At 35.6% G+C, this 121,896-nt stretch overlaps 1 long non-coding RNA gene across 1 annotated transcript; it reads left to right on the top strand.

The window, feature by feature from the left end:
• The first annotated feature begins 5,694 nt into the window (after positions 1-5,694).
• On the top strand, positions 5,695-53,007 carry LOC141389716 (uncharacterized). Its single transcript, XR_012409148.1, has 2 exons — positions 5,695-6,568; positions 52,358-53,007. It is a non-coding gene; the product is annotated as an uncharacterized lncRNA (long non-coding RNA).
• Positions 53,008-121,896: the final 68,889 nt, after the last annotated feature.

Below are 121,896 nucleotides of genomic sequence, written 5' to 3'. Positions count from 1 at the left end.
AGTCTGGAAGAAATTTCACGATGTGCAAAGTATGGACCAAATCGGTTACTCACTTTAAGATTTATCGTGCGAACCAATTTTTTCCAACATCTTCGAACTTTTGTGGGGGAGGTACCGAAAGGGTGGACCGATATAACCCGTCTTCGAACTTAAACTAAGTTTGGACAAAACATTACGAAAGCCAAATTTTGGACCGAAGCGGTCGATTTGTTCGAGAGTTATTGTGCGCTCCAGCCAGGCAGACAGACGGACGGACATGGCTACATCAACTCCAAATTGTCTGAAACGGATTTCGTCCAAACATACTTGGGGTCTAAAATCATTATTTCGATTAAGCACATTTTGCCCGTATGAAAGTGTATAAATGCTGAGGGTATAAAAATCTAAAAAATATTTACATATTTCTGTTTCAAAAAAAAAAAAAAAAACCGAATTGGCTGAAATATGGTACTTAGTCTTAGTTGACTGTGTAAAACTTTCCCCCAGAAATTTGTCGGTATATAGACTTCATATAGCCCCCGATTTTCGGTATTTTGAAGGTTGTGGCTACAATAATCCACCGAAATAGCTGACATTTTTCCACGAAAATGATTGAAATTTGGTATATAATCTTCGTTTGAGGTGCAATACTTTCCATATGAAATTTGTCGGTATAGGTCCACACCTTCATATAGCCCCCATAGAACGGTGCCTCCCAATATTCGGTATTTTAAAGGTTGTTGCCACAATTCACCGAAATAACCGAAATTAGGTATTTAGTCTTCGTTAGGGTTACAAAACTTTCCATATAAAATATGTCGGTATAGGTCCACGCCCTCTTATAGCCCCCATAGAACGGTACCTTCTGATTTTCGGCAGTTTGATGGTTGTGGTGCCCCGTAATGGTTGAAATTTGTTATTTAGCCTTCGTTTGGGGTACAAAACATTCCGTATGAAATATGTCGGTATGGGTATTTAGTCTTTCCCCCAGAAATTTAATATAGCCCCCATAGAATGGAACTCCCGATTTTCCGTATATAGAAGGTTGCGGCCCGAAATTTGGAATTAAGTCGAAAGGAGTATAAAACTTGCCCCTCTAAATTTTTCGGTATAGGTACACGCCTTGATATATCCCCGTAGAACGGTATCTACCGGTGGTCGGTATTTTGAATGTTGTGGGCTCAATATTCCTCCGAAATGGCTGAAATTTGGTATTTTGTGTTCGTTGGGCGTATTAAACTTACTTTCAGAAATTTGTCGGTACAGGTCCACGCCTTAATATAATAATCTATCGAAATGGCTAAAATTTGGTATTTAGGGTTCTTTGGGGGTATACAATTTTCCCCCAGACATCTGTCGGTACAGAACGGTAACTCCCGATTTTCGGTATTTTGAAGGTTGTGGCGACAAAAATCCATTCAAATGGATGAAATTTTGTATTTAGTCTGCATTGGGTGTTTTCAACTTTCCCCTCTAAATTTGTAGGTATAGGTCCACGCCTTCATATAGCCCCCATAACACGGTACCTCTCGATTTTCGTAATTCTGAAATTGTTAATTAGTATAGGTGTACGTAGGGCATAACAAGTTCGGCCCGGCCGAACTTAACGCCCTTCTTACTTGTTTGTTCTACACATTATCATTTGCCTTAAGGAAACTTCAGAAACCGGAAACGAATACTTTCTACTTCAGCACAAATGACTGCATGTTTTTAATGAGTAAATTTTACTCACTCACTTCAGTGCAATCACTCCTTACCGCCTACAAAAGTGTCAAACAAAAAAAGACGCCTTAAAAATACGACTAGCAAAGAAAAGTTTTAAAACACAACAAGAGGAGTGTAATTGACAAAACCGTAACAAAAAAAAACTAATGGAACAACCGACAACAAGAGAGGCTACGAGGGTGACCAGTTAGCTGCAACACACAATAACACGACAACCAGTCTGATAAACAAGTCTTCCATGGGTACAGATTTCCCATTTGTTTATGTTGCTGGGAAAAGCAACAATTTGTATGGGGAACAGTTCTGCTGATTTATAAGAGAAAATAACGCAGAGAGATATTGAAACGATTTAAGAGATTTTTGTAGTCTCGCAAAAACACAGAGTTGCTGATTCAAATTTTAATTCATTAAACAAGTTTTTCATTCTTGAGATTCGACCAAAACAGTTTTAAGGTATATATGGTGATTTATATACATCAAGTAAGAAAGGGCTATAGTCCACACGGTGCTCTTGAAACAATTTTAAATGGAAGGTGCTTACACCTCGGAAGTTTTTACGGATTCTGAAACTACAATGTTCATAGATGAGAATAATCAAAAAACAAAAAAATCGCCGGAGCGCTTTTTAAATAAATCGCGATTTAAGTTGACATTTTTAGGGGTTGTTTAGGTTTTCAAGATTTTGCTTAGAAACCGCAAGTCCTATCAAAATAGAACTAAAGAAAATGTTGTAGCTATGAAAATTCTCTACAAGATTGACAATCACGGTATTCTCGTCGGTTTTACTGTTTTTGAGATATAGAAGTTCAAATTGGGACAATTCAAATTCAATTCAATTCTGTATCGCCTCCTTATAAAGCAATGTCATGACTGCAAATTCCCAACTTAGACTTATATGACTAAAAAAATGTTACAACTTTGGATAAGTTACTTAAGCCAGTCTTGTAGAGAATTTTCACAGCTTTAAGATTTTCTCAGGTCCCATATCGATAAGACTTACCGTATTCAAGCAAAATCGCGAAACCCTAACAAAAAAAAAACTCAAAATGTAAACTGAGCTTCTTTATCTCAAAAATGGTACAGGCTAGGAACAAACGATAAACGCCAATCCTCTAGAGATTTTTCTCAGCTACAACATTGCCTTTAGTTCCATTTCGATTGGACTTGCGGTTTCCAAGCAAAATCGTGAAAACCTAAAAAACTCCTAAAAATGTGAATTTTGACCGCAATTTATTTAAAAATCCTTACAGCGATTTTTTCCTGTTTTTGGAGTTTTCTCATCTATGAACACTGCTGTTTCAGAATTCACAAAATGTTTCCCTGTGTAAGCGGTTTTCATCAAAAGTTAGTAAAGGCGCACCCTTCATGACATTGTTTTATAAGGGGGCGATACAGTCAGTGCATTGTCCAAGTTTGAACTTCTATATCTAAAAAATGGTAAAAACTACGAAAATACTATAAATGTCGATCTTGTAAAGAATTTTCATATCTACAACATTTTCTGTAGTCCCATTTTGATAGGACTTGCGGTTTCTAAGCAAAATCGTGAAAACCTAAACAACACCTAAAAATGTCAACTTAAATCGCGATTTATTTAAAAAGCGCTCCGGCGATTTTTTTGTTTTTTGATTTTTCTCATATATGAACATTGTAGTTTCAGAATTCGCAAAAATGTCCAAGGTGTAAGCACCTTCGATTTAAAATTGTTTCAAGAGCACCGTGTCCAAATGACCGACAATATGATACCCTACCACACCATCCCTCGACATTACCTTTGCAGTCTTTTGACTGACACTTAGCGAATGAATTGAATTGAACTTGATGTAAGTATAACCAGGATGATAAAGTTTATATGCAATAAAAATTTTAAGCAATTCAACAACAAGTTTTAAACTTTACCTAAACCAATTTGTTGGAATGCTCCGAGAGCCTTAAACTTATCTTAATGTTCGTCTATATTCTCAGTAGCTCTTTTCATAGTAATTCGACTGGTCTCTTTTTAGAACTCCAGTAGGTTTCCTCATAAAAGATCAACATGAATTCTATAAAAGACAAGTAGGTCTTAAATGGAAGACATGTTGGCCTTCTTATTGATGCAGACCACAGGTCTTTTGTAGGACTCCAATAGCTCCTTTCATAGAAAACAAAAATGACTTTACAAAAAAGAGCAAGACCAGTAGGTCTAGGAGACTTGTAGAACTTCAATAAAATTAAATAATACTCCTTGGGTTTTCATAAAAATCACATAACTCTTATAAAAACGCATATATTAAAGAAATGTCCATTTATGTAAAAAAAAACTGTAATTTATGTGGGAAACGCGGCTGGAAATCACACACACATTTTTACCCATGTAATTTAAAAAAATTTAAAAAAGTGTAGAACAGACGAAACCGAATGGATACAAAGAGGACGCTCTCGTATATCATTCTGTGAAAAGCGAACTTTGTTCCAAGCTGTTCTTAAAAGTTCTAGTCCACTAAAATTGGAATTTCACTAAAATATAGTACCTGAGGAAAAATATAATAGCACACTTCGTGTAAACACTACGGTAATTTATTTAAACGGTTCTTGAAGAACAGAACAATGAACAAAATATCTGCTATTGTTTATTTCTTTCTCCAGAAATTTGCAAAAATTACGTATTTTTTTACAAATTGCAAAAAAATGGTCGCCTTTTGAAGCCCGCCACGTCCAATATTTTGACCTATTCTATTAGTTTCCTTAGTTTCAATATGTTTACTACCGAATCCCACAGAGAAATTAACAATCGGTAACGACTGTCCGTAGGTGGTCAAAGAAAAACAGTTTTTTCCTTTCTTGTTTATAAGCACGTTAACGGACGCAATTTTAATCGTCGGGTTTGTTGGGTAAGAGAGTAAGAAAGCTATAAGTTGTGTCCACGATAATCCAACGAAATGGCTGAAATTTGGTACTTAGTCTTCGTTTGCGATATAAACTTTCCATATGAAATTTGTTGGTATAGGTCCACGCCTTCATATAGCCCTAATAGAACGGTACCTCCCGACTTTCGGTATTTTGAAGGTTGTGGCCACAATAATCCATCGAAATGGCTGAAATTTGTCATTTAGTCTTCGTTGGGGGGCATAAAACTCTTCGATAGAAATTTGTCGGTACAGGTCAACGCCTTAATATAGCCCCCATACCCGATTTTCGGTATTTTGACTTCATATAACCCCTACTGCACGGTATTCCCGATTTTTCGGTATTGTGAAGAACGTGATGTCAATATCCCACCGAAACGTCTTAAATTTGTCTTATAAAATATTCCAAAAGTGAATTATCAGTATAGGTCTAGGTCTTCCTATATCCGCCATAGAAGTGTACCTCTTGATTTTCGGGATTTTGAAGGTCTTAGCCGCATTATCTTACCAAATATAGGAAATTTGATAGTCTTCTTTGAGTCTAAAAATCCGTCAGAAATTTGTCCGTATAGATCGACGTTTTGATATAGTCCCCATAGAACGGTACCTCCTGAATTTTGGTATTTTGAAGGTTAGTCACATTGTTTTACAGAAATTGCTGAAATGTGGTATTTGGTCTTCTTCATAAACAAACGGGCACCGATTGTTCCATTTTACTTCAATACAACTCGTGGTGCAGGGTATAACAAATTTGTCCCGGCCGAACTTAACGCCGTTCTTACTTGTTGATTTTTCTCATCTATATATGAACATTGTAGATTTGGAATCCTCAAAAACTTCCCACGTGTAAGCACTTTTCATTTAAAGCCTCTTTTATTTGTTATTTTCTTGCTATTTAAAATCAATTGTGTGTTGGCAACTCTGGTAATAACGCCCATTACTCGCTGCAATTGCCATCAATAAAAACAAGTTGCTACCACATTAAATATAAGCAAGCAACTGCTGAAGAACATCAAATTCACCGCACTGTTCACAGACGCAACGACACACAAAGTTCATCAACTCCAGCAGAGGAATAACGAGAAAGGGATATGGCCATGTTGTTAGTCTTAAAGCATACGTTGAAGGGACAAACCGGTGAATCGGTTGTGTTGTGAATATATATAACCGTTTTTTCCGTTACGTACGTAGCAAAATCATTGAACGCGTTTGGCAAAGAAATTTCTGTGTAATACACACACCAACACTCTGTAGGTAGTTGTTCAATAACCGTTTCATTACATTTAAGATACTCCTCCACAAAAGTAGAAACAAATGAAGAAAGTATTGCTTGGAATTTATGCGAAGTGAAGAAGAGGCGAATTGCACGAAACAGAGAAGCAAAATAAAATTCACCACAGCTGCAGGCATTCTACAAAACTATGCAGTGACAGATTCTAAACTTTCCGCCGTTTCAGTTGCACGGTATCTTGCACTAACAACGGGTGTTTTGTTCTGAGTGCGAAATTAATGAAATTGTTCCTCGCAGTTAAACAAACGAAAAAACGTTACGGGCACGCTAAATAACGATAAATGTTGAAAGAAGAATATTTTTGGTGATTTTAAAGAACAGATAATTGAAAAATTTTGCAAATGAAAATTTGTATTTGAGTGAATGTTTGTGCTTGAGCTGAATTAAAAAAAAAACATAACACAATCGTATTATAAATGAAACGTGAAGAAGAAAATAAGGAATAATAATAATAACAACAACTAAAAAGGCAAACTCCCAAATTACCATTATTACCATGACATAAATCTCTGCAGGCACATCGTAAATGCAAATGCGAAATCATCTCCAACAAAAAGTGGCAAATAAAGGAGTTTTACAAAACAAGCAAAGAGAAGAAGTGAAATGTTGTAATACCAACAACAATACTAGCAAAACAAGATGGAATTTAACATATAAATTTGAATTACATATTTTCAAGAATTTAAAGGTAATTTACGAATGTTTTGAATGTCCTGAAAGTTAAATCTATCTAATTTTAAAGCACTAAAACACCCAGAGAAGAACGGCGAAGAGAAATTATTTTGGTTTTGTTTTTGGAAGTTAAAAGCAGGAGAGTAGCTTTCATCATAACAGCTGTGTTTGTGTTTTGCTGTTTATTGTTTTATTCGTTCTTTTTTGTTTAAAGATGAAATGAGAAGAGTGGTGCTGCTGTTGTTAGAGAGCGCTACGATTTTGTAATGAAGTTAACAGCATCAACAGCATCAGGAGCAACAATCGGAATTTGTTATTTACTTCCAGTTTACATTTTTGACAAAGATAGCCATTTCGCGGAACAAACATACACATTAAGTTGTGAAATTGTGGAAATATGAAAACTGTATATTGGAAATATAATAGTTGTAAAAAAGTCCCTGCAAAAAGTGGAAAAATTTAACTAATAAGTCAAAGTTAACAAATAACTTAACTCAATTACTTAACTTATAAGCAAAACTAAAATTAAACAAATCCCTCGCAGAATGGGGCTTCGACCTCATACTAGACAATCATATAAATCTTTCTGTGTTAGAAACTGATACAAAATCTAAGGAATTTACTTGGCTAAACATAAAAATAACTTAAATCTAATCAAATTCTTTACTGTTTCGGACTTCGACCTCACAGTAGGCAAACTTAAAAAACTCCTTGTGTGAAAAATATACACGGTGCTCTTGAATCAAATTTAAATGGAAGGTGCTTACACCTGGGAAGCTTTTGCGGATTCTGAAACTACATTGTTCATAGATAAGAAAAATCAAAAAACTAAAAAAAAACGCCGGAGCACTTTTTAAATAAATCGCGATTCAAGTTGACATTTCTAGGGGTTGTTTAGCTTTTCACGATTTTGCTTAAAAACCGCAAGTCCTATCAAAACGAGACTGAGAAAAAATGTTGTAGCTATGAAAATTCTCTAGAAAATCGACCTTTACGGTATTTTCGTAGGTTTTACCATTTTTGAGATATTGAAGTTCCAATTGGGACAATGCACTGACTGTGTCGCCCCCTTATAAAACAATGTCATGAAGGGTGCGCCTTAACTAACTTTTCATGAAAACCGCTTACACAGGGGAAGTTTTTGTGAATTCTGAAACAGCAATGTTCATAGATGAGAAATATCCAAAAACAAGAAAAAATCGCTGTAGGGATTTTTAAATAAATCGCGGTCAAAATTCCCATTTTTAGGTGTTTTTTAGGTTTTCACGATTTTGCTTGGAAACCGCAAGTCCAATCGAAATAAAGCTAAAGAAAATGTTGTAGCTGTGAAAATTCTCTATAGGATTGGCGTTTATGGTTTGTTCTCAGGCTGTACCATTTTTGAGATAAAGAAGCTCAGTTTACATTTTTAGGTTTTGTTTGTTAGGGTTTCGCGATTTTGCTTGAATACGGCAAGTCTTATCGGCATGGGACCTGAGAAAATCTTATAGCTGTGAAAATTCTCTACAAGACTGCATTATGTAATTTTTCTTAGGTTGTACCATTTTTTTAAGGTATATAAGTTTAAGTTGGGAAATTGCAGTCATGATATTGTTTTATAAGGAGACGATACAGAATTGAATTTGAATTGTCCCAATTTGAACGTCTATACCTCAAAAATTGTAAAACCTACGAAAATATCATTAAGGTCAATCATGTAGAGAATTTTGATAGCTACAGCATTTTCTTTATTCCCATTTTGATAGGACTTGCGGTTTCCAAGCAAAATCGCAAAAACCTAAACAACCCCTAAAAATGTCAACTTGAATCGCGATTTATTCAAAAAGCGCTCCGGCGATTTTTTTAGTTTTTTGATTTTTCTCATCTATGAAGATTGTAGTTTCAGAATCCGCAAAAACTTCCCAGGTGTAAGCACCTTCCATTTAAATTTGATTCAAGAGCACCGTGTATAATTAAAATATAATAAAAACAAGTAAGAAAAGTCTATAGTCGGACGGAGCCGACCATGGGATACCCTATACCACTATCCCTGGACAATCGCTCTCCACGGAACTTCTTTTCAATGATTGTGAAAATTTAATTACCAAATATCAGAGATGTAATGTATAATACTTATGACCAAAACCAAAAAGTACGCTTCTACTTCATCATAAACTCAAACTTTGTTTATTATGTTCATTTCCATTTTGTCCCGAACTCAACTTCCTTAAAAAATTGCGGCCTAAAGCTTGTTTAAAATTTTTAATGGACGGACACACATCGCTAAATCGCTTTATCTCGTCGAGATATGAATTTTGGCATACCAAATAAGGTGTCTAGGACGAATATTTCGTGGTGTTACATAAACTTTTGGATAAAAATGTGATTCTCCACACAGAACTCATTATATATTAGGCAGTAGGCCCGTTATCTAGCAAACACTTTATTGCAATTTACATCAGCGGAAAGGTCAGTAGTTTTTTCCCATATGTAGGCTACTTTACGAAATATATATGTCCTCAAGGAATTAAAATATCGACCAAAAATAAAATTTTTATATTTTTCATACAAAAGTAATGGTCCATTTCACCCGCTAAAGAATATCAGATCATCATTCAAAATTGTAGGCATCTTTTTCGACCTATACTCTTACCCGGTGCAAAATTTCGTGACTATTGATGTATAATTGCGACTTCTAGCGAGTTTATTATTACACTACAAACAAATAACGGGATATATTAGGCTGTAACTCTGTTATCTGATCATGCACACCAACATAATTGGCATCAATAGGTCAAGCGTTCCACTTTCAAGTATATCTCACTTGTCCGGAATGTCACTTCCAGAAATTATGATATAAGCTGTATATTAAAATTTTTCACAATTTTCACACAAAAGTTTTGGTACATTTAACCCTCTAAATATTATCCGATCGCCATCTCAAATTGCAAGCTTCTCCTTTGTGATATACTCTTACCTTATTTAAAATTACGCGTTTATCGGACTATTATTGAGACCTACAGAGCCGCTACAAAATTGGATAAATATTGTGTTTTTGGTCCATTTCACCCGCTAAATATTTCACGATCATCACCAATAAGAATAGGGATCTATTCTGATCTGAACCCGACCTCCATACAAAATTTCGTGACGATCGGTCCATAATTGCGGCCTGGAGCGTGTTTACAATTTATAATGGACAGACGGACGGACGGACGGACGGACGGACGGACTGACGGACGGACACACATCTCAAAATCGCTTTATCTCGTCGAGATATGAAAAATGGTATACCACATTGGGGGTCTCCGACGAATATTTCGCGGTGTTACATGAATTTTTACCAAAACAAACTTATAATACCCTTTTCCACATTGTGGTATAGGGTATAACAAGTAAGAAAAGTCTATAGTCGGACGGAGCCGACCATGGGATACCCTATACCACTATCCCTGGACAATCGCTCTCCACGGAACTTCTTTTCAATGATTGTGACAATTTAATTATCAAATATCAGAGATGCAATGTATAATACTTATGACCAAAACCAAAAAGTTATCTAGCATGACAAAGACATTTTCGTAGCAGGAAAGGAAAATTTAGTTCACACAAACTAAAATGTAATGAAACCCACTTATGTAGTACTACTGCTTCGAAAGTTTCAGTCCATTTAACCCGCTAAGTATAATCTGATCTTTACGTTGGTTTGTACGCTTCTTCTTCATCATAAACTCAAACTTTGTTTAAAATTTTGCGGGTTATTATTTTGATCTACAGAGGCGCTACAAAATTGGTTAAAATTTAGTTTTTGGTCCATTTCATCCCCGGAACATTTCACGATCATCACCAAAAACTAATCATTTCTATTCTGTCCCGAACCCAACCTCCTTAAAAAATTCGTTACAATCGGTCCATAATTGCGGCCTTAAGCTTGTTTACAATTTTTAATGGACGGACACACATCGCTAAATCGCTTTATCTCGTCGAGATATGAATTTTGGCATAAGGGGTCTAGGACGAATATTTCGTGGTGTTACATAAACTTTTGGAGAGACAATATGTAGCATGGGATAAAAATGTGGTTCTCTACACAGAACCCATTATATATTAGGCAGTAGGCCCGTTATCTAGCAAACACTTTATTGCAATTTACATCAGAGGATAGGTCAGTAGTTTTTTTCCATATGTAGGCTACTACAAATAACGGAATATATTAGGCTGTAAGTATGTTATCTGATCATGCACACCAACGTAAGTGGCATCAATTGAAAGGCCAAGCGTTCCACTTTCAATTATATCTCACTTGTCCGGAATGTCACTTCCAGGAATTAAGATATAAGCTGTATATTAAAAATTTTCACAATTTTCACACACAGGTTTTGGTCCATTTAACCCTCTAAATATTATCCGATCGCCATCTCAAATTGCAAGCTTCTCCTTTGTGATATACTCTTAACTTATTTAAAATTACGCGCTTATCGGTCTATTATTGAGACCTACAGAGCCGCTAGAAAATTGGATAAATATTATGTTTTGGTCCTTTTCACCCGCTAAATATTTCACGATAATCCCCAATAAGAATAGCGATCTATTCTGATCTGAACCCGACCTCCATACAAAATTTCGTGACGATCGGTCCATAATTGCGGCCTGGAGCGTGTTTACAATTTATAATGAACAGACGGACGGACGGACGGACGGACACACATCTCAAAATCGCTTTATCTCGTCGAGATATGAAGATTGGTATACCACATTGGGGGTCTCCGACGAATATTTCGCGGTGTTACATGAATTTTTACCAAAACAAACTTATAATACCCTTTTCCACATTGTGGTATAGGGTATAACTATATGAAAACGAAAACTATATGACCGACTATTAAGCACAACAAATCTCATTTCAATTTTTTTGTGAAGGCAATAAGCCGAGGCGAACCAAGAACATGAAACAAATCTACAAGTCGCCTCAAAAGAAAATAAAATTGAACTTTTGCACTTGGAACTCCTTAATAAAACTAATTGGAAATTGGTATGCATTTGCAAAGAAACAAAAAAAGCTCTTCAATTCATTGGTTCCCTCACTCAACGGGCCAAGCATTCGGTTATTTAATTCAGGCATTTCATGACAACACAGAGCACTGTGTGCCCCTACGTGTCCCTTGTCACCAGCTTTATACTTGGGACGTAACACAGTCATCCATTGTTTGATGACAGTTCTTTTTTTCGTTTTAGGTCTATTTTATTTTTTTGTTCTCGTTGCCCTGACTTATAAAACAATAAAGCGAATAAAAAGATACAGAATACTTTTCTGTTTTATATTTTTAACGTTCAATGGAGAAAACTTTAGGTAGGGTGCGCTTAATGCTTAACGGTAATTGCGTGGAAGTAATTTCAAATTAGGTTTTCAGATTTTATTAAAAACGTGAGGTCTCGTATAGAATAGAGGACCTCAATTAAAGTTTTCTATAGAATTGAGAACCTCAATTGAGGTCTCCTATAGAATAGAAAACCTCAATTTAGGCCTTCTATAGAATAGAGGAGCTCAATTGAAATCTTCTATATAATAGAGAGCCCCAACGGAGGTCTCCTATAGAATTGAAATCCTCAATGGAGGTCTCCTCTAGAATAGTGGACCTCTTTACCCTTTACAATATAAGAACTGAATTGTGTTCTAATGAAAAGTAGAGAAGTTCAATTAAGGTTTCCTATAGAATAGAAAATCTCAATTGAGGTCTCCTATAGAATAGAGAAGCTCAATTGCGGTCTCCTATAGAATAGAAAAACTCAATTGAGGTCTCCTATAGAACAGAGAATCTGAACTGAAATCTACTATAGAAAAAAGAAGCTCAATTGAGGTATCCAACAGAATAGACGAGCTCAACTGATGTCTCCTATATAACAGAGGAGCACAGCTGAGGTATTCTGAGGTAGAATAGAGTACCTTATTTGAGATCTCCTATTAAATAGTACAGATCAGTTGAGATCTCCTGAAAAATAGTAGAGCTCTCTTATAGAAAAATGGAGCTCAGTTGCGGCCTCGTATAGAATAATAGAGCTCAGTTGAGGTCTCGAATATAATATTAGAGCTCATTTTTGGTATCCAATAGACCAGAAAAACTCAATTGACGTCTGCTATAGAATATAAGAACTGAAATAATGTGTCCTATAGAATAGAAGAGCCTAATTGAGGTCTAATAGTAGAGCTCAGTTGGGTTATCCTATAGAATAATAAATTCAGGTCTGCTATAGAATATAAGAAGTGAATCGAGGTGTCCTATAAAATAGAACAGCTCAATTGAACTCTCCTATGGAAACTTACTATTGTGTGAGAAAGGTATAAATCAGATAAAAAACGTAAAAATGTCTTTAAATTCCAAACCAACATCTCTGAGTAAATTAAATTTATTAAATTAATAAAAATTTACACTAATTTTGTTTATAAAATGCATGCCAATTAGTTTGCCCTCCCCTTACAAAATGTCATCTTTGAGTAATTTTGTGAGACAGATATTTAATTATTGTAACCATTCCATGGTTTCGCATTTTCGTTCATATTCACAATGCACTGTTCACAAAACAAGAGGAAGTTCAAATTACCCCTGTGCACACATTCAAGTACGGTTCGACTTGTGGGTGGGTGGGTTGATCGAGTAGCTACAAATGTTGAATTCATGACTTCCAATTGAACATAATGACAATCAGTTGTGTTTTTTTATTTTATATTGTTTTTTTTTTTTTTAATTTTATTGTTGTTGTGTTTTTAATGAATATTCATTGTACTCTTGCACTACTCAAAATTCTTGCTGATGCTGATTATTATTCTCTATTTTGTCCAGTGTTCGAAAAGAAACAGTACACTAAAATAACGTACCGCTCCAGGTACGGTATCACTAAAAAATATTTTACTGTACCGTACCGGTACACAACCACTAAAAAATATTTTAGCGTACCGTACCGGAGCACAACGAAAATCGTAGTGAACCGCAGTCGGTACACTAAAAAATCGTAGCGTACCGCAGTCGGTACACTAAAATATCGTAGTGTACCACTGGTCGGTTCACTAAAAAAATAACGTACCGGTAATGTACCGCACACGTTTTTTTATTTATGAGGAAATATGAATTGGTATATGCGTTCTAGGCAAACGAGGCAAGTATAATAAATAAAAGTCAATGTTATATAAATTAATTACATTTTAATCGTTTATAACTATTGAGAAAATTACTAGAAAATTTAATGTTGTTTACCAAGTTGGGCACCTAGACATTTATGATATGTAGAAAAGAGTGAAAACTCGTGAATTATAAAATCATTTAATGAATGAGTAAAAAATAATGTTAGTATTTTGGTGTCATTAGCATTTTTTTGCGAAAAAGATTATTTAGAAAAATGTAATATTTGCTATACAATCCACATTAACATTACCTGTACCAATAAAAAATACCCATGTATTTTGTTTGTAGTAAACAGTGTCCGCTAAAGGTGATCGCTCATCAATAAAGTTTTTTCAAAGCTATTTATATTTACACATTTAAAAGTATTTGTAGCCAAACCACAAATTTTAATATGATTTTTTCAATATGGTATGTATTTATCTTAACACCAGTATGAGGTTTCTAATTGACGTCATAAGGATGTTTATTTTCGACAAAAGTCCCCTGGTGCAAAATAATTATTATTGGTGGCACCAATAACAGAAAATCTATCTAATTTTTGGACCACTAGAAGAAACCCTCTGAATTTTGAGTTTTTGAGGCATTATGTTTATTTAATTCAAACATATCAACATTAAGGGCCTGTTTTACTATGTCGAAATAAAATGATTGCGAACGAAAAACAAGTAAACTTTGGTTTTCATGACATTATTGACATTGTGTTTGTTTAAAACAACTACAAAATTTAAAAATCATACACGAGATTTGTTGTTTTTCTTTCGTTTTCATTTTGGTTCGACATACTGAAACAGACTGTAAAACATCAACAAAATAAACATATTAAAAAATTTAAATATATAAACAGGGGACTCAATCTCAGCTCAACTGGTAATTGAAAATGCCATTTACTTTTTCCATTAATATATGCTCCAAGTTTTGTGCTGATAATCGATTACGCTGATCCGATAAAACATACTTCATGGCTGAAAACAACCTTTCCACGCTTACTTGGGTTGATGAAATTGCCAGCACAATATTAGCAATACCACTAATAATGTTTTTTTGAGAATCCCAATACTCCATAACATTTCCATTTAGAGGTAACCTAGGTTGTCGCTCATACATAAATACAGAATTCGGATTCTAAATTTGTAAGATTTGAGAAATTCGATGTATATGTGGTAGGATCTATAATTTGCAAATATTCAGAAAAAGATTTCGCTGTACTGGATGTGCTTCTTGACGGGATTTCATCTGGTATTGTACCGACTGTATTATATGCTGTTGATTCTAGAAAATAAAAAGGGATTAACATGTATATGTATTTTAGGGTACTAATTTAGCAAAATTACCTTCAATTGAGTTGATACGTTTATATAATGACTCTATGTACTTTTTCTCGTGGATCCAAAAACACAGCTGCATTGAAGAGTTCGTTATCCAAAAGTTTATCCGTTCTTGCCTTCAATGACTCTTTTAGTACCGTTTTCATTTCTGTATTCGGTAAAGCATCAATTTGGAACGTAATATCCATTATTATAACAAATAATTCGCTATAACACAGCTGCTCAGTTTGCAGTTTCATTGTAGCTGTGTAAATAGGTTTGAATAGTCCAACAAACTCATTTGCGAAAGACCAGTCATCAGAACTAACGTATAATTCAGCATTTTCCGTGCTTAATGAAGTTACCATCTCTCTCATTTCCAGCAGTCTTACAACCATATTGTATGTTGAATTCCATCTTGTTGCACAGTCGATTATAGGTTTTTTGTGGAGTCCATTTTTAAGAATACTCAGATACGTTTTACTTCGTTGTTTTTTGACGACGTATCTCAAGTTCTCCACAACGAACGTTAATAATTTGGTAGGGAGAGGTAAAGTCAATTGACTCTATATTATTAATTGTTTCTTGGCAATCGTCATCATTATCATCCTCGTCATCAAGAACTTCCTCGTCCACTAGCAATTGTAAATCTGAGTTCAGCATTTTTACCGTTTTTAACATATTTGATCCATTGTCAGTGGTAATGCTCAAAATGTTGCGGGCATCAACTCCATATTCCGATAGAACTTCCAATATAAGTGATTTTAAGTAATCAGCGGTATGTCTTGACTTCAGCTCTTTTACTGCCAAAGTTTTAATATTGAATTTTCCGCCTTTAATGTATTGAACATTGATCCCGAGCATGCTGAAATCCATTCTGGTTGCCACATCAATTTTAAGAGAGAATAATATTCCTTTTAAATCATTGGATATTTCCGTCTTAATATTCCTTGAAAAAACGATTATACGCTCCATTATATTATGTTCATTTACTGCTATTCCAAGTGTGCTTAGAACTGGTTCCATTAAAATTTTAAAGACACTATCTTCGGCCATGTGTAAAGGACGTCCATTTTTGGTGAATAGTTCCACTATTGTCAGTTCTATCTTTTTAGGATTTACACTTTTTTGTATGAACACGGTTTGGACACTATTTTCTGAAACTTTAACACGCTTTTGTTCGACGTATGATGCATATAGATCAGGGTGCGACCTCTTCAAGTGCCGTTCTAAATTTCCGGAATGTGCACATAAAATTTTATTTTCACAACTTTGAATATTACACACTATTTCGTTAGATTCGTTTGTATTAAACATATTATAAAGAACGTTATTTTTTTGTCTTGTCATTTTTTGGTAATTATTCACTCAACGTTTAAGGAAAACTGAAGAAAATTCATAAGGAACTGTTTCATATAAAGTAAAAAAATATTTTTTCAATAATATTATTACCTGTAAATGCGTAAAGCAGGGTTTCGCCAAATTCCAAAAATACACGTGTTAAAAAAGAAACAAGAACATTCATTGATATGGTACTTCTCTATGTTTTTATTACATTTATTTTGAAATCGTAAAACAGTCCTATTTGCAGAAAACCACAGAATTTGAATTTTATTTCTATGCCTGCACTTATCGCCAAAAAATTAACATTTCCTCACAAAGCACACCTGTGTGGTACACTACAGGTACGATATTTGTTAGTCATCCGAACACCGGAACGCTTCGATTTTTTAGTGATCCTACTGTGGTTGTTTTGTTGGTTCAGGTAACAGGTAACATGCATGTGGATTGGACAACAAACAAACCATTTTATGAATTGACTTTTGCCGAAAATAAACATCCTGATGACACCAACGTTATAACGTTATTCTTAACCATTCATAGAAATGGTTTTATGACACATTGTCACCCCTTTCTACTTGTAAAAACTGTATAATTATTTAACTAAAGAACAAATAATATTTTAAAAACAATGTTTTAATGTGTACATTGACTTGAATTTTAGTTACTATTCTTGCCCTTATTCTCAACAACATCATACATATAATTTTTCATTACAATTCAAAAACACACCTGCACGGTACATTACAGGTACGTTATGTCTTAGTGAACCGACCAGTGCACGATGGGGCCAATAGCAGGTTTTCGAGGCAAAAAGTCAATTTTTGAAGTGAACAATTTGAAAAAAATAATAACGGATTTCGATTGCCAACACTCTGAATCACTAAAAATAAAAAAATAAATCAATCTGGTAACATCACATAGCGACATACTGATCTGGCAATGGTGACATATTTTCTTATGCATCATTTTCCGACATTCATTATAAATAAGTAGTGAAAGCATTTTAGGCGCCAAAAAGAACATTTCAACATTTTTATATTTTTTAAACATGGAAAGCTCTTCAATGGGTATGTAAAAAAGATAGTGTCAACAAATACTAAAAATTTTATGTGTGGTAAATGTATTTTTGAGTTAAGATGTTATGTCTTTTTTGGAGTATTTTGCTTTGTTATCCTTATGTTCTCTGGAGTATAACTTTTGAGATCTAGGTAGATCTAGGATGTTATATATATGTGGTGAAAGGTATTAATGTGTACTATCATTTTGTGAAAAAATTAGCTGCGCCTAGCTGCGCCTTTTCATAAAAATTTGATTTCAGATGTCGTAATAAAATTAAAAAATATGGACATTTTTATGTTTTGGTTGGAGAATAATCGGAAACCCATTGATGTTATCAAATGGATTTCGGAAAAATTTAATAGACGTATATAATAAAATATAATTTCTAAGGTATCGCAGACAAACTTGGCTTTTGTGGCGGAATCTTAGCCGATTTTTACTAAATTTGGAACCTTTTTTATTAACTTATAACAGACCACAGACAAAACCATGAAATTTGAACATATGTATATAAGGGAGCTATTTCTATATCTGAACCGATTTCAATATAACTTGACAAACTTATTTGTAGCCCGAATTCCGTAACATTTTCCAAATTTTATTGTAATTTGATGGAATTAGCATGCTTGGTCAATCATTTGCCTGAAATCGGGCGAACATATATATGGGAGCTATATCCAATTCTGAACCGATTCCAATATGATTTGTCAAAAATGTTTCTAGACCAAAATCCGTCACACATTTCAAATTTCATCAAGATAGGACATACATAGCGGGATTGGTGCCCAAATACCTAAAATCGGGCGAGAATATATATATATATGGGAGCAATATCAAAATCTGAACCGATTTCAATATAACTTGGCAAACTTATTTGTAGTCCTAATACCGTGGTATTTTCCAAATCGCATAAAAATTGGGCAGAATTTGCGTGTTTGGTCCATAAATTGCTTGAAATCGGGCGAACATATATACGGGAGCTATATGTATATATGAACCGATATGAACCAAATTTGGCATATTAGTTTCTAAGCCCATTATAAATATCTGTACAAAATTTGGAAGGTCTAGCTTGCCCCAGTGATTTGTTGCCTCGAAAACCTGTCATTGGCCCCATCGTGCAGTGGTACACTACGATAATCGTACTGTACCGCAGTCGGTTCACTAAAAAATCGTAGCGTACCGCAGTCGGTACACTAAAAATCGTAGTGTACCGCTGTCGGTACAGTAAGATTTTCGTTGTGCTCCGGTACAGTATCACTAAAATATTTTTTAGTGTTTGTGTACCGGTACGGTACATTATCGTTGTGTACCTATCCACCTTGGTACGGTACAGAACGGTACGGTACGATATCATAGTGTTTATTTTCGAACACTGGTACAATCATATGAATGTTTATACATATTTATGTACATACAGCTGTGTTCAAAATAATAGGAGTGCTCATTCACACCAAGGGAATGGTCGAATAAACATGGTTAAACTTACCCATTTTGGTTTATTTTGAATTTGTTTAACATTGTTGACATCCCAACAGTTAATTCATCAGCAGAAATGTGGCAATCTGTTTTAAATTATTTGCTGTTTACACCAACATTATAAATCGCCTTCAAATTTGTTGTTCAAAAAAATAGGAGTGTGGAAGAAAAAGGACAATAAAAATATTTTTAGTTGAGTTTAAAATCAAAATTGTCTATATTTTAGTTGACAGTAGTGAATCCAATAGATTTTATGAGATTTGATGGCTGTTTGAAAACAATAGTTCTTTTGGAGTAGCCTAAAAACAGGTGATTGTCCTTGCAGCGATTTTTTCCATAAATTGAGCACTTATTGGGTAACTCAATGGATTTTGTAGACAGAATTTAAGTGATTAGAGTTTTTTGATGCTTTGGCTGTTATCTCGAACAATATATAATGATCGGTATCCCGGAAATTCGTGTATTTTGACCCTTGAGCCAAGTTAAAGCCGGTTTCCATTAACTCTTTACGTAAGGATCGGTTAAAAAAGCGTATCTATAAGGCATTAATTTCTCAATCAAGTGATGTTTTGAGGTCCTTAGCATCTTAACTGCACGCCGAATTCATTATATGGTTCATTTTTGAATAATTGGATGATTGGCACATATGAGACATTTTTCAAAACGCTTTGTTGATAAGGAAACTTTAAGGACAAACTTTTGAAGTTGGCCTAAGATTATTTTTATTATGTTTTGGATCGTACAATAAACAATTTTCTAATGAATCTAACCTAAATAAACTATTTTTGAGTGAAAAACGTAAGTTTATATTGAAAAATATATTACGGCGTATACCAACCATAGTGCAATCCCAGCCTGCCTATCACTAAATGGTTCAGAGTATATTTCAACCGTTCACGTTTTAAACATTTTTTGAATAGAAGCAAAATTGATTGCATACACAAGGTTAGCATCCTAAAGACTTCCAAATATTATTTGGTTGGTGAATAAATTCCTTATAGATACGCTTTTTTGGCCGATCCTTACCTTAAGGGCTAATGTAAACTGTCTTAAACTTTGCTCAAGGATCAAAATACACAAATTTATAGGATACCAATCATTATATACTGTTAGAGATAACATCCATAGCATCAAACAAATCTAATCGTTAAAGCTTTTGTCTACAAAATTCATTGAGTTGCCCAATAAGTGCTCAATTTATGGAACAAATTTCTGCAAGGACAATCGCCAGTTTTTTGGCTACCTCCAAAGGACTTTTGTTTTCAAACAGCATTAAAATCTTATAAATCTATTGGATTTACTACTGTTAACTAAAATATTGAAAATTTTGATCCTAAATTCAACTAAAACTATTTTTATCGTCATTTTTCTTCCACACTCCTATTTTTTTGAACAAAAACTTTAAACACGATTTATAATGTTGGTGTAAACAGTAAATAATTTAAAACAGAGTGCCACATTTCTGCTGATGAATTAACTGTTGGGATGTCAACAATGTTAAACAAATTCAAAATAAACCAAAATGGGTAATTTTAACCATATTTTTTGACAATTTTCTTTTTTTGTATGGGCGCTCCTATTATTTTGAACGCAACTGTATGTGTACACAAATATCTTCTTAATGAATTGTAATGTATGAATGTTTAACAATGTTGCAGCCAAGAGTATAGAACAAATCTCCGACATACAATATTAAAGACAACGACTACCAGTGTGCTGTTACATTTCAACTTGTGTGGCATTGGTGTGCCATATTTACAAAATACTAATTTAAAGAGGAGGTATTGTTGAGAATGGTTGGGTAGAGCCTTAAAACTTTAAATTTGTTTAATGTTATTAACTAGGATTTCTTCGCGTTTGTTTTATCGTAAACTCGAGATCTTCCATTCTATATTAGACTTCAATTGATCTCTTTTATTCAATTTGAAATCATTTAAGCTTCTCTATTCTAAAAGAAACCCCAATAGAACTGTCCTATTATAAAAGAGACCTCACTTGAGCTCCTCTATTCCATAGGATACCACCAATGATATCCTCTATTCTACAGTAAACCTCAATTGAGCTCCTCCATTCTACGTGACGTGACCTCTATTTTATAGAAGATCTCAATTGTACTCCTCTATTCTTTAGAAGACCCAATCTGAACTCCTATATTCTATATGAGGCCTCAATTGAGTTCCACTATTCTACAAGGGACCTTAATTGAGCTTCTCTATTCTTAAGGAGACCTCAATTGAGCTAATCTATTCTATAGTGTACCTCAATTAAGCTTCCTTATTCTATAGGAGATATCAATTGAGCTCATCCATTCCATAGTAGACCTCAATTGATCCCCACTATTCTACAAGAGACCGCAATTGAGTTTTTCTATTCTGTTGAGCTCATCATTTTTATAGAAGACCTCAATTGTGGTCCTTTATTCTATAGGAGACCCGTACTGAGCTAATCTATACTATAGTATATACCAATGAAGGTCATCTATCAGTTTAGGTCCTCTATTCTATAGATAACTTAGATTTCGTTTATTTTATAGGGGAAATCACCTGGACTCCTGTAATGAGGACTTCTATTCTAGACGTGATCTCAACTGACGAGTGCTATTCAATGGGAGACCTCAACTGAGGCCTGCTCTTCAATAGAAGCCTTCAACTGAACTCTGCTATTCTATAGGATCAACTGGGGAAGTAGTTTTCAAAAGTGGATTGTATATAACGGTTGCAGATTATAGTGGTAATTTAACCAATAAAAAGAGCAGTATTTCTTCATTACATAGAAGTAGGCAGACGTAAGTTAATATAATAATCGTTCCACAAACCCCCATAAGGGACAAGCAAGACTTCTCTCATATCAATGAGTGCAGCCCGATTCATATTGGCTCAATTATATGGGACCTACAGTTTATCGCCGAGTCCGAACGGCATGTCTAAGACACCACTTTTGTAGAGAAGTTTTACATGGCTGAAATACTCAGAAAATGTCGCCAACATTACTGAGAGGTATTTTGCCACCGTTGAAAAGTGTTTTGATGTTCACTGGCCGGGGAATCGAACCCACGACCTTATACCTGCAAGGCGGGTGTGCATACCATTGCACCACGGTGGCACCCATAAGTTACATGTACATAAATTTATAAATAAACGCACATATCAAATTGGCCACAACTCAGATCTCCTATAGAATAGATCGCAGTTGAGGTGTCCTATCGAATAGAAGACCTCAGTTGAGGTCTCCTATCGAATAGAATACCTCAGTTGAAGTCTCCTAGAGAATAGATGATTCCACTTGAGGTCTGCTAGAGAATAGAAGACCTCAGTTGTGGTCTCCTAGAGAGTAGAAGACCTCATTTCAGGTCTCCTATAGAATAGAACACCTCAGTTAAGGTTTCCTATGGAATAGAAGACCTCAGTTCAGATCTACTACGGAATAGAAGACCTCAGTTGAGGTCACCTATAAAATAGAAGACCTCAGTTGAGATCTCCTAAAGAATAGAAGACCTCCGTTGGGGTCTCCTATAAAATGGAAGACCTCAGTTGTGGTCTCCTATAAAATAGAAGAACTCACAGGAGGTATTTTATTGAATAGGATACCTCACTTGAGGTATCCTCACTTGATGTCTTCTTTAGAAAAGATGATCTCACTTTAGGTCTCCCATAGAATAGAAGACCTCACATGAGGTATCCTATACTATAGAAGTCTTTTCTTGAGGGCGCTATATAATAAATGTCGTCATCTTATATCTTCTATAGAACAGAGTACCTCTCTTGAAGTCTCCAATGTGGCCAATTTAAAGTTTTACCTCTTTCCTGAGGGTACTTTTGCAAACAGTTTTAAATTCAAAAGTGTCTCAAAACCTTTACCTAATTACTTCGTTTGACTCAATAGTGTGATACAATCAACACCAGCATGACAGTTTAATGGACAGACAGAGGGAGAAAAATACCTGCGAAGGCAATAACTAACGCGACCGACCAGCAGCTGCAACATCATCATCGCCATTATCCGTGTGCTCCTGCTGCCACCATTTTTGCAAATGACAATACAACTTGCGAAGCATTGAAGTAGAGAATAGGAAAACCGCAGCTAAACGGTTTTAGCCATGTTCTCTTCCCTGTTGATTTTAAGCTGACTCAGAGGAAATGACAGTTGACCAAAGGCCCGAGTGCAGGGAAAGAAGAGGGCAAGCAACAAGAATACAACTAGCAATCCTCTAAAGAACACCACAGCTATGTTACACCACAATTGCACCAAAAAATACTCATGGTAGAGCAACAAATTTTTTGTGGCAAGGATAGGCGCTTGGTTGTTAGACTCTCACAAATTTGATGTAGATTTGGAGTTTTAAAAATTAATTGCTTTTGCTTCCCAAAAAATAGTTAAGAAAATCTGCCAAACTTCAAGCTGTGTGAACTTGTATAGGTGACACTTCAAGGTAATCCAGTTTCTTATGTTTGTAAAGCTTAACTAAGACGGCAAATCATGCGACAGTTTTTGTAAAGAAGAAAAGGTTAAAACGGTTAAAGGATTTGACAGCAAACAACAAACATACATAACATCTTGCGTATGTATGTACATATGTTGTTATTCACGTCGCTAGATAGTGTGTTTGGTTAACTTACAAATGACTTAAGTGACTCGTAACCCAAGACAAGCAACCGACTGCCGGCAAAACCGAGTCATGGCAATATAAGCCGCCGTTAAGAAAACCTACGACATACAAATTGCTAAATTTGTCTACCAGCTGCCTGCCGACTTTGGCGCATTATTCACTTACGCATCCACCACTCTCAACGCCATAGCCTTCTTGTCCTTGTCCCAGCAAACTCACTTGAAAATGTGCACACACACACAGATACGCACACAACTCAGCTATTGCTGGTAGTTTGTCATGGGCCTACTTACGACATTCGATTCGATCGAGTATTTGCTCATGAATGAAAAAATCGAACTATGAAAACCTGTGTTCTTCAAAGAACATTTAAAAAGTAGATGGTAAAAGTGTGTTTATTTTTTACAAAAAAAAAAAAATTATTAATGAAAAAATGTAAATATTTGTTGAAATTGTTGAATAATACTTTAGGTAATAATTGAATGAATGAAAATGTACGAAATGATTTATTTTTGTAAAACTTTGTGACATTGTTGTAACAAATTGCTAATGCATCTACCTTAGTATATGTACGATTGGTGGTGCGAATAGGGTTTAATAGTTCGATTTTTTCATTCACGAGCAAATACTCGACCGAATCGAATGTCGTAATTAGGCCCCAGGTATTAGTGTCGCCTGTTGTAATGTCAACTTAGCCAGACACCAGTGTGTTATATGCCGTTCTATGATTGTCGGAACTTTACACGTGGTTTCTTCCTCGCCACCAGTGTCGTTCTCGCCCTCCACTTCTTCATCATCTTGCCTTATATTACATACATAGGTATACTGTCCTGTTAGCAAAGTTACCAACCAGGCATGGTTTCCTTGTTCTCTTTGGAACAACATAAATTCAAATAAAAAACCGCAAAGCAATTACTTCAAGTAAAAGTAAAAGAGGAACAACTTTAATACTGGGTTATAATATAAAGACAGAAAAAAACAGAACGCATAAAGCAGGACTTCAAGTAGTTGTTGGTGCTGTTGCTGCTCTTGTTCTATTATGTATTTTTAGCTAGTACCCAGCAAAAGGCGACTGACATAACAGCAGGTTAGGCAGACAGACAGATACTTAGTACTATACGTGTGGTTAAAGTTTTAACAAATATTAATGTAGATCTACTTCTACTACTTATTAGGTGGCCCAACGCCTAAGGCCATAATATGGCAGATACAGTGGTTCAAACTGGGTGTAGTTTAAAAAAGTATCAATGAGGTTAAAAGTAAGAGATATATGGCCTTGTTTGTCAGGCATTTAGTTAGTCGGGATGAATTTGGAAATTTAAGTCTTGCTCACTGGAGCAAGAAGATTTCTAAAATTCGGGAGATACCGTTCTATGGTCTATACATACTTCTGTTATTCTTAAGATTAACTCTTTCAAAAAGTCAAAAATTCGTGTTGTGGAATGAAACAAAGAACACCAACTCATATGCTCCATGTAGCTTAAAATAAAATTGAGTCTCAAAGGTAATGAATTATAAAGCTACATTTCTCTCAAGCGAATATTTTCTTACCAGTAGCAAAGGCTCAAAAGCGGAAGCTAACGAATTATGGAGCAACAGGATAAACAGGATGCTGTAGGAAAAAACACGACCTTGCAACAACAAAAAGCGACAAATGAGCAAATTACTTAAATGCTTAAACAGCAGTAAAACGTCGCCCAACAGATTTCTGCATAATCGTACATGCTAACACATAATCCTGTAGCAGCAGTAGTAGCATAACATGAACAATAGTCACGTTAACATATGAGATACCGAATGTAGGAACAGAATGATGACTTCAAAAAAATTAACCCTCTTGGCCTGTAGTCTTTGTTATTGTCAGGTGATTGTGTGGTCGTTTACTTTTATGTTTCTTTTTGTGAATATCTGTTTATGCTCTTTAAGAACAGAGCCCAAACTACACATTGTTAGTCGCTGCCGTGTTTTGCCTGGCGGGACATCCCACTGTGAGTGTTTATTATGTTTTTTATGGATAGTCTGTGGGCCACATAACAAATTTTTGTTAAACGTGGGCATAAACTGGGAATTGCCATGCTTAAAAAACGTTGGACTTTATAACAAAGGCCTATGGACTGGCCTTTATGTGACCAACAAAACAAAAGCATTTTACACCACCTATTTAATTCTCTTGAGATTTGTTTTGGTTTAATAATGTCCAGGCATTCATCTACTTGTCTCTTGGCCTGTCTAACAAACCAAGCATTTTGTCCTGATATTATTTTCTTTTCGTCCTGCTCTTGGTTCCTTTACACTTTGACATAAGCCACCCAAAGCTTTGTACGACATTTTGTCGTATTCATATGTCCATGTCATGTAGAAAACCTTTAGGTATTCCTCTGTCGCCCAGTCGCTTCTTTTGTCCATCCTCCTTCTGCCTTTAGGTTTGCATGTTATTTGTCTTTGCTATCCTGATGGTGTTTACCAATGTTCTTTTTTCGCAATGCCCTATTGGCTTTACTTTAAAGTCTTTTGACCTTAATGTGTTTTAGACCAAGTATTTTTGTTTTGTTACCACTACTATTTTTCTCTTCTGGGTGTTCTTGTTCAGCTTATGTGCGAAGAGAAGTGTGGAACACGAGAAACGCCGGCATAAACAAATTCATACATAAAAACACAACAATATTAACATATACTACATACATATTTGCCGCTTATGGACGTTTAAACTTCCCGACAAAAATATGAGTATGTATTAATGCTTAAAAGTGTTGCAGTATCTGAAGGAATGGACCGACATAGCCCATTTTGGAAGGGCATATAATTTTGTCACGATATAATTTACAGCTTTTTAGACTTTCCACGAGAAACTTAATATTGACGTAAACAGGGCCATACGGAGTACCTTCGATAGGAATATCTAAAGGATCCTCGAACAGGCTTAGAGATGGACAGTTGGTAAATACCCAATGGGTAAATACCCGGTAAATTGGGTAAATACCGGGTAAATACCCATTTTTGGGTATTTCAATATAGTAATCGCTAATACAACATCTTAGACCCTATTTCTGGGTTTAGGTTATGAAATCGATTCAAAATGGATAGTTTTACAATACCTTAAACAAGTGGGTAAATACTTGGGTAAATACCCGAGTATTTACCCAAGTGTTGGGTAAAAACTCATTAACTGCCGACCCACTTGACGTAGGCTGACAAAATTTGGCTCAAATCTTTCTTATGTCAAAATAACTTTTGGTACTGAACATGGGGTCTCTGGGTCCATGTTTTGATATAGCCCCCATATAACCGTACCTCCCGATTTAAGGTATTTTTTGTATATTTGCCTCATTGTACAATCATATTGGCTGAAATTTGGCATAGTGAGTTCTCAGTATGTAGAAAATATCCTTACAAAATTTTTTTAACATAGGTACACGTTTTCTAATAGCCCCCATATAAGGGTACCCCGATTTCGAGTATTTACCCAAATGTTGGGTAAAAACTCTTTAACTGCCGAACCATTTGACGTAGGCTGACAAAATTTGGCTCAAATCTTTCTTATGTCAAAAGAACTTCTGGTACTGAACATTTTACATCTAAACATTTTACAACCAAATTGGCTGTAATTTGGCACAGTGAGTCCTCAATGAGTATAAAATATCCTTGCAAACATTTGTCAACGTAGGTCCACGCCTTCTTATAGCCCCCATATATGAGTACCCCGATTTCGAGTATTTACCCAAAAGTGGGTAAAAACTCTTTAACTGTCGAACCACTTGACGTTGGCTGACAAAATTTGGCTCAAAACTTTCTTATATTAATAGTATTAATAGTATTACCTCCCGATTTCAGAAACCCATATTGGGGCTACAAGAAAACGTGGACCTACGTCGACAATTTTTTGCAAGGATATTTTATACATATTGGGAACTCACTGTACCAAATTAGAGTTAGTATGATTGTAAAATGTGGCTAATAGGTAAAAATACCTTAAATCGGGAGGTACGGCTATATATGGGCTATACCAAAACAATGACCCAGGGACTCCATTTTCAATACGTTTTATACTATTGGTATAAGAAAGTTTTGAGCCAAATTTTGTCAGCCAACGTCACGTGGTTCGGCAGATAAGGAGTTTTTACCCAATATTTGGGTAAATACTCGAAATCGGAGTACACATATATGGGGGCTACAGGAAAACGTGGACCTACGTTGACAAATGTATGCAAGGATATTTAATACTTATTGAGGACTCACTGTGCCAAATTACAGCCAATTTGGTTGTAAAATGTGGCTAATAGATGAAAAATACCTTAAATCAGGAGGTACGGCTATATGGGGGCTATATCAAAACATGGACCCAGAGACCCCATATTCAGTACCAGAAGTTCTTTTTTGATATAGAAAAGATTTATGTCAAGTTTTGTCAGCCTACGTCAAGTGGTTCGGTAGTTAAAGAGTTTTTACCCAACATTTGGGTAAATACTCTAAATCGGCGTACCCCTATATGGGGGCTATTAGAAAACGTAGACCTACGTTGACAAATGTTTGCAAGGATATTTAATACTTATTGAGGACTCACTGTGCCAAATTACAGCCAATTTGGTTGTAAAATGTGGATAATAGATGAAAAATACCTTAAATCGGGAGGTACGGCTATATGGGGGCTATATCAAAACATGGACCCAGACACCCCATGCTCAGTACCAGAAGTTCTTTTGACATATAAAAGATTTATGCCAAGTTTTGTCAGCCTACGTCAAGTGGTTCGGCAGTTAAAGAGTTTTTACCCAACATTTGGGTAAATACTCGAAATCGGGGTACCCTTATATGGGGGCTATTAGAAAACGTGGACCTATGTTGACAAATTTTTGCAAGGATATTTTCTACATATTGAGAACTCAATGTGCCAAATTTCAGCCACTATGATTGTACAATGAGGCAAATAGACAAAAAATACCTTAAATCGGGAGGTACGGTTATATGGAGGCTATATCAAAACATGGACCCAAAGACCCCATGTTCAGTACAAGAAGTTCTTTTGACATAAGAAAGATTTGAGCCAAATTTTGTCAGCCTACGTCAAATGGTTCGGCAGTTAAAGAGTTTTTACCCAACATTTGGGTAAATACTCGAAATCGGGGTACCCTTATATGGGGGCTATAAGAAAACGTGGACCTATGTTGACAAATTTTTGCAAGGATATTTTCTACATATTGAGAACTGACTGTGCCAAATTTCAGCCACTATGATTGTACAATGAGGCAAATAGACAAAAAATACCTTAAATCGGGAGGTACGGATATATGGGGGCTATATCAAAACATGGACCCAGAGACCCCATGTTCAGTACCAGAAGTTCTTTTGACATAAGAAAGATTTGAGCCAAATGTTGTCAGCCTACGTCAAGTGGTTCGGCAGTTAATGAGTTTTTACCCAACACTTGGGTAAATACTCGGGTATTTACCCAAGTATTTACCCACTTGTTTAAAGTATTGTAAAACTATCCATTTTGAATCGATTTCATAACCTAAACCCAGAAATAGGGCCTAAGATTTTGTATTAGCGATTCAATATAGTAAATACCCAAATAAATACCCACAAATGGGTATTTACCCGGTATTTACCCACCGTGTGGGTATTTACCGGATAAATACCCGGTAAAAACCCTCTCTAAACAGGCTTTAAATTGCTCTTTGTGAGGGGGGTACCCTACATAGTGGATCGATATGGCCCAGTTTCCAACTTGAAATAATACGGTGCGAATTCTCTAACTTTAAATGGTGTAAGCGGTACACCCGGGCAGTTTTTGCAATGTACATAGATGAGAAAAATCCAAAAACAAGAAAAATCGCAGGAGAGATTTTCAAATAAATAAGTTGCTTTGAATTACCATTACATAACATGGTTTTTCTTTTGTTTGGAAGTAAATTGTGATTATATGGTGCTTATCTGCTTGCACTACTTACTTCATCGATTTGATAATATGGTTAAATCCTTCAAAATACCGAAAATAGGGCGCTATCGTTCTATGGGACTATATCAAAATGTGAAACAACCTACCAAATTGCTTGTCCTTAAGATTGTAATTCAACAATAAATACTTGTATCAAATTGATCCATCTATGACAAGTGCTTATACTTTTGGCCACCGTTAATATGAACTCACAGCATAGTGTAGCATATGTGGTAACTTCTCCAATAAATCGTGCCTTCGGAGTTTTCTTTCACCAGAGAAGAATCCTTGTAGATAGCCTTGTGGATTCCTTACTGACATGCGGCTGAGATTTCTATGTCCACAGCGGAAAGCTGATGGCACATAATTGCTGCTTTGTGCGACAACATTTCTGGATTCATGGTACCAATATCAATTTTGTTCAGGAACTTGGTCACCTCACGAACCTAACAACAAAATCTAAATGGTACGTGTAATTCTCCCCATATCCTATCATTTTTCAACCAGTGTTTGGCACTTTGAGTGGCAGTGTGGGAACTTGTGTGTAGGTAGTTTCTTTAATGTTGTCTAATATTTGCAAAACGTGAATGTTGTTAGGCGAAGAGTGCTATTTCAATTGTGAAGCTTATTTATAGTTGCCTTATAACATAATTCTGATACAACCAATAATATGTTCATTATTATATTGAGGGTATAATGAAATTGGATAATATTTAGAGTTTACCTTCAATATAATAATGAACATATTATTGGTTGTATCAGAATTATGTTATAAGGCAACTATAAATAAGCTTCACAATTGAAATAGCACTTCTCCCCCGCTCTTTAAAATTTTAAGGACATTCTTCGGATTGTTTTGAAAAAATTTTGTAGCTTATTAGAACAATACAACCTTTTCGTTGGCAAGCCCATGCCTCCTGACATAATGACCCACAATGATCCACTGTCAGTGGGATTATTAGTTCCACAGGTTTAGGCGTTTGTGGGGTAGGTATCTTATTATTGTTTTTAGTAAAGTCGTAAGCTGAGATTATATAGTTGTCTGCAAATCCGAGTTATTATTTTTTTTACTTGTTTCGAAAATACATTTGCCCTGTCCTTTTCCATCGACTGTTCCCCGAAGAATTTCGTGCTGGTGTTTACCGCAAGGTTGTCCCGTATACAACAGCTTTACACATGTTTATCCGCATGTTTAATTTGAGTACAAGCAATGCTTTTCATATTAGCAAACAAATTAAACTATTTGTGATATTGTATTTTAGTTTCCGTTTTTATATCTTTAATAACACATTGCCCAAACGAAGTGGTGCGTCGGTGTTGAGGCAGACATGCAATGATGGTTTCATGCTCTGGCCTCACGACCTTACTTCTAGTGCCAGCACATTTTAGTTGTAGTAAAAACTAGCACTTTATTAAGTTATTTATTGTGTTAATAACAAAAAAGCAACTAAACAGCAACAAAAACTACACACAAATGGATTGTAACTCCTGAGGTCGAGTATGAATGAATTGAACGGGAGACGGAGACAGAATATGAGCTTTGTGTGTCCCCGGTGTTAAACATGCAAAACATTATAGTATGTACGTACCACCATGTCACATAACTCGAATAGTAACAGCAACAACAACACCGGACAGCAATTACTTTCATTATTGCTTAGTTACTGCTTTTGGAACTTATAATGTTGCATGGTGTGCCTGCCACACAACAACGAAGGAGAGAGAGTAGTTAAAAGTGGAAGTAGCATAATAAGAAATTTATTAAGCAGGACATATGATTATAGGTAAATGTGAATGTACCACGAATATACATACATATGCTGATTTGTGTGGGTATTTGTTTGGCATGTGTTTGGAACAACAATATCATTTCATTCATGCATAACACGAATTTAAGCAGTCAGGCAGGCAATTGCTCTATATAACACAGGAATTTCTTATATTAAACAGGAACACATTCTACCTAGCCATGTCCAAATAAACCTCTTCTCCTCTTGTATTCTGCCTCTAATCAAAATATTTATTCAAGTAATTATGTTTTCTTGTTATTTAGGAGGAAATACCCATTTAGTGTAAATGACAGCAGGCTGGCATGATATACACTCTCTATTGGTTAGTAGGTCAGCAGCTATGTTGCCTGCTGCTGATACTACTTCAATTCCAATTGATATACCACACATTATGTTATCGTTAGATATTGTCATTTTCATCTAGGAGCTTAGGGAAATTCCATCTAATGGATTTCTTTTCAACAATAAAAAAAATATTGTAGATTTTATGCCATTGAGTTTCGATGACATATTTCCCAAGAATTTGCCAGAAATTAGGACATTAGTTAATGAACATTATGGATTGGTTTAGTGTGTGCTGACATATTACCCCATAAAGTGTTTTAATTAAGGAATGTGTTGGAGGTGGGCTTTGGGATTTTTTTGGATAATTGCAAAAGGGGCAATATGTAATTTGTGTAATATGTATATACATTAGAGAGTCCCAAAAATTTTTTTTTATTTTGGAACTCCTACTCCCTATATGTTTTCCATTTCATCCAAAAGCCGTGTATACTACGTTTTATGGCGATCGGTTAACGTTACCGTGCCAAAGGTGCATTTTCACGAAAATTATCCAAAGGACGCAATTTGTTTCAGACAATTTTGGATCTATTTATATCTGTCCGTCACCCTGTATGGTTGGCATATGCGCATGACATCCCTCGAACAGATAAAACGATTTGGTCCTAACTTTGGCCTTCGGACATTTTTGTATAAGCCTAGATCAAGTCCTAACATAGACTATATCGGAAAACTCCTTCGTGTACCTCCCCCAAAAGTTGAAAATAGTATTATCATTAAATTGCGCGCACGAAAACTGTTGAACGAATCAATTGATTTGGTCCAAAATTTGTACGTCTTAATATTTCTCCTTCGAGTACCCCAAACTCAAAATTTTCAAGATACTGAACCTATTACTGAGGCCACTCACTTAAATTACTAAGAAGAAGGATAAAATATGGAAGGGCAAAATGTTCACATATAGTGGCCATCAGCTTATGCTTCAAAACTAATAAGTTTTGGCCATAAGTCATCTAATAATTACCAATAAAGAAGAACTGGAGTAGACGAAAAAGTGAGAGAGTGCCACACAACATGATATTGTTTTTCGATTTGTTGCACGATGGTTGAAATTTATAGTTACATGGGAGAAAACCTCGCTCGATTCTCCACATAAAAATACCAGTAAGCATCATCATAATTTTTTTATGTGAATCCCTTTGTTTTCCGTCTTTTTTACTAAAAAATCCCTTGTAGCAGCATTCCTAAAAGTATGAACCGAAAAGAAAGATTTTAATTAATTAATTGGATTAATCGAGCTAACATGGCCTAAGGAGTTTTGTATTGAAAAATGAATTCTAGCGAAATACCACACACTCAACCATTACGCTACGATCGTTTCGCCTGGTGGTTTAAGCTAGGCTCATCAGGCGTATTTGAATGCTAATGGCTAGAAGACAAAGGCTGATTTTGATAACTTCTATTTATACAAACATTTTTACAAATTTGTAATTATGAAGTATTTATTGAAGTCTTTTTCTTTATCAAGTCACCCTAGTGTCTTGTCTAGGAATCATTTTCTCAATACATACACATATACAATCGAAGGGGGGTTTCCTTCATGAATTGTAATGCCTTCAGTTTTTGAAGTTTTGGATATCATGTCGACTAGTTTTGTTGATATGATACATTGGCATCATGTCGACTAGTTTGTTGATATGATACATTGGCAGTGGCTTAGAACGCTGAGATCTCGACAACATTGTCTGTTTGTTGGAGAGGACCCAGGTTCAAACCTCAGCCAGGGCAGCCGGGCTCTGCTGTGAAGATTTTTATTTATTATTGTCTTTATTATTGTCTTTCAATTTTCAATACAAAACTCCTTAGGCCATGTTAGCTCGATTAATCCAATTAATTAATTAAAAACTTTCATTAATAATGGCCTTCGTCCTAAAAAGACAATAATAAATAAAAATCTTCACAGCAGAGCCCGGCTGCCCTGGCTGAGGTTTGAACCTGGGTCCTCTCCAACAAACAGACAATGTTGTCGAGATCTCAGCGTTCTAAGCCACTGCCAATGTATCATATCAACAAACTAGTCGACATGATGCCAATGTATCATATCAACAAAACTAGTCGACATGATATCCAAAACTTCAAAAACTGAAGGCATTACAATTCATGAAGGAAACCCCCCTTCGATTGTATATGTGTATGTATTGAGAAAATGATTCCTAGACAAGACACTAGGGTGACTTGATAAAGAAAAAGACTTCAATAAATACTTCATAATTACAAATTTGTAAAAATGTTTGTATAAATAGAAGTTATCAAAATCAGCCTTTGTCTTCTAGCCATTAGCATTCAAATACGCCTGATGAGCCTGGCTTAAACCACCAGGCGAAACGATCGTAGCGTAATGGTTGAGTGTGTGGTATTTCGCTAGAATTCATTTTTCAATACAAAACTCCTTAGGCCATGTTAGCTCGATTAATCCAATTAATTAATTAAAAACTTTCATTAATAATGGCCTTCGTCCTAAAAAGACAATAATAAATAAAAATCTTCACAGCAGAGCCCGGCTGCCCTGGCTGAGGTTTGAACCTGGGTCCTCTCCAACAAACAGACAATGTTGTCGAGATCTCAGCGTTCTAAGCCACTGCCAATGTATCATATCAACAAACTAGTCGACATGATGCCAATGTATCATATCAACAAAACTAGTCGACATGATATCCAAAACTTCAAAAACTGAAGGCATTACAATTCATGAAGGAAACCCCCCTTCGATTGTATATGTGTATGTATTGAGAAAATGATTCCTAGACAAGACACTAGGGTGACTTGATAAAGAAAAAGACTTCAATAAATACTTCATAATTACAAATTTGTAAAAATGTTTGTATAAATAGAAGTTATCAAAATCAGCCTTTGTCTTCTAGCCATTAGCATTCAAATACGCCTGATGAGCCTGGCTTAAACCACCAGGCGAAACGATCGTAGCGTAATGGTTGAGTGTGTGGTATTTCGCTAGAATTCATTTTTCAATACAAAACTCCTTAGGCCATGTTAGCTCGATTAATCCAATTAATTAATTAAAAACTTTCATTAATAATGGCCTTCGTCCTAAAAAGACAATAATAAACGAAAAGAAAGATGTTTTCCACATCACTCCGTCATTATTATCTGCATTTTGTTATCTATCTGTTTCTCAACTTTGGCGTACTTTCGTACTCACACGATGAATGTTATATGGTTATATACGATTTTGCATGATGCCCTTTATCTTATCCTTGTGGCGACCCCGTTTTTTAGGTTGTCTTTTTTGTTTATTTCTTGTCTTGGTGCGATTTCCCTTATCTTTGCTTGAGTTTAGTCGTATTTACAATTTGCAAAATGTGAAATGCAAATCATGTGTATTTTAGTATATGGTGTTGTTGTAGTTGTTTTTGCCTTTGCACATGTCTGTCATGTCCTTGCCTTGCTTTATCGCATGACTTCGTTATGTTGTACACGCATACATACATACAGTGCTGCTCAAAACATTTGCAACTCAGATGTCTATATCACATTTAAAACATTTCTAGGGACATTTTGTGTTTTTAAATATATTTGTTTTTATACCCTACACCACTATGTGGGGAGAGTCTAAAGACGACCTGCAGATGAAAAAGATATGAAAAGAATTTTCTTTCTGTAGAAGACGTGAAGAAGGTATTCTGTCTACTGAAGACCTGAAGAAGGTAATCTGTCTATACACGACCTGAAGAAGGTCTCCTGCGTATAAAATGTCGGAAAAAAGGCGTTCTGACCTTAGTAAACCCCGAAATAGGTTTTCTGCCCATGGATGATTTGAAAAACGTATTCTGTCTATGGAAGACTTGTAGAAGTTCTTTTTTCTTTTGAAGACCTAAAGTATCTTTTCTATATAGAAGACCCGAAGAAAGGTTTCTGTCTATAAAAGACCTGAAGAGGCTCTTCCGTCTATTATAAGAAATGAAGAAGGTCATGTTTGTATAGACGACCTGAAATAGGTCTTCTGTTATTAGAAGATCTGGAATAGGTCTCCTGTGTACAGAAGATTGGAAAAAGGTATCCCCAACTTAGGAGAGGGTTTCTGCTAATAGATAATTTGTAGAAGACCTGAAGAAGGTCTTCTGTATTTAGAGTACCAAGAGGTGGTCTTCGGTCTATAGAAGACTTGAAGAAGGACTTATGTGTATATAAGATCTGTCCTTGGACGACCTGAAAAGGGTCTTCATCCAGAATGGAATTAAAAAAGGCCTTCTGTCTATAGAATACCTGAATAAGTCCTTCTTTCTGTAGAAGACATAAAGAAAATTTTTTATCTCTAGAGGACCCAAAGAATGTTTTTTGTCTATGTAAGAGCTCAAGAAGGTCACCTGTCTACAAGAGACTTGAAGAAGATCTGAAACAAATGCGTTCTGTCTGTACAAGACCTGGAAAAGGTCCTATAGAATACCTGAAAAAGGTGTTCTATCTACAGAAAACCTGAAGAAGGTTTTTGTACATACAATACTGAAGGAGGTCTATATATAACCTGAAGAAGGCATGGAATTACTGGTATTTTATAGACAATACAATTCGTACCAATTACTGTTTGGGGATCTTCGATGACTATGACCACTCTTCGCTTACCTGTTTCTTATCTTTGGATTCTGCTCCTCTTGCATGTTTCTTTAGGGAAATAAAAGACACTCACAAAGCCCACACCTAGCTACATACATATATGAATATATCTCTAAAAAATCCTATTCGTTCCTTTTGTGCATAACCTTCAATCTGCCTTCTTTTTGAAATCTAACACTTAGAATTGGAGATTTCAGAAAGAAACTTTCCGTTATATCGAGAAGTTTCAAACACAATATTGAACTGAATATTCCTTCCAATTGATTTTGCAAGGTACAAAAGTAATACGTAAAGAAACAAACAAGCGGTCGGTATATATAATTTAAGGGGCGTTGTATGTGTGTGGTCTTCATTATCATTATCTCCGGTAGTCTTCCCCATTTTTCTATTTCTGTTATTTTTTTAAATGTTGTTGGGTTAAACTTGATGCTGCAATCCTTTCGCTCTGCTTTCTATATATATGTAGGTAGATTGTGTTCTTGAGGTATATTTATAATGCAACATCCACTTATAAACATATCGAATAACATACAAACATATCTACAACCAAAGAGTTGCTGCAGGTTAGGTTTCACAACACCAAAGCGAGATTCCAAGCTAAACTCTTTTACACTTGTTGGCTTAAATTTCTCTAAAAGGAAATTGTGTGGTGTGTTGTGTTATGGACCAAAGCTATGCCATTGATGTGGCTGGCTGGTCGATTCGAATGGAATCTTTTTATATGTAAAACGAGCAAAGAGAAGAAGACTAAGATATAAAGCTTTTGTCTTGAAAATATATTGAAAAAGGATTATTGGTAGTTATTTATTTGCTAAATGTATTCTTTCCGCACAACTGAGCACATACTCGTACATTCATATCTACTTACAGCCAGAATGTAAATATCTTGGGTAACCAATATCTAGATAACCACATGGTAAAATTTCCTTTACATTTGTTCCACTTAGCATTTTCTTTTTAGATGCAAATACCATGGAATGTTTTACTCCGCTCACCTCTATGTATATTTAATGTTGGTTTATTTTGAGTTTGAAACCATTTTGTGGGGTGCGAAAATTCAATACGTATGATTACTTATTTATTTATATTTACTTGATTGCCTTCGCCGTCACCACCAGACGTCATTCACACAGAGAATCAACAAAACTGTGTTGTGTTGACTATCAGGGCAAAGTTTTTTTTTTATTTTTCTTTATTTTGACAAAGTTCATTGTTACATATATTTATTGCCTCAGCGCCATAAAAGGCATTGTAGAGGCTATTGACAACTTCACGTAACTGTACAAAATTCAAATAATTATTCATTCTATTTTTCATTTTGCTCTTCATAATTGTAATTGTTTATAATATATGAAATTATAATTATTTATGATACATAATAGTACATACATAAATTAGTTATCATACTTGTTTTTTAAATACATTTTACATTGTTGTTTAAATAATGAAATCCGGTCTATATTTTTAATGGAAGGGGGTAGTTCGTTGTATTTTATGCCACCAACATAATCTATTCGTTGCTTTGTTTTTTCGAATCTACATCTTGGTACCCATAGATCAGTTCGATTTCTTGTAGCAAAATTGTTTTGATTCTGTCTGAAATCAATTGTACAATACCCAATTCACAGAAGAGTTTGATATTCATATAAGTTTTTAATTGGCTGAACATTTTGAGCAATACTCCGATATAATACATTCGTGGGGAAATTTTGCGATAAATTATGAATTATTTTCAATGCTCTGTTTTGCATTGTTTGAAGAGATTTGAAAGCTGAACTATTGGAATTGAATCCGTAAACAATAGTCATATAGTTTATATGAGAATGTATAAGCGAGTTGAAAATGAGGTATTTCGTTTTCTCATCCAATTTTCTTTTCAATTTGTATAACAATCCAATCGCAGGAGCTATTTTCTTTTTTAATTCATTGATATGTAAATCCCACAATAAATTATTTTGCAGAGTTACTCCTAAATATTTTACTGATTCACTTTCTACAATAGAGTTACCATCAATAAAAACACTGAAATCAAAAGTTACTGGGCGACATCTAAACCTGACCATTTTAGTTTTCGACGGATTAAGTTTTAGACCATTCAATCTCGAATATTCAAATAAAAATGAAGCATCCCTTTCAATAACAGTTTTAAGAACCAAGTCATACTTGTATGGATAAAGAAGGCAAATATCATCTGCAAACATATATAGTTGACCGGCTAATCCTAGATTCTGCAAATCATTAATATAAATTGAAAACAACAACGGTCCCAAACCACTCCCTTGGGACACTCCATACTTTACAGAATCCAAAGTGCTTTTGCATTCATTGATCTGCACGAATTGTTTCCTGTTAGAAAAGTAGCTTTGAATGAGTGACAATTCTGGTCCACGAACGCCATAATGTTGCAATTTTTTTAACATAATTTCATGATCAACCAAATCAAATGCCTTAGTCATATCATAAAATACACCAGCAACACCACTATATCCGTCATCAAGACCTTTACATACACCCTTTAATACATTCAGGATTGCAACAGATGTACTGGACCCTTTTCTAAACCCAAACTGGTTACGATAACACATATTATTGGTTTCAAAATATTGTGAAAGTTTATCATAAATCACTTTTTCAAAAATTTTATCTATAGAAGATAGAACGGATATTGGTCTATATTTATCTTCTTTGGTAGCGTTTATTTGTTTTGGTATAGGTATAATTTTGTGTATTTTAAGCTGATCCGGGTAATCAGAGAAAATTAACATTTTGTTAAAAATTTCAACCAAGCATGGGGCGACAACATCGCAACATTTATTTAGAGTTAGCGGCAAGATATTATCACTACCAGCACATTTATTTACTTTTAAGTTTTTCGTAATATTTATTATTTCCGGTAAATCTATATTATCCATTTCAAAAACACTATTAGTGTGAGGCATTGTATTAAAAAAATTATAAGTTTCATTTGGCCCAATATTCAGCTGGCTTTTTAACTCATTGATAGAGGATACAAAATAATTATTAAGCAAATTGGCTATTTGTTCCTTACTTTCGACACGATTTTCCTCATTATCTGTGAGAATGACAGCATTTTCTTTAGTTCTTCCTAGGGTTTTATTAATAAAATTCCACGTCTTTTTTGTGTCATTTCCAATTTTTCTCAGACTTTCTTCATAATAGCTACATTGCTTATTGGCCAAGCTTATAACTTTACTAATTCTTTTCAGACTATCATTAATTTCAGGTTTATTTTTGAACTTGCGTCTAAATTTCAGTAATTTCTCCTTTTTCAGAATTAGTCCTTGAAGGTCATTATTTATCCATGGGGTCAACATAAATCTACAATCTTTTTTGTATGTTGCGGTCACTGTTGCCTGGTTAGTTGCATAGTTAATACATTCCACTACATGTTTTGTTAAACCTGTGGCAGTATATGGTATTGATTCAGATGGTAACGGTAAATAGCGACGCAATAATGACTTCAGTGTTGAAAAGTTACAAACGTCTTTTTTGTACTCTAAAATGTTTGTAGTTTTGCTCAGCAGTTCTACTTTACAAGACAATAAATTATGATCCGAAATAGAGTTTTCAACTGAATCAATGGAAATGCTATCAGAAATATTGCTAAAAATGTGATCAATGCAGGTTTTACTTTCTGGTCGTGTTATTAACTGATGGGCACTTCTACAATCATAATTAAGAAACAAAGTCAATAGATCTTGATTGTGTATGTTGTTAAATATATCAATATTTGAATCGCCACATACAATCAGAGGTCCTTGAGCATTATTGTTTAAAATAATATCCATCATATTCAAAAACAAAACTTCGGTACATTTCTGAGATCTGTAAAAAGTTATAAGATTAAGTGGTTTATTGTTGATTTTATGGTTTTTCAATTTTATGTTTATCATTTCTACATAACATTGACTCACGCATGTTTCTATCGAAAATTCAATTTGGCATTTTACATACAACGAAGTACCTCCGTAACCATCATTTCTACAACAGTGTACACTTTCATACCCCGGTATTGTATACAATTGGGTTATGTCATTTTGAAACCATGTTTCCTGCACACAAATTATATCAGGAAGTTTTAAAAACTTGGCCAAATAGGTTTTAAATTTGTTAAACTTATCAATTGACGAAATGCTTCTCACATTAATACTTAGTATGTGTAAATATTTTGAAATTGACTTATTATGATTATTAATAAACTTAGAAAATTGTTTATAATATTGATGTTTTATCATTTATTAGAAAAAATGGGGTTTTAAACAACCAAAAAACAAAGTATTGTGGAGTTAATTGGGAGACATGTAGCCATCTTCTTCTTCTTCACCTTCTTCAGTAACTTCATCAGCGTCTTCATCCTCACTCGGAAGTATAAGCTTCCTATCTTGAACCATCGACCTCCTTTCCCAGTGCTTATTTGTAGTTGCTTCAAGCAGAATTTGATCAACTTCTTCCATACTTTTAATAGTGCGATGTCGAGAAATATCAGATTTCTTGCATAGAACAGTTCCATTTCTAACATAAACGTATTTGTAACCAATGGTTTTTAACGTTTTAGCATGAGCAAATAAAATCATAGTTTCTTTGCTTAAGAAGTCATTGACGTATACTTTTTTGGTGTTTTCATTATCTTTCAGATTCTTTTTAATGCTCATGAGTTTTTGCTTCTCAGTTTTAGAAGTGAATTTCACAACTATTGGCTTTGAATTAGTGTTGTCTTTTCCAACAAAATAAACATCTTCAACATTGTTTTCATCAATCTTCACTCCTGCACTTTCAGATAATTTAACTACCGCATCAATCGCATTTACATTATCTTCCACTTTCAATCCATAAATGATACAATCATTGCGTACTCGTTCATCATTTAAGAATTTAACAGACGATTTTAGCGATTTAATCTCTGTTTTCAACTTTTTGTTTTCTTTTTGCACTTCTGCTATTTTCTTTTTATTTGTTTCTACATCCTTCATGACAACATCAAATTTCTCAGACATAAACTCTATTGACTGAGTCAGCTGATCCAACTTCTCCAATTTGTCTAATTTCTTTAATTATCTTTTTATTGTAAACAGCTCTCTCTTTAAATCATCATTTCCAGCATCGCACTGTTGACAGTTAAACAATTCGTCTTCATTATCAACCAACAATTCAAATTCTCTTTTGCTCAATCCAGAACATTGAAAGTGGTAGATTTTGGCACATTTGTCACATTGTATGTAATTATCCGTTTCTTCCTTGAACTCTTTCTTACAATGATCACACCGATTTTTCTTTTTAATTGCAAGACTGCGACGTTTGGTTGATTTAGGCATTTTACCAATTTACTTTGAACACAATATCTTTAAGTGAGATAATTATTATGTTTATTGAGTAATTTGAGCGTTTTTAACTGCTGTTTTTAATAAAATATCGAAGAGCGTTTGACGACAGACAAAAATACGTGTTGTTTCAACCAGTGTTGTCAACAAACAATCAAACAACAAACAAGTTCATCGCCATTACTTTGTATTTATATTCTATTTTCACAATATAGTGGAAATAGTAAGGAAATTGAGAATAAATGCTGTAAATCACATTGAGAGTTTTGACTCCCTTAAGGAAGTGCAAATATCTTTGAAATACGAAAACGCATCAAATGAATGTAAGCAATCAGAGAAAATGCGAGTATGGCTTTAACGCAAAAACATTTCTTCTTTTTTAACATCTTAATAATAAATGAATTTATCCTCGTGTGATCATCATTTTGATTAGAGTGATCAATAAAATACACTTTAAAGTTTCTAAAAAAGAGAAGGGGGGAACTAAAAATCAAGAAGATGTGTAAAACAGCTAGAAGACTTTTACAAGGTATTCTCAAGAACGCCTTTTATAGGGAGATAACCTTAATAGATCATTTACACAGAGAAGACCTTTAAATCTTCTATGAATTAACGATTTGCTACAGGCAGGTCTTCTATAGACATGGTACCTTTAACAATACTTATATAGATAGAAGACCTATATCTGGTCTTCTAGAGATAGACGACCTTTATATCTCTTCTATAGACATATCGGCCTTTTTGTAGAAAATTTACTTCTGTTGAAACTGAGGTATGGGGTATTGTATCTCGCGAATTGTTGTAAAATACCATAACTTTTGAACGCATTTAGGTAAAATAAACTGTTTTAGTACGATTCACCGATGGATTTCTTAAAATTATAATTTGAGCGGAAGCTGTGGTCATATTAATGTAAAAAAATAGAAAAAAATCGTTGAAGGAAACGAGTTGTTTTAAGTCAATTTTCAATTAGTGGCTTTACAATACAATGTAGAGTATAATGTTCAAAGAAGAAGTTAAAGAATACACTTCAGAGATGAATTTTCTAATGTATGATTTTTTAATATAACCACTGCATCAATCTCAAACGGATGCTGACATTTTGAAGACTGAAAAATTGGGTTTTTTGAATTTTTTCTCTAATCGGAACGCGCAACTGTACTCGTTTAAGAACTGATTATGAGATTGTAGTACTCGCGATTACGCATTTTTGATGTATAACTCGGGCGTGTAGCCTTCAAAGGTTCACAACAATCTCAGCTTAAAGTCGAAATTTTTGTGCGTATTTTTTTTTTTTTAAAACCAGTTTTTTGGATTCAAAACTTAAAAATGCCTTTCGATTTCAGTGGAAACCCGCGTGAATTTAGTTTTTTTACGTTCTGAATCTAACAAGCCTTTGCGCGTCTAAATCCATTCACTAGATCGGCGGATATGATACCCCTCAAATTTCGAAAATATGCAAAAAATATTTTTCAGTCCACAGTTCTTGATGGATCGCATTGAAATGACATAGGATGAAGTATTTTTTAATGGTGATCATTGAAATCGGATGCGCATAAAATGCAAATGTACTTCGTGGAAATTATGGGCATTTTACTGTTTTTTGCACCCTAAAATGCAACTGATGCTACATCGTGGTCGTCAAATGGAATTTCACAAAGTGTATATCAAATAAGAGGGATTGATTCGCTGTTTTGGAAAATCGGATGCGCATCTTGTGATTTCCACTATTACGCGGTTTCTATGCGTTTCAAATGTTGTAATATTCAATATAACATTATTTTAATGTTATGCCACAATTGGAATTCCTTGTGATTTAATATAATGTTCTAAAAATATTCGCCAATAGGAAAACTATAAGTGAAAAAGTTGTTGCAACGGAATATCTTCATTATTGCGTGAAATTTGGACGAAAATGACGAAGAACTCAATCATTTTTTCTTCAACATTTCCTATAAAACCATAAAAAAATAAAATTAGAATAACATAATTTTTATTTTTTTTCGTCACATTTTCATTGTATTTTTGCAAATAACACGAATACTATAGCTCGAAACTTCACGACTTAGGTTTCATTTTATTCCTCACAATGTCTGGATGCTGCTATAATTTTTTTATATATTTTTTTTTTGTAAGTATAAGCGCTATTGTTTCAAAAATATGTTTGTAAATACGTGAAATTATTTAACAAATTTAATTTTTCGCGAATCCATTGACACTTTTTGAATTGTTTTTGCATGTTCTCAAAGGGTGCGGATTCAGTTAACGACAATTGGATATAACAGCTTACTATATTAAGCCGCGATTTTTTTAGAATTTTTTCTAATTAGCATAATTAAAACGGTCATATCTTTTGCGCGCAACAATCAAAGTTGGTAACGAAAACAGATTTGGAATGACGATTTTTTTCTTAATCTATGTACCAAAAATCATAGATGTAGTATGAAATTTTTTTTTTTGATTTTTTTGAAATGGAAAAGACAATTTTAGACATTTTTGCTGATATACCCTCGTTAGCATAAATGCTACTAGAATTGTCATAGTACGCCAGTGTTGGAACAAGCATGATTACTACATACTATGACCCGTAGCGACATTTAGGCGAGTATATAATTATCTCTATTGCCTAGCTTGAAGGTTTTCAATTTGATAATAAAACAGAAATATTAAATTTTATTGTTGAATACAAAGGGTTTACTTCACCCTCCAACCACCACTAAGTAATTGAATTGCTCCCCCTTGACCCCGTTTTTTTAAGAGATGGCGAATGCTTATTTCATACTTACTTTGACAAGGTCTGTAGACTGTATCTGTTACCATTCTAATGATATTCCCAAAAATTTTAAATTTAAATTAAACTTTTAAGAGGTACCTCTACTTCTGATGCTCATATCCACATCAAAGCGGAATTTCAAAATTTATTATAGCCTATGTTTCTTTCAGACCATGCTTTAATATACTCCAAAAATTTCAGCAGTTGTTGTGTTATCAAGGCACAAACGTACAAACATTTTTCTGTTCTGTTTTTAAGTCCAGCCCCCTATTTTTTCGACTTGGTCCAAAAACCTTATAGTATATGAAATTCCCCATTATCGTTAACCCGTGCCACATGAGTGATCTTAGTTTTCATAGTAATTTATTTGTATGGGACCAAAGGTGGAAAAAATCTCTAAAGGCCGCATTTATGGTTCAATCGATGGAAAAATTTTCCAAAAAGCATATTTGCTTTAGGTATTTTGGACCCTGTATAGCTATATCAAAATACAATCCGATTTTCATTTTTTATCCCCAACATTGAGCTGGTAAAATTTTTTCGACGATTGTACTCGGAATTTTGACATTTTCGGTCCCATACAAATTACTATGGAAACAAAGATCGTTTGGGTGACACAGGTTAACGTTAACCAATCGCCATAAAATGTCCTATATAGGGTTTCTGAATCGAATGAAAAAAAGATAAGTGGTCCAAATTATTCGTTATGAGGTCGAGAAAATGATACATTGCTTCAAGTTTTGCTATTGCCGCTAGAGTTATTTTAAGATATAACAATTTTCTCAATGTTTACTCTTTTTCCCATTCCCGAAAGCAAATTAAAATTTAATTAAACATTTCTGATTTGATTTTCTGTAAAAATCTTAGAACTGATGTATGAACCCGATTGTGAACAGTTAATGTAACACAGAGTGTAGAAGGTCTACAGTAAAAAACAAATATTTCACATCTACTTTAAGAAACTGTGTTCTTTCTCTTGAGTGGTTTTCGTACGCTTTTCTAATTTGACTGAATATCTATGTCACTCTAAGTTTAGTCTTTTGCATGTAGTTTGATTTAATGTCTTCAATAAATAAACAATACCACTTGAATTTCAAGACTCCATAGGAGAAATGCTGTTATTTTCCCCTCCTCTAATGGGTGATATTTCCGCCTCTCTTCCACTCGTACTTCGTCTCATATTACCCATCCAACTGAAACAAAAAACTCAACAACAAATTAAAAACTACAACAATATAATAGTCTGAGATGAGAAAGAAGAAAGCTTGTGTTCCTGTGAAATGTTTGTGAGAGAGTGTGTGTGCAGGATAATTCTAAAGGATCCAGTTGGAAATTGTCTGCAATGTGTCTTAAAAGTTGTACCCAATCCACTGAAGACGGCTCGGCGACAGCCCTTTGGGATCATCGACGACATTTTCACAAAAATGTCGCGAAAATTGATCATGACAAGTTGAGCGACAATGTAAGCGAAGTTATCTTTAACGACGATATAGTGGACATTGGATTGTACCTTGTCGTTGGTGAATATATAGACCACTTTGTCTTAAACTTAGCCATTATTCAATATGTCGCGCACATGCTTCTTCAATGGCCTCTAAATGGATTCCAACCTGAAAAGATTAGTAATTTTCCATAACATTACTTACATTTGTCACTCTCCACTTCTGCAGAGTATTTCTTCCTCTCCGACTATAGTTTACCATTAAACAAACTGAAAAATCTACAAAAATTTTAAAATCTGTGATGCTATTACCGTAGGGGATGGAAGATACCAAGGAACGGTCCTGACCGGTTTTAACATGGCAAAGCCCAGGATTTATCTTGGTCCCTCTTTCATCCCAAGTGGACACTGACCTCCCCGTGGTGTCACCTGGGGAACTGCCTTTAACACCCGTTAAAGGTAGTGAGCTAACATGTGCCGCGCGTTCACCCATAAGAACGTTAAAAACTTGGGTTTGGGCGTCGGGTTAGTAACCCTCCCCTAGAAAAAACAGCCTACTATGAAAAAACGAAAGAAAAGAAAAACAAACCCCTCTAAAGTTGACGAACCCCGCAAACGTTTTAAGGACCATGATCTGCGAATCTGCACCTGGAATGTTCGCACTGTTTATAGAGAAGGTGCAGTCTTCGCATTGGCAGACGTACTTGAAAAGTACAAGACCGATATTACTGCCATACAGGAAATACGATGGATTGTGAAAGGCGTCACAACAACACCTAAAGGTGACGCACTGTATTATAGCTGCCATGACGTAAAGCATGAGTTTGGTTGTGGATTCGTAGTTAGTCGGAGACTAAAACATCTTGTATCCAGCTTCACTCCAGTGAATGAAAGACTTGCTGCAATTCGAATAAAAGCTAAATTCTTCAACATCAGCTTTATTTGCGCTCATGCTCCCACTGAAGAAAAGGACGAACAGACCAAAGATATATTTTACGAGCGCTTAGAAGAAACATATGACCGTTGCTCTGCCCATGACATTAAAATCATTCTAGGCGATTTTAATGCCAAAATTGGAAAGGAGAATATCTTTGGCCCAACAGTCGGGAAATTCAGTCTCCACAGTGAAACATCTGACAATGGTATGAGACTGATAGACTTTGCAGCTGCAAAAAACATGGTAGTTAGCAGTACCAGATTTAATCATCTCGATATTCATAAGGGCACCTGGCTGTCTCCAGATCAGAAAACAAGAAACCAAATTGATCATGTTGTGATAGATGGAAGACATTCATCGAGCGTGTTGGATGTACGATCGTTCCGAGGCGCAAACATTGATTCGGACCACTACCTTGTTGCAGCAAAGGTACGCACCCGCTTAAACGTAGCAAACAAAGTACGAACAGACACAACACGAAAGTTAGACATCGATAAGCTGCAATCACAACAGATAGCCACAGCATATTCCACTCAACTAGCCCAATTGCTTAATCAAAGCCCTCCTCATCCCGATAACATATCAGCGCAATGGCAAAGCATTGCCCACTCCATGCAAACAGCCGCAAAATCCATACTTGGATACCAGAGACCTCCACCAAGGAATCCATGGTATGATGAGGAGTGTCGTGCTGCCACCGAAGAGAAAAATGCGGCATATAAGGCTACTTTATAATCCGTAGCAACGCGTAGCGCACGAGAGAGATACAGGGAGAAAAGGAGAGAGGAGAAACGTCTTTTCCGCAGGAAAAAGAGAGAGATGGAAAAGCGGGAGTGTGAAAAAATCGAGATGTACAGGAGCCAGAATGAAGTCCGAAAATTCTACCAAAGAGTCAAGCATCAAACTGATGGCTTTGGTACAGGCAAATCCTCCTGTAGAGACCAGCAAGGTAATTTGGTAACTTATACAGATAGTGTACTCAGGATATGGAAAGAACATTTTTCAAATCTGTTGGTATCCAATAGCAGCGAAGACGACGAAGATACCACAGTCCCAATCCCAGAAGATGGTATTGAATGTATACCGCCCAGCCAAGATGAGGTAAAGACAGCAATAAATCGGCTGAAGAATAATAAGGCAGCAGGGGCCGATGGCTTACCAGCCGAGCTGTTCAAAACCGGAGGCGACACGCTGATAAGGTGTATTCATCAGCTAGTTAGCACCATCTGGCAGGAAGAACGAGTACCCGACGATTGGAACCTGAGTATCCTGTGCCCCGTCCACAAGAAGGGAGATAAGACTGTATGCTCTAACTATAGGGGCATAAGTCTACTCCCTATTGCCTACAAGATCGTGTCAGGGATATTGTGCGAACGACTAAAGCCAATGGTCAACGAGATTATTGGACCATACCAATGCGGCTTTAGACCTGGCAAGTCCACCATTGACCAGATATTTACCCTGCGGCAAATCCTGGAGAAGACCCAAGAGATGCAGATCGACACCTACCACCTTTTTGTCGATTATAAAGCAGCCTTCGACAGTCCGCTGCGCTCAAAGGTATTCCAAGCCATGTCTGAATTTGGTATTCCCGCAAAGCTCATCCGGCTTTGTAAAATGACTTTAACTGACACGAGGTCCTCAGTTAAAATAGGAAAGAACCTCTCCGAAGAGTTTGGTACCAAAAGAGGTTTCAGACAAGGAGACAGCCTTTCGTGTGACCTCTTCAACATCCTGCTAGAAAAGGTTATACGAGAGGCAAACGTCAAAAGAAGTGGCACAATCTACACCAATAGTCACATGTTACTTGCTTATGCTGATGATATAGACATCATGGGTCGATCAGTAAAAGAAGTAACTGATACCTTTATAAAGGTCGAAGGAGAATCTGCTAAAGTGGGTCTGGCGGTAAACGGTGAGAAGACCAAGTTGATGGTGTCGACGCGCAATGCGTCCATTGAGCTCGGACCGACTGTGGAAGTTGGTTCCTATAATATTGAGGTAGTAAAAGACTTCGTCTACCTCGGCACCTCCGTCAACACAACAAACGACATCAGTTGTGAAATAAAAAGAAGAATTGTATTGGCCAACAGATGCTACTTTGGATTAAGTAAGCAGTTTAAAAACAAAGCCACATCTCGTCAAACAAAAATAACGCTCTACAAAACACTGATACTACCCGTGCTGATGTATGGCTCCGAAGCCTGGGTACTTGCGCAAGCAGACATGGCAGTGCTTGGTGTGTTTGAGAGAAAAATTCTTCGAAAGATCTACGGACCAATCTGCGTTGACGGTGAATATCGACGTCGCATGAACCACGAGCTGTATCTGCTATACAACGACATCAATATTGTTAAAGGTATCGAGATGCAGCGATTGCGATGGCTAGGCCATATCATAAGAATGAGCGATGATGAACCCGCTAAAAAGGCGTATGAATACATGCCACATGGCGGTGCACGCAGAATTGGCAGGCCAAGGAATAGATGGCGCAAGCAAGTGGATGATGAGATGAAAAGGCGCGGTATTCCAGAGTGCAAAGCAACAAATAGAGAGGAATGGAGATCTCTTCTTAGTTCGGCCTATAGAACAAATGTTCTGTAATGGGCCAGCTAAGTAAGTAAGTAAGATGCTATTACCTATTTAATATATTTTTTGTTGAACTTACTGAAAAACATATTCTGCTCCATTTACTTATCCTTGAACAAATTGGACAAATATTTATAAAAAAAGACACAATTTTAATTACCGTATATACAATATTCGCCGAATTTACCTATTGTTTTTACTTACACCTTGTTTCTTAATTGTATAGATAGCATATTTCAAACACGTGACTGGCTTGTTCAAATCTTTAACTTATACTGATTTCAAAGTCATGAAAAGAAACTTGATATTTTTGCTGTATGCATGACATGAAATATTGTCATTCACAATATCACACATTGCACATGCAAGAGTGAAAAATTCGGTAACATTGTCTTGCATAAAGACGATTCTGAAATTTTGTCCTTAATGAAATGGTCATCAAAGATTTAATTTCCAACTGGGGATAATGCAGTTGTAGAAGTAGTTTGTTGTTAAAAAACAGCAAGAAACTCCACTAACTAACTTCTCTTAAACCCTCTCTGACTGTCTATCATCCATCCTAACAGCCACACACGTACTCATTCATTCATTTACTTTTTTACTACAAAACATGAGCGGCAAATTTGCTATAGTGTTGGTATATCAGTTGTCCTTTATACTTTTTGGTTTTATTATTTTGTTTAACTACCTATAAGGATAACTACACGTACAACAACTCAAATGAGACGTCGAGACTTGTTCAGCTTTAGGAGGTTTGACTAGACAATATGGTATTACTCCTTACCTTAACTCTTGTGGCCATTGAAATGAGCTACTACTACTACTGCTACAGCTGTTAGATGCTGCTGCTGTTGCCGTCAGAGCTGTTGCAACAGTCAGTCATTCACTATTAGGTTAACTGCCAGCCAGCATCACTAGACCGGCACTTAGAAAAGAACTGTTGCTGCAAAACAAGAGGCAACAATATTGCCTCGGTGTGTGCGTGAAATTTCTTTCTTTCAACTGTAACGTAAAAAGAAGGAAAACATAAAACTAAAGAAGATTCCCTAGTGTAAAGCATGATTTTGATTAAATGAAAATTTATTAAAATGTAGTTTGTTCAGTTTGTTCTTTTTCGTTTTTGCAAGGACAGTGAAAAATTCGTCTTTGGAGAAATTTAAAAAGAGTTTAAATAAAATAGACATCTTATTTGAACTGAAAGTTAGGACTTTACAACGAAAAAATCGAAGACGCTATAAAGACACCATTCAGGTCGCCTTAAAAATTTACTTGAGTTCGTCTGTAAAGATGTCCTTCAGGTCGCCTATCAAGACCCCCTTCATGTCATGTATAAAGACTTCCTTCAAACCGTATATAAAAACTCCCTGCAGGTCGTCTGTAAAGACCCCATTCAGGTCGTCAATAAAGACGACTTTCAAGTCTCATATCAAGACGCCCTTCAGGTCCTCTATAAAGACATTCTTAAGATCGCCTATAAAGACAGCCTTAAGATCGCCTATAAATACGTCCATAAGGTCATCTATAAAGACGTCCTTAAGGTCGTCTAGGAAGACATACTTAAGGTCGCATATATAGATGCTCTTCAGGTTGTCTATAAAGATGCCGTTCAGGTCGTGTATAATGCCGTTCAGATCGTGTAAAGCCTCTATAACTATTTTACCGGCGATCATAAAATCCAACATAAAATTTGAATTCCAAATGAAATAGCATTTTATAGTTACAGATACATCTACAAATAAGAAAAGTAGGTTCCCGGATAAAAGTTAGGCACTAAATTGAAATTTGGATTTTATAGACATTTTAAAGAGATTTTAATAACATTTTCAAAACCGCTTTTGAACATACGCGAGGGATACTGTGTCAAATCACAGTCGCAGGCTGACACACATACAATAATTTTCACATTTAAAATACCATTGTTCAATAGTTGTGGTTTTATCGAATATTATAATCTGATAACCACAATGGGTTTATAAGAGGATTTAAAAAGATTCTTTTAAGTATTTATTTCAAAAGTTTCTGGTTAGATCTTTATAATCAGTTTAATTTTTTAGCATGTGTGTTAGGCCGTTTTGGCGCTGCCCATTATGACTTTGTAAATTTATATTTATTTTTGTTTATATTCAATACAAAGAATGTCGTTTAAGACCAAATACACTGTGACAAAAAAGTCGACAAAATTTGTTTGCAGTGGTTCTGATGCATAAATTCTGTTTTGTGGGAACCTATGAATGATGAAAGTACTTTTGGTTTCTTTGGGTCACTTCGTTTTTATAACGGTAAATGAAGTGAAAATCGGGGTTTTTTGGTTTTTTAAATTTAAACGGAATTAACCTCTTCTTTTCGCAAACGATTCTTCTTTTTAAAAAAAGTGAGAATAATATCTTTCGAACAAGCCATAATTCTTTTAAACCGGTTAAAAAGTTGCTAACTTATAGTGGATTAAGTGTGAAAGAATTCACTAAAAACAGGAAAATGTCTTTCCTCGTCCTCCAGGCTGCGTAGAAGATACCAAGCCGTGTAATTACTTACTTTTGGCAAGAGGAAATTTAGTTAGCTTTCCAAAAACAATGAAATCGGTTGAAAAATAGAAGAGTTATGCATTTTTTGTGTTTTAAATATTGTATTTTCCTTTATCAAACATTGGTACCTAAGTGCGTATGATTGTGATTGTAATTTTTCTACTTAATAATTACGCACTAAGGTACCAATGTCTTATAAAGGAAAATATGAAAAAACCAAAAAGTTAAGACACAAAAAATATATAACTCTTCTATTTTTCAACCGATATGAAAATTAAATTTATTAATCTATTTTGAAGTATAAGTGTCATATCATATTTGGTAAAATTTACAATTCGATCGGAAATATATTCTCTGAGGTATGGACATCTGAAAAGAAAAAAATCATTGTGATTTGTACGTAGCATAGAAGCTTTAAACTCATGCTTCAAAACGGCTGGAATTATTTTTTTTTAAATGTTGGTTATTTGAAAAAGAATCAATACTCAATTATCAATATAAAAATTTGGGAATGTGAAAAAATTCAGGATATTTGTCCTTTGTTATTTAACCAAATTAATCACAATCATTCACTTTGTAAACAATGTTTTTGTTAAAAATTTTTTTCTTTCTCTTGCAGATTTAAGCGGAATGTTTGAACTGGTTTTAAATTAAAGAGGAAAGCAATAAGCAAGCAGAAGAAACCAGACATTTGAAGGAGGGAAAAAATCAACTAGAAGCAATACTGAAAGTGACAAAATTTCAAACATAAAAAACAAAGAATACATACTGCTGTTGTTGCAATTGTTTGTTTAAGAAGATAAAAGAAGTGGTAACACTTTGGCGAAACAGAAATAAACAAACTGTGATAAAAAGGAAAACACAAAACGAAAGCAAAAACTGGTTAAACCAGGACACAACCGATGATAAGTGTCAGACAGCCAACCAGCAGTCATCAGTATTGTAACAAGAATAGCAGAGCAAAAAAATAAAACAAAGGATTTGAAAAGAATCCAGATTCTACAGCATGTTGTGTAAAGCAATTCGATAGTTCTTAACAGCTCACACTGGTCGAAATCAGTGATCTTGCGGCGCAAAAGTCAACAAATCAGTGTATAAAATTGCGAAATGTTTTTCATTGTATCGATGGCAGATACTCTGCTGACTAAAATTTTGCTTTTTACTATATTGTTGTTGTAAATATTCTCTTAGTTATTCACTATCCAAAGTAAAATATCTGAATTCATATTTGTTTAATTCTTAAATAAATTCTTAATAAAACTAAACAAAGTTTGTTTTTAATTGATTGACGAAAGTGTAAATTAAATTAAAAAATTATGTGGGACCTGGAGGTACACAGTTCTATAGCAATAAGTTTTCAAAAATTATTATTTTTCTTGTGTTTTAGTGTAATTAATATGCTTTTGTTGAATGAAGCGTAACTACAATTGTTCTGTAACCTTCAGTCGAATTTTTTTAACAAATTAAGTTGGACATCCTAGATTCCGAATAAGCAAAATTTGGATGCAACTCGCCGCAGCTCTTGCTGATAAAAGCGGTACAGTTATAAGTAAGCTATATCGAAACAAAGACCTATATTCACAATTTTTGGTGGAGAAGATGTATAACCAACGAGAACCTCCAATGTCAAAATTCAGCTTATTTGGTCTGAAAATGTTGACAAAATCCTTAAAATACCGAATATTGGGAGGTATTAGTTGTTCATATTTAGTCCGTTTTTACCCACGGACCCAGACTGAGTTGTACAAAAATTCAGAAACATATCTCCATATGTTTGGAAGTTATTCATTTCGTGCTGCTAGATCGGTGATTTCGACCACTGTGCAACTGCAGCAGCATGCATAGCATGGTTTCCCTTATACCATGTTAGAAGTTTTTTGATGAGAAGTGGTGCTAAATGTTTAGCCAAGATTTATGGGAAAAAAATCAACAACAACCCACCAAACAAATTAATGGCCGGTTGATTCCTCAGAACGAAACGACGAAAAAACACTCATACATTCTTCCCTCTCACTACCTGGAAGATAACCCCAATCTAAATTACGGAGAGAGAGAAGCTGAGTAGAGAACATCTATTTCCACAAGAGTTTGTTTAGGTTTTCCTCTTTTTTCTTACATTCTCTTTTTCTTTCCCACTACCCCTTTTGAGTTGTTTTCATTACAAAAATACTCATACGCACACATGTACACAGCACACACACAACGCTGCTACTTAAAGGGCCATTGTCTAGCCAGTCCGTGTAATGACATCAAACCGTCCGGTCTATCGTTTGCATTCGGTTTACTTTTGCATGATTTTACAGCAGCAGCATAATTTTCGTCATCATCAGCAAAAAGAACATCTTTAAACAAAAGACAACGAAGTACGTAGACAACAACGTCACAGCGTTGTCCCAACAGGATAAAAACCAAATACATAGCAAGAAATCAAGAAAAAAAACAACAAAAATCAAGCAAAATAACAAAAGGCTCCTTACAAACAAACGCCGCACTAACAGGCCCTCAACTTCAAAAGGGACGAACTATTGTCAAGGATCAGACGGACATAAGACAAAATTAGAAAAGATTTGGGTGATGAGATGACAACACCCAATGCTGCAATAAATTCCATACGGACAGTAGTAACAACAGTGTCAACAGCCGGCAACAATAACAACAATCCCAACGACAATATGCTGGGTTTAACAACAAACGGCGAATCAAGTGCAGCCCAGCAGTATCATCAGCATAATCAAAAAAAGTGTTAAAACGACAACAACAATAAAAACATATCTGGATAATAATTGCAGCAAGAAAATGTCACAATCAAATCAAACTCATCAACAGTTGAAGGATAGCGACAGCATTCGGCATGAAGGATTTAATCAACAGCAGCAGCCCAGCATCATTTTATGGATGTGGTTCCATTAGATGCCATGACTTCACAGGATCTTTTGCATTGGTAATGCCTTTTCCCACGCGAGAAATATGCAAATATACACCACCAAATCTAAAGACACTCTGTTCACCACCACATGGGTGGCAGAGGTGAGAACAGAGTTGAATGTCATTGTCGATGGTAAAAGAATTCAGACCACCAGAGCTACCCCAAAATTCATATTCGACAGCATGTTCACATATCACAGCTATCTGCGTCAAGCTGAGATGTAGGAACAAGGTCGTCAAATCCCTAGCCGGCAGCACTTGGTTAGCAGATAAAGAAACCTTGTTGAAATGTGGTCATGCGACGCCAATTTGGTCCGCGAATATAAGTCCAACGCGATGGAAAAAATATTCAAACCTGTCAGAATGCCGCCCCTGCGAACTGCAACAGGGTCAGGATCATATCTTCAGTGGACCATCTACACGAGAAGAGAAAGATTCTTCCAGTACATCAACAGAATTGTATGCTTTCGTTGCAGTACTCACCATATGATGGTAAGGACACCACGACTACACGCAGGCATGTCACGGGCGATCTTCAGAAAGAGAGGTGCAACGTTACAAGAGAACCCCTAGATCAACAAGCCTATTAAGCAGGTTTAAATAGCATCCACATGGATGCAGCCGCTAGATGCATAAACAACTATCGTTTGAATGCGAACCTCGGGAACATCCGAGCGTCAGCTACCACGACAAACCAGAGTAGTTTTCGCTCAACTACGTTTGGAATGGTGCAGCCGTCTAAATTCCTATAGGGCAATGATCGATGACAACGTACAAAACATCTGTCCAGTATGCGGCACAGGCCCGCACGATACACTGCACATTTTCAACTGCCCTGCCAAACCTAATCAAATAACTCCAGTAGATCTGTGGTTACATGCAATCGAAACAAGAACATTCCTAGAAGTGGAGATAAACGCAGGGCCAGATTAAGCAGAAAATCTAAAATTTTGTACTTCTTGATGATAATTAAATTATATATGTATTTATTTAATGAATTACTTTGAATTAATAAAGAGTTTTGTTTATCATGAAAATAATTTGTCAATACAGCATTTATTCAAGCAAGACGTGAAAATATCATGCAAATGGGTTGGTAAAAATTACATACGTAAGGGTTCATTAGGATGCTATGCCATAGGTTTGGTAAAAATGACATACCAAAGGGTTGGTGAAAATTCTATTCTAGGGAATTGGTTAAGGTGCCATGCGAAAGACTTGATATAGATGTTATGTGAAACGGTTGTTAATGATACCATTCCAAAGAAGATGACATGCTTAGGATCTGAAAATGAATTGCACCTTTTGGGGGTCACGCTCTTGTAAAAAGAGTGAGTGCACCCATGCTTAAATATCATCTTTGGCATCGAACGTTTTTCTGGGAGCATTAACAACAGCATAAATCCTTCCTTCGTTTCATCCACAACCTTCTTCTCACGTACCAAACATAAAAGCCACAACAGAACCCAAAAAAACGACAACAACAACTACTTCTGCAACTGGCTTAAGAAGCCAAACTACCTGCAGCAGTTCTACAGCAACGATAGTAAACCACCATCTTAAAACGCTAATTGTCTCTGCATCTTTATAAACGTCCTTCAAGTCAACCAACCACAAGAACAGCGACAACAACAGCACCAGTGACACACTTATTCTTCTTTTTAATTTGCCTTAGCTCCCTGGATTTCTCACTTGACAGACCCTTGTGGAACACTCACTGCGCCGGTTGCTGCAAAGAGAGAAACGTCTTGGCGATGTGGAAATGCAATTACGCCTTCAACAACAGCAATTATAACAGGTCAATGCCGATTTACAGCGACAAGAAGATGAGCAGCAATATCAACAGCAGCGTTCAAAAAAGGCGGCCATGGCCAGGATAGTCAATAGCCAAGAAGATGTCGGATGATAAAGGTGATTACTTGGATGATGAATTTGAAGTTAGCGACAGTATTTTGGTTGATGCAACGGATTATGGTCTTCCAATATACTGCGGCGCGACATGGTTTACGTGAGCGGGGCTTAAATTCTATTTTTGATTTGGATAATGCCAAAGATGTAACACAGGACGTGCGTCTACTGACACGACAAGTGGGAGAATTGATTGTTTGCTACAAATTAGTAGGCGTCAGCATAGTAGGAGACAAACTGGCGGTGGCTCGGGAATGGGTTTTGGCTCCGCTACCTCATCACATGAACAACGTTTGCCTTCGTTCCAAGAATGGGGATGTCCACCAGGTAAGTTCAAAGAGAATTTTTATTAAAACACCAAAGGTAGGAGTTATTTGTAGAGCTGGAAAACTATCTATAGTTTGGCTATCGTTTGGTCGCTATCGTAAAGCATATTTTACATCGGATTCAAAAGTCCCGGTCCACATTAGAGTGATTTCAATGAAAAAAAATCATGAAAATATGCGTTCTTAGATTGGGTTTCATACTAACGTAATTTTATGAAATTGTTGTAGTGGGGGGGGACTCAATCTATGAACGCCTAATTTCATTAAATTATTTAGTTGAAATAACTCTAGTGTGGACCTGGACAAACGAATATTTTTTCAAATAATTCGCCACAAATAACCCAAAAGACATGTTTTGGTGAACGACGTTAATCTTGTTTTTCGACAGCAATCAAAATTATAGTCAGACTATCGATAGTTTCCAAGCTCAAGTTATTGGGTGTGGGGGATTGAAATATTACATTTCTTCGTAATTAGATTGAGATTAATCCACACCTGCCCAACTATCTTTCATCGCCCATAGCACTGACTGACCGTTAATTTTCACAATTCTGCGGCTTTGTTTTGATAAGAAGGCCTCCTTCTTGGTGTAAACCTTGAGGTTATCCACATTTCATTTCATGCAACATTTGCGCTGACATTTAACAAATGTATCAGCCGTGTGGTTAAGATTGAATGAGAAAACACAATAACAACAAAATTATGTGTAGAAAGAGTTTTTGTGCCGTTGAAACGTAAAGAAATACAATATATTTATCTTTAATTTGTTTATTATTGCTTCGTAGAAGATAGAGTGTTGGATTGGTGGAAAAGTGAAATGTTGTTGTTCTGTTGATTTGTTGTCACAATTCCTCCCTCTATCAACACTTTTTGTGCAGTTTGTCAAAAGGAAATGCAGTGTGCAAGCCGCCATTACCATGGAAATATTCTAAACTAGCGTGAGAAATGTCCCCCCCCCAAAATATTTTTCTTTAATGTGTGACAAGATGTGAAGTTTGACCCAGCGAACATTGCTTTCACCATAAAATATGAACTTTTAGGCAATTTGAAAGTTCGCACATTGAGAAAATATTACTCAAAATTCAAAATAACAAAATTGTAACCAAACTTTTTGAGTTTGAGGAAATAATGCTACGTCCCAGTCGATTGAAGTGAGCGATACTAAAGTAAAAAGTTGGGGTATTTGTCCTATTCGATTGAAAGTAAAGTAAAAAATTGGGGTATTGGAGTAAAATTTACTCAGTAAATCGTATTTTAGTACCCTACACCACTATGTGGGGTGGATATAATAAGATGATTTTGACGCAAAAGTTTGTAACACATCTAAACGTTGTAATCACGCTACATGTCGCAATTTTAATCTGATCGTCACGGGCGTTGACGGGGGTCCTAGAGTGGAGGAAGCCTATTGATTTTGGTCTAAACACTTATGTGGAATAAAAGTCAATGTTTAAATCTTTGCGAATATCTTCGCTTCGATTAGGGGTATTCCATAAGCAAAGCCTGTCAATGGAAGAACAAACGATCAACTTAACATTGATGAAAAGCAGGTGGGCTTAGCTGGTCTAAGAACTGATATATCACATTAGTCGGTAATTCGATCCATTTTTTATATTAATTGTAGTAAGAATTTCACTATATGATTTGGCACATCAACTAAAGTAAGGTACTATCAGGGCCCTAATCGTGGATTTTTTAAATAATATTTGGTGGATTTTTCAAAGAATATTTTTATAGTTACTATCAGCGTCATATTTGTGGAGTTTTAAGGAAAATTTTTAAAGAATTATTAGTGCCACAATCGTGGATTTTTTTTGTAAATTTTTTAAGTACATTTTCAAGAATTATCAGTGGCACAACCTTGAATTTTTTAAATAATATTTTTGGCGCATTATCAGTTCCACAATCGTGGATTTTTGAAAGAATATTTTTGAAGAATTTTCAGTGCCACAATAGTGGATTTTTCAAACAATATTTTCGAAGAATTATCAATGCCACAATCGTGGATTGTTTATAAAATATTTTGGAAGAGTTACCAGTGCCCCAATCGTTGATTTTTTTAATTAATATTTTTGAAGAATTTTCAGCGCCACAATCGCGGATTTTTAAAAGAATATTTTTGAAGATTTTTCAGTGCAACATTCGTCGATTTTTGAAAGAATATTTTTGAAGAATTATCTGTGCCGCAATCGTGTGTTTGTTAAAGAATATTTTTGAAGAATAATCAATGCCACAATTGTGGAGTTTTTAAAGAATATTTTTGAAGAATATTCAGTGCCTCAATCGTGTATTTGTTAAAGAATATTTTTGAAGAATATTCGGTGCCACATTCGATGATTTGTTAAGAATATTATTGAAGAATTATCAGTGCCACAATTGTGGATTTTTTAAAAATATTTTTGAAGAATAATCAGTGCCACAATCGCGAATTTTTACACCCACCACCATATTATGGAGGGTATAATTAAATTTGTCATTCCGTTTGTCACACATCGAAATATTCGTCGGAGACTCTATAAAGTATATATATTATTGATCGGCATAAAATTCGATGTCAATTTAACAATGTCTGTCCGTCCGCCTGTCTGTTGAAATCAAAATACAGCTCGCAATAGAAAGTCAATATTTGGTACAGAAGTTTTTATTACTTGCAGAATGGTTGGTACTGAAAGTGGGATATACCGGTCCACGTTTTGATATAGCCCCCATAGAACGGTACCTCCCGATTTTCGGTATTTTTAAGGTTTTAGCTTCATTATCCTACCAAAATGGCTCAAATTTGGTATTTAGTTATCGTTGGGTGTATAAAACTTTCCCCCTGAAATTTGTTAGTATAGGTTCACGCCTTCATATAGCCCCCATAGAACGGTACCTCCCGATATTCTGTATTTTGAAGGTTTTAGCTTCTGTATCCCACCAAAATGGTTAAAATTTGGTAATTTGTCTTCGTTGAGGATATAAAAAATCGTTCCACCTGAAATTTGTTGGTATAGGTCCACGCCTTCATAGAACGGTACCTCCCGATATTCGGTATTTTGAATGTTTTAGCTACATTATCCCACCAAAATGGTTGAAATTTGGTAATTAGGCGGAGCTAAGTACTTTCGTAGATGAAAGGAAACTAATTATTCCATTCTCTTTCAATTTAATTTTGGTGGAGGGTATAAAAAGTTCGGTCCGGCCGAACTTAAGTTTTCTTATTTGTTTAAAAAAAATATTTCTGAAGAATTATCAGTGCCACAATCGTGAATTTTTTTAATGAATATTTTTGAAGAATGCTCTGTTCCACAATCGTGAATTTTTTAAAGAATAATTTTCAAGAATTATTAGTGCCACAATCGTGGATTTTTAAGGAATATTTTTGAAGAATTATCAGTGCTACAACCGTGATTGTTTAAAAAATATTTCTGAAGAATTATCAGGACCACAATCAAGGATTTTTTAAAGAATGCTTTTGAAGAATTGTCAGTACCACAATCGTGGATTTTTTAAGAATATTTTTTGGATATTTTTAAGTAATTTTTGGAGAACTATCAGAGGTACTATAAGTACCACAGCCGTCGATTATTCGAAGACTATTTTTGATATACTCACAGTGCCATAATCGAATACTTGTTTAAGAATATTTTTGAGGAGATGCCAATCATATCTCAAATATAATATGAGTTTTAAGAATGGAATATATCAAAAATAAAAAGAGCTATTTTCTAACTCGAATTTTTCTATATTTTGCTATTACTCTTTTACCTCACAATATTCCGGACACTATCCTATGTAGCAGATATTTGCCCCTATAATATCTTATCACCTTTCTTGTGGACGGGTCCGAAGTTTTCCTTGTCCGGATATATACACAATAACGGATATATGTATACCACACATCAGTATTTCGCCTACAGTCTTCAACCGCTCGGCTTGTAAACTATCGACTCCTGGAACTTTATTATTATTCAGACGTTTTATTGCTGTCTGGCAGTATATACTCAATATGTACTATCCTCGATTTAGTTAGGATTGAATACCACCAATATGGAAGAATGTTCTTTCCATAACATTTCCTCTCCTGATTCGATTGTCCGTCTCTACAGGAGAATGTGCTTGTATCAAAGACATCAATTTGTTTGATGTTTCATTCTCTAATAGGATTTGCTCACTTTATTCTGTATTATTTACATCTTAATTTTGCGTTGCTACTGATTGCAGAGTATCCCTATATGCCGAATTCTTATCTTCGGAGCCACACTGCTATAAATGGGCGTGTTTCACAATCGTAACACTAAATATTAAAGTGTTTAGTTCTTAGTAGTCACTAAAGTACTAGTTGTTTAAATGCTTGGTTCATGTACTTTAGTGTGACGATCGTGACACTCGCCTTCCTAATCACTACACTCCTGGTCATTCCATTGCACGGAGTAGCTAATTTGATACTTCACACTTTAATATAATCTTCTGACTCCATTCGGGCTACTTTATATCTTGATTTTTTTCTGCTGAAAAGACGTTTCTTTTCTCTCCTTTTCACCCGATGCCTGTTACGTCAGTCCTGCTTGTACCATGAGTTTCTTGGTGGATACCTCTAGATTCCAAGCAAAGATTTGCCGGCTATTTGTGACAATTGCAACTTTTCGCTTGCAAACTTCTGAGTTGTGCCTGTTTGCTACATTTAATAGGGTTCAACGTACCTTTGCTGCAACAAGGTGGTGATCTGAGCCGATGCTTGGTGCTCGGATAATTGATAATTGATGAATGTCTCCCATATATCACTTAGTGTGCATTTTTGTTTAAAATAGACTACATAATAATAAATAAAAGATATTTCTCCAGTGTTACAAAATGTTCGACCTACCCAGGTGCAGATGTGCCGTCGGACCACAACTTACTCGTAGCAAATATACGAATTAAACTTGCATCGAATCGGACAAAACTGCCTCAAAATAAACTGAATATAGAAAAACTTAAAGACTCGGCAATTAAAAACGAGCTACAAAACAATATTAATAGACAATTGCAACAGTTGAATGAAGAAAATGTGCACACACTGTGGAACAAGGTGAAAGATGTTATAAACACGACTGCAAAGAACATTCTGGGAAAGAGAACACCATCAAGAACAGAAGAATGGATTACCGATGAGATTCGAGAACTATGGAATGAACGAAGCAAGTACAAAAATAAAAATTATGAAAAATACTGGGAGATAAACAGGGAAATACGATCCGCGACCCGATCAGCCAAAAATGCTCTATTGAATGGCAAATGCCAGGAAATTGAATTCTTACAAAGTATACATGATGATTTCAACCTCCACAAGAAACTAAAGGAATCCGTCGGTGTATACAGAAAGAAAATATCTAACCCAGTTTTAATTAACGAAAACAATGAAGCTGTCTTTGACTTGGATGGAAAGAAGCAGATATGGGAGAAATACATTACCAATCTTTTTACTGATAACGAACGATCACCTTATGGAGAGGTTTTGCAAATTTCAAGAAGGGGAACACCTATAACACGGAACGAAGTTGAATGCGCTATAAAATCCTTGAAAGATAAAAAGGCTACAGGACCGGACGAAATCCCATCAGAATTGCTAAAGCTTATTGATTCTAATAACGTAAAACTATTAATCAACCTTTTTAACCACATATATAACACTGGAAACTATCCAGAAGAATGGCTCAAATCCACCTTCATCGCAATTCCCAAGATAAATAATGCAAAGAAATGCAGTGACTTCAGACTCATTAGCTTAATGAGTCATGCTTTGAAGATATTTCTAAAAATAATTCATAGCAGAATATATACTACATGTGAAGCACACATGGGAAATACCCAATTTGGGTTTAAAGAAGGAATGGGCACAAGAGAAGCATTATACTGCATTCAAGTTGTAACACAGAAATGTAGAGATGCCCAGAAGGATGTGTTCATGTGTTTTATTGACTATGAAAAGGCATTCGACACCGTCAAACATGACAAATTAATAGAAATCTTGAATACTATTGGAATATCAGAAAACGAACTCCAGTGCATTAAAAGTCTTTATTGGAATCAGTCGGCACGAATTGACGTAAGTGGAGAACCAACAAAAGAAATTGCCATATCAAGGGGTGTTAGACAGGGATGCCTTTTATCTCCCCTGTTATTCAACGTGTATTCAGAGAAAATATTCCAAGAAACACTCGAAGGAGAAAACATCGGAATCAGAATTCATGGGAAACTAATCAGCAATATAAGGTATGCGGACGATGCTACGATACTGGCAGGGAGCATATCCGGTCTACAAAAACTAGTAGAGAAACTGGCACGTGTAAGTGAGAAATATGGTCTTAAAATCAACATGAAGAAGACGAAGTACATGATCATTAGCAGAAAAAATCCCCATACTGAGGTGAACTTAAAAGTACAAGGTACACAAATAGAAAGAGTGAGAACCTTTAAATATCTTGGGATGTTAATAAACGACAAATGGGATCCCTCGAAAGAAATAAAAAGTCGAATAGAGATGGCGCGAGATGCTTTCTGTAAATATAGTAAAACCCTGAAAAGTCATGACATAAATATAACAACAAAAATACGTTTTATAAAATGTTATGTTTGGTCGGTGCTGTTATATGGAACAGAAGTTTGGACGCTCAAATCCTCTGATGAAAGAAAATTGGAATCCTTTGAAATATGGATTTACCGGCGAGTACTGAAAATACCATGGACTGCGAAAATTTCTAATGACGAAGTACGAAGAAGGATGAATATAAGCCGGCAATTAATAACAACTATAAAAAGGCGCAAAATAGCGTATCTGGGACATGTATTAAGGAACAACAAATACATAATTTTACAAGCAATTCTGAAGGGAAAAATTGAAGGAAGGCCAGCTAGAGGAAGGAAAGAAACATCCTGGCTCAAAAATATCATGGACTGGACAGGTTATACCAACGAAACCGATCTGCTGAATGATGCAAAACACAGAGAGCTGACAACCACTATACAATAAGATAATAATTAAAATGCGATAAATATTAAAAAAAAAATGAATTGTACGATCACTTATATCCGGATAGCGGATGAGTAAATAAAGAAGAAGTGCATTTTTTTTCTTTTTTACCATAAGCCTAATAACCCATTATAAAGTAATGTAAATAAACTTCCTTGTGTTTTTCCAGTAGAAAGAAAAATAATTGAATATTATTACTTAAAATATGTACTTTTATAATACTCATTAGTAACTAATGAGTTATGATGACACAGAGTGAGTGTGCGCGACTACAAAAAATAAGAGTTCCAAGTTCAACTCTCACTGTCGCCAAACATTTTTTAGCAAAAATGCTGTACAAGGATGTTGTTTATAGTTGGGAACTAATACAAAACCTCAGTTCACTGTAGTTCAAAAGTTCATATTTCCTTATTGTCCACCCTTCACCATCATCTCCAACACCTTGTGTCCTTAATTGCATTTCATAACTGCTAACGCTTTTTGATAAAAATTCCTTAAAATTGTTTTGAAACTAGAAAACTGTGAAATATAAAATCAGACAGATGTAAACCATAACACGGCGAACTCCCCAATATTTGTTGGTTAATATCATAACACCATTTCCCCTTGCTAAGCAACTCAAAACACAACTTGTTCGTTATTGTCTCGCGTAAGTCATAATAATTCAATCACCTTTCCACTTAAATGGAACGTGTTCAACATTGCTTCTAACATCACCGAGATCTTTAACACAACTAATAACAACAAATCTGTGACCCCTTGAGGGCATCACCTCAACAGCCATTCAAACCCTTAGAATAAGTCGGCACAGACTAGCGCCGCACGGTGGTCGAAAGCACTGATCTAGCGGCACGAAATTCATAACTTGCAAACGAATTGAGATACGTCACTGAAATTTTGCACAAACTCAGCTTGTACCTGTGGGTAATAATGGGCCAAATATGAACAATATCGGCTAATGTTTTGGTATAGCCCCCATATAACGGTACCTTCCGATTTTCGGTATTTTGAGAATTTAAGCCACAATTTCGTAGCAAATTAGCTGTAATTTGGTACTTAGCGTTCCTAGTGGTCACAAAATATTTCCACAAAAAATTATGGACATAGGCGCACGTTTTTATATAGCTCCCATGTAACCGTAACTCCCAATTTAAGGTATTTTGAATATCATGACCACATTTTTAAACCAACGTGGCTGTAATTTTGCGGGTGCCACCGTGGTGCAAAGGTATGCACGCCCGCCTTGCACGCAGAAGGTCGGGGGTTCGATTCCCCGGCCAGGCAACATCAAACATTTTTCAACGGTGGCAAAATACCCCTCAGTAATGTTGGCGACATTTTCTGAGTATTTCAGCCTTGAAAAACTTCTCCATAAGTGGTGTCTTAAGACACGCCGTTCGGACTCGGCGATAAACAGTAGGTCCCATATCATTGAGCTAAATATGAATCGGGGTGCACTCATTGATATGAGAGAAGTGTCCCTTGTCCCGTATGGGATGTTGTGGAATAATGTTTTTTTTATGTTGGCTGTAATTTTGCATTCCGTGTTCTCACTGCGTATAAAATCTTCTTGAAAACATTTTCAATACGGATTTATGTTTCGATGTATCCCCTTTTATGGTCCCCCGATTCGTTGAATTTTTACTTGTTGTCCCATATTTAATAACATATTTAGCTGTAATATGGTATTATAGTGTCTCCGGGGGTAGAACTCTTCCTTGCAAACATTTCTCAAGATAGGTCCATATTTTGATTTAGCTCCCATACAAATGCACAGCTAAATTTGTATGAATTTCATGCAAAATCCCTTATTTTAAAAGTGCAGTCATCAAAAGATTTGCAAATATTTGCAGCCCGAATGTGGTTATTCAGTATCCAGAGAGCCGAATTTCATTCCCCAAAAAATAATCGAACCTAAGTTCGGCTTAGTTTACAAGATGCACTCTATGGAACAAGCACGTACAACCCATAAAAACACTAAAAATTAATTTTTTTGAAAATTTATTGCTAAATAACTAAGTACCTCCAGACCCCAAACTAATTTTTATAATTTAAATCACACCCTTTGCTATTAATTAAAAATATATCTGGTCCGTTTTCATTACGAATTTATTTAGCATTTAAAGAAATATGAAGTTAATTTTTTGCAACAATTTTTTAGAATCTGATGCTACAAAAACTCTTGTATTTGATAGTGAATAACTGAGTGAATATTTACAACAACAAAAATGAAAAACCAAAATCATTGTCTGCAAAGTGTCTGTAATCGATACAATGGAAAATATTTCGCAATTTTATAGTTCGATTTTTTGACTTTCGCGCCGCTAGATCAGTGGTTTCGACCAGTGTGCGCCGTAAAGCTATAGCATTGATGACAAATTTATTTTGTCCGTTTGTTAGAATTTTCACATTTTCTCTTTTCGTTGGTCAACCATAGAAAGGTTGATCACCAACAACATTCTGAAACCAACAAATAATGCAAAATAAAGGACCATAAAGAAAGCTAGGCAGACAGGCAAAGAATGCAAAAAACGAAAAAATAAGAAATTCAAACAGAAAACTGCCAAAGTTTTTCCTCTTCTGTTTACGGCATACAAAGCACAACATAATGTGTCGTTCGTTGTCGCCTGAAATGAAATGAATTTTATTTATAGCTTCACACATCTGGCAATCACAGCCATTGATTTCGTTTTCGTTATTTGCGAATATGCTGAGGAGGAGGTGGTAGAGAAGTTGTTTGAGACGACCATGGCTAACATGTAGACGGACCCTGATGAAATACAACATTAGACAATGGCTGGTGCTGTTAAATCACTGTTGTTCGGTTATGAAATGACAGACTGGTTGGAATTCGTGTTGGAGAATTTTATGATTCAGAGTTATTTTGGGTGAAAAGTAAATTCTTCTCTGGAGAAATTTCCACAGATGGTGTTTCAGATGGTGTTGGATTGTCACACATGAAAATGATGACAAAGGCAATAAGTTATTTCTTTTTCTGCAGTCTACATTCAAAGGGCAATCAAAAGAAAATAAAACGAGAAAAAAAGAAATCTGAACTATAACCATTGTTGAACATGAACTTGAGGAAATGAGGAAGGAGAGCCGTATTATGGCAGACAAATTGTCTGGGCCAATTTGTCTGGATTCTGAACATAAAGGCATTAATAACATGCTTAACCGCAACACACTTGAGACGTGGAATTGTATTTAAAAAAAAAAAATCAATGTGGTTTATATGAAAATCCCATGATTTTTTTAGAACGTTCAGAAGAAAGTTTCATAAAAAAGTAACGCTACAAACTCTATTGAAGTAAATAGGAACAATTAGTTGCCTTTCGTTTATGAAAGTCCTAAGCCCTTCCTCTTATCTGATAATACTCCCTTTACAAGAGCTCACATGGAGCGTTATCAACGTTCTTCCCAAAACATGAACCAATATTTATAATTTTCCGAATTGAATTCTATCCTCTGGCAATACACAATAATAAATTACAGCAACCTCGGTTCGAAAATTTGACAAAAACCATACATAAAATTGGGTAATACCGGCTAGAAATGGATATACAGTTGCGAAAACAATAATAGCACCACCATGAACAATTTGGTTGTCATTATGAAAACCAATGAAGATTGTTGTTGTTTCCAAAAATGTTGTTGTTACGTTCTTAGCCCAAGGTGCCCCCTTTTATAAAAAAATTAAAAGTAACCAAAAAATGTCAAAAAAGAGACGAAATAAATAATAGCACCACTTACATTTTCTATATAAAACGTGTAACTAATGTTGCAAGAAAGAAGGTGATATAATAATACAAACTGATGTCTTCTTTGCTGTCAAAACATATTTTTAAACAAAAATAAATAACAGTTATTTTGCTTCCATAAAAAATATATGTGTACAACATCTTTATTTAAGCTTCGCGAAGAATATTTTACCATTTTCTTCTACTTTTTGTGGATACTTCGCACAAACAAATTTGACAGCACATGAAGACTATGGCCTGAATTCGCCTTCTGGATCACATTTTTCAATTCGCCTAGGTGTAACTTTAGGGTATTTTTTTTAGCATTTAAAGATTTGTTTGACTTTCTGAACATTAATTTCCAATTTTTGGATATTCCAACTTTAATAGGTCAAAATAGGTCGTGAAAGGGTATACAGTGCAGAGAATCCCAAAATAATAAAGAACGCCTGTGTTGATGCCAACACTTTACAGATAAGTTGTCAGATTTGTGTAAAGCTCTAAGAAAATGATTCATCACGCAATTAACTGTAAAGCAAATGCATAAGATATTGTTGTATACTGCCAAAATTTCAGACATTTCAGTGGGATATTGACACCACAACCAACAACCTTCTATGAGAACTACATCAAAACATGGTACGATATAGCCCATTTTCAGTACCAAAAATCCTAGGAGTGAAAAACGTCTGTACCAAATAATAAAACTCTATCTCAAAATTGCGAGCTGTATCTTGATTTCAACAGATAGACAGATAAACATGGTTATATCGATTAAGAATGTTATGTTTATAGGGTCTCCGGCACCTATTTCGATGAGTTACAAAGGGAATAAAAAATTTAATTATACCCTCCATATTACGGTGCAGAGTATGAAAATTCCCACAAACATCAACTAAATTACAAGGGAAGACTTCTCATGGTCTTCTCTATAAAAAAATCTCAGGATCCTTTTTTCCAAAAATAGACCTTAGGGCCTTCTATATAAGAATACATCAGGGTCTTATCTAAAAGAAGACCTCATGGTCTTTTCTATAAAAAGACAAGGTATTCTCAATTAAAAAATCACAAGTTATTATCTAAAAGAACACCTCATTTTCTTCCCCATAAAGATACACCAGGTTCATCTCCATAAAAAACGACAGGCTTTCTCCATATGAATACATTATTCGCTTCTTTATAAAAAGAGCTAATGGGTTTCTCTATAAAAAGACTTCTATAGAAGGAAACCTGTTGATCTTCTCAAAAAATCAGACCTCATGGTATTCTCTAGTAGAAGACCTCAGGGGGGCTATTATGTAACTTTTTAACAACTTTACTCAGAATTCCTATACTGAAATTCCTTCTCTGAAAGAAGACTTCATGATCTCTATTAGCAGGAAACCTCATGCCCTTCTCTAAAAAACTACATTATCTTCTCCAGAAGCAGACCTCATGGTCTTCTTCAGAAGAAACCCGTAAAGTCTTCTCTATAAGAAGACCTAATGGTCTTTCTATAAAAGATCACATGGCCTTCTCTATGAGAAGACCATAGGGGTTTATCTATAAGACATCGGGGTTTTTTCTATGCGGAGACAGAAGACCTTTTCTTTTCAAAAATAAGAGTTTTGACCTTGTCTATAAAAAGTCCTCATGGTCTTTTCTCTTTAAGAAAACCTCAAGGTTTTTTAAAAGAAGATCTCAGGGTCACCTCTATAAAAAGTCGTCATGGTCTCATCTTTAAGAAGACGTCATTGTCATCTCTATAAAAGGACCTTGTGGTGTTCCCTATAAGAAAGAAGACAACATGGTGTTATTTGTTGGAAGACCTCATTGACTTCTCTGTAGGATGACTTTATGTTCTTCTCTGTAAGAACAAAAATACAAAATGAAATGTGAATGATGACACTTTTTAAAATCTTTAAGAAGTACTTATGCACTAGTTTTACTTTATTAATATTTGGAATAATATTGTAGTTAGTAAATAAATAAGTTTGTAACGCAATTAGCAAACAAATGTTATGCAAATAATTTAATAAAAATTTATGCAAATGCAACACACACAATTTGTATATAAGAAGATTTCGTCTTATAAAACCCAGTAAGTTCAAAATAATTGGCCTGTTCCCGTTCTTTATAAAGTGGTAAAAGTCATAAAAGTCGTAAACGATTTTCATATACATATTGTGTACGGGAACGCAAAATGTGTAAAAGTGGTAAAAATTGTAAAAACTTTTTAGTTCTGGAACAGAGCTAATGTGTTCATAAAAATACCCAAATATGTGTGTGCGTTAAAAAAAACATCAAAACAACAACTTTATCTAGTTGAAGTTAGTTTTAATCCAAAAAGTAATCAAACTTTTGTGGTAAAATATGAAATACCAAGAAAACAAGAAACACACATTTGTAACTACTTATATGGAAAAAATTCCCAAAAACAACTTCTTACATACATTTGTTTATATTACTGTTGTGGCATTTCTATGGCGATTCCGGGAGAGAAGAAAAAAGAGGTTGGTCATTAGTACTAAATAGTTATGGAGAAAAACTTTTCATCACTGTTGATTTGTCCCTGGTTCTGGGGTGTTTTGTTTCATCATTTCTTAGTAGTCATTTTCATTAGGTTGTGATAGCATTCAATATTTATACAGGATGTTGAAGAACTCTGTCTTCTTTGTAAACATTTGCCACAACTGTCTCTCATGTCGTACAAGTTATAATAAAAATCTGTAACAGTTTTTCCAATTAATAAAATCTCTAAAGAGTCATAAACTATGTTGGTAGGCCTTCTCAACCATAGTGGAAGGAGAATAAGGAGCAGCAAACTAGGGGAAAAGGGGAAACATGCCCTTTTGTTTGCTGTAAATTTTAAGCACTACCCTTTTAAACTACTATGTGCTGCTACTAAGTTGCGGTCTCCACCCGTTGACAAAAACAATTAGTTTAAGACCTTAATATTATTGTTTATATTTGATTCCTTTATTGTCTGCAATATTTAACTAAGTACCTAGAATATTTAGGGGTTGTTATGGTGTGCTGTTATCAGTGGTATTAGTAGACATGTTTAAACAGCGACCCTTTTCGCCTTGCACGCGACACGTTTTTTGGCTGTAAATAATCGCCAAAAGTTCTATAGCAAATAACCTGATGGTTTGCCTTGACCAATTGTCAAGGGTGCAAGCGGCAAGTGATATGTATTCAGTTTTATAGTGGGCATTTGTCTTGCGATGGATGGGTGTGGGAGGAAGAGGGGTAGTGAAAAAACCAAACATTGTACATTTTATCTTTGACAAATACCGAATTACAAAAACCAATTGACATTTTGGAGGTAAGGTGGACAAAGAAAACTGGCACATTTTATAAGCTAAACTACTGATCAATCGATAGCCGAGAATTAGGGAATAAAGGAGGACAAATAAACTATTAAATGTATATGTAACTGTTCAACATATGTGCCCAATAAGGATTTTTAATAAAAATAAAGAAAGGATTTATTTTTCTAAATAAACAAGACAATTAGGGTTTCTAATAAAAAGAACGGTCAGATCTCTTTAGAGAGAGGATCAAGGAGTCTCCTTTTGGAGAATATCATGATATCTTCTTATAAAGAAGACTATGAGAAATCCATGACGTAGAGAATACCATGAGGACTTCTTACAGAGAAAAAAAACCATTAAATCTTTTTAAAGGAAAATCATTAGCATTTCTTATAGAGAAGGGGTCTTCTAGATAAGATCATAGGGACTTTTCTAAAGAAGACAATAAGGTATTATAAGACCAAGGGCTCTTCTTTTAAAGTACACTAAGAGGTCTTTTCATTAGAGAATACCACGAGGTCTTCTTATATCGTATCGAGCCACCTCAGATTTATGTCGAAAAGCCATTGACTTTATTGTCTGCAATCAGATGCCCTTAATCTTTACTTAAACCACCTAAGGCAAGTATCAAATCATAGCAAATCTACCGAACAAAATTTTATGGAAGTGGTTCTATGAGATGTCATGATTTCACTGGATCTTTTGCATTGGTTCAAATGAAGTCATGAAAGATCCGATATTTTCATCAGCATTTGAACCCATTCAAAGGAAGCAGTGCAAAATCCGATCTTTTCATCAGACTTTGAACCCATTGAAAGGAAGTAGTGAAAGATCCGATCTTTTTATCAGCATTCCCATTGATCCGATAGAGATGAATTTTATGTTTTTATTTATACACATGTATATTTTCTTTTATTTATCTAAATACATTTAAAGCTGTATAATCATTGAGCCAAAAATAGAGTCGGACTGCACTCTTTGGTATTACAAAAGTTTCCTTGCCTGCTCTGGAGAACACTGCTCTACAGAACGTTAAAAGCAAGTGTCGATCCCAGGAATGCCAGCAAAGGCTAATCGTACAGACCGATTTCGCTTTTGTCGCCCGTAGCAAAGATACTTGTCGCCCGTAGCAAAATCCTCCCCAGCATCAAAAATAACTGTCCAGTTGCCGATCAATAGCATGGGATCCGTAAGCATCACAACAACTGCGCTGCAGGCCATCTCCACACATATTAGTCGAGGACTCAATCAGAGCAAGCTGTGCGGTAGAAAAGTGATAGTGAGGCTTGATTTATCAAAACCCTTTGATACTGTCAAGCACTCCACGTTACTTGAAGTCATCGAGCAGACTACGCTCCGGCAAAGTTTGAAATAAATTATATGTCTGGACGCGATTCGCAAGTAGAATTTAGGATCGAGAAGTCCAAGATACGCATAGTGAAACAGGGAGATGTCCAAGGTGGGGCGATATTGCCGGAACTGTCTTACCTATACCTCTCCTGAATTCCAAAAGCTGCAGACGGCATTGAGATCATATGCGGATGATTGTAAGATCTTGGCGTCGGGTGCCTTCCCTGATGAAATTTTGAAATGCTGAACTCTTTTGTCTGATCGAACCACCTTTTCCACGCGAGTAATACACAAATATCAGATAATAAATCTACGGCCATTCTGTTCACCGCGGCAGAGTTGAGAACAATCGAGTTGAATGTCTTGGTCGATGGTAGCAGAATTCAGACCATAGACTCAGGCAGGCCAGGGGGTCTTCATGATCTGGAAAGAGACGTCCAACGTTACAAGAGATAACCCCTAGATCAACAAGCCTATCAAGCAGGATTTAGTAGCATTCACATGAATGGATTCGCAGATACAATAAACAACTATCGTGTGAATGCGGTCCTCGGGGAACATCAACATTCTGTAGCAGCTGAAAAGCGTCAGATGTCAGGAAAAAGGAGAGTAGTTTTGGCTCAATATTCTCGGGATGGTGCAGCCGTCTAAATTCCTATAGGGCAAGGATTGATGACACCGTGCAAAACATCTGCCCAGCATGCGGCACAGACCCGCACGACACTCTGACCCTTTCAACTGCCCTACGAAACCTACTAACAAACTTAAGTATGTAGCTTTGTGGTTACAAACCACCGAAATAGCCACATTCTAACCACTGGTAGACCCAGAATTACAACAACAACAAACTGCAATTATGGATGTAAACTGTTTGATGATAATTAAATTAGAGTTATTTCATAAAATCCTTTGAATTAATAAAAATCATGAAAATCATAGTTCAATACAGCATTTTCCATTTTCCGAACAAGACGCGAACATTGAAGTTAACATGTCAAAACATTCGTGGAAATGACATGTAAAAGCATTGGTGAAAATGACATGTCACAGCGTTGGTCAACATGACGTGCTTTGGATCCAGAAATGAATAGCATCTTTCGGGGTCCACGCTCACATAAAATTCATCGATGAAGATGCTAAAAAAATTACATACCAGACCACTTGCACACATGATTGAATAGAATCTTTGGCATCGAACATTTTGCTGGGTAAACTGTGCTAAACCACTTAAAAATTCACTTGACTTGCATCAGACCAGTTTACATATATTTGTTTCAAACCAGCTTAGACTTACCTCAAACCACATTTGACTGCAGTCAAACCACCTGAGACATGTCTCATATCAACAGAGACTCACTTTTATTCCATCTTTGATTTGTGTTGAACTTGACCTACGTTAAACCACCATAGACTTGCCCAAAAGTAATTGCGAGTTGTATTAAAACACCATTGGATATAGTCAAAACATTGTTGATTTGTCTCAAACATCTCTCGACTGGAGTCAAACTTACTTACAGTGACTGAAATTATCTTGGAGTAGTGTGATAGAGTAGTTATGATATTCATTAAATTACCTTAGATATGAGCCAAAAATTCTAAGGTCGGTACCAAACCACCTTTGATATGGCTCAAACCGCTTCTGACTAATAAACCTGAAGTTAGTATCTAAATTATTCCAATACATATCTGTGTTTTTTCAAATCTACTTGGAAGTTTTACGCCCTTGTCCTAAAGTTTATGTATAGCCACATTTCGTCTTCAGATATGCATCAAACCACCTTCAACTTTTGTCGGACCACTTTAGTCTTGTTTCCAACCTTAGACATTTATTTGTAACATTATAAAAACCACCTTAAATTTGTGTCAAACCACTTTAGACACGAGTTTAATTGTTTGTGATATACTACTATATAAACTAATTTTTACTTATGAAGAACCCAGATTGATTGGGTAATCACCTTAGACTTGAATAAAACTGCATTTGACCCTTGATTAACTTGTGTACAACCAGCTTTGACTTGTGTCAAACCAGTCAAACTTATAATTATGGACCTCTAGCTTCTATATAAGATCATATGGGTTACGTCAATGCACCACAAAGTTATTGCTAACCAAACAACAATCTTTGCCTAATGTCAAACCACTTTAGATATGTATCAAACTTCTTTCGGCTTATATCAAACCATTTTAGTCTTGTATCAAACATTGGACTTTATATACACATTCTGAAAACAACATAAACCATAATTGACTTGTGTCAAACCCCATTAGTCATGAGTCGAACAGTTTTCAACATATGTTAAACTGTCGTTGATTTAACCACTCTTTTCTTCTATAGAACCCTATTTGATTGTTGCAGACGACCAGGTTTATGTCAAACTTGTGTCAAACAGTAATATTCACAATTGAAGACGGTAATCATACTGTAGACTCAATTCATGGAAGTTTCGAAAAAATTTATGCCTAAATAAAAATGAAAAATTAAAATATGACCTCAAACTTACTCAATTATATCAGCTGGAACTGCATTTCCATTGAATCGAAACATTTCTGACTTCTTTCAAACTATTTTAGAATACGTCACATTACTTTTGTAATTTATCATACCATTTTAACGTTACTGAAATAACTTTAAAATTTGTCACGACACATCTGGCAAATTAGAAGATGCCTCTAACTGTTATTAAAAGAATTTAGGCTTGAGCCCAACCCCTTTGACTTGTGCCGATCCACATCACACCTGTGGTATACCATCTTATATATGTATTGAAATATTTTTTAATCTACTCCAGAGTATAGCAGAGTACCTTACGGTTGTATCAAACCACAATTGTGTGAAGCTTTTTCAAATCGTTGGAAACTACAGTGGAATTGAGACAAACCACTTTTAACTTGTATCAAACCATATTTCAACCTGTTTAGGTAAGAAAGGGTATATACACTTTGATACGACCAAAAATGTGCCTCATCGAAATAACGGTTTTTTGACCCCAAGTATGTTTGAACGAAATTCGTTTCAGACAATTTGGAGTCGATTTAGCCATGTCCGTCCGTCTGTCTAGCTGCCTGGGGTGTACGTTAACTCTCGAACGGATCAACCGATTCGAACCAAATTTTGGATGTCATAATATTTTGTCCATACTTATTTTAAGTTTGAAGATAGGCCATATCGGTCCACTCCTTCGGGTACCTCCCTCACAAAAGTTAAACATTTTTCTGTAAAATGGTATGAACGATAACTCTCGAAGGGAGCAATTGATTTGGTCCCAACTTTGCAGACCGTAGTATTCCTTTCAGATATATGTCGTGCTCGAATATGGACTGAATCGGCCCACTCCTTCGGGTACCTCCCACACAAAATTCGGATAAAGTGAATTTTAAATGCCTCTCTCGAATAGTTTTGAAAGTTTGTTCAGTAGGTTGTCCTTGCGGCTCGCTTTACGACGGAACAATTTTTTTCTTGCGCAAGTCCATACTTCCTGAGATATTAGCCTAAAAGTTCTAAAAATTTGGTCGGTGTCTGAGGGTATATCTCCATCAGCACAGCTGACTGATACTTTCTTACTTGTTGTCTTAGACGATTCGAAACCAAATACGTTCCAATTACTACCAAAACCACTATTTGTTTGAGAGCAAACATAAATCGTATATTTTCCCAAAAACCTAAGTATGGAAGTAACTTTAAAGAGTTTTGTTTCGGATTGTTATAGATGGAAATGCCGTTCATTATTCGAACGGATATGCGAAGGAGTTGCTCTATTTTCTGTTTCAGTTAACGTCAAGCAACTTCGGTACAAATCACTATAAGACAACCTTTATAACCCTACATGGCAAGCCTTCTCTTGCAGTATTGAAAGATTTAATCGACCATTGAATGAATTGTTTTCCCAGTGTTTGAAAGATTTTGTTTAATTAAAACAAGTAAAAAAGCATTAAGTTCGGCCGGGCCGAACTTTTCATACCCTCCACCATAAAATATTCATTCCTGTCCCCAACTTTAAGTGAGTACGTTAAAATGTCAGATAATGTACATAAAATGCTTCATTCGGGAGGCCCTTTTTTATGGTGCTTATATCTAACTGTTGACAATTTTTGGTGGGCTAGAAATTGGGAGGTACTGTTATATAGGGGTTATAATAAAACATGGGCCTATGTTGACAGTTTTTGATGGGAGCCTTTAATGTCAAATAAGGCCTAATTCGGTTAAAAAATTTAGCTAGAATCCTCAAAATATCGAAAATCGGTACATAACGTGGGAACTTCAAATGTTATTAACAGCTAGTTCGGAGGTATCTGGGCTATACGAAAATATGAACTTAAATGAACAATTTTTGTTGCAGAATTTTTGTTGACTTTTAAATTTCAAATTACAGAAAGTTCGTCCAAAAAATAAAGCTAAGGTACGGAAAATCGGGAGGTTTGTTTTGGGGCTATACAAAAACATGGGCCTACGTTCGGTTAAACATTTTAAGTAAAATCCTCAAAGTACCGAAAATAGGGAAGTATCCTTATATTGGGGCTATGTTGAAAATTGTTGATGCAGATGTGTGGTGACTAGAGTTGGGCAATCTCGTTCAATTGAACGATCCGGATCACTATCTCGTTCAATGGACACCGGTAATTTCTTTGACAAAACTGCGTATACTTAATTTCACACGCTGGTTTTTATGATGTTGCTCATTCGTCTTTGAACGAGGACAGTGATCCGGATCGTTCAATTGAACGAGATTGCCCAACTCTAGTGGTGACCACTACAACCTTCAAATGTCAAATTACAGTTAGTTCTGTTAAAAATTGTACCTAAAATTGCCAACTTACTGAAAATTGGGAGGTACCGTTACATGGGAGCTATATCCGAACATGGACCTATGTTGACAATTTTTGATGGAGAGGTGTTGTGACCACTAAGAACTTCAAATGTCAAATTACTGCTTGTTCGGTTTAATATTGTAGCTAAAATCATCAAATTACTGAAAATCGGGAGGTACCGTTATATGGGGGCTTTCTTGACAATTTTTGGTGGAGAGGTGTGGTGACCACTAGGAATTTCAAATGTTGGTAAAATTCTCAAAATACATGAAATCGGGCGGTAACGTTATATGGGGGCTATTCAAAAACATGGACCTATGTCCACTAGTTATATAAGTTTATTGACATTTAAGAACCCTAAATGTCAATTGATAGCTAAATCGGTCTGAAAATGTAAATAAAAACGTCAAAATGCCGTAAATCGGGGGTACCGTTATATGGGGGTTATACCAAAACGTGGACCTATGTCCACAAGTTTTGTCACATAAGTTTATTGACATTTAAGAACTTCAAATGTCAAATTATAGCTAAATCGGTCTGAAAATATAGCTAAACCCGTCAAAATACCGTAAATCGGGGGGGGGGGGGTACCGTTATATGGGGCTATACCAATACGTGGACCTATGTTCACAACTTTTGTTATATAAGTTTATTGACTTTTAAGAACCCTAAATGTCAAATTATAGCTAAATCGGTCTGAAAATGTAGCTAAACGCGTCAAAATACCGTAAATCGGGGGGTACCGTTATATGGGGGCTATACCAATACGTGGACCTATGTCCACAACATTTGTTATATAAGTTTATTGACTTTTAAGAACCCTAAATGTCAAATTATAGCTACATCGGTCTGAAAATGTAGCTAAAAACGTCAAAACACCGCAAATCGGGGGGTACCGTTATATGGGGGCTATACCAAAACGTGGACCTATGTCCACAAGTTTTGTTATATATGTTTGTTGACACTTAAGAACCCTTAATGTCAAATTATAGCCAAATCGGTCTGAAAATGTAGCTAAAAACGTCAAAATACCGTAAATCGGGGGGTACCGTTATATGGGGGCTATACCAAAACGTGGACCGATATAGCCCATCATCGAACTTGACCTGCCTGCAAACAAAAGACGCATTTTCCCAAAATTTCAGCGTCCTATCTCTATTTTTGTGGATGCTAGAGTGATTACCACAGACGGACGGACGGACGGACGTGCTCAGATCGACTTAGAATTTTACCCTGATCAAGAATATATATACTTTATAGGGTCGCAAATGAGTATTTCAATGCGTTACAAACGGAAAAACAAACTTAATATACCCTCCATACTATGGTGGAGGGTATAAAAAAATTATTTTATGCGCCCTTTGTATGACCAAAAACTATTGTTACGAATGTAACTGATAGGTTTAAGTTAGTTTAGTTTAATTTCCGTTAATTTAAAAATTTGAATGTAACGTAAAGTTTTTATTACGCAGTTACTTTATTTAAGCCAATGTCCGGCAAAAAGGGGCACACGTGCCCTTGATGAGAATAACAACAGAACCACCACCTCTCAGTCTTCGTTCAGAAGTCAAAGAAGAAGGTTCTGTTGTCGGTTGTTTCAATGATTTTTAATTTTAGCAATGCATTAACGCACACGCTGTTTGTGGAGAGAGCGAGAGAGAGTCGTATGCGTGAGGCCGCCAACAATGCATTTGTATTGGTGCCGATACCTGATTTAAGCAACAACAACTACCATGTAGAACTCTCTTCATTATTCTGGATGTTACTTTACCTTTCATTAATGTGCTTTTATTTTGTTTTGCCATAGTCATGTAATTATTGTTTAGTTTGTTACTTCTTTTCTTGCATTTATTTGTTGTTGTAATTACGTCATTGATCATCCCCCATGTATGTGAGTATGGTTGTTCGCTTAGTGCGAATGTTCGTCTGTGTGTTCGCTGCACAGATTCGAGGTGTTGCCATATGTGTTCTAGAGGACTCTAGAACAGGGAGACTTTGGGGTATAAATACAGGGGAACTGGCAATGACGAGTTGAGTTGTGTTTTAAGCGTTGAACTGAACAGATCGGTTAAAGAATAGCTGCGTGCTAACTAGAGACTTGCTGTGTGCTTAGTAATTAAAGTCGGTTCTGAATAAGTGTAATAAAGTAAATAAAGCATTGTAGAAACGTAATCTAAAACGAACCCTGTTTTATTTGGTACAAATCGTACTGGGGAATAAAACAACGTCTACACGGAGATTAGTTAAATCTAATTCCGTAACACTATTTTCTTACTGTAATTGGCCCGAAAACTATACAGGTTTAGAATATGTGCCTTTTCATACATATAATAACAATAACCATTTTTTAAAATTGTTATTTAATTATAATTTAAATAACTTCTACCCACCACCACCAATTCCTTCTAACAATGTCCTAATCTGGAATTTAGCCCATTTGTGCTTTATTTCATATTGACAGATGTTATTAAATGCGACATTTAATGCCATATTCATTATTTTGTTCTAACAAAAAACAAAATATAAAACACACAACTGTCATGTGTTAATGGTCTGCTTAATTGCTCTTAATCTCAAAGTACTTTGAGGCCGGTCTGCCTGCCTAAGCAGCAAATAAAACTGCAAACAACAAATGGCAAATATCAGCTATTCATTTGGTGTTAATATAAAACCAAACAACTTGGTATCAACTTTTTCAACAAATTAGATCGGTTCGGTTTAAGTATCCGAAATATTAAAAGGGAAGGAAGAAAGAAATGTAATATGGTTTGCAATATAGTAAAACTCGCCTGACTGGCCATACTCCTCGCCGGCTCTCTGTACAACACTTTGTAGGGATTTTGTAGTAGATGGCTAACATTACGTGGTTGATGGTGATGACATTTGCTAAACAATTAACAGACATTAGAGTAGATAAAATGAAAGTGAGAATAAAATGAACAGCAGCCATAACAGCGCCACCAACACCAGTAGCAGCAGTAGTTAAATATTATCTTTAGATAGGATTAAATGAAAACAAACAACATACGGCTTTTTGTAGCTTGCACAAAAATACAAACACAGACACATACTTGTTGGCGACCTACGCAAAACAAAAGCAAAAATAAAAAATAAATTGAAAAGAAATAACAAAGTTTCAACATTAAGAATATGTTTTATACTCCATAAAACCCACTCAAGTCTTGGGGTATCTTCACTTGGTTTATGTAGTATTGTCATACAAAAGCGTGTGGGTGAGTGGGAGTTTTGTCTATTCATACGGATTCAAGGATAACTATGAAATGAGCAGAGAAAGTCTAAATGCGCAAGAGGGTTATAAAGATGGGAAATAATAATTTTTTTTGGTAGATATATCATAAAAATTAAAAAATTTAATCTCAGAGAAATATGCATCAATTTTTCTGATGAAAGAAAAAAGTATAAGTTAACACTTTTTATCCTCTTTTCATAACCCTCTATTTTCACCCACCTACCATTTTGGAAATGCTGAACATCTGTGCTCATTTTATGTTTGTATTTAAGTATTCCTTGTTATATTAGCATCATTTGTTTGACAAAAATAGTTATTTGTTTCACTTACCCCTACACTAAACGTCAAGAGCGTTTTTCTTTGGATGATACAACACCTTTATAGTGTTTTACTTATTCCTAAGTTTCCATAATGAATGTAAAAGATACTTACATTATTTGTCTTTTTCAAGTGGCAAATTACTTTGGATTTTATCAATTCAGCTATTAACTTAGTTTTGAAATCCGTTCAGCACAATTTCTTTCAAATGTTTGAGCTTAATGTACGGGATTTTGGTAGGGTTTTTATGAGATTACAATAATTCCTTTAAGTGATTAATTGATTGAGACTTAAAGGATATACATACACTAGCGGTCATCTGAATAGGTTTGATTTTTTTTCTTTTTATATGTTAAGTTATCTTCTGATGTGTTCGTATTACAGATCCATACTATTTAGCTTTTGAGAGTCCTATCCTATGCCAACATTCCCAAGAAAAAACTTGACGGTGTTGCCATATTTTCGGAAAATATCCCAATTATAATAAATAATGTACAAAAAAGTGTCCAATTTTTGCGGTCATCAGAATAGGTTTGAATCAAATAAAATTGAAAAATTGTACTACCCATGCAAATATTGCGCAAATTTTTGGTTTAGTTTAGTAAAATGGAACATTCTGATAAATCCTACAACAAATTTGACCCGCTTTATTAGGAACGTGGGTTCAATTCTCAACATGGAATAGTTACCGAGAACTTTCAGATAAAATCAAGAAATATTCAAACCAAAACGTTTTATAAACTTGCTTTAAATGACTTTTTGATTTCGTTAGATATTTTCTGAGCTTCGAAAATTGTCTGAAAGCAAATACCAAGTGTGACCATATTATTAGGATCGATAAATTAGAAAGGCCATTGAAAATAGTTGGTATTTTAGTTCAAGTTTCATTTTTTAACTATCGTTGCAGTACAAATTTAAGTATTATCATGGTCACAAATCCACCATAGTGGACCACATGTATCATTAATGTTCGAAAATTGGTCTGGAAGAATGTTTCTTCGACGACAATAAAGAAGAAAATTGTAACTCAAATTTAACTCAAATAGGCATTATATCGCCGACTTTTATAGTGCTGTAATACCTATATAGTCAGGTCAAAAAGTTTTTTTTCTGTTCACAAGTCATAAAACAAATACGAATAAGTACAAAAGAATGGACTACTGAAGTTATACAGCACTATAAAAGTCGGCGATATCATGCCCCTTTGAGTTAAATTTGAATTAAAATTTTCTTCTTTATTGTCGTCGAAGAAACATTCTTCCAGACCAATTTTCGAACATTAATGATACATGTGGTCCACTATGGTGGATTTGTGACCATGATAATACTTAAATTTGTACTGCAAGGATAGTTGAAAAATGAAACTTGAACTAAAATGCCAACTATTTTCAATGACCTTTCTAATTTATCGATCCTAATAATATGGTTACACTTGGTATTTGCTTTCAGATAATTTTCGAAGCTCAGAAGAGATCTTACGAAATCAAAAAGTCATTTAAAGCAAGTTTATAAAACGTTTTGGTTTGAATATTTCTTGATTTTATCTGAAAGTTCTCGGTAACTTTTCCATGTTGAGAATTGAACCCACGTTCCTAATAAAGCGGATCAAATTTGTTGTAGGATTAATCAGAATGTTCCATTTTACTAAACTAAACCAAAAAATTGCGCAATATTTGCATGGGTAGTACAATTTTTCAATTTTATTTGATTCAAACCTATTCTGATGACCGCAAAAATTGGACACTTTTTTGTACATGTTTTATTATAATTGGGATATTTTCCGAAAATATGGCAACACTGTCAAGTTTTTTCTTGGGAATCTTGGCATAGGATAGGACTCTCAAAAACTAAATAGTATGGATCTGTAATACGAACACATCAGAAGATAACTTAACATATAAAAAGAAAAAAATTCAAACCTATTCAGATGACCGCTAGTGTATATAAATAATGACATACTTAAAATACTTTAAAAACTCGTCTGTTGTATTTAAAATTTACTTTAGAGATGTATAGCTCACGAACGTGCTAGTTTAATTTAAAATTTTATTAAAAAAGCGTATGAATTATAGTTCATTATAGTTCAGTAGTTCATCGATCACCGACCGAAAGATAAAAGAACGGTCGACGAAGGAGCGCTTACCAAACTACATATAGTTAGGCAACAAATTTATTTCAAAAACCAAAATTGTAGAAAATGTCATATTTATTGTTCGTTTATGGCAACAAATTGTATAAAAACTATATATAATTTGTTGCCATAAACGAACAATTAATATGACATTTTCTACAATTTTGGTTTTTGCAATACATTTGTTGCCTAACTGTAAAAGAACGACCTAGTTCATTTAAATAAGCTTAACTGAAAAGAGCAATCAATTAAAAGAGCTAAAAAGTATAACTCTAATTTAATTCTTGATTTGTATTAAGGGGTGACCCCCACTTGTATGTTTCAGAAAATCGAAAAAATACTGGATTATTTTAAAGTAGAAGTAGCATAGAATATGTAGAAACTAAAAACGTGTTTTTCTCGCAATGACATTTTGAAATCGGTACCAATTCTAGCTTGAAAACTAGTGAACCGATTGTAATACAATTTGGTGGGGTTATCATGGACATCAAAATTTAATCCTTCATCGATATATTTAATTTTTTAATTTTTTTTGGCCTTTCAATGACCAAAAAACATATTGTTTTTTAAGCTAAAAATTTAAAATTTGAGTTTTTGATCCACCATTTCAGTAAAATCTAATATTTTTTTAAAAAATCGATCGATGAAGGACTAGATCTGTATGTTCTAAATAAGCCCATAAAAATATATGATGATCGGTTAATTTGTTTTCGAGCTAGAGTTGGCACAGCAAAACGCTTTTACAAAAAGAGGGTTTCGTGGGCGGTCATTAGGCACAAAATCACATAATATTTTTCAAGGAAAAAATCAGACAAGAGATTAAGATGCGCTCTTCAAGATGAAAAAAAATTACCAAAAAAGTTTGGTAGTTTTCTTGGAAAAAATCATGAAAAATGTCCTTTTTTAGGCTTTACAAGTGGGGGTCGCCACTTTAGCCACCATTAAATTTGTATCAAAATGTTAGGTATGAAAATATTTTTGCACAAATGAAAATATACATATGAAACAATTCTGTTAATATATCTAACCAACTTTGGCCAAGGTTGTTTACCAAACCCCTTTTTTGGATTTTTGACAATCCACTTTAATTTGTGTCAAACCATCTCTGACTTGTGTTATCTTTGAATCATGCAAATGATTTTAGACTTGTGCCAAACCAACTTCTAAGAATTACGACTTTTCGCAACAAAATTTGACTCGTGTCAAGTTCCAGTTTGTCAATACACCTACATATGTGAATCAAATCCTCTGATTCGCATTACATTCAACTACATCCAATAAAATTTTTTGCTTTGCAACTGTTTCAAGCGACATGATATCAATCTAGCAACTACTGTCCTGCCAAACCTGTTTAAGCCGAATTGGCCTTGTAATAAACCACCCCAAACTCATACTTCACTTGTGGCGAACGTAGTTTTTGACATAGGCCTAACCAATTTCTGACAGTATCAAACTACGATAGTCTTATAACAAACTACCCAGCGAAAAGTTTGCCTCCAAAGAGGCAGTTAAATGATATGTACAAGTGATTTGGAAGTGCATCAAATTATGCATTTTCACTCATGATTTTTACAAGGGAGTGACCCCGGAAAGAGGCACTCCATTGCACCGCATTTTAACTAACCCTTTGGCATTGCATTTTAACTGAACCTTTGGCACTGCATTTTAACTGACCCTTTGGCATTGCATTTTAACTGACCCTTTGGGGTAGAATAGGAGGCAGTCCAGAGCACGTGTTTTGAATACCAAAATAAAATGCATTTATTATTTGTGTAAAACAAAAATATTAATAACTTTATTAAATTAACATAAATTATGAAAATTCTCTATTGAATTCAATAGCAAACATGTGTGTTCCTTTTATTTAATCCAAGCTTAAGTGCTTTTGCTTCTTCTGCTAGTTACCAGTTAAGATTTCGACATGTACTCCAACAGCACCCCATTGGGAAATTTTCTTCTCGTGAGTTACCGGAAAAATGTTCACAAATTAAATATTATTTAGTTTGTATTAACAAATGTTTGGAAATGTTAACGCGATTATCTCTTTTATTCCGCTGCCTGTAGAGATATATAAACTGATTTATGTACATGTAGGGATCTCTAACAACTGCTAATAAAATGTAGTGAACGGAGTGCCTTTTTCACGACTCCGTTTGCACTGCATCCGGATGCTGTTAAATTGTGAGGAATTGGAGTGCCTTTTTCACGACTCCGTTGAACTGCCTCCGGATGTTGTTAAAATGTGACGAATGGATGTGATTCTTTGGATTGCATCCAAATGCGGTTAAAATGTGAGGAATGGAGTGCCTTTTTCACGACTCCGTTTGAACTGCATAAAAACATGCCGTGAAAGAACTAGTCTACATTGCACTACTTCCAATTTATTTTGCTGGGTACTTTTGAGCTGTTACAACCGCATTTGACTTATTTAAAACTATCTAAGACTGATACCAAACCCTCTTAAATCGTATAAAACAGCCATGCAAGTTTGCCATACCTCCTGTGTGAATCAAACCCACACTTGTCTTATATTACACAACCTACAACCACCTTGGGGCTACCTAAAATCAAGTTGGGCTTGTGTTAAACCACTTCAAACCAACTTTACTAATGACGAACGTTCGCTTTGAGTTGTGTCAAACCAATTTCGAACAGTATCAAACTACGCCAGATTTGGAAAGTTTGACAATTTTTAGCCTAAGCGTACTCACATGGTCACATACGACCATGTGTTGGGTTGTTTACAGTGACTTGAATAAATCACTTTACATAACAAAAGTGAATTTACTGGTAAATATTTTCGTCCAATAATTTTTCACAACTTTCGACGTGGATAATCACGGCAAGAGTGGATCGATCAAATTAAATCTTTGTATGTCGATAAAGGGTCATCCAATAGCACTATGAAAGACTAGTTTAATGAATTCAATCGTGGCCGACACTCGCCAAAAAACGAAGTTCGTGAGGGTCGTCTAAAATATGGGGGTTTTCTCGTCGGATCCCGTGTTGGTCGGTGCAGTAGATGCTGTAAAAGCGTTCAAAAACCATGTTTTGGAGGTGTATCAATGAAGCCACTGTAAACAACCCAACACATGGTCGTATGTCAAACTGTCCTGAGTAGACTTAGGCTAAAAACTGTTAAACTTTCCAAAAAAAAAATACCAATCGACGCCTGACAATTCTGCGTGTTGTCTAGGCCAGAAGGTTTATTATTGACTCTCGTATCAAACTACCTTTGATCAGTTACAACCGAATTTGTCTTATTTCAAACTACCTAGAACTTATGTCAAACATCCTGTGTGTATTAAACCGCCTGTCTAACTCATATTTGTATTATATTAAACTGCCTCCTAATAACTTTGAGGAGTTTGTCGCAACAAAAACATAGTAGCAATCAAACCTGTTCTTCAAACTTCTAAGAAATGTTATCAAACCATTTTCTTCACATCAAACAAAATCGCCAACCATGTCAAACTGATTCCTCATTGTTTCAAACTTCTAGCTTTTATTACACTATCTTTGGTTTGCAGCACTTCAAATTTCTATCAAACCTCCTGTAAAATTTCATATTTTATGGAAAATAATATTATACTTCACTATGACTCCTTAGAGTGTGAGATTTTACGATCTATGGATATAATGCTGTAATGCGACAGAGAAAGGAAGAGAATATAAACATTGCCGATATATATCCTCCAAAGATACATATATATTTACATACATATGTTTGTATATATGCATGTTTATGAAGATGACATAGCTGCGGCTCTCCGTGTTTGAGTCTAACTTAAGTGTTAAAAATGTCATTTATAGTTTCCCGTTATGGTCTGGTTTACGAGCCCACCATGTACAACACTCATGGCCAATGAATGAATGGGATGGTTGACTGGTTGGTTGGTTTGCTGGCTGACTAAAGTTGCATTAGCAGAATAAATGCCGCTAACATTGCCAACAATACTAAAAGAGCAGACAACAATGACAGTGGTATTGTGATGGTTTCACTATTTGGTAGCAGAAATGGCCACGAACACACTCATAAGGGGACATCAGTCCTGGCCCCAGTTTTCAAATGCTACAGCTATAGACACACATTTCATGTGGTAGGCAACACAAAACTCCTAAATTAGAGCAACACCATTGCGGCTTTGTCACCTTTATAACACAACTTGAGACTCGAAGTGTCTCTTGCATCTGGTATATTTTGGTTCGGATGGCTGACTGGCTGGCTGTACGTTTTATGGTTTGAATGTTTTGGTTCAGCCTGAATATTTGTCCTAAATAAGGAATATAAACAATGTCAAATATTGAGGTTGTTGTTGTTTTTCCTTTTGTCTCTTTTTTTGCATATAATTTATGTGCATGTCCCTTTACCCCCAAATATAAAAATTCTTTTTTGTTGAAGTTTGGCTTGTTGTTGCTGGTGCTCGCTCCTATTTTGCAGCAATAATTTGTTTCTGAGGTTATGTTTTATTTTCCCATGTTGCAGTACCAAGGAATTTGTTTATATTTGTCGTCCTTCTGATGGTTTTTGTGGTTACCAACTACGACAGATGAATGCGTACATATGTATGTGTGTGTACATGTGTGGTTGTTTCCTTTTAATTCCTTATTTTAGATAAATGAATATAATTTTTTTGCATAAAATTATTTGGACCGCTACATCACTGAACTAAGGGAATTCATTTAGAAAGGTATTTTTAATTAATTTCGAATAAATAATGTTCCAAAAGCAGAGGAGAGGTTTAGCAATTTCAACTGCAAGGTTTCATTGAATTGAAGATAATCCGAAGATGTGTGATCCACAGGGTTGCAATGACTTCCATGCAAATCAGATAAAGCAGCAGCATATTTGCAATGATTAACATATATCTGGGCACATCAAAGCGCTTGCTGTTTCCGTCGTAAAGGTACATCGAAGGATTCGGAAGCTAGGAAGACAATATTTAACATCCTCCTCTACTTTTTAGGTATTTTTTCTACTTTGACCGGTGGCAAACTTTATGACAAGTCCATCTTTCTTTTGAAAAGATTTTAGAATTCTCCAACTCACAATCCGAAGACTGACAATCAGGACCATAGGACCATACTGAAGTTGCCATCCCATCCTCGTTCTCGGAGTTAATGCCTTTGCACTACTTTGTAGAGGGCCGACTGACCGAAATCTACCTTGCTCACCTTCGCAGGCGTACAATTTTGTCATGAAGATGATCAGAATGAACCTATTATTATGGATCCGGTTGTAACAGTGTCGTCTTCTATGTACACGAACTATTTCACCCCCAGCACCTAGGGAAATTAGTAGCCAAGCGATACCCTGTCGGCTATTTTGGCTTCTTCTCAGTTTCTTTTAAAGACTGTGAGCTAGCCAAAAAGCTAAAAGAAACCGCTGGGATATATAGAAGAACAACATCAACACTGCTCATGGATGACAACAATATACCAATTTTTGAGACAGAACATATAAAGAATATATGGAAAAACTATATTGAACAACTATTTACCGACGACCGACGTTCAATATACCAACATAATGTAAGTGCTGATATATCTGGAACCCCTATCACGAAATCGGAAGTGGAACGTGCGATCTTATCATTAAAAGATAAGAGATCAACTGGACCTGACGAAATTCCATCTGAAATTTTAAAACTTATAGATGGAGACAACGTATTATTGATTGTCCGCCTATTTAACTGTGTATATGATACTGGTCAATACCCTTACGATTGGTTAAAATCTACCTTTATTCCGATACCCAAAAAATCGAATGCAAAAAGGTGTTGTGAATACAGGCTTATTAGTCTCATGTGCCATATATTAAAAATCTTCCTCCGAATAATCCATACGAGAATATACAGCAAATGTGAAACTGCTATGGGGGAATCCCAATTCGGCTTCAAAGAAGGTATGGGTACCCGAGAAGCTCTACTATCTCTTCAAATACTTGTACAAAAATGTAGAGATGTTCATAAGGATGTGTTCATATGTTTCATAGACTATGAAAAGGCTTTCGACACTGTCAAACATGATAAACTGATAAACATACTAAGAGATATTGGGATAGAAGAAAAGGAAATTAGGTGTATAAGAAATCTATATTGGAACCAAACCGCAAGACTTGAAATAAATGGTGATGTTACAGACGAAGTCCCCATATCCAAAGGTGTTCGACAAGGCTGCATATTATCACCCCTCCTCTTCAATGTATACTCTCAGCGAATATTTTGTGAATCAGTTGAAAAAGAACGCATGGGTATAAAAATACACGGCAAGATGGTAAACAATATACGATACGCCGATGATACCACCATAGTTGCTGGCAGTATGTCTGATCTACAACATCTACTAAACAAACAGACACAAATAAGCGAAATATATGGTCTCAATATAAATATAAAAAAGACAAAATACATGGTGATCAGTAGAAAAGATAATAACATTTTTGATACAACACTAAAAATAAAGAACGAGACAATTGAGCGTGTAAAAACATTTAAATACCTTGGTGTCCTAATAAACGACAACTGGAATAATTCAAATGAAATCAATCGTCGAGTGGAGATGGCTAGAGATACCTTTTTCAAATATAAAACCGTGCTAACAAATCATGACATAAGCTTAGCAACAAAGATAAGATTTGTGAAATGTTACATTTGGTCAGTGCTACTATATGCAGTCGAAACCTGGACTATTAAAAGTGCAGATGAGAAGAAACTCGAAGCTTTCGAAATATGGATATATCGACGAATTTTAAGAATACCATATACTGCACATATAACAAATCAGGAAGTTCTTCGAAGAATGAACCATGACAGACAACTCCTGCATACTGTTAAATCGCGAAAAATCTCATACTTAGGTCATCTAATGAGAAATGAAAAATACAAATTTATACAAAACATTATAAAAAGCAAAATAGAAGGAAACCGAAACAGAGGCAGGAGGGAGACATACTGGCTAAAAAATATTCTAGATTGGACGGGATACAGAGATGAAATCAACTTACTATATGCCGCTAAAAATCGAGAGCTTACATACACTTAGATAATATCTATATTTTGAAATATATTTTTGAATATGTAAACAATAATATTGTATGATCGCTTTACATCCGAATATCGGATACGCAAATAAAGAAGAAGAAGAGCTAGCCGGAAACTTCGTATTTGCCTTGAGATGGTCTCCACACCTTGTAAACCAGATCAGGTTGCGACTGTTTTGTCACCTCCAGAATCCCTTTTTTCCCTTGGTTATTGGTCTTTACAGCTCCTAAACCTTCCCAAGAACTGAAGGTTCCGTCAGTGCAGTTTTTGGAAGACTGTGACCAATCCGCATTGGTCGAAGACTTTCCTTATGCGCTGAGAGGGAATTTGAAGGTCTCAACTACTTCTCAACCATTCCCTGCTCCTAAACCTTATCAGGTTGCGTTTGTGCCATAACTTTTGAAAGCATCCTGGCATTAGAAATGAAGGTTTCACAGGTCGTCACATCCATAGGGGTCTTGACAGGAATCTCCCCTATTTATTTATTTATTTATTTCATCTACCGAGCTATGCTCTCACACTTGGTGGATTTTTGGAAGAGTGTGAACTATCCGCATTGGTCGGAGACTTTCCTTCTGCATTGAGAGGGATCTGATCGTCTCAACACCTTCTCAACTATCACAGGTTACGATTGTGTAGTCATCATCATATTCTTTTTTTATATGGAGGCGGTAACTAATTGCCTTCCTAGGTTGTGTCATATCCTTCGAAACCGTCCATTGCAGTCACCTTCATATTTGGGTCATTCCTGCACTTAATGGGCGAATTTCGCTGCTAGAAAGTTCCTTTGTTGCAGGATGAGATGAGGTTTATATTCAGCAAAACAACCGTTTTCTGAAGAATCCCCACCTACCAACTTTCTCTCCCAATGCTGCCTGCCTAAGAAATAATAGTTATAGGTTTATACGACTTCAACAAGGCCGGTACAATGTAATAAAACGGTTCAAATTTTTTCCGATCACTGTTGTTGCCGGTATGCTCTCTTCATTGATACTTTGGGGGACTCTCTCCTTGGTGAGGTTGTGGAGAACCCTGTTCTGTGAGTTTAAATTGTCACTTCTGTCGTTTAGTTCCGGATTTTGTAGTCATCGCTCACTCCTAGGGTTGGTTTTTATGTTCCGCAGAAGCTTGGGCTGCTAAGAATAGTATTACGGGAATCCCTGTCATTGTCCATTTTTTTTTTTTTGTTAAAGTCAGGGAGAGGGTTTTTAATGCACTTTTGTAAAAGAAGAAAGTGAGGAAAAGATGATGGCAGGGTACCAACCGAAGGTAAATTTTCCGGTTTAAAGGTTTTTAGGTATATCCACGAAACATCGATTTTGTGGAGGTGCTGTGACATAGCCAACTTACCACGACAGTGACTTCGCAGTTAAGCCGGTTACTCGTTGAGTCGACCAGGTATCAACGAGGCTCCATTGAAGGATACCGATAGACACGTAGTGGCTTAATACTTTCGGTTAGGAGATCTCTTTTTATATCATCAGCCTTTATGCTAAAGAGGTGTATACGCAGACCTTGAGCCATGTCGATTTAATGTTTCAAAATTTGGTCCTCGTAATATTTCTTTCAAATATAGTTCGAATATGAACTTTATCCATTCACTCTTTCGAGTAACTCACAAATTAAAATTTCAAATTTTTCGTACAAGTGCAAATTAAGAACATGGTCGGACCGTTTTATTTTTTTGCAACAGGTTGTCTTCGCGGTCCCTATAACTAATCCTAAAGCTCAAATCGGCGCATTCCTTCAGGTCCATCACCCACAAAATTACAACTCTTTTACGCTAAATTTCAGTTTAAGGCTACTTTTGGAATAATGTGGCTGAAGGTATGTATTTGCCGACAAAGCTGACTGACGCTTTTTTAATTTTTAGATACGATATCACTATCAGGATAGCATTTAGCCTTCGCATTTTATCAGGATTGTTACTAATGGCGACAGATGATGCCCTCTGTAAGTAGTGGTTGATGTATGATTTTTGTGTTGTGCACATCTAATAAATTACTTGAAGTTCACGGTACATATTATACAGTCCATATACAATGCTTTGAGCAAAGTTTAGTCATGTATACAAAAATCCTTCTCCTACCATTTAGTTATTAAATCCACCCAGAAGTCCTGTTTTCATTTTCAAATATTTCCTTATCTTCCTTATTACCCCAAATTTTTATACCCTCAGCCTTTAGGCTAAAGAGGGTATTTACACTTTGATACGACCAAAAAAGTGCCTCATCGAAATAATGGTTTTAGACCCCAAGTATGTTTGTACGATATCCGTTTCAGACAATTTTGAGTAGATCTAGCAATGTCCGTCCGTCTGTCTGTCTGTCCGTCTGTCTGTCTGTCTGGCTGGCTGGTGCGCACGATAACTCTCGAACGTATCAATCGATTCGGTTCACATTTTGGGTATCGAAATATTTTGTCCAGATTCGATTTAAGTTCGAAGATCGGTCCACTCCTTCAGGTACCTCCCCCACAAATGTTCAAAAATTGTCGCAAAAGTTGTGCGCACGATAACTCTTGTAGGGAATAACCGATTTGGTCCATACTTTGCACATCGTGTAATTTCTACCAAACTTAGATGAGGTTCCAATATGGACTCAATCGGTCCACTCCTTCGGGTACCTCCCACACGAAATTTCGGAAAAGTTCAGTTTAGGACCTGGTCTCTAATCGATTTGTTTTTTGATTACGCATGTTAGATTCGCTGTCCACTATACGACGCTGTACGTTTCATTAGGGGCAAGTCCATACTTCCTGAGAAAATAGCCTGAAAGTTACAAAAAACCCTATGTGCAGTGGTTGGAGCGCAAGATAACTCTCGAACGGATCTGCCGATTCGGTCCAAAATTTGGCTTTCGTAATATTTTGTCCAAACTTAATTCAAGTTCAAAGATGGATTATATGGGTCCACTCCTTCCGGTACCTCCCCCACAAAAGTTCGAAAATGTTCGGAAAATTTGTGCGCACGATAACTCTTGAAGAGAGTAACCGATTTGGTCCATATTTTGCACATTATGAAATTTCTACCAGACTTAGATGAGGTTCCAATATGGACTCAATCGGTAAACTCCTTCGAGTACCTCCCACACAAAATTTCGGAAAAGTTCAGTTTAGGATCTGCTCTCGAATCGCCTTGGTTTTTGTTGTAACATATTGTATTCACTGTCCCCTATACGAAGGTACAAGTTTCCTTAGGGGCCAGTCCATACTTCCTGAAAAAATAGATGAGGTTCCAATATGGACTCAATCGGTCCACTCCTTCGGGTGCCTCCCACACAAAATTTTGGATAAGTTCACTTTAAGACCTGCTATTGAATCACTTTGATTTTTGTTGAAGCGATTTGCATTCGCTACCTCCATTACGAAGGTAATAGTTTTTTCAGGGCAAGTCCATATTTCTTGGGAATACAGCCCGAAAGGTGTAAAAACCCCTATGTCACCATATGTGGCGGTCGGAGAGCACGATAACTCTCGAACTGTTTAACCGATTTGGTCCAACATTTGGTCTTCGTCATATTATCCAAACTTAGTTTCATGGGCAATACCGCTCCACAAATGTCGGTACTTCTCCCCTATATTTAAAAAATGTCGCTAAAATGCTAGGACGATATCACTTGAATGGGGCAACCAATTTGGTCTAAACTTTGGATCTCCTAATATTTTATCAAAATTTAGTTTAACTTCTAAAATGGTCAATATCGGTCCTCCCTAAGGGTACATGCCCTACAAAAGTTCAACATTTGTGTCTTAGTGTAGTTAATTCCTAATCCACATTTTTGTCGGCAAGTTCATATGTCCAAAAAGGGACACACAATTCTGAAGAGACCTTAAATACATGCGATCTGTCCGGAGGTGGAAGTTTCGCTTCACATTGGCTGAGGTATATATCTGTCGGCAAAGCCGACTGACACTTTTTTACTTGTTACTGAATGACATTTTAAAGACGTCAATAAAATTGTCATTAAATTTTTTTCCTTCAACCCAACCGTGGTTGAAATTTCAATTCTTAGCTCAACTGCAGATATTGGCCATTAGAAAATTTAATATTGCAACAAAATTCAATAAACTATAAAATTCAATATGACCAAAACATTAGAAAAGGAAATTATCAAATGTGGAACAGACACACCCACAAATGTTCGTTGTCGATACATGTGGTATGGATGAAGAACACTCGTATACAACTGACCACAAATTACGCACATTCACACTCATGCACAGGCACCAAGAAACACACAAACTCACACATACAAATAAATTCAAATCCCTATCATAGTGAAATACGAAGATAGGCCTAACCACACGACACATACGCACGCATTCACCCACTGCCAACGACACACATGCCACATTTATTACGGATGTCCTTAATTTATCTTAAGTTGGCAGGATACACTCATACCCCGCCCCCTTAAAACAGAAAATATGTGAACATTCATTCTTGTTCAATGTGAGTGTGTGTTTGTAAAAAAACCATCGGCTCTGCTACCCTCAATATGTTATAGATTTTTATTTATTTATTATCAGTAAATTGGAATAGTTAAAAGTGAATTAAGGGCGAAGGGGCAGGGGGATTTATTGGTAGTAAGGCAGTTATGACTACTGCACCGGACATTTGTACAAGACCTGTCCATCCATAATGAGGACCGGATATCTGTTTAGAATTGAAATCATAATTTACGGGGAAAACATATCTAAGACAACATTTGAATCGAATACTACAGCCCTGTGAACTCCAACACAGTTTTCATTCTCTCTTTCAAAACTAAACGTAAATATGTATGTAAATAATGAATTGAACTTTAAATGAATGCAGGTCTTCTCGCATTTGGGCCCCATGTCTATGTGTTTGGTCTGTTTGTCATATAAACGTAGTTATATTTAATATTTTCTTTATTATTAGTATATTTTGCTGTTGTTTGGGATTATTACAATTCGTTTGTTACGTTTCCTTTGCTGTTGATATATTTTGGGCTAAAGCTTCTTCTATATGCTATTCCGGCAGACGGCATATAAACTCATGGATTTCCAGTGAGGCTGCCACAGCTACTACTACATCTGTAACTACATTTAGCCAAAAGATGTCTATAACTTCGTATTGTATTCTTCCTTAAGTTATGAATTTGGCCCATAGCCCATTGTGTCTCGCCTCGTCTAGTCTCATGGCTGGATGGATGGATGTACGTGTCTAGTTTGTCTTTTAAATCATGCAAATGAATTTGCATTTAATTAAATTCCATATCTATTGATTTGTTCGAGAGCAGCAGATTATTGTGTTGTTTTGATGTGTGTGTGTGTTTTGGTTATTTTCCGGAAGAATAAAAATAAACTGAATTTTGAATTTGGATTTTTTTCTTCGGTTTTGTAAATGAAATATTTTTTTGTGGCAAGGCATATCAATTGCGTGAGAAATTTGAGATTCAGCAAAAAAAAAAAAACATCAGTAATGAACTTGTATTGAAGAATGATTTACAATGAGAAGGATAAAGAAAAAAATATTTTATGTGTATATTTTTCATTAAAGAAGAAATAATTTTAAGATCACTGTAAATAAAACAAGTAAGAAAACACTATAGTCGGACGGGGCTGACTATTTGATACCCTACTCCACTACTTTTGCATGATCTTTTGGCGGATAAGAATACATTTTCATAACAATTTATAATGAACATATGGGCCGACAAACATATAAAGCCAGGTGGGACCAATATTTACTATTGAATAAACCAGAAGTAGCATAAAAAATTTAAGAAGCTGTAGATAAATGAAAATCTAGAATTTTCTCTGTCACGATTCAGAAAATTTCTTTACCGTCATATAATGACAACAAGAAAGAACAAGTAAGAAACGACTATAGACGGACGGGACTGACCATGTGATACCCTATACAACTATATCTGGATTTCTTTTTCATGATTGCGACTTGTTGCTGCCGTCCGGTCATATATACATTGCATTTTGTACATTGTCATTACTAGAAGATCCCAGCGTTAAATGAAGGTCCCCGAGCTAAATTGTGTATTCTACACAAATTATATGAAGATCGGTACCACCAAATGTGTGCTGGATACAATATTTCGAGGTGTTACATGATTTTTTAACAAACATAATGCCCTCTACACAGTGTTGTGTAGGACATGATACATAATAAGAAATGGAATGAACTTTTCTCCCAAATTCAGAACTAAGAATTTACGAATGAGTTGTTTTATCCATGTGTGACAGTCGTAGTCATTATAGTTTACATATCTTAATACGTTTTATTTACTCGAAATATTAGGATCGCTATACTTAAGGCACAAACATTTCGAGATTTAACATTATGTTTGAGCAAAATCAAAAATTATACAGAAATATAAAGACCCTCAGCATCACCTAGATTATTCCGATTTCTTTCAATGTCAAAGCGTGGAATTTCTCTGTCGTGGTTTCTCTACCATGATAGCGACAATTTCTTAATAATGAAAGCTAAATAAAAATCTAGGTTTTTACACACAACAAAATACTAAGGAACCCACCTATATATTAGGGAGCAGTTCCGTTATCAAACCACTGCATTATTGCAATAATTCTATCAAGAGTTAATTGGTAGAAATATACCTCCAGAAATTTAAATATGGACTAAAACTTAAATTTTATTAATTTTAACACCAAAGTTATGGCCAATTTCACACGATCATCATCCGAAATTATTGGTATCTTTATTGACCTAAACTCTAACCTCGTGCAAAATTTTGTTAGCATTGAACTATAAATACGATGTTTTCGTTATTATAATACACTACGTACTGTGAGATCCCTTTATACATTAGGCTGTAACTCTGCCATGTGACCACCTATGTCAACATAATTGACATCAATGGAATGGTCAAGAGTTCTTCTTCCAAATTACACTTAAAGGACCGAACTGTGTCTTCAAGAATAAAGATACAGGCTGTACATTACAATTTTTTTTTTTTAAATTTTCACACACAAGTTTTGTCCGTTTAACCTGCTAAATATTTGCTGATCATTTTCTAATATTGCAAGATTCTTCTTTGTCATGAACTCGAACCTAATTTAAAAAATTCTGTCGATTGGACTATAATTGCGACCTACAGAGCAGCCGCAAAATCGGGTAAAAATGTTGTATTTGGTCCATTTCACCCGCTAAATATTTCACGATCATCACCAATTAAAATAGCGATCTATTCTGATGTGAAACCGACCTCCATACCAAATTTCGCTGCGATCGGTCCATAATTGCGGCCTGGAGTTTGATTACAATTTATAATGGACAGACGGACACACGGACGGACAGACATCGCTTTTCAAGATATGAAAAATGGTATACCACACGTCGAATATTTCGCGGTGTTACATGATTTTTTAGCAAAACAAACTTATAATACCCTTCCCACATAATTATTGAGCAAAACACTTTAATTCATTCACTTAAATTATAAATATGCAATTATCTCCTGACTTAGAAACTTCATTCACACCTTTAAAATGTTTTAGACACTTTAATCGCGTCCTTAAAATGACTGGCATATTTTATCCACGCATTAAAATGACTTAGGTACTTTATCCACCTCCTTAAAATGACTTAGATTCTTTATCTATGCCTTTCCAATGACTTAGATGCTTTATCCACGTCCTTAAGATGACTTAGATACTTAATAAACGCCTTTAAAAAACTTAGATCTTTATCCACCTTCTTAAAATGACTTAGATTCTTTATTCACGCCTTTCCAATGACTTATATACTTTATCCACCTTCTTAAAATCACTTAGATGCTTCATACACGTCCTTAAGATGACTTAGATACTTAATAAGCGTTTTTAAAATGACTTAGATACTTTAATTAAGCCTTTAAAATGACTAAGATATTTCATCCAAGTACTTAAAATGATGTAGATACTTCATCCACGCCTTTAAACTGACTTAGATATTTTCAAACGTCCTTTAAATTATTTAGATACTTCATGATGTAGATACTTTGTCCACGCATTTCAAGCGACTGAGATTCTTTATCCTCGCCTTTAAAATGATTTATATACTTTATTGACGCCTTTAAAATGGCTTAGATACTTTATCCTTGCCTTTAAAATGATGCAGATACAGATACACCCCTTTAATATACTTATACCCTATAGCCAACCCCTTTAAATTGACTTAGATACTCTATCCACGTATTTAAAATGACTTACATAATTTATCCACGCCTTTAAAACGACTTAGATACTTTATCCACGCCTTTAAAATGACGTATATACTTTATCCACGACTTTAAAATGTCTTACATTCTTTATTTAAACTTTACCTACGCCTTTAAACTGAAATAGATATTTTATCCACGCCTTTATCCATGCTTTAAAATGAGTTTGATAATAATACACGCCTTTAAAAGACTTTGATAATTTATCCACGCCTTTAAAATGACTTTGATAATTTATCCTAGCCTTTAAAATGACTTTGATAATTTATCCACGCCTTTAAAATGACTTTGATAATTTATCCACGCCTTTAAAATGACTTTGATAATTTATCCACGCCTTTAAAATGACTTTGATAATTTATCCACTCCTTTAAAATGACTTTGATAATTTACCCACGCCTTTAAAATGACTTTGATAATTTATCCACGCCTTTAAAATGGCTTTGATAATTTATCCACGCCTTTAAAATGATTTTGATAATTTATCCAAGCCTTTAAAATGACTTTGATAATTTATCCACGCCTTTAAAATGACTTTGATAACTTATCCACGCCTTTAAAATGACTTTGATAATTTATCCACGCCTTTAAAATGACTTAGATACTTTATCCATGTTTTAAAATGATGTAGATACCATATACACCCCATTAAAATGATAATTAGATATTTTATCCACACCTATAAAATGACTTAGATACGTTATCCACTCCTTTAAAATGGCCTATATACTTTATCCACGTTTTAAAAATGACTTAGATACTTTATCTACGCCTTTAAACTGACATGGATATTTTATCGACGTCTTAAAATGACTTAGACACTTTATCCTTAGATACTTACGTCCTTGATTAGATATTTTATCGACGCCTATAAAATGATTTAGATTCTTTATCCACGCCTTTAAAGTGACTTTATCCACGCCTTTAAAATGACTAAGATACTTTACCCACGCCTATAAACTGGCATATGTACTTTATCCACGCCTTTAAAATTACTTAGATACTTTATCCACCCCTTTTAAATGACTTAGATCTCTTTCCGCGTTCATAGAATGACTTAGATAATGTATACGTGCCTTTAAATTAGCTCAGATACTTTATACACAACTGCTACTTTATTTACGTCCTTAAAGTGACTCAACTACTTTATCCACGTCCTTATAATAAATTAAATACTTTATCCACGTCCTTAAAGTGACTTCGACACTCTATTGATGTACTGAAAGTGGCATAGATACTTTATCCATGTCCTTAAAATAGCTTAGAAAATTTATCAGCGTCCTTAAAAGAGCTTAGATAATTTATCTATGTCCTTAAATACCTTAGATAATTTATCATAGCCCTTATTCAAATAATATTTATTCATTGCCTACATCGTATGAATAAAGTGTCCTGGTTATCTATACAAATACATAATGTATTAAAATTTATTGGATATTTTATCTAGCTCATATTCATGTTCATCCAAAGACATTGCATGAGCACTATGAACATTTTAAAATTTGCTCTATACTCGAAAAGTGTTTTTAAAGGACTTCAGTACAGCAATGATGTGGATAATTGTTCTTGTAAATCCTATTTAATTTAACTAAATCTTATTATCCAAATGATGTGGATAAACCACTGATTGTTGAGCTTTTTATTTTTTTTTGTTTTCTAAAATTGTTTTCATATCATGTAAATTATCTCAATCTAAAATTCCTTTCCTCTTTTTAGATGTCCAAAAAATCCATTACTCATTACTAAAATGGTCCCCGTTTTTTTCTATTTAGAAGAACGAAATTGTGAATCTACTGATTTCTTCTTCTTTTTCAGTAAATGAATGAATGTTCGATGACTATTTGTAATGTCATGGGTGGTTGGAAATATCTTTGGCATGCATAAATATACGGAAAACCAATACTTGTGTGCACACACATATAGCCTTACAATCACACGCAATGTTAAACCAAATCGACATACAGCAAATGAAAACATGGGCTCACACACAAAACGCTTCATGGAAATGAAAGGATATCCTGTTTTTGTATCTCCGATGATGATGATGTAGACGATGATATTGTGGTGTGATATGTTTTTGGTCATTGATTCTATATGAGTTTGATTAAGAGTTTTAGCTTGTAAATGACATTTTTCGGTTTTGCAATTCTCTAACAGATGTCCTTTCGGTTGTCGTTCTATCTCTCTCTTTTATCCCTTAATGTTGACCAACATTTTTAGTTTTATATGGTTTCTTCATAACTTTGGAAATCTGTTAGCGGTTATGTTCTGTGTGTTGTCATCTACTTTGAGTCTGTCTGTCCCTGCCTAGGTGGCAACGGCAATGATCCTAATGATGATTGGTATTTTTGATGGTAAAGATAGAAATTGTTCGTGTGCTCTGCTGATATCCAAATGTTAACCCACAAGTTCCTTATGTTGAAATAAGTGGTAAGCTTTAGTAAAAACATTAATGTGTTGTTCGGCTCCAACCCAAAAAATATGCCTGTTGTGGACACATGAACTGCTTCAAAGGCTTTTCACAAAACAAACGTTGATAGAATATGCTATGCTATGCCTGGCCATCCATGCACGACTAGAAGAAAGAAATTTATGGACAAATGTAAAATGAAGGATATTGAATATTTCCTCTCTCTATCTCCCACTCACACCCATCAATTTGGTATTACAAAACAATTTATGCTGTAAAGTGTTGTGTCCGAAAAGGCAAAAGAAGCTAGAATCCATTTGACCATTGGACATATCATTTAGTCATTTAAATTCATATGCAAGTTTACACACATATGAGCAATTCCCAAAGTAATTGGGATCTTTTGAAAATTATAAGTGATCTATAAAAGAGCAGTCTCCTTTGACATTCAGAAAGTTAATAGCCATAACGAAGTGTAAATTTGTTTCATTTCACGTTCAATTGATTTTAATTGAACCCAGATGTTGCCGATTAGTCAGAGTCGTTGGTGGGCTCATGAATCTCAGCAATGTTATGCAGGCATTGAAAATTGTTTTGAGGCCCACCATGAGGGTGGAGCGAAAGATGATTAATTTGCTGATTTATTTTGAGGCACTTGAGGCGATAATGCTCTTAGTTCTTCTTCTAATTGGAAACTATTTCGTTCGTATGAGAGGCATTAAGCATTTGTTCACAATTTTAATGCAATAACATTTGTATACCCTTATATACATATTTTTATGACAATGGTTGAGAAATCTTAGAACATTTGTAGGAGAATTAATACTCATATTGGATATATGTGTACTCCCAGTCACGGTGAAATTCTAAGTACATTTTCGTCTGCGGTAATTATCTTCGGACTGACGAAACGCTATAGTTCCGATTAGCAGATACTAGATATGATGCTTTTTTAGGGGATGAATGATAACAAGCAACGGTACTGACTGGCATTAACATGGCAAAGCCCAGGATTTATCTTGGTCCCTCTTTCATCTCAAGTGGACACAGACCTCACCGTGGTGTCACCTTTAACACCTGTTAATGGTAGTGAGCTAATATGTGCCACTCGTTCGCCCATAACAACTTTCAAAACATGTGTTGGGCGTTGGGCTAGAAACTCACCCTGTCAAAATACAGCTTAATATGGAAAAACAAAGAAAAAGAAGAAAAACAAACCCCTCAAAAGTCGACGACCTGTAACGTCACAAAATGTTCAAGTACATAATACTACAACAACTACTACCCTTACCATTTAGAACCAGCCATTTAATAACAAACCTACACTACGTCACTCAAATATTTCAGAGTTGGATGTTGATGGCGAGTTTACTACTGCAGGGAGTTAGCTACACTGGTTGGAACAAAAGACTGTTCTAAATCCGCCAACTTTCACTTCGGTGCTAAAGCGTTGGGAATACTTTTTGAGAGATACCCATTAAGTTGGACTCCGGGTCAGCTGTTCCACTGGGCCTTCTGGTCAGCAGTTCCACAGGACATTTTTGTCTATCGCATTTAACCACAAGTTGATTGTAAACTAGTATTTTATCTATAAAGAATCCGATTTTTGTCCCCAGAAAAGGGAGAATACTAGTCTTGTCATTTCATAAGGTTTAGTGGGTCCTTATGGATGACCTGGGCGCGACTGATCTTACCCCAGCCAACGAGAAAACCACGTTACAGACACCTCCAAACGTTTTAAGAACCATGATCTGCGAATCTGCACCTGGAATGTCAGAACTCTTTACAGAGTAGGTGCAGTTTGGGCACTGACGGATGTACTTGGTAAGTACAAAGCTGATATTATCGCCTTACAGGAAGAGCGATGGAATAGTTCAGACGTAAAGATCACAAATGAATACGCACTGTATTAAATCTGCCATGAAACGAAACAAGAGCTAGTTGTTGCATTTATGATAAATCGGAGGCTTATAAATCTCGTCTTCAGCTTCACTCCGGTTGATGCAAGAATTGCCACAATCCGTATAAAAGCAAAGTTTTTTAACATCAGTCTCATCTATGCTCATGTCCCGACCGAAGAGAAAGATGAACAGACCAAGGATATATTCCACGAGCCCCTAGAGAGGGCATATGACCGCTGCCCTGGCTATGACATTAAGATTATTCTAGGACATTTTAATGCTAACCTTGGATGGGAAAATATCTTTGGTCCTATGGCCGGTAAGTTCAGCCTTAATGAGGTAACATCCGACAACGGAGTGAGGCTGATCGATTTTGCAGCGGTAAAAAAACATGGTAGTGAGCGTCACCACTAGTGCGATTCTCTAACTCATTTTGTTGAGTTACCGACAATTGTCGGTAAAATTAAAATGCTTGTAATTTCGGTAATTACCGATGTTTTTCGGTAAGTTAGCGACGAATTAATAGCAGTCGTAAAATTCTACCGACAGCAAGAGTGTTGTCAACTTTTATTTGAACTTTTCATTCATAATTTTGCGTTTTGATTTAACCAAGATTTGTCGGTAACTCAAAAAATGTGTTAGAGAATCGCACTACAGGTTCCAACACTTCGACCTACATAAGGCCACGTGGATATCCCAGATGAAAAAACAAGAAACCAGATTGATCATGTTGTGATTGACGGACGACAATCATCCAATGTGTTAGATGTCCGATCGATTCTAGGAGTGAGAGAAATATCGTGAGAAGAGGAGAGAGGAGAAGGGTATTTTCAGGAGAAAAAAGAAAGAGTAAGAAAAACGTGAGATGTTCAGGAGTAAAAATGAAGTCCGAAAAATGTTTCCAGAGTGTAAAACACCAGACTAAAGGGTATGCTGCAGGCACATTCTCCTGCAAAAATGATAAAGGGAATCTGGTAACTGGTACAGATAGGGTACCCAGAATCTGGAAGAAGCACTTCATGGAGCTCTTGGTATGGAATATGGGCGGCGATGAAGATACCCCAATCCAATCGCAAACGACAACGGTCATGACAGCAATTAATCGAATGAAATACAATAAAGCAGCATGAGCTGATGGGCTGCCCGCCGAACTGTTCAAGAGTGGTGGCTAAATGCTGATAAGGAGCATGCATCAGTTAATAAGCGAAATTTGGCAGGAAGAAAGCATACCTAACGATTGCAATCTCAGTCATTTATGTCCCGTACATAAAAGAGGAGACAATACGGTGTGTACAAACTACAAAGGCATAAGTCTCCTACCAATCGCATACAAAGTGCTGTCGAGCATTCTGAACGTCTAAAACCTATGGTCAATAAAATAATCGGGTCATACCAATGCGGTTTTAGACCTGGTAAATCGACAATTGACCAAATATTCACACTACGCCAAATACTGGAGAAGGCAGGGCGTTATATACCACCTGTTTGTCGAGTATAAAGCCGCCTTCGACAGCCCAATTAGATAAAAGGTATTCTAAGCCATGTCTGAGTTTTGTACCCTGTAAAACTAATACGACTATCCAGGATGGCATTGGTTAACACAAAGTCAGCTGTTAAAATAGAAAAAGGAGGTTTCAGACAAGGTGGCAGTCTATCGTGTGACTTTTTTATACCCTCCACCATAGGATGGGGGTATATTAAGTTTGTCACTACGTTTGTAACTACTTGAAATAATCATTGTAGACCCCACAAACTATATATATTCTTAATCAGCGTGCAATTCTACATCGATATAGCCATGTCCGTCCGTCTGTGGCAATCACTCTAGCGTCCGCACGGATTGACGTAGATGCATGAAATTTTGGGAAAGCGGGCTATGTAGGTCCACGCTTTCGTATAGCCCCCATACAAAATGACGCGTGACGCGTCATCGTTTTAAGGAATTTTTAAGATATTTGTCCCATTTTACCACCGAATTGGTTGTAAATTGGTATTTTTTGTCTCCAGAGGCCAAAAAACATTCCTACCAAAGTTGATGTATATAGGTCCACGTTTTGGTATTACCCCCATATAACGCCCCATATAAAGTACGCGTCATTTTAATATATTTTGATTGTATTAGTCCCATTTGACAAGAGAATCGGATGTAACTTTGTATTTTGAATTTCCAGAGGCTAAGAAACATTTCTACCATAAAATGTTTATATAGGTCTACGTTTTGATATAGCCTCCATGAACATCAGTTATGAAATGAAGAGAAGAATAATATTGGCCAACAGATGCTATTTTGGTCTTAGTGAACAGTTCAAAAGCAAAACCACCTCTCGTCAAACCAAACTTATGTATGGATCTGCAGCAAGGGTACTTGCGAAAGCAGATGAGGCAGAACTTCGTGTTTTTGAGAGAACAATTTTTCGAAAGGTTAATGTACCAATATGCGTTGACGGTGAATCCCCAGCAAACCAATCGTATCGACAACGTAACGAAACCTGTACGAAATTTGTATCCGGAATCGTACCGATATCTTAACAAAATGTTTATTCTGTAGACGAAGGCTAAGCTTGGAAATCAGTATTTATACCACAAATCATTCGAAAATTGTATTTTCGAATTATTTATTTGAATATCAGTGGGGGAATTCTGTAATAGATTTTTTGAGTTACCGGCAAAAATCGGTAACATTATAAGGGAAAATTATGAATGAAAAGTATCAATAAAAGTTGACAGCATTGTTGATGTCGTTGGAATTTAACAACAGCTTTATTTTAGTTGTTAATTTACCGAAAAATGTCGTTAATTACCGAAATTACAACCATTTTAATTTTACCGATATTTGTCGGTAACTCGAAAAATGAGTTACAGAATTCCACTACAGTTATTTATTTCCAAACTTTTCCTATAGTCCGACCTGGCTGGCAACCCTATTTTTCAAAGCTTTATTACATATCATGGTAGAGCAATATAAGGTAACAGCAATACCCAGCTGACTGAACTGGGCTGTAATGTTAGTGTCAAATTCCATACGACATTTCTATTTTTGATTAATTATTTAGACGTCTCAGAGTTCAAAGAAAATACCAAAATCCAAACAATTATTGTCAACCCACTGATAATGCAGAAGACTTGTATACATTACTTTGTAATGAGTTATTCAACTCGCGCGACTCCCAAATTTTTGCTGGATAGAAGAATATCAACAGGTTATCATATGTGTTTTTGAACTCACAACTTTTGGTTTTGGAAACGGACATGTACAAACTGTGCCACCAGTCCTCATTACTTTGTATTGAGTAAAGTATTTTATTTTGCTTTGTAAATATTCAAAAAAATAACCCATAACATATGGGTTATTCGAAATTTGTCATCCAACATTTTGCTCAGAGAGATCATTATAAATCTCAAAGGTTTCCCAACAAATGTGAACATATTACTACGTCACTAACTATACATTTCACATTAATCCAAAAAAAGCTATCTGAAAACCTATAAAGAAAATTTATTTCCTGCCAATGCACGATGGGGCCAATAGCAGGTTTTCGAGGCAAAAAGTCAATTTTTGAAGTGAACAATTTGAAAAAAATAATAACGGATTTCGATTGCCAACACTCTGAATCACTAAAAATAAAAAAATAAATCAATCTGGTAACATCACATAGCGACATACTGATCTGGCAATGGTGACATATTTTCTTATGCATCATTTTCCGACATTCATTATAAATAAGTAGTGAAAGCATTTTAGGCGCCAAAAAGAACATTTCAACATTTTTATATTTTTTAAACATGGAAAGCTCTTCAATGGGTATGTAAAAAAGATAGTGTCAACAAATACTAAAAATTTTATGTGTGGTAAATGTATTTTTGAGTTAAGATGTTATGTCTTTTTTGGAGTATTTTGCTTTGTTATCCTTATGTTCTCTGGAGTATAACTTTTGAGATCTAGGTAGATCTAGGATGTTATATATATGTGGTGAAAGGTATTAATGTGTACTATCATTTTGTGAAAAAATTAGCTGCGCCTTTTCATAAAAATTTGATTTCAGATGTCGTAATAAAATTAAAAAATATGGACATTTTTATGTTTTGGTTGGAGAATAATCGGAAACCCATTGATGTTATCAAATGGATTTCGGAAAAATTTAATAGACGTATATAATAAAATATAATTTCTAAGGTATCGCAGACAAACTTGGCTTTTGTGGCGGAATCTTAGCCGATTTTTACTAAATTTGGAACCTTTTTTATTAACTTATAACAGACCACAGACAAAACCATGAAATTTGAACATATGTATATAAGGGAGCTATTTCTATATCTGAACCGATTTCAATATAACTTGACAAACTTATTTGTAGCCCGAATTCCGTAACATTTTCCAAATTTTATTGTAATTTGATGGAATTAGCATGCTTGGTCAATCATTTGCCTGAAATCGGGCGAACATATATATGGGAGCTATATCCAATTCTGAACCGATTCCAATATGATTTGTCAAAAATGTTTCTAGACCAAAATCCGTCACACATTTCAAATTTCATCAAGATAGGACATACATAGCGGGATTGGTGCCCAAATACCTAAAATCGGGCGAGAATATATATATATATGGGAGCAATATCAAAATCTGAACCGATTTCAATATAACTTGGCAAACTTATTTGTAGTCCTAATACCGTGGTATTTTCCAAATCGCATAAAAATTGGGCAGAATTTGCGTGTTTGGTCCATAAATTGCTTGAAATCGGGCGAACATATATACGGGAGCTATATGTATATATGAACCGATATGAACCAAATTTGGCATATTAGTTTCTAAGCCCATTATAAATATCTGTACAAAATTTGGAAGGTCTAGCTTGCCCCAGTGATTTGTTGCCTCGAAAACCTGTCATTGGCCCCATCGTGCAATGACTAATTTGTTTGAGATCTCATTGAACAAATCCCCAATGAGTCCCCTCACTAAATTATCACCCCTTAATTGTTACGAATTCCCAATGGAATATCTCAAATACCCAACAATCATTTGAATATTTTTGATATTCAAAATTCAAGAATAGTGTTATAATCCTTGTTCGCACATCCCCCATAACAAGAGCATGGCATGGCAAGCAGAACACGAAGACATCATTTAACATGCCATGGTATGAGTGGTGTGTACAGATGCAATTTGGATTTTGGAGTAGTAAATCTCCAAACATGTCAGAGTTTTGTCTACACAATGTTTTTGTCATGTAAAAGCAGGCGGCGTGGCACACTTACATTGTTGCAGGAAGGTTCTTCTTTATTTCTGCTTTGTATGCTAAAATGCAACCGAATGGACAAATGTCAAAATCATGTCTATGCACACTCCACACAGATACTTACAACCCCACTATGATAATCGAAGTAGTAAATGCCTGTAATGAATGGCATGGGCAACTACTGCCACTACTTCTACCACTGCTTGTTCTGGCCTAAGCTAAGACACTTTTCCACCTATAAAATTCTCTTCAAGGGGAAGCGGATGATATGATACTCAATATTTCCAGTGATTATAAGGATGAACCAAAGCATCAATTATCCCTAACTGGGCAGATTTGGCCAACAAATGCCAGCAACTTTAGCAGCAATTCAGTTTTTTTTTTTGTTCTATTACAGTTTTTTCCCATGTTTTCGCTTCATTTATCATGCTACTCAATTGTGATTCGTTTGCAAAGCATTTTGGGGATCTATTTTTATGCTTTGTCTCTCTATTTAGCATACACCAGCATGACTATGCAATTCTAGAGGGGAGGGTGGTGGATAGTGGGATATGAAATTCTGGTTACTTGGTGCTAGGGACATTTTCAATTATGGCTTAATATTGATACACATAACATATACACCAGGACAAGTGGAATGAGTTTAAACATCTATAGGCTGAGGACTCAATTACAAATGAAAGAAAAAACTTCTCATAATTGTGTACCGGGAAAATTTGTTTGAAACAAAAACTACTATGAAACCCAAAATGATATGGGGTGGGGAAAGGTACTTAATTTGGGACTTTTTGATTGTTGCTGTATCGTGAATTGCCAAACGATGAAAAAATCGATCACAAGTTTTGTGTTCCCATTTCATCCTGGCAATACATATTTTTGTTTACCTGTCACTACCAGACACACACAAAAATAATCCTCCACACAAAAGCCAATAAAAAAGAATTGTGAGCCATTCTGAAAGGCCAAAATCACATTTATTCGTTTTTAGACTTGGAGGACTGACTGGTAGTGAAGTAGGCAACAAAGCAAAAAAACATTTTATAGTAAAACATGTCAAACACTCTTTTTTGTTGAAAAATTGAATCATGGTGTTATCCTGTGATTGCAATAGACGCAATTGGATCATGACAATTAGAACTGGGGAGAGAGAGCATTTTTGTGCCATAAAAAGTAGGGACATTTTGTGGAAATATTGTGAAGTTATAAGTAAACGCATGTCAAATGTGGGTTTCAATGAAAGGTGAAGTTTTAATACCAAATATATGTGGATGACTTTCTATATTACATATTTATATGTATGTATATATGGGTGATTCAGTAGTTTCCCCCGTTAAGGGCTCACTTAGGTCGAATGTAAAAATAGTATAACAAATTTTAGTCTTGGCTTGACTTACTACTTATTTCTTTTCGATTGCATGTTTACACTTTCGATGACATATTTACACTCCTATATTAATTTTCTTAAGCTGGCAGTTTTATTTGTCCCTCGATTTATTATATTTACTGGACTACACAAAACAAGTAAGAAAACGTTAAGTTCGGCCGGACCGAACTTTTTATACCCTCCACCAAAATTAAATTGAAAGAGAATATCCTCAACGAAGACTAATTAACAAATTTCTACCATTTTGGTGGGATAATGAAGCTAAAACCTTCAAAATACCGAATATCGGGAGGTACCGTTCTATGGGCGCTATATGAAGGCGTGAACCTATACCTCCAAAATACCGAATATCGGAAGGTACGGTTCTATGTGGGCTATATGAATGCGTGGACTTATACCAAAAAATTTCAGGTGGAAAGTATTATACACCCAACGATAACTAAATACCAAATTTCAGCCATTTTGATAGGATAATGAAGCTAAAACCTTAGAAATACCGAAAAACGGGAGGTACCGTTCTATGGGGGCTATATCAAAACGTGGACCGATAAATCCCATTTTCAATACCAACCATCCTGCAAGTAATAAAAACTTCTGCACCAAATATTGACACTCTATCTTTAAAATTGTGGGCTGTATCTTGATTTCAACAGACAGACGGACATTGTTAAATCGACATAGAATTTTATGCTGATCAATAATATATATACTTTATAGGGTCTCCGACCAATATTTCGATGTGTTACAAACAGAATGACTAATTTAATTATACCCTTCATATGGTGGAGGGTATAAAAAAATCATATGGCAAAACACAGTTTAGAGCATAAAATATAACTAACTTTTAAGTATGTATATACATAATGTGTAGATGTTTATTTAAATACGTTTACAAGTGTGTCTATTAGGGTCGTATATTTACCAACCTAAAATTTCATCTATGTTAAACTTCTCTATAAGTGATGTACATATTATAAAGTTCAAAACGATCAATCTTTTATATGATGGTCGTCCCTGGTGCCTTCTTCGATGTTCTTGCCAAACAATCTTTTGTTTGTTTAACTTTTTCCAATTTTATCTAAATTATTTTACAGAAAATATGTTTTTCTCCTTATACCCGAATAAACAAATGCGCTAGCTATTTATGCACAAAAATTAAATATCATCAACAATTTTCAGTATCAGCATGTTATCATCATCATAATTATATTATACGATTATTGTTGTTGTCATATTTTATTCCAATTCTAACAACATCATACATGCATTGTAGACATAAACATATTTATGTTCATATATTATATGAGCATATGTATAAAGATTCGCTGTGTTTACCAATCTGCACACTCATCAGTGTGCAGGTGTGTGTATTTGAATAAGCAGTTTCCGTTTCCCACTTGTTATTCCATGCTTTGTAGTGTTTGGGAACAGGAGTGTTATAAGTATGTAGAGGCATGGATTTAAAACAAAATAAGCGCAAAGAAAAAAGTTTAATAAAAAGAAAGAGTTTACCGCCGTAAATAAATATAAGTTGTGATTTTTTGCGATCTGTGAAAACAAAAATATGAATCAAAAAACAAACATTCCCGGAGGGACAATGAGGACTTCTCTCATATCTCTCATATCTCATATCCCTTGATTCCGAAGACGACTCTGGTATACAAATTTTAATAGTGGTTTACTATATCGATGTTAGTCAGCTAGAGTCATATCTTGTATATACATTGGCATAAGGTTCTTTCCTCTTTTAACTGATGATCTTATCTGTCTGAAACCTTCTTTAAGGCTCGAAGAGATGTTTTCCTATTTTAACAATTCATCTTGTGTCAGTCAGTTTCACGTTCTTGAAACTCTAATGCAGGATAATATTGCATAACTGTATCAGATTTTCAGGAATGCCAATCTATGACGTGACATGAAACACCTTTGACCTTATTGAGCTATCGAAGACGTTCTTATGGTCGAGAAACAGATGGTATCTACGGAACTGATTTTATGGGTCTTCTTTAGGATTTAGCTCAGTCTGAGGTTCTAATCGCTGAGTATGCTTTCCTAAAGCTTATTTTGCTTATCAACTGATGCACACTTCTTATATGCATGTCACCACCGGTATTAAACAGTTCGGCTGGCTGCCCACTTTGTTATGCTCTTTTATTGATTTTCTTAATTGCTGTCATGACATCAACTTCAATGCGTTCATTTAGGAATTGTTCTGGGGTATATTCATCACCGCATACATCGATACCAAAATATTAATTAAACGCTCCTTACAGATCCTCAGTACGATATCTGCATCAGTTACCAGGTCCCCTTCATCATCTTTGCAAAAGAATGTGCCTGCGCCATATCAAAACCTCCAGTTTCCATATTAGCATTCTGACTTATTATTCTTTAGGCGATTAGTTGCTGCCATGATCTCACTTTGGCTAGATGGTATACATTCAATATTGTCGTTTGGTATTCGTTCTGGGTGTCTTTAACCCCGTCTATGGTTTATGCTATTAACGCGATAAAAAGCTACTTCAACACCCTCAATACGATATCTGTATCAGTTACCATATTCCCTCGTCTTCTTTGTATGAGAATGTGCATGCGCCTGGTGTTTTATGCTCTGGTAAAAATGTCGAACTTCATTCATCTCAGGTTTCCCGCGATCACGGTTTTCTCTCTGCTCTGTTCTCAATATTTTTTCTTGGTGCTTCCCGTTGCTACTGACTGCTCGGATGCCCTGCACACCGCGTTATTCTGTTCAGTAACCTTACGATACCCCTGATTTTTTCAATAGATTTTTAGTTCGTGATTTTTGGTACCCAAATATTGATTTTCCGGCCATTTCGCTCTTACAATATCGCTCCCACATTATCGTTAGGCTTGCACTACCAGTTGTTTTCTGCAGCCTTTCAACATCCAAATTACGCCCTGTGTTCGATCACTCCATTGTTGGCCAGCATAGGAAAAGAGATATTAAAACAGCGTTAGGCAAGAGAGCGCACAAGTGCACTCAGTGAACGTTTCTCTCTCCACACACACAAAATTCAATCAATTAAAAAGGCATGTACCCACACAATGAGTTGGAGAATCGCACTACTGAACTCTTATTTTTCCATTTGACGAATTCACGTACCTTCGTGTATCGATTAGCCCTATTCAGTAACTACACCACTTGCAGAGAAGTTTTTTCATGGTTGAAATACTCGGAAAATGTAAGCTACTGAGGGTATTTGTCACCGTCGAAAATGTTAACGTTCTGTTCACGGTTTGAACCGCAGACCTTTAAGTGCACCCCAATGGCTCTGGAAGCGAAGATGTTATACCTCCTAATTTTTGAACTCAAATCTTCTAGAACAATCGTGATCTCTCTAAGCGATCTAAAATATGTCCTTGGTGAGTTCATTATTCCTTTCCATCGTGGCTTGGCCGCAGATGAGACTTAAAGGACTGTTATTTTATGCGCATTGTGTTAGTTCTCTTATCAACCGAAGTGAATCTGATGACCAGGTCTTCAGGTCTTCGAATTACCAAAATTAAAAATAAGTTTTGAGGTCGTATATCGGCCTTTTTGTAGAAAATTTACTTCGGTTGAAACTGAGGTATGGGGTATTGTATCTCGCGAATTGTTGTAATATACCATAACTTTTGAACGCATTTAGGTAAAATAAACTGTTTTAGCACGATTCACCGATGGATTTCTTAAAATTATAATTTGAGCGGAAGCTGTGGTCATATTAATGTAAAAAAATAGAAAAAAATCGTTGAAGGAAACGAGTTTTTTTAAGTCAATTTTCAATTAGTGGCTTTACAATACAATGTAGAGTATAATGTTCAAAAAAGAAGTTAAAGAATACACTTCAGAGATGAAGTTTCTAATGTATGATTTTTTAATATAACCACCGCATCAATCTCAAACGGATGCTGACATTTTGAAGACTGAAAAATTGGGTTTTTGGAATTTTTGCTCTAATCGGAACGCGCAACTGTACTCGTTTAAAAACCGATTATGAGATTGTAGTACTCGCGATTACGCATTTTTTGATGTATAACTCGGGCGTGTAGCCTTCAAAGGTTCACAACAATCTCAGCTTAAAGTCGAAATTTTTGTGCGTAATTTTTTTTAAAAAACCAGTTTTTTGGATTCAAAACTTACAAATGCCTTTTGATTTCAGTGGAAACCCGCGTGAATTTAGTTTTTTTACGTTCTGAATCTAACAAGCCTTTGCGCGTCTAAATCCATCCACTAGATCGGCGGATATGATACCCCTCAAATTTCGAAAATATGCAAAAAATATTTTTGAAAATATCGCGTATTTAGACGCGTTTAAGATGTGTTATTCCTACTTAGATAAATAGAGCGAAACGCATATTTAAAATGTGCGAAAACAGATATTGAAAAACGTTCGCGAATCCGGAGATATAATAGATTTTTTCTAAAAACTGAGTGCGATGCTACATCCACGGTTCTTGCTGGATCGCATTCAAATGACATAGGATGATGTATTTTTTAATGGTGATCATTGAAATCGGATGCGCATAAAATGCAAATGTACTTCGTGGGAATTATGGGCATTTTACTGTTTTTTGCACCCTAACATGCAACTGATGCTACATCGTGGTCGTCAAATGGAATTTCACAAAGTGTATATCAAATAAGAGGGATTGATTCGCTGTTTTGGAAAATCGGATGCGCATCTTGTGATTTCCACTATTACGCGGTTTCTATGCGTTTCAAATGTTGTAATATTCAATATAACATTATTTTAATATTATGCCACAATTGGAAGTCCTTGTGATTTAATATAATGTTCTAAAAATATTCGCCAATAGGAAAACTATAAGTGAAAAAGTTGTTGCAACGGAATATCTTCGTTATTGCGTGAAATTTGGACGAAAATGACGAAGAACTCAATCATTTTTTCTTCAACATTTCCTATAAAACCATAAAAAAATAAAATTAGAATAACATAATTTTTATTTTTTTCGTCACACTTTCATTGTATTTTTGCAAATAACACGAATACTATAGCTCCAAACTTCACGACTTAGGTTTCATTTTATTCCTCACAATGTCTGGATGCTGCTATAATTTTTTTATATATTTTTTTGTAAGTATAAGCGCTATTGTTTCAAAAATATGTTTGTAAATACGTGAAATTATTTAACAAATTTAATTTTTCGCGAATCCATTCAAACTTTTTGATTTTTTTTTTTTGCATATTCTCAAAGGGTGCGAATTCAGTTAACGACAATTGGATATAACAGCTTACTATATTAAGCCGCGATTTTTTTAGATTTTTTTCTAATTAGCATAATTAAAACGGTCATATCTTTTGCGCGCAACAATCAAAGTTGGTAACGAAAACAGATTTGGAATGACGATTTTTTTCTTAATCTACGTACCAAAAATCATAGATGTAGTATCAAATTTTTTTTTTGATTTTTTTGAAATGGAAAAGACGATTTTAGACATTTTTGCTGATATGCATAGAAGAACCCTTAGGTGTCTTTAATCTATAAGAAGTCTTCTTTCTGCATATACAATTTCGAGTATAAAAGGCTCTGTGAGTGTTTTCAATAAAAACAAGGCACTTTGGATTTTTTACGTTAAAGGCTCTTCATAGGTACATAGGAGGCCATTAAGTGAAAGTAGTAGAAGACAATTTAGATACTTTCAATACCGATATGACACTTTAGGATTCTTTTGTATCTTCAAGTTCCTTTACAAGTCTTCTATATGGATACGATCCAATATATAGAGATCGTCCAGTGGTTTTCTATATAAGGTTTTATATATTGACGACCGTATATAATTTAAAATTCCCTTAGAGGTCCATTTTGCCGAGAATAATCATTAATGTGTGTCTTACCGAGAAGATGCGTTAGAGATCGTATTGCGAAGCCTTCTTCATTAAGAAGAAGAACTTTTAGAAGCTGTTTAACCAGCAGTCTTTACCGAGAAATACCCTTAGATGCCGTTTACTAAACCTTTTGACGCTATTTTTACATTTTCTTCATAGGTTAACAGATATTCTTTAAAATACTTCTTAGGCAAGATATTCTTACAAGTTCTTCTATTAACATTAATCATTTAAAGGTATATTTTACATGAAAAGCATTTAACGCGCCTCTAGGTCGCATCACTCATTGTCTTGTAGAGTGGTATCCATTAATCTCCTTAGTTTCATGACTCGAAATATGACTATTTAGGCATCAACGAATCTTTAACGCACCAGTAGAATCATCACATTTCCTTTCTCCCTATTCGCTTTAGAAATACTTCAAAACAAATATTCCAACAACTAAAATCAATTTTTACAAAGTCACTTTTATTTGTGAATATGAAGAGTGATGATTTAATAAAAATATTTTCATTCCCCCTCAAACGCTCAACAAAAGTTTTTCAATTCAATCAATTTTGTGATATTTGCTGGTAGCGTATGATGCGTGGTTAAAAATGAAAAAAAAAAAAAAAAAAAACAAAAATCGAAAGTCATCATCACCAGCACTTTCTTATACATAGATTTTTTTTCGTTCCCTTTTATTTTTCATATAAAGTGATAATGGGAAAAATTCATTTTAAAATATTTTACCTTCTTCCCCCTTTTGTTTTTGAGGAAATTTATGAGTGGCACGTGTTAATTTTGTTATTTTAAGAATATAGGTTTCCTTCTTTTTTTCCTTTCTTAAATTGCATACAAGTTTGGACGGCCATGGGATTTTAATGAAAAAGGCAAAACCAAATGTATTGAATCGCGTGCCAATGAACGATTTGTTGTGGTTCTGTTTCATTTTTCCTTGCGTTCCTGATGCTTTCATGATTTTGTGATTTCGTTTGTTATTGGTGTTGTTGGGGTTACGCCCTGTTAGGCTTTAAATGTTTCTTAATAGCTGGCCAATAAACACAATTCATCATTCCCAACACGGATTCATATGTACATCTGTATATTTATACATATGTATGTTTATTTTTGGTCACCCAGCTTTACACATCCTTCGCGTATACACTTGTGTCACACACTCAGCTACGAATAACCGCAAAAGACATTAATAAAACAATAACCAACAAATACAACCACAATACCGAGTAGTCAGCTGCTGCTCCTCAGTAAAGCGCCAACAAAGTCAGCAACATGTCAGGTGGCATTTGTGGTGGTCGACAACAGAGTCAGAAGCAGCAGCAACAAAGGCAAACTCAACAACATATATTTTTTCTGTTTTGTAAAAATATATATGAAGAAGAGAAAACAATAACAAATTATCGTTAATTAGCGAATGAAATTAATAAGAAAAACTGTCATCATTATTTATTTTCCTTTACGAACGAGAGCGTGTCTGTGCTCTCTCCAGCCTATAAGGGATTGTCTTTCAATACAGAGTTAAAGGCATCATAAGTCATATAAGGTAGGGGAGGAATATTTTTGTATATTTGCTCCAGTTCGTGATGGAATTTCGGAAACAATGATGAAATAGGAATTTTTACGACTCTTTGCTAAAGAATTTATGAAAATCTTAATGTGTTTATACATTATGTGGTTATTAATTTCTGAATCCTAAAATGAAATACAAAAACTATGCATATCTGATAGATATAATAATACTATTTATGAAATTAATGTGGAATTTGCCTAATAAAGGCATTGATTAGTTGCGGAATTAGCCGGGAACAGTTAAGCGTAATATTTAATTTTTTATTATTTAGTGGTTTTGTGGAAACAGTCTTTATTTAGATGTCTACTTTAAATAGAGGACCTTCTTGGAAATCTACAACAGGTGGAAAATCCTTTAAGAATTCGAACACCTAAAATTTAAATGAAACCTACAAAGAACCCGTATGCAAAAAAAGTGTTTGAGGAGGTTTTAAATCTGTTTCTGTAAATTCGAATCGAACGACTCCATATAAGAAAAAACCCTCTTATATTTGATCACTAAATATAATCGGGTAGCACACGGGTGCACAGGGCGTCCTCTTCATTACGCTTCACTCTAACTAAGTCTATTTTCTTACATTAATGTATCGGTAATCGATATTAAACTACTTGTTAATGATATTGTTACAAATTTTCAGTGTTAACCTTTTCTTTCTGACGATTAGTTCTTACTTACCATTAACAACAACAAAACAAATTTGTCCACCTACACACATTGACCTAGTCTCAGAATAACATGGATTAGTAACAGTAGAGGTCTAGCTGGCACTAGCCCTTTTCTGTTAAACTAACAATTGTTAGTTTAACCGGTTAACCGGCTTAAATAAAATGCACGACTAGCACACATGAACTTATATATGTGTGTATTTCATTTATTAGTACCTGTAAAGAACAAATTGCACTTTGTACGTACCTTTGTGTGTTTTTGTTAGCGTTCGTGTTCTTGTTGATTTATTTACACATCATTAAACTTTAAAAATAAGCTGATTAGTTTAATTGCTTGCTAAACATTTTGTATTTACATATCTTTACCACATATTTATTTTCTTTTTTATTTTTCTTCTTTGTAGGTATGTATTATAAGTTTGTTTTGGTAAAAATTCATGTAACACCGCGAAATATTCGTCGGAGACCCCCAATGTGGTATACCAATCTTCATATCTCGAGGAGATAAAGCGATTTTGAGATGTGTGTCCGTCCGTCAGTCCGTCCGTCCGTCCGTCCGTCTGTCCATTATAAATTGTAAACACGCTCCAGGCCGCAATTATGGACCGATCGTCACGAAATTTTGTATGGAGGTCGGGTTCAGATCAGAATAGATCCCTATTCTTATTGGTGATGATCGCGAAATATTTAGCGGGTGAAATGGACCAAAAACATAATATTTATCCAATTTTCTAGCGGCTCTGTAGGTCTCATTAATAGTCCGATCAACGCGTAATTTTAAATAAGGTAAGAGTATATCACAAAGGAGAAGCTTGCAATTTGAGATGGCGATCGGATATTATTTAGAGGGTTAAACGGACCATAACTTTTGTGTGAAAATTGTGAAAATTTTTAATATTCAGCTTATATCTTAATTCCTGGAAGTGACATTCCGGACAAGTGAGATATACTTGAAAGTGGAACGCTTGACCTTTCAATTGATGCCAATTATGTTGGTGTGCATGATCAGATAACAGAGTTACAGCCTAATATATTCCGTTATTTGTTTGTAGTGTAATAATAAACTCGCTAGAAGTCGCAATTATACATCAATAGTCACGAAATTTTGCACCGGGTAAGAGTATAGGTCGAAAAAGATGCCTACAATTTTGAATGATGATCTGATATTCTTTAGCGGGTGAAATGGACCATTACTTTTGTATGAAAAATATAAAATTTTATTTATGGTCGATATTTTAATTCCTTGAGGACATGTATATTTCGCAAAGTAGCCTACATATGGGGAAAAACTACTGACCTTTCCTCTGATGTAAATTGCAATAAAGTGTTTGCTAGATAACGGGCCTACTGCCTAATATATAATGGGTTCCGTGTAGAGAACCTAATTTTTATCCCATGCTACATATTGTCTCTCAAAAAGTTTGTGTAACACCACGAAATATTTGTCCTAGACCTCTTATTTGGTATGCCAAAATTCATATCTCGAGGAGATAAAGCGATTTAGCGATGTGTGTCCGTCCATTTAAAATTGTAAACAAGCTTAAGGCCGCAATTATGGACCGATTGTAACGAATTTTTTAAGGAGGTTGGGTTCGGGCCAGAATAGAAATGATCGTGAAATATTCAGGGGATGAAATAGACCAAAAACAACATTTTAACCAATTTTGTAGCGGCTCTGAATGTCAAAATAATAACCCGCAAAATTTTAAACAAAGTTTGAGTTTATGATGAAGAAGAAGCGTACAAACCAACGTGAAGATCAGATAATACTTAGCGGGTTAAATGGACTGAAACCTTTTTGTGAAATTGGTAAAAACTTCAATAACGTAGCGGTTAAACAACGGAAGTAGTAGTACTACATTTTAGTTTGTGTGGACTAAATTTTCCTTTCCTGCTACAAAAATGTCTTTGTCATGCTAGATAACTTTTTGGTTTCAGTCATAAGTATTATACGGGTGACGTAGGGGATGGAAGATACCAAGGAACGGTCCTGACCGGTTTTAACATGGCAAAGCCCAGGATTTATCTTGGTCCCTCTTTCATCCCAAGTGGACACTGACCTCCCCGTGGTGTCACCTGGGGAACTGCCTTTAACACCCGTTAAAGGTAGTGAGCTAACATGTGCCGCGCGTTCACCCATAAGAACGTTAAAAACTTGGGTTTGGGCGTCGGGTTAGTAACCCTCCCCTAGAAAAAACAGCCTACTATGAAAAAACGAAAGAAAAGAAAAACAAACCCCTCTAAAGTTGACGAACCCCGCAATCGTTTTAAGGACCATGATCTGCGAATCTGCACCTGGAATGTTCGCACTCTTTATAGAGAAGGTGCAGTCTTCGCATTGGCAGACGTACTTGAAAAGTACAAGACCGATATTACTGCCATACAGGAAATACGATGGATTGGGAAAGGCGTCACAACAACACCTAAAGGTGACGCACTGTATTATAGCTGCCATGACGTAAAGCATGAGTTTGGTTGTGGATTCGTAGTTAGTCGGAGACTAAAACATCTTGTATCCAGCTTCACTCCAGTGAATGAAAGACTTGCTGCAATTCGAATAAAAGCTAAATTCTTCAACATCAGCTTTATTTGCGCTCATGCTCCCACTGAAGAAAAGGACGAACAGACCAAAGATATATTTTACGAGTGCTTAGAAGAAACATATGACCGTTGCCCTGCCCATGACATTAAAATCATTCTAGGCGATTTTAATGCCAAAATTGGAAAGGAGAATATCTTTGGCCCAACAGTCGGGAAATTCAGTCTCCACAGTGAAACATCTGACAATGGTATGAGACTGATAGACTTTGCAGCTGCAAAAAACATGGTAGTTAGCAGTACCAGATTTAATCATCTCGATATTCATAAGGGCACCTGGCTGTCTCCAGATCAGAAAACAAGAAACCAAATTGATCATGTTGTGATAGATGGAAGACATTCATCGAGCGTGTTGGATGTACGATCGTTCCGAGGCGCAAACATTGATTCGGACCACTACCTTGTTGCAGCAAAGGTACGCACCCGCTTAAACGTAGCAAACAAAGTACGAGCAGACACAACACGAAAGTTAGACATCGGTAAGCTGCAATCACAACAGATAGCCACAGCATATTCCACTCAACTAGCCCAATTGCTTAATCAAAGCCCTCCTCATCCCGATAACATATCAGCGCAATGGCAAAGCATTGCCCACTCCATGCAAACAGCCGCAAAATCCATACTTGGATACCAGAGACCTCCACCAAGGAATCCATGGTATGATGAGGAGTGTCGTGCTGCCACCGAAGAGAAAAATGCGGCATATAAGGCTACTTTACAATCCGTAGCAACGCGAAGCGCACGAGAGAGATACAGGGAGAAAAGGAGAGAGGAGAAACGTCTTTTCCGCAGGAAAAAGAGAGAGATTTAAAAGCGGGAGTGTGAAAAAATCGAGATGTACAGGAGCCAGAATGAAGTCCGAAAATTCTACCAAAGAGTCAAGCATCAAACTGATGGCTTTGGTACAGGCACATCCTCCTGTAGAGACCAGCAAGGTAATTTGGTAACTGATACAGATAGTATACTCAGGATATGGAAAGAACATTTTTCAAATCTGTTGGTATCCAATAGCAGCGAAGAAGACGAAGATACCACAGTCCCAATCCCAGAAGATGGTATTGAATGTATACTGCCCAGCCAAGATGAGGTAAAGACAGCAATAAATCGGCTGAAGAATAATAAGGCAGCAGGGGCCGATGGCTTACCAGCCGAGCTGTTCAAAACCGGAGGCGACACGCTGATAAGGTGTATTCATCAGCTAGTTAGCACCATCTGGCAGGAAGAACGAGTACCCGACGATTGGAACCTGAGTATCCTGTGCCCCGTCCACAAGAAGGGAGATAAGACTGTATGCTCTAACTATAGGGGCATAAGTCTACTCCCTATTGCCTACAAGATCGTGTCAGGGATATTGATCGAACGACTAAAGCCAATGGTCAACGAGATTATTGGACCATACCAATGCGGCTTTAGACCTGGCAAGTCCACCATTGACCAGATATTTACCCTGCGGCAAATCCTGGAGAAGACCCAAGAGATGCAGATCGACACCTACCACCTCTTTGTCGATTATAAAGCAGCCTTCGACAGTCCGCTGCGCTCAAAAGTATTCCAAGCCATGTCTGAATTTGGTATTCCCGCAAAGCTCATCCGGCTTTGTAAAATGACTTTAACTGACACGAGGTCCTCAGTTAAAATAGGAAAGAACCTCTCCGAAGAGTTTGGTACCAAAAGAGGTTTCAGACAAGGAGACAGCCTTTCGTGTGACCTCTTCAACATCCTGCTAGAAAAGGTTATACGAGAGGCAAACGTCAAAAGAAGTGGCACAATCTACACCAATAGTCACATGTTACTTGCATATGCTGATGATATAGACATCATGGGTCGATCAGTAAAAGAAGTAACAGATACCTTTATAAAGGTCGAAGGAGAATCTGCTAAAGTGGGTCTGGCGGTAAACGGTGAGAAGACCAAGTTGATGGTGTCGACGCGCAATGCGTCCATTGAGCTCGGACCGACTGTGGAAGTTGGTTCCTATAATATTGAGGTAGTAAAAGACTTCGTCTACCTCGGCACCTCCGTCAACACAACAAACGACATCAGTTGTGAAATAAAAAGAAGAATCGTATTGGCCAACAGATGCTACTTTGGATTAAGTAAGCAGTTTAAAAACAAAGCCACATCTCGTCAAACAAAAATAACGCTCTACAAAACACTGATACTACCCGTGCTGATGTATGGCTCCGAAGCCTGGGTACTTGCGCAAGCAGACATGGCAGTGCTTGGTGTGTTTGAGAGAAAAATTCT

Source organism: Musca autumnalis, unplaced genomic scaffold (genome assembly GCF_047663935.1).
Source record: "Musca autumnalis isolate F117 unplaced genomic scaffold, ASM4766393v1 scaffold_1, whole genome shotgun sequence".
NCBI classification, from domain to species: domain Eukaryota; kingdom Metazoa; phylum Arthropoda; class Insecta; order Diptera; family Muscidae; genus Musca; species Musca autumnalis.
This window is presented reverse-complemented; position numbering and strand designations above follow the sequence as displayed.